Raw genomic sequence first — 144,179 nt, forward strand, 5'->3', positions numbered from 1 at the left:
CTCCTTCTTGGTCAAATAGCCCTTACACAGCCTGGAGGTGTGTTTGGGGTCATTGTCCTGTTGAAAAATAAATGATGGTCCAACTAAACGTAAACCGGATGGAATAGCATTCCCCTGCAAGATGCTGTGGTAGCCATGCTGGTTCAGTATACCCTCAATTTTGAATAAATCCCCAACAGTGTCACCAGAAAAGCACCCCCACACCATCGCACCTCCTCCTCCATGCTTCACGGTGGGAACCAGGCATGTAGAGTCCATCCGTTCACCTTTTCTGTGTCGCACAAAGTGTCTTGGTTGGAACCAAAGATCTCAAATTTGGACTCATCAGACCAAAGCACAGATTTCCACTGGTCTAATGTCCATTCCTTGTGTTCTTTAGCCCAAACAAGTCTCTTCTGCTTGTTGTCTGTCCTTAGCAGTGGTTTCCTTGCAGCTATTTTACTATGAAGGCCTGCTGCACAAAGTCTCCTCTAAACAGTTGTTGTAGAGATGTGTCTGCTGCTAGAACTCTGTGTGGCATTGACCTGGTCTCTAATCTGAGCTGCTGTTAACCTGCAATTTCTGAGGCTGGTGACTCGGATAAACTTATCCTCAGAAGCAGAGGTGACTCTTGGTCTTCCTTTCCTGGGGCGGTCCTCATGTGAGCCAGTTTCTTTGTAGCGCTTGATGGTTTTTGCAACTGCACTTGGGGACACATTCAAAGTTTGCCAAATTTTTCGGACTGACTGACCTTCATTTCTTAAAGTAATGATGGCCACTCATTTTTCTTTACTTAGAATAAAGCAGCTAACAGTCTATTCAGTAGGACTATCAGCTGTGTATCCACCAGACTTCTGCACAACACAACTGATGGTCCCAACCACATTTATAAGGAAAGAAATCCCACTTATTAAACCTGACAGGGCACACCTGTGAAGTGAAAACCATTTCCAGCGACTACCTCTTGAAGTTCATCAAGAGAATGCCAAGAGTGTGCAAAGCAGTCATCAAAGCAAAAGGTGGCTACTTTGAAGAACCTAGAATATAAGATATATTTTCAGTTGTTTCACACTTTTTTGTTAAGTATATGATTCCACATGTGTTAATTCATAGTTTTGATGCCTTCAGTGTGAATGTACAATTTTCATAGTCATGAAAATACAGAAAAATCTTTAAATGAGAAGGTGTGTCCAAACTTTTGGTCTGTACTGTATGTCACACAAAATAGTTAAATAACATTTCCCACATGTCTACTTTACATCAGCACAATTGTGCAACAAAATTTCTTTTTGTTAGGAAGTTATAGGGGTTAAATTTGATCAGTGATTTCTCATTTTTCCAACAAAATTTACAAAACCATTTTTTAGGGACCACATCACATTTGAAATGACTGAGGGATCTATATAACAGAAAATCCCCAAAAGTGACACCATTCTAAAAACTGAACCCCTCAAGGTGCTCAAAACCACATTCAAGAAGTTTATTAATCCTTCACGTGCAGCACAGGAACTGAAGCAACATGAAAGGAAAAAATGAACATTTAACCTTTTTCACACAAATTTTACTTCAGACCCCAATTTTTTTTTATTTTTGCAAGGGTAACAAGAGAAAATGGACCACAAAATTTGTTGTGCAATTTCTCCTGAGTATGCCAATACCTCATATGTGGGGGAAAACCACTGTTTCCGGGCTCGGAAGGGAAGAAGCACCATTTGACTTTTTGAACGGAAAGTTGGCTGGAATCTAGAGCGGACACCATGTCCCGTTTGGAGAGCCCCTGATGTGCCTAAATAATGGAAACCCCCCCACAAGTGACCCTATTTTGGAAACTACACCCCTCAAGGATTTTATCATAATGAGCTCAGTTTTTTTTTTTTTTAAATGTCCATTTATTGTCATGTCTCTGCTCTTTTTATGTATATATGTATGTTTTTTCAGATGGTTTGTTATACCTTGCCTGATGAAGAGACCTAAGAAGTCTTGAAAGCTTGCTCTGTAACATTTATTTTTGCAAGCCATTAAAAGGTATCATAACTACAAAATTATTATTATTTTGTTTCTCCCACTGAGATCAATGGATAGAAATACTGATGCATAGTATCTGGCACAGAATGATATGAGATAGTTGTCACTGCAGTCTATTCAATTATATAACTGCATACACAGAAGTGTGAAATGGGCATTTTACAGTGAACATAGCTGCAGATTGTTGAACTTTCATAGCCTAGCAAAAAAGGTCTCTATATTATTCTGCTTTATTCTGCTTCAGTGGTTTCCCTACTTCCAGATTTTATTCTTTCCATACCCCATAAATAATATATTTTTAATAGAGATGATCAAATCTTTTGAAATTTGAATTTGTCAGATTCGGCAATTTGTTTTTGTCAAAAAGTTTTATTCCCTGCGAATCTCCGGTGCTTCAGTTGCCATGAAAAAATGTGTATAACATGCTACGTGGCTGCAGACTTGTGAATCCTCACAGCATTCACACTGTGTGCTTTGAGGATTCTTCATTTCCAACATCAGGAGCAGGTGGTAATGTTATGTTAATGGTATGGTAGATGCGTACTCCTGGTCACATTCCGATCAGATGTGTCCGGCCTCGTTCAATTCACTTGCATTGAGCGGGGCCGCGCACAGCTAGTCGGCACACACAGGCACAATTACATAATTACGGTCACGCTCCCGAAGTATCGTTACATTGCGCAATATGATACATAGCGTGACTGCAGACTTGTACACCAAGACGGACATCCCCTTTAACGTAAAGACAACTTTAGTCATTTCAATGAGACATCCACATATATATGGGTAAATGAATGGTACGCATTCTTCACTATTGTCTTTTCACACACTGTCTTTACATTAAAGTGTGTTTTTTTTCACTATATTTCCTATTGATATCACCCGTGGTTCACAAGTTATGTTCTCACTAAACAAATTCCCCCCATAATAATTGCTACGTTACCTGCGTTGGCTGTTATACAGGTTTTGATAAGGGTATGCTATAGCAAGCCATTATTGGGAAGCCTGAGTGGTTGCACCCAAGGTCATGGGAGACTGTTCTGGTTGTTGCAGTCTTCTACATTGTGTATAAAAGTGGTAGGAATGTCTAGTAATTCTTACAAATAAAAGAAAAAAATTGTTTAAATTTACCAGTTCCAGCCAATTTCCTAAAATTAGACATAAATTTGAGTTACATCAAACAGATTGCTCATTTATAATTTCTTATCTTTATTAAGTAATGAACCATATACAACCCCTGGCAAAAATTATGGAATCACCAGGCTCGGAGGATGTTCATTCAGTTGTTTAACCCCTTTAAAGCCCATGACTTATTAATACGAGTCAGTGCCCTGGGCTTTAAGAGCCTGACCCGTATTAGTACGTCATTGCGATCGCGTGCGCACACAGGTTGTGTGGGCGCGATCACCGCCGGGTGTCAGCTGATTGTCACAGCTGACACCCAGTGCTATGTGCAGGGAGCAGTCCCGCACAGCTCCCGGCACATTAACCCCCGCAATGCTGCGATCGAAGTGGATCGCAGCATTGCGGTGGCTAAGGGGAGGTGATCGCAATACTCACCTCCTCTTCCGGCCTCCAGCGCTGTCTGCCGCGGCTTCCCGGATGTTGCCATGACGACCCGATGTCGTCATGACAACATCTGGGTCACCAGACAGCAGGACGATTTTTTGGTCATGCGCAGTGCATGACCAAACTATCTTCTCACTGTGCAGCGCTGACAGCCTGCATGGCACAGGGATGGTGCTCCATCCCTATGCTATGCAGGCGATCAGAATAAAAAAAGTGAAAGTCCCAAAGTGGGGCAAAGTATAAAAATAAAAAAACTGTCAGAAAGTGAAAAAAAAAAAATAATCCACCAAAAATAAAAATATAATGTACCCATCAATAAATATTATTATGAAAAAACAAACAAACAATAAAAGTAAACATTTGGTATCGTCACGTCCGGAACGACCTGATCTATAAAATTGTCCCCCTAGTTAACCCCTTCAGTGAACACGGTAAAAAAAAAAAAAAAAAACGAAGCAAAGGGCAATGCTTTATCATCATACTGCAAAACAAAAAATAGAATAACACGCGATCAAACAGACGAATATAAATAAAAATGTTACTGCTGAAAAAGTCATCTTGTCCAGCAAAAAACAAGCTGCCATACAGCTCCATCATCCGTAAAAACCAAAAAGTTATAGCTCTCAGAATAAAGCGATGCAAAAAAATAATTTTTTTCTATAAAATAGCTTTTACTGTGTAAAAGCGCCAAAACATAGAAAAAGGATATGTGGTACCGTAATGACCCGAAGAATAAAGCTACCTTATCAATTTTACCACACGCGGAGCAGAAGAAGAAAAATGTAAAAAACACAATTCCTGAATTGTTGGTTTTTGTTTATTCTGCCTCTCAAAAATCGGAATAGAAAGCGATCAAAAAATGTCACGTGCCTGAAAATGGCACCAATAAAAACATCAACTCATCCCGCAAAAAAACAAGCCATCACATGACTCTGTCGGCCAAAATATGGAAAAATTATAGCTCTCAAAATAGGACGATGCAAAAACTAGATTTTACAAAAAAAAAATCTGTCTTTTAGTGTGTGACAGCTGTCAATCATAAAAACCCGATATGATTCTGGTATCTCTGTAGTCGCACCGACCCGAAGAATAAAGTCGTCTAATCACTTATATAGCACTAGGAACGGTGTAAAAAATAAACGCTAGGGCTGGGGTTGGGGTTGTTTTTTTTTCAGAAGTAAAAAAAAAACAAAAAAAAGATGACGATATGGCAACTAGTGTTGAGCGCAAGTGCTCGCTACTTGAGTTTGCATCGGGTGCTTGGGTATGAATTGAGTATCGTGGGTGCTCGAGTGACATGCTCGAGTCTCCGCCCCATATGCTTCGCGGCCAAAAAACCTTGCGGGGATTGCCTGCCATGCACGAGCGATCCCCGCATGTTTTTTTTTGGGTGTCTAATAACCGTGAAACATGCGGGCGGGGACTCGAGCATGTCACTCGAGCACCCTTGATACATGGTGCATACCTGAGTACCCGATGCAAACTCAAGTAGCGCGCACTTGCGCTCAAGACTAATGACAACTTATTCAATATGATGACCTAATGTTATCAAATTCTGTGTCGTACCTCTGGGTTCAAAATGTTCACTATACCCCTTGATAAAATCCTTGAGGGGTGTAGTTTCCAAAATGGAGTCAATTGTGGGGGGTTTCCACTATTTAGGCACATCAGGGGCTCTCCAAACGCGACATGGCGTCCGCTCTCGATTCCAGCCGATTTTGCGTTCAAGAAGTCACACAGTGTCCCTTCCCTTCTGAAGTCTGCCATGCGCCCACACACTGTATTTTCCCCACATATGGGGTATTGGCGTACTCAAGAGAAATTGCACAAAAGTTTTTGGGGTCCATTTTCTCCTCTTACCCTTGTGAAAATAAAAAATTGGGGCTAAAACATCATTTTTGTTGAAAAAGTTAGATATTTTTTATTTTCACTGCTCCATGTTATAAACTTCTGTAAAGGACTTGGGGGTTCAAGGTGCTCACCACACATCTAGATAAGTTCCCTGAGGGGACTAGTTTCCAAAATGGTGTCACTTGTGGGGGGTTTCCACTGTTTAGGCACATCAGGGGCACATCAGCTAATTATTCAAGCAAATATAACAATCAAAAAGTCAAATGGCGCTCCTTCCCTTCCGAACCCTGCCGTGCGCCCAAACAGTGGTTTTTCCCCACATAAGGGGTATCTGCGTGCCCAGGGGAAATTGCACAACAAATTTTGGGGTCCATTTTTTCCTGTTACCCCTAAGAAAAAAAAAATTGGGTCTGAAGTAACATTTTTGTGAAAAAAACTAAATGTTAATTTTTTCCTTCCACATTCCAAAAATTCCTGTGAAGCACCTGAAGGGTTAAAAAAGTTCTTGAATGTGGTTTTGAGCACCTTGAGGGGTGCAGTTTTTAGAATGGTGTTCACTTCTGGGTATTTTCTGTCATAAAGACCCCTCAAAGTGACTTCAAATATGATGTGGTCCCTAAAAAAATGGTTTTGTAAATTTTGTTGGAAAAATGAGAAATCGCTGGTTAAATTTAACTCTTATAGCTCCCCAATAAAAAAAAATTTTGGTTCCAAAATTGTGCTGATGTATAGTAGACATGTGGGAAATGTTATTTATTAACTATTTTGTGTGACATCTCTCTCTGATTTAAGGGCATAAAAATTAAAATTTTGAAAATTGCTAAATTTTTTAAATTTTCGCCAAATTTCCATTTTTTTCACAAATAAACACAAGTGATATCGAAGAAATTTTACCACAATCATGAAGTAGAATATGTCATGAAAAAAAAATCTCAGAATCAGGGGGATCCGTTGAAGCGTTCCAGAGTAATTACCTCAAAGTGACAGTTGTCAGAATTGTAAAAATTGGCCTGGTCATTAACGTGCAAACCACCTTGGGTTGTAAAGGGGTTAATGTTGTTGAAAAAAAGCAGATCACAGACATGGCATAAAACTAAAGTAATTTCAAATGGCAACTTTAGGGCTTTAAGAAACACTAAAAGAAATCAAGATTAAAAATGTGGTACTCAGTAATTTTTTTCAGACCAAGCAGAGGGAAAAATTATGGAATCACTCTGTAAATTTTCATTTCCAAAACTAACACTTGCATCATATTAGATCTGCTCGTTAGTCTGCATCTAAAAAGGAGTGATCACACCTTGGAGAGCTGTTGCACCAAGTGGACTGACATGAATCATGGCTCCAACATGAGAGATGTCAATTGAAAGAAAGGAGAGAATTATCAAACTCTTAAAAGAAGGTAAATCATCATGCAATGTTGCAAAAGATGTTGGTTGTTCACAGTCAGCTGTGTCTAAAATCTGGACCAAATACAAACAACATGGGAAGGTTGTTAAAGGCAAACATACTGATAGACCAAGGAAGACATCAAAGCGTCAAGACCGGAAACTTAAAGCAATATGTCTCCAAAACAGGAAATGCACAACAAAACAAATGAGGAATGAATGGGAGGAAACTGGAGTCAATGTCTGTGACCGAAATGTAAGAAACCACCTAAAGGAAATGGGATTTACATACAGAAAAGCTAAACATAAGCCATCATTAACACCTAGACAGAAAAAAACAAGGTTACAATGAGCTAAGGAAAAGCAATCGTGGACTGTGGATGACTGGATGAAAGTCATATTCAGTGATGAATCGCGAATCTGCATTGGGCAAGGTGATTATGCTGGAACTTTTGTTTGGTGCCGCTCCAATGAGATTTATAAAGATGACTGCATGAAGAGAACGTGCAAATTTCCACAGTCATTGATGATATGCGGCTGCATGTCAGGTAAAGGCACTGGGGAGATGGCTGTCATTACATCTTCAATAAATGCCCAAGTTTACATTGATATTTTGGACAGCTTTCTTATCCCATCAATTGAAAGGTTGTTTCGGGATGATGACATCATTTTTCAAGATAATAATGCATCCTGCCATAGAGCAAAAACTATAGAGCCATAGAGCATGAAAACATTCCTTAAAAGAAGACATATAAGGTCAATGTCATGGCCTGCAAATAGTCCGGATCTCAATCCAATTGAAAATCTTTGGTGGAAGTTGAAGAAAATGGTCCATGACAAGGCTCCAACCTACAAAGCTGATCTGGCAACAGCAATCAGAGAAAGTTGGAGCCAGATTGATGAAGAGTACTGTTTGTCACTCATTAAGTTCATGCCTCAGAGACTGCAAGCTGTTATTAAAGCCAGAGGTGGTGCAATAAAATACTAGTGATGTATTGGAGTGTTCTTTTGTGTGTTTGTTTTTCATGATTCCATAGGTTTTTCCTCAGAATTGAGTGATTCCATAATTTTTCCCCTCTGCTTGGTCTGAAAAAAATTACCCTTACTGAGTACCACATTTTTAATCTTGATTTCTTTTAGTGTTTCTTAAAGCCTTAAAGTTGCCATTTGAAATGACTTTAGTTTTGTGCCATGTCTGTGATCTGCTTTTTTTTCAACAACATTAAACAACTGAATGAACATCCTCCGAGCCCGGTGATTCCATAATTTTTGCCAGGGGTTGTATATGATAAAATCTGTTCTGGATCCATTGTGCTACATAGATCTCAGAGGTGCCCAATGCAATCCAGTGACTTAGAATAGGTTTTGAATCTAAAAGGAAAGACTAAAAAGCAGCGCTCAATAATGTAAAGGTTTTGGGCAAAGTGACTTTGGGAGTAAGCAGAACTGCTCACCGTAGTAAGATTGTGCTTATAATAGGCACAACTCTGTCCAAAAACTTGTAAAAGGTGGACCAGTTGCTACACCTGCATGGGCCGTATATGCACAATGGAAATAATAGCAAGTGGAGCAGAGTGTATTAGAAAACCAAAAACCCATGATTAAATGCTGGAAAAGATGACGGCTCAGAGGTAGAAATATGGTCACTTTATTGAGGCAATTCCACAATAAAATGACTGTAATTTTACCTATGAGCGATCATCTTTTTCAGCAGCGCCCAGTTGTTCCCTTTTTTTCTTATAATAGGGTCTTGTCTGGGTTCTGGCATTCTTTCTTCTACATTTTGATGGCAATGATTGCGCTGCATGTGGCTAAACACAACCTAAGCCATTGTCCAGCAATGTACACTACAGTGGTGTGAAAGTGTTTGCCCCCTTCCTAATTGATTCCTCTTTTGCATGCTTGTCACACAAATGTTTCAGATCAAAAAACAAAATTTCAACATTAGATAAAGATAACACTAGTAAACACAAAATGGAGGTCTTTATTATTAAGGGAAAAAAAGAAATCCAAACCTACAGAGCCCTGTGTGAAAAAGTGATTGCTCCTCCCTTAATTTAGGTTTTAACTGTGGTTTATTACATCTTTTGGAATCAGCGTTCAATTTCCCTAGCCACACACAGGCCTAATTACTGCCACACCTGTTCTCAATCAAGAAATCACTTAAAAAGGACCTGCCTTATAAAATTAAGTAGACCAAAAGATCCTCAAAACCTAGACATCATGCTGCGATTCAAAGAAATTCAGGAACAAATGAGAAACAAAGTAATTGTGATCTGTCAGTCTGGAAAAGGTTATAAAGCCATTTCTAAAGCTTTGGGACTACAGCGTACCACAGTGAGAGCCATTATCCACAAATGGTGAAAATATGGAAAAGTGGTGAATCTTCCCAGGAGTGGCTGACCAACCAAAATTACCCCAAGAATGCAGCCACGACTCATCTGAGAGGTCACAAAAGACCCCACAACAACATCCAAAGGACTGCAGGCCTCACTTGCCTCAGTTAAGGTCAGTGTTCATGACTCCTCCACCATAAGAGACTGGGAAAAAATGGCATGCATGGCAGAGTTCCAAGACAAAAACCACTGCTGAGCAAAAAGAACATAAAAGCTTTTCTCAGTTTTGCCAGAAAACATCTTTATGATCGCCAAGACTTTTGGGAGAATATTCTGTGGACTGACGAGACAAAAGTTGAACTTTTTGGAAGGTGTATATTCTATTACATCTGGCGTAGAAGTAACAGCATTTCAGAAAAGGAACTTAATACCAACAGTAACATATGGTGGTGGTAGTGTGATGGTCTGCGGCTTCAGGACCTAGAAGACTTGCTGTGGTAAATGGAACCATGAATTCTGCTGTCTACCAAAAAATAATGAAAGACCATGTCCGGCCATTTGTTTGTGACCTCAAGCTAAAGCGCACTTGGGGTATGCAGCAGGACAATAATCCAAAACACACCAGCAAGTCCACCTCTGAATGGCTTAAGAAAAACAAAATTAAGACATTGGAGTGGCCTAGTCAAAGTCCTGACCTTAATCCAATTGAGATGCTGTGGCATGACCTTAAAAAGGCAGTTCATGCCTGGAAACCCTCCAATGTGACTGAATTACAACAATTTTGCAAAGATGAGTGGGCCAAAATTCCTCCAGAGCGTTGTAAAAGACTCATTGCCAGTTAGCAGCAACAACTGCAATCAAGCGTTTGCGATAAGTGTGGCCCAACAAGTTATTAGGTTTAGGGTGCAATCACTTTTTCACACAGGGTTTGGATTTCTTTTTCCCTTAATAAAGACCTGCATTTAAAAACTGCATTTTGGGTTTACTGGTGTTATCTTTGTCTAGTATTTACATTTGTTTTGTGATCTGAAACATTTAGGTTTGACAAACATGCAAAAGAATAAGAAATCAGGAAGGGGGCAAACACTTTCACACCACTGTATATGAATATGGTGCCAATTATTGTTATCAAGCAAAGACTAATCTCAAGGCAAACAAACTTCAACTTCCATGAGAAATATGGGAGCACTTTAAGTCAAAATATAAGTCTACAATGGGGTGTTGTTTAGTATATAGTAGATTTATCAAGAACTATCATGCTGCAGAATCGGAATCTCCCCAATGTATATAAGCAATTTATAGGGAATTTTCTAGGGTATCATTCCAGTGTAAAATACACTATTTTTGACAGTTTCAATGAGGCCAAAGAATTGAGGGTACATTTAATTTGAATGTTGGAGTTTCTATGAATATTTTACTATAGAACTATTATGAGATACATATTTTTATTGTTTATAGTTCTAATTCCATGTTAGTCTTGATATTTTATTTTGAGTTTAATATAGCAGAACTTAAAGAAATATCCCACGTCTGGACTTACCAAGTCTGACCTCTTGTTCATATAATAGTTGTATAATAGGTCTATGACCGGTTCACTTACACCACCAACTCTTATCACTTCCCACTTTATTATATTATGACTGAGAATCAAGTATGATGACCTTAAACGAATCAAAGTAACATGAAGAAAAGAAAAGAGGGATAAGAAAGGAGCAATATACAGGGGAAGAAGGCTATGTAACTTTGGCAAGTTACCAGCTTAGAATCGAATTTTCATTATGTGGTTGACTCCCGGTGCTAGCATTTTTCAAAAATGTGGAATCATGTTCCGGATGGCTACTACAACCATGTTGTAGGTAATCTTCCTTTAACTGTTTCCCCTGACCTGTGGAGTATGAATACGGGTGTGATGTAGTGCATTCCTGCCCCTGTATATAGAGCAGATAATGCAGACAAACACAGGTAGCTACAAAAGTTGGATTATTGGGCAGCTCCACCAGAAACTAATCTCAAACAACACAGACAGGAGGGTGAAAAATGTGTATGCCTAAAGCAAATGACGAAAAGCTTGAAGTTTTTCGTTTGGAGCATTTTTGAGATTGAGCAGAAATCTAAAAATACTTTCCAACCTCAGCTTATAGATTCTGTGTTATCAAAATCATTATAGCCAAGAGCTACATTCATAGTTTTGCAAACTGAAAACTACAAATATAACTTTGATGGCTGAGTAGCTGCTCTGTTTTGTATTCTGGAAAATGTAGCCTTCCCACCAGGCATAGTACGAATGTACAATAAACTGATGTATTGTAGACTATTACTGCATTATAGGCACTTTAAGTGTTTTGGACAAGTCTACCACATGTTTACATTAGCAACCAATGCAATGATAAGTTATGTACCGTACGCACAAAGTTACTCAAATGGTTTGATAGTTTTACTTTTTCAGTTAAGTTTTAAAGGGAGTCCCCCAAAAACGCATTTTAAATGGGCTATACAGTAATCCCTAACATATAAAACAGGAAGCCAAAATATGAAAGAATAAACTTTAATAAAATATTAGACTTACCGGTAATTCGGTTTCTAATAACCCTCCACGACAGCACCAAAGGGGGATGTCACCCCACCCTAATAGGGACAGCAAACACAAAGAGGTCAAATAGCCCCTCCCTCATCCTCCCTCCAGTGTTTTATAAAGGACCACACAAGTATGGATGCTTCAAATTATATTTATTCTTATTCAAATTAGATGATTTTTTGGCTAACCAAGCCTGGGAGGGAATTACCCGTGCTGTCGTGGAGGGTTATTAGAAACCGAATTACCGGTAAGTCTAATTCTATTTTCTCCAATTACCCCCCACGACAGCACCAAAGGAGGAGTACCAAAGACTCATGTTTAGGGAGGGACAATGGCCCTTTCCGCCCAAAGATCAAGTCTTTAATGGACATTAAATTAAGTTTGTAATGTTTCGTGAAGGTATGGACCGAGGACCATGTAGCTGCTCTACATATCTGCTCGAGGGAAGCGCTAGCCTTTTCTGCCCAGGAGACGGACATGACTCTAGTAGAGTGTGCTTTCAGTTTTTCTGGTGGTGAGAGATTTTGGATCTGATATAATTCCACAATTGCTTTCTTGATCCAAGTAGCGATGGTAACCTTTGAGACTTTCTTTCCTCTGTTCTGACCAGATGGCTGAATAAAGAGGTTCTGATCCTTCCTCCAGGCCTCTGTCTTTTGGAGGTAGGGAAGAACAACCCGCCTCACGTCCAAAGTATGGAATTCTTCTTCCCTTTTATTTTTTGGGTCCTGACAGAAGGAAGGCAGAATTATCTCATGTGATCTATGAAAGTCTAAGACCACCTTTGGCAAGAAAGATGGGCCCAGTTGTAGAATAATCCTACCATCCAAGATTATCAAATATGGGTCATTCACTGAGAAGGCCTGGATTTCTCCCACTCTCCTGGCAGTGGAAATCGCTACTAGAAAAGTTGTGTTCCAGGCTAATATATCCAGCTCTATTGAGGCCAAAGGTTCAAACGGTGGTAGTGTCAGACCTTTAAGGACTATATTAAGATCCCAGGAGGGAACGTGGTTGATTATTCTGGGACGCAGAGGAGTAGCTGCTGTCATAAACCTTTTTACCCATCGGTGTTCGGCTAGGCTCTGGTCGAAATAGGTACTCAGCGCCGCGATCTGTACCTTGAGGGTGCTGGGTCTAAGGCCTTTCTCCAGCCCTTCTTGTAGAAAATCCAAGATCTGGGTCATGTCAGGATGCTGAAGATCTGGTATATTCAGTTTATACCATGTTAGGAAGGTCTTCCATATCTTGCTGTATATGGAATTTGTGATTTGTTTCCTACTTTTTTGTAGGGTATGAATTACTCGGTCTGAGAGTCCCTTGGCTTTCAGGATTGTGAACTCAGAAGCCAGGCCACTAGATGGAGGTTCTCTGGATCTGGATGGAGTATTGGACCCTGATTGAGAATGTTTAATTGCTGGCAGAATGAGGGGTCCTTCTATGCTTAGACTGTTTAGTGCACAGAACCAGTTCCTTTTGGGCCCAAGTGGGGCTATCAAGATTATCTTGACCTCCTCGGTCCTTACTTTCTGTAAGGTCTTGGGTAGCAATGGAATTGGGGGAAAAGTGTAAGCTAGATGGAAACACTACGGGTAAGCGAATGCATCTATCTCCAGGCATAAGTCTGGATCTAGGGAGAAGTATTTTTCTGCCTTGGTGTTCTGGCGTCTTGCAAAGAGGTCGACCTCCGGACAACCCCATTGTCTGGTCAGCATTTGGAAAATGTCAGAGTCCAGCTCCCATTCCCCCGGATGGATATTCCTTCTGCTCAGAAAATCGGCCTGGATGTTGTCTGAGCCTTTTATGTGCAGACCTGATAAGGAACGAAGATGGCCTTCTGCCCAGAAGAATATTCTTGCTGAGATACTTTTTAGATTCTCGTACCTTGTACTCCCTTTATGGGACAGGTGAGCTACGGTAGTCATGTTGTCTGAATAGACTTTTACGCGTTTGCCCGTAATGATTGGAGCAGATATTGTGAGTGCCTCCTCCACTGCCTTTAACTCGCGGAAGTTGGAGGATCTCCTTCTGGTCTCTTGCGTCCAGACCCCTTGGAAGGGGGTTTGAGCGACAACGGCTCCCCATCCCGTCTTGCTGGCGTCTACTGTGACTCTTATCAGAGGCAACCGAGACCATGGAACCCCTGTTCTTAGGTTTCTTGGGCTGAGCCACCATGACAGGGATTTCTTCACATAATGAGGGATCATGATCTTCCTGTTTAGGGAGTCTGGGGATCCGTCCCACTGTGCGAGAATATGGGTTTGCAATACCCTGGTGTGAGCCTGAGCCCAGGCTATGGATTGAATGCAGGCTGTCATGGAGCCAAGGGCTGACATGGCAAATCTTAGGGAAACCCTGTTCAGGTTCTTCAGATTCGATATCTTGGATCTCAAAAGTATCTGTCTGTCCTTTGGTAGTAGGGAGGTTTGTCTGGCGGAGTCTAGTAGAACACCCAGGAACGTTTTTTCTGTGGCAGGGACCAGGTCTGACTTTTGATGATTTATCAGCCACCCTAGAGTGGTCAGGATTTGGATTGTTCTTTGCAGATCTTCCTGGAGTGATGCCACCGAGGGACCTACTAGTAATAATTCGTCGAGGTAGGGAATGATGCAGATTTTCTCCTTTCTGATAGAAGCCACTACCTCTGACATAATTTTGGTAAATATTGTTAGTGCTGAGGATATCCCTAATGGCAATACGTTAAATTGAAAATGTAACGTTTGATCCTCTTGAACCACCGCAAACCTTAGAAATTTTTGGTATGTTGGATGTATGGGGACATGATAGTTTGCGTCCTGTAAGTCGATGGTTGCCATCACATATCCTTGTCTTATCAAGGGAACTGCTGATCTGATGGACTCCATTTTGAATCTTCGGTAGATGATGTATTGGTTTAAGGGTTTTAGATTTATTATTATTCTGTAAGTGTTGTTTGGTTTTCTTATCATAAACAGGCGTGAATAGTGGCCTGTGTTTTTCTGTTTTTTGGGACCGGTGAAATAGCCCCCAAGGATAGTAGGTCTCTTAGGCCGGACATCAGTGCGTTTTTTTAATCTCAGGGAGGTTAGATGAGTTATCCTCACTTTTCTTGGAGGATATGAGGAGAATTCGATCTTCACCCCTTCTTGAATTACCTTCAAGACCCATTGACTGGAGCAGATCTTTTGCCATTGGGGAAGGTATTTCATGATTCGTCCCCCCACTGCTCTGGCATTACCGCTTCTGTTGTCGCTGTCCTTTTGGGAAAAAAATATTCCCATCTTTCCCTCCTTTGGGGTAGCTCCACCGACCAGACTTCCCTTTCCCCTTATACTGGGGATTCTGCCCCCGAGGAGGGCGAAAGGGGGTCTTCTTGTAGTGTCTGGGTTCTGGCAAGGACTTCTTTTTATCAGCCGCCTTCTCCAGGAGCTCGTCAAGGGCCTGGCCAAACATATATTCTCCCCTGAAGGGAATGGAACAGAGTTTTACTTTGGAGGGAACATCACCGTTCCACGATTTCAGCCATACTGCTTGCCTTGTGGAGGCCGAAAGGACTGCTGCCCTGGCGGTTACTCTCACAGATTCCGCTGAAGCATCTGCCAGAAAGTCAGTGGCCTTCTGCAGCAAGGGTAGGGAAGCTTGTATCTCTTCTCTGGATGTACCCATAGCCAGATGCTATTCAAGTTGGATGAGCCATCTTGACATGGATCGTGCAACACACGTGGAGACTACATTAGTGTTCAGAAGGACTGCTGATGTCGCCCAGGATTTCCTGAGAAGGCTGTCCATCTTGCGGTCCAGAGGATCCTTCAGTTGCGACGAATCCTCGAATGGCAATGTTGTCTTTTTAGCGACTCTTGCCACTTGAATATCGACCTTCGGTATCTCGGTCCAACACTTTGGAGGTTTCTTCATCTACCGGAAACCTGTATTTCAATTCTGCTGGTGTATTCAGTCGTCTTTCAGGATTTTCCCATTCGTCCAGGATTAAGTCCTGAATGTTTTTATGTATAGGGAACACCATCTTTTTCTTTGAACGGAGACCACCGAACATCTCTTCCTGGACTGATCTAGTGGGCTTCTCTTCTTTCACCTCCATCGTTCTTCTTACTGCTGTGAGGTCTTCCATAAATTCCATTGAGAAATATTATTTCTTATTTTCCAGACCTTTCTCTGCTGGGCTGAGTTCACCTTCCTCTATGAGGTCTTCTGGAAGGGATATTTCATCCTTGGAGTCCAAGTCTCTTCTTTCTTCCAGGGAAATCTTCCTCTTCTTATCCTTTGGAGGCGAGTCAGAAGTAGATCGGGAAAAGGAGACCAATGAAGATTGAACTTCCTGAAAGACTATCCCCTTGATTTCATCTATGAGGGATGGCTGCTCTTCCCTAATAATCTTCTCTGTACATTTCTGGCATAAGTATTTTTTGTTTGAAGAAGATAGTTTTTTTTGTGCATATAGCACACTCCCGGCTAGACTTATTTCCTGGTGCACGATCCTTGTCCCCCTAAAAAAGGAGAAGGGTAATTAATGTATCAATTCTAACCTGCACCTAGGAAAGGACCCCCCACTGCCAGACTTACTGGGGCTGAAATCGCGCTGGGCTCCACAGACATGGAGAAGATAGATTACTGACCATCCAGTGAATAAATATACAAAACGGATTAGGTCCTACCTTAGATGTCTTCTGTCCAGGACTCTTATATAGGTGACTGGACACAGCACTTTCCCTCATTCCCTGGGGAGGGGAGGTGGGAAGGCTCCTCCTCCTTGGTCCAATTGGTGAAGCAGGAACACCTGCGATCACCTGCGGGGTTTTTTTTTTCTTCTTTTATTTCAATTTTCACTTTCAGAGGCCCCCATTGTCCTAAACGGACCGGAAGTAATCTAAGGGACCCTGTTTCGGCATACCCCGTCACTTTAGGTAACTGGTTCCAGGGTGGAACGCAGACCGGAAGTGATGTTATCCAGCGGTCCGCGTCACTTCCGGGATCCGGCGCGCGTCTCTCCCGCTATGGAGATCTGAGAGGGGGGAGGAGCTGGGCTGGAGAGCTCGAGGAGACTCCAGCCTGACACCCACCGGACCTTACCCGCAGGCGCACACTCGGTGGAGATGGGGGTCCCAAGTCCCAGAGGAGACGGGAGCAGCATAAGGGGAGAACACCGCTCGGTCCCAGCTGCCCGGCTTAAAAGGTATGCTGGGTCTCTGCCGCCGGCACAGAGCACCCTCGATGACCTCTTAATCCCAATAGGGACAGGAAAAACACTGGAGGGAGGATGAGGGATGGGCTATTTGACCTCTTTGTGTTTCCTGTCCCTATTAGGGTGGGGTGACATCCTCCTTTGGTGCTGTCGAGGTTGGTTATTGGAGAAAATAAAAATAAACATACAATAATATTGAAACCTCATAGGTAAGGAAAAAGAAACAGGGACACCTTGTAACCTGACTTACTATTAACAAATTGAGTATATACATTATGTAAAATCAGAAGTAAAAGACATACTTGGAAAGGAGACAAGGAGTGGATCACCCAAGTCCTGTCCAAGAATGCTCTCCAAAAAGATCTATATATACAGTGGCATGTAAACGTTTGGGCACCTCTGGTCAAAATTACTGTTATTGTGAACCGTTAAGCAAGTTGAAGATTAAATGATCTCTAAAATGTCTAAAGTTAAAGATGGCACATTTCCTTTGTATTTTAGGCAAAAAAAAAATTAAAGATGTAAGTATTGTCATTCCTTACATTTTAAAAATTACAAAAAGAAAAATGGGCTGATACAAAAGTTTTTGCACCCTTGGAGATTTGTGTGCTCATTAGTGATGAGCGAGTATGTTCTGTTAACCCTTTCGCCGAGTATACTCGGGCCGAGTAGTTACAGCTGCTCGGTGATATGTTTGAAACATTCCCGTGTGCATAATTTGGGACTGTTTGACAGCTTTAATACATGGGAGGAATGTGTAAGAAATAGACATTCCTCACATGTATTAAACCTGTCAAATTCTTACACATTCCTCCCATATATTAAAGCTGTCAAACAGTCGCAAATCATGCACACGGGAGTGTTTCAAACATATCACCGAGCAGTTGTAACTACTCGGTGCTCGGCCGAAGTATACTCGGTGAAAGGGTTAACAGAACATACTCGCTCATCACTAGTGCTTATATAATTAGCCTGTTAGGGTGATGGCTTGTTCACGATCATCATTAGGAAAGGCCAGGTGATGCAAATTTCCCAGCTTCATAAAAACCCTGCCTCCTCTAACCTTGTGTCAAAAAACAGCAGCCATGGGTTCTTCTAAGCAGCTGCCTAGCACTCTGAAATTTAAAATGGTGGAGGCCCACAAAGCAGGACAAGGCCATAAAAAGATAGCAAAGCGTTTTCAAGTTGCCCTTTCCTCAGTTTGAAATGTAATTAAGAAATGGCAGTTAACAGGAACAGTGGAGGTCAAGATAAGGTCTGGAAGACCAAGCAGAATTGAAAGAATTTTCCAAGTAACAATGGATGAAAATCCCTCAAACAAGAATTGAAAGACTCTTGGCTGGGTACAAGAAGCATTAACAAGCTGTGATACTTGCAGGGTGCCAAACTTTGCATCAGCCAGTTTTCCTTTTTGTAATTTTTAAAATGTAAAATATGAAAATGTATATATATACTATTTTTGCCTAAAACACATTAAATGGACCATCTTTAACTTTAGGCCTTTTAGAGATCATTTCATCTTCAACTTAACTGCTCACAATGACAGTAATTTTGACTAGGTGTTCAAACTTTTACATGCCTATATTATATACACATGCAATAAAGTATATGTACCATTAACAATTCAGGTTAACAGGTGTCCCAGTTTCTTTTTAGTTACCTGTGATGTTTCAATATAATTGTGTTTATTTTTTGTCTTTTAATGTATTAATAAAATATATTCTTTTATCATAATTTGACTAGCAATTTATGTTGGTTTTTTGCTCACATGGTGTATATGAGCCTTTACATGGCCTTTAATTCATATGCAAATGAAGCTGCTTCAGTGCACTGCTTGGGTGACCAAGAGCTTGGTACATCCTTAAGCCTCTTCATTTGCATATTGAGGCTCTTCCTCCGCTTCTGCCCTTTTGGGCATATTAGTGTAGCGAGTGGCATCAGAAGAAAGGAGACAAGGAGGAAAACGCGTGGCCGCACACATGCCAGTCTCACTCAGACTGCTCGCTCTGGAAAGCGAGCAGTCTCAGAAGAGGAGGAAGAGCCTCAATATGCAAAAGAGGAAGCATACTGATGCACAAACTCGTGGGGCAAAGTCGCCTACAACACCGTATAGCCCACTTTGGGGGTGACAGATTCCTTTTAAGGTTAATTTAAACTTTAAAGTGAATTTCTATTTTGGATATTCACTGCAACACATGCAATTCTCTAATATGTTGCTAAAAGACTTGCTTTTAAACCAAAAGACCAAATTAAAAAAATCCCATCTTTCAGTAAACTATTCCCTGCCACGATAAATTGTATTGGCATCACACTTCATCCAAACAAAGCATTAAACACAGCATAAAATAGGCGTCTTTTGCAGATTTTTCCCCACTCATTAGTATGATTGAAATCTGCAGCAAAAACGGTGAAAGAATTGACATGCTGCAGATTTGAATCTGCACCAAATCTGCAGTTTAAAATAAAAAAAAAAAAAGCAAAGTGTGCATGAGACTTCAAGATTCTCATTCCTGTTGCTGGCATCAAGAAACTCTTCAGGTTTTGTGACAAATCTGCACACAAAGAAAAAAGCGACAAATCTGCAATGTGTGCACAGGCCCATAGGCTACATTCCCATGATGATCTTTTGGTGCGTTTTTCAGGTTGCAGAATTTCTGCACCCATTATTTAAATTAGTTTACTTGCGTTTTTTTACAACATGTTTTTATCGGTGCGATTTGTGTCTCTTGTTGGTAAGTCATACTTTAAATAAAGTAGCTTTGCCTTTGACAAAACCTTGTGGATATACCGAGTTGCTGATTACATGCGGTTTTGATGCCTTTCCTCTGTGGAAATCTACCTAAAAATGCATGTGCATTTTTTACCTGCAGAATTTCCACATCGAGTGCAAGTCTATGGGAAAAATCTGAACAGGAGACCGCAATAGGAATTGACATGTGTATTTGAAACACGCACTGCAGGTCAGTTCACGATGAGTAAAAAAGCTCTAAAGCCTATGGAGTTGTTCACATGCCCGGATGGTAATCGTGTACTGTCCGTGATGAACATTGTATTGGATAGAAGTTTTGCACTTCCCTCCCCCACCTGTGAAGTATTTTTAGGTCCAGAACTCAATGCTAAGCAATGATTTTTATAATGGTCAAGGATTAGCATAGATAAAAGCCCTGATTCGCCAGCATTTTGGAGTAAATCTATTTGAAGTGGTGCAATTTTTTTTGTGCAACTGTTAGCTCTGCAAAATTGTTGTAACTTTTGACATTTCTTATGCCAGCTCTGCAATGGTTTTGAAAAGTTAGTTGGGCTTAGCTGCGAGGAGGCATGGACAAGCAACACTGACAATTTCATCATAAATCACTCCACAAATTATGGCAGATATATAGTCCATGCCACGGGGTGCACACCTCTTAATGATTTTGGCACATCTTAACCCAGGGGACAGCCATCAAGACTGGAGTGCAAAACACACTTTACACAAGATGGTGGGAAAAGTATCTAATCAAGCTATTCCAAATTAGATAGTATACAGGAGCTTTTAGGGCCTACAAATCCAGTGTCATCAATATGGTGTTGATACACATACTTTTCCTGCCACTAAAACAGCTTGTACTCTTTTGGGAGGGCTTTCTTCAAGATTTTGATTTCTCACTCCACAGAACAAGAGCAGATTTAGAGTGGAAGCTTTAGGCTATGTGCCCACGATGCAGAAATGAAGCAGAAAATTTCTGCAGCATTTCTGCATCTCCCTGGCAGAAAAAAAGCATGCGGATTGTACATGCGTTTTTCCTGCAGAATACATGCGGATCCACATGCGGATTCACATGCGTTTCCGCATGCAGATTGACAAGCGCTTTCCAGGCGATAGCATCACTTGGAAGGTGCTTGACAACTAGGTCACACTGTATAAATCCATGCAAACAGCATGGATTTATATAGTGTGAACCATAAAAATTAAAACAAATAAAGCTATACTCACCCCCGAGGCCCCGGCGTGGCTGCAGCGCTGCTTCCTGGCTGGTTCCCGGCTGCCGGCATATCGCGAGACAGAGCGGTGAAGGGCCTGCGGTCACATGACTGACGTCACCGCAGGTCCTTCAGCGATGCCGGCATTCAGAGAGAAGCCTTCTAAAAGGTGAGTATAAACTTTATTTGTTATTTTATTCTTTTTTTCACAGGTACAATGGTACCCAGGTCTGGATGAGAGTCTCCTCTCCTCCAGAACTGGGTACCATCCGCACATAGAGACGCATAGAAGCCGCTTGTAGAAATGTACAGTCGCGGTTTCTATGCGTCTCAATGCAAGGCAATGGCGGGAGTTCCGCTGCGCTTCCGCAAAATTAAATGACATACTGCGGATTTTTGTACGCAGCATAAACGCTGCGGAAAAATCCGCAGCATGTGCATAGAACATGCGGAATCCCCTTGGGGACCATGGGGTGCGGATTACCTAGCGTTTCACAAGCGTTTCCGCTGCGGAAATTCCGCAGCATAAACGCTTGAAAAACGCTACGTGGGCACACAGCCTTACAACACCCCATCCAACCCTTGGCATTGTGCTTGGTGATATAAGGCTTGTAGACTGCTTCTCAACCAAGGAAACCCATGTCATGAAGGTCCCAGAGCAGATTTACTGCTGATGATGCCAGGGGAGGTTCAGCTCTCTGCAATTGAGCCAGCAGAGTGTTGGCTACTTATACGCACCAGGCTCCTCAGCACTCAGCTAACTTTACTTGGTCTCCACTTCATGGCTGAGTTGCTGTGGATTCTTAAGGCTTCTCCTTTTGAATATTATCACTCACAGTTACTATGTAGAAGAGGAGACATTTCATGAGCGAACCTGTGACAACGGTGGCATCTTACAGTACCAAGCTCAAATTCAGTGAGCTCTTTAGAACGACCCATTCCTTCACAAATTTTTGGAAAGGCAGACAGCAGGGGCAGGCGCTGGATTTTATACACTTGTGTGACAAGGGGGTTGAATGGAAAATCAGAATTCAGAGGATAAATCAGTGCGACCCAGTACTTTTCTTCAGCGTATATAAGTAACCCAGAGGGCAAGGGGACTTCTTGTATTTTTTTTTTTTTTTTGCTTAGGCATTTTTCGGTTAGCAAAAAGCTGAAGTGAAGCCAAAAGTTTTAACATTGTCTAATGGCTCATACATGTGGCAATGATGTGTATCCTGTAAAAGTGCCCATTATGGATATGTAGTCGTCATATATATGACTGTATACATACTAAAAAATACATCTGCACACAGCAATTAATGAATACATAAATTACAATATCGCTACACACCAAAATGATACACTTATCAGTTTCGGATCAAAAAGCATATGAGCCATTCACCAGCCTATTCGAGGTCTGGTTAGGCACATAGAAAGGCACATAGAAACAGGAATCAGTTACATTTCTGCCGCAGAAACGCATTAAAATCGCTTGGTAAGAGGTCTGGGATGTATCCCAATGATAATCCGCATGTGCTGTCCACATGCTGCAGAAATTTCCGCTGTGGATTATCATTGCGGAACAATCAGCAGCACAACCAAATTTGTCCACTGACTTGCACTGAATCGCATAATATCTGCATGTATACATGCAGAAGTTATGCGGTTCAATGCGCGGATGGTACCTGGGTTGGGAGAAGGAGACTCTCCTCCAACCCGGGTACTATGGTACCTGCAAGTAAAAAAAAATATTCATAGTCACCTCTCTGGCGGCCCCCGGTCTTATCCTCTCTCCTTGGCGTCCCGCGGTGTAATTGCAGGACCTGCGGTGACGTCACTTAGTCAGCTGATGGCCACGCGACCGATGACATCAGCGGTCAGGTGCTGGTCACGTGACAATCAGCTGACTAAATGACATCACTGCAGGTCCTTCCAGTAAACCGCGGGACACTGAGGAGAGAGGATGCGGCTGGGATCAGACCAGGGACCGCCAGAGAGGTGAAAATAAGGTTTTATTTCTTTTTACTTCTTTTTTTTAACTTTGGATGCAGCATTTGAAGTAGAAATTTCCTCTAAGTTGCTCACACAATATAAATCAATGCCATTTGCATGGATTTATTTTGTGTGACCAACTTGTCAAGCACTTTCCAAGTGATGCTCAAAATTGCTTGGAAAAACGCTTGAAAAAAAAGCATGCGGAAATGCATGCAAAAACGCATGTAAAATCCGAATGCGTTTTTTCTGCCAAGGACATGCAGAAATGCTCAGGAAATTTCCGCTTCAAATCTGCATCGCGGGCACACAGCTTTAAGTGTCCATCCATGAGGTACAGTGTTTTTTTGGTGGATGGCTTAAACACTTTTTGATCCAATCTGGTTAACTAAGCCATCCTTCAACAACTATGTGCACCTCATTAACAAACCCTAAACTCTAATGACTCAGATCTCTATGTGCCTAACCAGGACTTAAATAGAATGGTGGACAGCCTACACTTTTTGATGAAAATCAGTTAGCCAAGTACCTTATAGGTTTTTATTTTGGGACATATGTACTGGTGTATTGATTTCAGACTATAGGAGTGCTGGTTTTGTCCATATATTTTTTGTGATATGTATAACTGTATGGTGCATCCCATGAGAACGCTGGATCAAATCCACCATACAGAAGATTCTCAAACTACGCATAGAATTTTCATAGGAAAATAAAAATGCTTAAGACATACAGAGGGTACTGCATGATTTAATTTACAGAATTGTGTAGTTCATTTTTTTTTATCACAACAGCTGATCATGTTTCCTTCCATCTGATAATAAAAAGGGTGAAAATAACTTAATTAAATTTGTATTTAAATAAATATAATCCAAATCAGAATTCTGCAGACAATACCTGGAGACTTTCTTCTGCCAGTCAGTAAAGGTCAGTGAAGATTTTAACACAGGGTGCTATTGCCCTCTAGTGGCAGAAGCATGTTATTGTTCCACATTGACGAGGAAACCAGAAGAGAAGTTTTGTAAACTTTATTTTCATAAACAATTTGTACAGTAACATTGCACCGCGAATTCCTGACTATCCGCTGAACTCCGCTGCAGCAGTGTGACGTGTGGACGGTAAGGGACGAGACTTCTGCTCATTTCAGTACTGTAACCTCTTTGGATCACACATCCTGAAAATATTCACAATTTTTAGGGACAAAAGACAAAAAAAAAAAAAAAAACACGCAGCACTTAACCAGACATCTGCTGCTAGAGAAATAAAAGGCTTCACCGAGCTAACGTTTTAGCTAGAAACACAATCTGGGGCAATAGAATAAAAGTAGTGAGTGGTGGGAAACATTCACCATTCATACATGTGAAGACTGTAGATTGGCTATATTAGCAGATTTCTTGCTAGAAAACCCATACAGATTTCCAATTTTATACTCCTTACGTAACTTATGTTACATAGGGGCAATGCATGAATTCAATCCATATGGTGCTCTTAACTCTTCAGTGTCCATACTCTTCAGTAGATAGGCTGTGTAGTAGAGGTAGGTGACATGGAACTCTCCATCCTTCTAATTACAGGCTATGCATAGATATCAGGAAAAGCACAGGGCAGGAATGTAGGCTAGTCATAGAAATCAGGTTGGTTGCTCACTTACTGTGATAAGTTTAGTAGGCAGCGTACTTGGCTGTGGAATCAAATACCTATGATCTAATGATGATCCCTCACGATCAATATCACATTTAAAAAGGATCCTATCTAACTAACTAGGACTATAAAACTTTCTCCATCGTTTAAGCAAATGTACCTGGCTAAAAATAAGAAATATAAATGGTCTTTAATCTCCATCTTAGTGCTCAGATACTGTCCAGTTCTAGTGAACACTAGCAAAATAAAGGTTTCCTATCTGGAATGACGTTATCTCCATGTAGCTTAGAAGGGAGGGAACCATATAGGTGTGCAGAACATTTATCGAACGTGAAAGGTGTGCAATAGACCTGGTCATAAGCGCACAACGGCTGCAAGGAATGGATGTATTTGCTTCATGCCCAGACAGAAAAAAAACAAACCAAAAAACACAGAACCTTGCCTCAAACCACACAAACTTAAAAGACATTAAGAGCATTAACAATGGCATGGGCAAGACCTGGTCATTCTAATCAACCCTAGATATAAAAAATGGAAAGCCACAATAGAGGCAGCAGGCAGGCAGTTCTGTACTTGTGCGGTCGTCCATTTCGGATACTCTGTAGTGGGAATGCAGCAGGCTCTGGGCATCCTAATAAAACAATGATCTGTTAAGACTTTAGTGAACCACCCATACATTGGCATATAAACAGGATAACCTTAGTGTTCATGGCTGTCAGGTGGGTGTATTGATCAATAGCAATGCACATTCAAATGTCACATATTACAGGGGATAGGAATTTTCACTGCAGTAGGTATTGAGGCTGTGGCTTTAAAGGTCATCTTATAAAATGGGTGGCAACACACTCGTCACAGCTGGCTAATAATAATAAGTCAGCCTATATCTTGGAGACCAAAGGCTCTCTTCAATGTGCTGGCATTTCCAATACTCTCATATTAAACACAGAAAATACCAGCCTGGAACAAATTAGAAAACTAAGCAAAAATACCTTTAGTCAAATTTGCATGGGCAGCCCTGGGTGCTGAATGATTCAGTAATGTAAACCATTAAGATGCAATGGCTCCAGTGTTTCGACAATACAGGGAAAAGGTTGCCGGCACCACACACCATGAAGCAATCACGTGCCAGGAAAGGTCCCCTGTTACGCCACGTTGAGGCCTTCATCAGAAAGTAGGTTGAAATGGTGTGCCGAATCTTTTCATCTTGTTATATAGATATATATATACTATATTTATAAATATAAATCACTGTAACGCTGCCCTTTATCGCACATGCACTTATTTACACCATGGCTTCCAATGCCAGCCCCTCCATGCCCAGGGAGGGAAGGAAGCCCAGACAGGAAGTGGGAAATTAAGTCACAGAAGATGGTATCACTCCCCACACAGCCGAAGGGAAAAGAAAAGGGGTATGACCACCTTTGGCCCAATAACTTGCCATAAAATACTATTGAGAGAAGGGGCATTCCTGTGAAAGTCCATTGCCGAGTCTCTGTGGCGTTACAGTGCAGTCCCATAAGGCAGGCTCCAGTGTCCGTAGTGGCCAGGCTGAGGGGCACACAGGGCAGTATGTCACCAGTTTGCCTTCACAGCTTTAATATCGCTAATTAGATTCTGAGCCAAGCAGATGCCAAAAATCTAGAAGAGGAGGAAAAAATGTCACATTACATATTGCATATATTATATTTTTTAAAGGGAATCTGTCAATAGGATCAACCCTCCTAAGCCATCTATATGGACATGTAGGTCATAGGAAGCTGAATAAAATGATAGCTTGATATCCGCAATCCGATGTCTTAGTTCAGAGAAATCCACATTTTTCTTATATGTAAATGAGCTGTTCAGATCCATGGGCCGGACACTGATCTGCATGAGAATCTGTCTCCAGAGCTTATTATTAATGAAAGGGGGCGTCAACAGTGTGATATGCAACTTACACAGAACAAGAGAACTGACCTTTGTCGCATAACAAACATTAGCAGCTGCAGCTTTCACAGCTCTGCTGTAACCCTGTCTGCCTGTGAGCTGGAAGCTGAGAGGAACCTGCAGATGTGTCAGGTATAATCACACACAGCTCTGCAGTGGGATCAGAAGAGCAGAGAGCGGCCATCACATATCACACTGGTAACTCCCGCTTTCATTTATAATAATCTCTGGAGACAGATTCTCATGCAGATCAGTGTCCAGCCCATAGATCTTAACAGCTCATTTACATATAAGAAAAATGTGGATTTCTCTGGAATAAGACATCGGATCGCGGATATCAAGGTATCATGTTAATCAGCTTCCTATGACCTACATGTCCATATAGATGGCTTAGGAGGGTTGATCCTACTGACAGATTCGCTTTAATGCATCTTGTAAACAGTTACCATATGATTTGACACATCCTACATTGCCACAAGATTTCTATATATGTACATTTCTCTTAGCATTTTTTCATTTTCATCTGCTGTAGTTCTAAATGACCTACAATACTGTTCTGAACATTGAGTGGTCGTAAATCAACTTTACTTAGGGCATTGTGTGTGAAAAGCTTTGATTAACAACATTTGATGAAAGCTTTCTAAAAAGGACTTTATTCTCGGGTATGAACACTTATCTACAAAACACTTTGTAAAGTGGACCCTTATTATGTATTATTAGTCATTAACGTTCAAACGACACTAACGACAAAGCTGGTTTTTAACAGCAGACTGCATAAAAAGTAAAAACTAAGAAAAAGAAGCAATGTTTTTTCCCTTATGTATATGGAGTGCTGAGCTTCTAACAAGAATAAAGCAAAAGTCTGAGCACGACTGGCATCTGCACAATAAAGCCCCGGTGATGGAGGTAAAGAGATATTAGGGGTCATTAACCCCTTAACACTCTATGATGTACATGTCAGTCATGAGCAGGTCACTATGTGCTCCATGATGGATATGTAAGTCATACTGATCGCATAGTACAGCTTCTGTACCGGTATGATCAGATTCAGGAGCCCCGACTGATTTACACAGCCAGGCTCCAGCTTTAACTGTAGTATTCTCTTAGATCACCGCAGTTTAACCACTCATATGCCGCTGTCAATAGTAAAAAGCGTTCATGTGGTACAGATGGGTTGCTGTGGCAACCAGTGGTCATATAAATCACCATTAGGTCTGCCATACGCTACTGCCCATCAGATCCATCCTGAAGCCGCGTGTGATAGGATGATGTAATGCACTCCAATACATAAACAACGTTCCCGCATCTCCCCTCTAAAAAAATAAAATAATGTTTTTATTACCTTATTTTTGGACTTTAAGATGCACCCCAAATCTAGATAGCAGAAAATAATATAAACATATTTTCTACGAATTAAAACTTCCCTGGTGATGAAAGGAAGTGAGAGGAGTAAATCTTCATTTTAATGGGCTAGGGTAGAAGAGGACAGTAATAAATCTATTGTTAGATTTTCTCTCCAGCATGTGTATCATCAAAACACCCCCACATCCCATGAGCTAAAAGGTCCTTCAGACAGTCAGGACCTACAGCATCTGTGCAGCTGTAATGATGTGCAGGTCCTGGTAGCTTCCTCTCCTGCAGCGATCAGACAGATCAGTGTCAGGCAGGAGGAGAGACGTTTTCTCAGTGATCAGGAAAGGCGGTGTCCATGTTCTCCTCAATTTGCAGAAGCAGTCTCTAAACTATAAGCCATATATACTTTTTAGCAAGACAAGTACGCCTTAGGCTAGGGTCCCACTACTGTATTTTCTCTTACCTGAGAGAATTGGGCCAATTTTGCTAATCACACTCTGATTAGTGGGGTCAGATTTTCTCGGATAAGGTGAATATGGGGGAAAAAAAAAAGTCTAAATGTTTTTCATTCTGTCAGTCTCACCCTGGTAACACCCACTTTTAATTAAAATAATCTCTGGAGACAGATTCTCATGCAGATCAGCATCCGGCCCACAGCCTGGAACAGACATTTACATATAAAAAAATGGATTTCTCTGGAATAAGTCTTCAGATTGTAGATATCAAGGTATTCAACTTTCTATGACCTGCGTGCCCATATAGATGGCTTAGGGGGGTTGTTCCTACTGACAGGTTCCCCTTAAAGGGACTGTCAGCACAGAATGACAGTTCAAACCAAGACCAAGCGCGCGGTGCACCATGATGTGGTCAAACATTTAAATATACCTTCCCATCTGATTGTTTTCCCTCTATCCCCCACCCTCTTTGAATGTCACCTTGATAGAGCCAGAGAAGGGTGAAGATAGATGGAAAACAAGAAGGTGGGAAGGTGCACTTATATGTTTGTTCCCACCATGATGTACCGAGCGCCTGTACTTGGTCCCTTTAACAGGCGGGATACTGAAAACAGTATCTGTCAACATCTGAAAGCAGGCAGTGATATGTGGTGACTTATTTTCTTTAATAGGGTTAAACCCATGGAAGCCACAGTTTATGAATTTTCTAATATTTCTCTTTACCATTATAGCACAAAGGAGAAACTTCCTTTTTTGTAAATTGGACAAGACTGATGAACACATAGTCCTGGTCACAAGCTCCTCGACCAGCAGCCATTTTATTGACCGTACTGTGCAGCTTGTAACAAAGCATGCAAGTAGCAGCAATATAAAAAGTATTACACTTTCTCCTGCAGTGGCTACAACACTGTGGCTATTCAAAAGGGAATTTCATTACTAACTTCCAAGGGTATGTTTTTGGGGTGGATTTTTAAAATCCATGTAAACAAAAAAAAATAAAAAGAGAGAAAGTAGCAATGTCTCAAGAATTGACAATATAGATTCTTATTCTAAGTAGAAGAAAAAAACACCATGGCCCTGACTCAAAGCCAAAAAAGTGGTGCAAACCTTTTGGCGTTTTCACGCTTAGTTTCTCCCAGCTCTGCCAAAATGGGTGAAGCTGGGGCTGGATGGGGAAGGGAGGCGCGACGCCACAGCTCATCTACAGTATGACAAGTTGTGGCGTTCCATATACCAGAAATCTCACACTAGTCCCTGCCTGGAGTAAGATTTCTGGTGTAGCGTACAGAGGCTTACACCACTCAGACGCTCGAAATTCATCAAAACTCACGAGAAAATTTGCCAGCCTTGATGAATCGGGGAATATGTGACCTATAAGGCTGCGTTCACATGTTGTGACAGCTGGCAATTTTTTCTTTTGCCACAATCACCATAAAACCGCTAAGCTTCTGCAACAAGTTAACACGGCTTAAAAGAGTTTTTCCACTGAAATAGGAAGCTTAGTCAAACGGCATTTTCATAAGCATTAAGAACAGAATCTGGTAAAAAAAAAAAAAAAAAACTAAAAGTCATACCCACTTTATTTTAATACATTTGTAAAATTTGTGGCATTTTAAGCCACTTGGAAAAGCCCATTTAGTCCAGTAGAGGGCAGCAATACTCCATTTACTACTGCAACTGGGGAAATGAAAGCCATGTCAGCAATTGCCAAATACGGTCTATGTATTGCAGCAAGGGTGAAATCAAAGTACAACAGGGCAACTAGTACAATATTAAATCCCAGGTAATGTACTGCATCCAAGTTAGCAAAATACAGGTTGTGTTGTCAGTGGGAACTGAGCAGCCACACTCTTCACAGTTCATGGTCTGGGTGCTGATGTTCAGGGAAAGGATAATAAAAAAGGGTAAAGCACTAAACCAGTGCCTAAGCAATTTCATTTACAGGACAGGTACGGGTCCTGGCAATTGGACCCCTGCCGATCATGGCAAATCCTAGAAATATATGACTTTGATGGGCATAACCCCTTTAACATACAAACATAGAGCACAATGGCTAATCTTACATATAGGATTATATTCTAAGTGGATTTATGGAAATTATGTTTAAAGTTTTCATGACATTTTCTGGATTTTCATTGTAATTGGTAACATTGTTAACGGAAATGCCCATCTTCAAAAATAAAATGAGGCAAAGGTAGGTAATGCTTTACCTACTGTAGCCCCAAAGTCTGCTGCTTCCCACCAGTCTTTATTGTGGAGACGTACCATTTACAATAGGTGACCACTGCAGCCAATTACTGCTAACAGCGGTCTTGTGCCACCTACCTCTGTATGATGGTTAAGGACACTGATTGGCTGCAATGAACAAGTGTTGTATATGGGATGGGACCATTGCAGCTCTCAAAAGACTGGAGAAAGCAGCAACCACAGCTTCAATACGCTTAAGAGTTTTGTTTTTTATTTTAAAGCATTACTTACCACTGTCCTATTTTTCTTTGATGGACAACCTGTAACTGACAGGCATATTCAATACAGAATCCGGGTGAGCGTACGTACCTGCAACAAAGCAACTGCAACAAACACTCCGGCAACAACTATTAAGTTGTCCTGTAACCACTTCTCAAACTGACCCACACATCCTTTAGTATATATATAACTTTGTTGCTCCAGCTCCTGTTGTAAAGAAAAGAATCATGTGAGACTATGCCTATAAAATGCAAGACATTGAAAATCACCATTGACCAGCTATTTTTTTTTATTTTTTTTTTTATAAATACATTACATAAGATTACCATAATTTTCAATATTTGCCAAATGCCAGAATAGTGAGAGAGAATGTTTTAAGGCATTTTTATTACTTACTGCAAAGTCAAAAGTTTACATACACTAAGATTACTATGCCTTTACACAATTCTGGACTGCCCATATGATGATGTCATGTGTTTGGAGGCTTCTGATAGAGGTTGCCAAAAAAATCAGAAACTTCCAAACACATGACATCATATGGGCAGTCCAGAATTGTGTAAAGGCATAGTAATCTTAGTGTATGTCAACTTTGACTTTGCAGTAAGTAATAAAAATGCCTTAAAACATTCTCTCTATCATTATTCTGGCATTTGGCAAATATTAAAAATTATGGTAATCCTAATTGACCTAGAACGGGAAAGGTTTATTCTGATTTCATGTCAAATATTGAGAAAAACACACATATGTGTCTTTTTATATAGTGTATGTAAACTTCTGGTTTCAACTGTAGTTACAGGTGCATCTCACTAAATTAGATTATCAAGAAGTTAATTTATTTCAATTCTTCAATACAAAAAGTGAAACTCATATTATATAGAGTCATCACAAACAGGGTGATCTATTTCAAGTGTTTATTTCTGTTAATGTCGATGATTATGGCTTACAGCCAATGAAAACACAAGTCGTTTAAAAGATCCATTAGTCTGTTTCAGTATGCTCCACAATGATGGGGAAGACTCCTGACTTGACAGATGTCCAGAAGGCAGTCATTGACGCACTCCTCAAGGTCCCAGAGTCTGGAGGAAGAGTGGAGAGGCCACAATCCAAGCTGCTTGAGGTCTAGTGTGAGGTTTCCACAATCAGTGATGGTTTGGGGAGCCATGTCATCTGCTGGTGTAGGTCCACTGTGTTTTATCAAGACTAAAGTCAGCGCAGCCATCTAAAAGGACATTTTAAAGCAGTTCATGCTTCTCTCTGCTGACAAGCTTTTTGGAGATGGAAATTTCCTTCTCCAGCAGGACTTGGCACCTGTCCACACTGCCAAAAGTACCAATATCTGGTTTACACACAACAGCATCACTGTGCTTGATTGGCCAGCAAACTCGCCTGACCTTAGCCCCATAGAGAATCTATGGGGTATTGTCAAGAGGAAGATGAGAGACACCAGACCCAACAATGCAGACGAGCTGAAGGCTGCTATCAAAGTGACCTGTACTTCCATAACACCTCAGCAGGGCCACAGGCTGATCGCCTCCATGTCACACAGCATTGATGCAGTAATTGATGCTAAATGAGCTCTGGACCAAGTATTGAGTGCATTTACTGAACATACATTTCAGTAGGCCAACATTTAGGCTTTTAAAAACATTTTTTTTCAAGCTGTTATAAAGTATTCTAATTTACTGAGATAATGACTTTTGTGTTTTCATTGGCTGTAAGCCATAATCATCAACATTAACAGAAATAAACACTTGAAATAGGTCACTCTGTTTGTAATGACTCTATATAATATAGGAGTTTCACTTTTTGTATTGAAGAACTGAAATCAATTAACTTTTGGATTATATTCTAATTTAGTGAGATGCACCTGTATATACAGAAAGAAAAGAAATCAGCCAAGATATCAGGAAGAGAATTGTGGACTTGCACAAGTCTGGCTCAACCTTGGGAACAATTTCAAGATACCTGAAGGTTCCTCGTTCATCTGTACAAATAATTATAAGCAAGTACAAACAAGATGGGAATGTCCAGCCATCATACCGCTCAGGAAGGAGATGGGTTCTGTGTCCCAGAGATGAACGTGCTTTGGTCCGACATGTGCCTATCAACCCAAGGACAAAAGCAAAAGACCTTGTGTAGATGATGGTGGAAGCTGGTAAGATTGTGTCAATTAGCTCAGTGAAATGAGTACTGTATCAACATGGGCTGAAAGGCCACTCTGCCAGGAAAAAGTCATTACCCCCAAAAGAAACGTAAAAAAGCCAGATTAATGCAAATGCACACAGGAACAAAGACCTTAATTTTAAGAGACCTGTCCTGTGGTCTGATGAAACTAAAATTGATCTTTTTAAGCATAATGTCCATTGTTACATTTGGAGGAAAGGGAAAAGCTTGGAAGCCTAAGAACATCATCCCAACTGTGAAGCACGGGGGTGGCAGCATCATGTTGTGGGGTTGTTTTTCTGCAGGAGGGGCTGGTGCACGTCACAAAATAGATGGCATCATGAGAAAAGAAGATTTTCAGCCTTTGCATATTGGCCTTCAGCAATGATGTTTCCGTTATATGGGATTGCCACAGAAGTGTCAAGGAAAGCATGAATAATTGTTTACATTTTTAATTTTGGTTACTTGGCAGCAACATATGAAGAAAAAAAAATCCACACCAACTTGGTGCAAATCTGTCATGTAGATTTCCTTCCGGCTTTCTCTGGAGGTCTCCTACAACTCATTCTACCTTCCTTATGAATGATTCCACCACACAAGTCTATTAACTTTTGGAAAGGATGGAGGAAGCGGGAGGGGGACAGACAATAATTTTGACTTATCTTTATTGCAGTTTACAATGGCAGTGTATGATGTAAAGGTGAAAAGCATAGGGACCGAGCACAGAAAGAAGAATGCGTACAGGGGCTAACCATTACTTCATTTTCTGTAAAGGAAAAACGCAAAAGCTGGATGTAAAATGGGAGGTAAAGGAGGACACTGGCTCACAGAGGAAATATTGAAGAGGGGGCACAAACTGACCACATAAGCATTCTAGGACAGACAAGGCAAGGGGTGCCCGAGAAAATGGTATTTAGTGGACATGAGTGGGGTTACTTGACTTTTGGGCACAATATTTATCAGGAATACTTAGCACAAGCTCTGTATCTTATCTCCCTGAGCCTGAGCTGACATGAGAAGGTGCAAGGAGATGCAGCCGCTACTAATTCTGTACACCTGCCGACAAGGGGTTAACTGAGTGAGCCAGAGCGACCTGCACAGTACAGCCCTGGCACATCTTATTTCAGGCCATATCTCCTCCCCGCATCACACAACCTGCTCTGACAAATGGCAAACCAGCAATTCGAGTTTTTGATTCTGACAAAAACCAGAATTGCGGAGTATACACTTGGCAAATGAATCTAATTAATTCAATCAATCGCTCAGCCCTACAGCACAATGTTCAGAAGCATTTTACAAGGATTTATGTACAGGTATGCTTTCAGTTATTACAAGCAGAGACATGTGGAGAGCACATATCATGTCTATACATTGCAAGGGAACTCTTACAATAAACTAGATATACTGGCTCACACAATCCAGAAATCAAGAGAGGGACCATTTCTAATGCTTTATATTATCATGGCAGCCTTACCAGCTTTAGTCTCACGTCATATCCACATTGCGTGTTAGGAACATCCTCCTGTACAAAGGAAATACAACTTGCTTTAGAAACCTGTCTGCATTTATTAAAAAAAAAGTACGTAAGTGCTCCAACAATTGGGAAAGGATACTGAACAAAAAGTTCAGCACTAAGAATAATGAAAAATAATAAAAAAAACACTGCATGCAGAGTTACTGCCAGGAAAAAGTTCCATGAAAAAACGTGGTGATGGATGTGAAATCTCAGATGTTGCCATCATGGATATTCAGGAAAATTTGTGGGGTTATGGAGACTAAGGCTAGCCATACGCCAGCTTGTACAGCCAACAACTATTTCTCCTAACCTCCCCTTCTCCTGCTGATCTGATCATTTAAATCCAAAAGCCCAAACCACAGCTACCCCCGACATTTTATGCCACAAAGAATTAGGTGCCTCCCCCCAGGCACATTAAATGGTCAGCAGATTCAAAAAGTTATATAGTACCATACAAAAAATGCTGCAAAGCAAGAATGCTTTTCAAAATAGAAGTGTTACGTTTATTTTTATCAATTAAAATGCAAAATGAATGAGCAAAAGAGAAATCTAAAATCATATCAATTTGGTGGGAGCAGCCTTTGCCTTAAAAGCAGCATCAATTCTTCTAGGTACACTTACAGAAAGTCAGAGATCTTGTTGGATTAGTCAGATGTAGGAGTAGAATGTATGAGTAACCAATTACACCAAACAGGTGATAACGATCATTATTTTCATATGTAAGCTGAAACAGTCATTCTGAAACAGAAACAGGCTTGTGGGAGGTTTAAGACTGGGTGAGGAACAGCAAAGCTCAGCTACAAAAGGTGAGGTTCACTCAGAAATCGGAAGGTGACCAGCAGTGTGATCAGCTCAGAACCGGCAACGATCAATGGGGCTACACCATCTACTGTTGGGAGAAGTCTGGCCAGAAGTGGTCTTCATGGAAGAATAATATTTTGACATGGAAATATGGTCAAGTGAATCAATTATGCACAAAAACATAGCAACTAGGGAGCAGAAAATTAGCAGCAACTGCTCTGTTCTGATGAGTCAAAACGTGAAATATTTGGCTGTAACGGAAGACAGTTTATTTGATGAAGGACTGGAAGCGGTACAATAATGAGTGTCTGCAGGCAACAGTGAAGCATGATGTGATGAAGATTCATTGTAAGTTTGGGGCTGCATTTCAGAAAATGAAGTAGAGAATTTCGTCAGGATTAATGGTGTCCTAATGCTGAGTAATACAGGAAGATAGTTATCCATCATGTAATATCATCATGGAGGCCTCTGATTGGCTCCAAATTTATTCTGCAGCAGGACAACTACCATAAACATGCAGCCAATGTCCTTAAGAACTGGTTTCAGCATAAAGAATAAGCAGTCCTGGAAGTAATGGTACGGCCCCCACAGAGCCATTATCTCAACATCATTGCGTCGGTCTGGGATTACATGAAGAGACAGAAGGATTTGCACAGGTGTACATTCACAAAAGGTCTGTGGTCAGTTCTCCAAGATGTTTGGAAGAACCTCCCTGCCGAGTATTTTCAAGAACTGTGTACAAGCATACCTACAAGAATTGATGCTTTGCTGTTTTGAACACAAAAGGGAGTTCACACTAAATATATGTTTGATTTAGATTTCTCCTTTGTTCACTCATGATGATTTATAAAAATGAACTATTAACATTTTTATTTTTGATAGCATTCTTACTTTGCAGAATTTTTCCACACCTGCCTAATAACATGGACAGTATGGTGCAAAAGTATGTGTATGGCCAGCCTAAGCGAAATGGACAAAACCTCACTTCATTACAAAAGGGAAAAAGTACAACTGTCCTTTGCAAATACCTTGAAAGAGGCATGCCAACAACACAGACCAATTAAAAAACTAAATAAAACGTACCGCAGGGTCCTTCACACAACAAGAGAACGGCACCCCACATCGTTCTCGACTTGGATTAGAATCTGTGCAATTGAAGTAAATGTTGAGGTTCCAATCATTGGGTCCATGAGCACCACAGCAAGACCACTATTTAACAAAAAGAACAATCATGTAAAAGTTGTCAATTAAAAGACATTTTGGGATCCAAGTAAAATACATGCTTTCATATTTAATGCTATGTTTGGGCATCTTCTAAATGTTAATGTAAATTTAAGCTGTGCCATTTTGGTGCGAATTCCACAAAAAATATGCAACGTGTGAAACCAGTTTAACCGAGCCTCCTGCAAAGCTAAGCAATACATGCCAACCAGACTTACATATTCCTGAGCAAAATCAATGAGGTTCTGCAGGTCTATATCATCTCGATATGCCTTAACATTGTTATTAATGAAGAAGTTCAGTTGATCTTTGATCCAGTCTTTAAATACAAAGGCCAAGATTCCTGCTGTCAGCTCTAGGAAAAAGATCAGCCCAAGGAAGACAGAGAACTGCAAAGAAGAAACAGGACATATATTAGAGTAGTCTATGACCTGGTGACCAGACGGCAGTTCTACTTTAACACGTTTTAATTTATAATTCAAAAATCGATACTACACATGAAAATAATCAACTTTATTATACTGTACATTTTATCAGAGAAATCTGCTTCTTTCTCCTCTAGGTCTGACATTTCAATTCACTGGTAAAATCTGTCTTCTGTGAGAACAGACTTTCCCATTACCGAGATCGGAGACGGCAGTTGATTCTTTTTAAGTTCAATGGAGATGAGAGGAGCTGGCAGCAGACAGATATTCTGCTGCAAGTTCTCCTAAAACCATAGTTACAGTTCTCCATAGAACTGTATAAGCACCAACTGTCATCTATGTGTCCTAAAGTACTAACTGAAGACAGATTTTCCCCATGAATTGAGAACCGTGAAAATGAACGATCAGTTTAGGAGAAGAAAGAAGCAGATTTCTTTGATAAGATATATTACAAAACTACTTATCTTCAAGTGTACTATTGATTTATAAGAATGAATTAAATGACAGTTACTCTTTACAATTGTGATGGTCACTTAGGCTTTATCAGTTAGAACAGCGCAGATGCATATTTCTCAAGATATCTAGGACACACCACCGAAATTATTAAAGTAAACAACGACCCCTGAGTCATTGCCCCATATCAGCAATGATAATAGTAATCCACCCAGATGTTTAATAACAGGAAAGGGAGCAAATAAGTCAATGAATGAATGAACTATGGGTGCGGCAGACATATAGGATTAGCAACACAACCATAACAGAAAGATAAACAGTCATAAAACCACTGGTATCAGAAACAATGGGACTGTAAGTCATCTTCATATTCACCGGGTCAAACCCGGTGAAAACAATTCCTGTGGTCACTGGAGGAAGGTGAACAAGCGAGGTGTGGGACCCTCCTATATGTAATAAATATATGTAGATGGGGTACACCATACACCATATCCAAGTGTATCATGTGGTGGCGGGTGCTAGAACCTGCATTGAAGTAACAATGTGTAGCATAAAGAGTTAAGAAACAATGCAAAATGGATATGCACACCAAGGGTCAACGATTGTATCAAAATTACAAAATGTATTTATGTACACTGGCACACGTGAAATACTAAAAACAATTAAAAACACAGACCATAACAAAGACCATGTCCAAAATCACAAAATTGCTAGTGCAGATAATATGAAAAATTGTATAATAGTGATTGCAACATGGATCAATAGCGGTCCACTCCGGTGATAGTATGTATTAATAATAGCAACCATATACCATTTAATCCAAATATTACAGGGTGTACCCACAGCTAGGTTTGTTCACCACTCTATGGTGAAGTGACATCAGTATAAACATGCGATCACATATAGAGGGAGGAAGGAGCACATCCATAGGATATAATTTTGGGAAAACTAGCATATCACTATCCTTCCTATCATTGAATACCAGATGGATTGTAATGGATATTAAGAATGCTATGATTACTGGTGCATCTTCTGAATGGTGCACCAAAGGTAAGTGCAAGCCTGACCAATGGCTTTGTTGTAGATGGGAAAACACCATGGATTTGGTAAATAAGTCACCATCTGAAGGCATTACGCACTTTTTGACACATGTTGAAAGATGTGGAGTGAGGGATATAGATATATTTTTTTATATTCCTGAACACTGTGCATTTCTTCTGCAGGTTGCCTCCCTGACATTCATCCACAGCAAACAGAATCCAGTGCTTTACTAGAAACAGAGCTGCGGTAATACCTGGTAAATGTCTAAACTGATGACCCAACTTCATGACTTATTTCTATAGTTTCTGGTAAAATGTAACCACTATCAGTTATAGGTTTGATTTATTGATCTTTAGGATATTATATACAAGTTACTGGTCTTGGAGGGAAGTACAATCTAAAATCAAATATTTGGGCATTTATATGTGCTCCTCCATACAGAGCAAGGACCATCAATGTCCAATCAGCACAGAGTAACTTTATGTTCCTAGCAGAAAAACTAAAACTCTCTAAATACATTTGTGAATGAAAATCATCACACACTAGTTATCTCTTAAATGACATACGAATTTTAGAAGTGTGGTGTTCTCCCGTAGTGCCCCGATGCAGCCAGCGAACCCCAGCACAAACATAACAGCCCCGGTGACCATGAAGAGCCAGACAGGATCAAAGCCGCCCAGGTCTGTAATGGAGGAGATGTTGGAAAGTACACCCTGTGGAGAGAGGAGAATGATCAGGTATTCCATTAAATTAACACACAGATACCAAACCAGCCCTTATTATGCTTTACTTATATGGCACCATCACAATCCCTGCTCCACTCACGGTTTATGGGACTTAGGCCATGGCTCCACTATCAGTATTTGGTCAGTATTCGGTCAGTATTTTTTCTCAGGAGTGGGAGCCAAAACCAGGAGTGGGTGATAAATGCAGAATTGGTGACTTGTTTCTATTATACCTTTTCTCTGATTGTTCCTCACCTGGTTTTTGCTCAACTCCTGAGAAAAAATACTGACCAAATACTGACCAAATACTGATAGTGGGGCCGTGGCCTAAGGAAGAGAGTCTAGTCATATACTCCATCTTTACCAGTCCCTTAACACATGATCAACCGCCACTACATTCATACAGGAGACTCTGGTGACCTCATTCTCGTGATGAGAGGTCCAGCAATCAGGATAGATAAGTGTGTATTATGAGAAGAACCAATTTAGGCTACGTTCACAAGTCCTGTAATCATCCATTAGGACGGATCCAGCAGCAATCTGTTAACAAAAGAAGTTGTGCAGACACACCTTTTTTTGACCAGAAAAAAAATAAATGTCAACTGGATCTATTTTTTAACATGGAAGTCAATGGACAACTGATCAGTTATTTAGTGGTCGGTTTTGTTCCAATTAAAACTGATCCAGCAAGGAAAAAAACTGATCCTTTTCAAATGAAAGAAAAACAGATAAGATACTTAACAATCCGTTGTCCATAGACTTCAATGTAAAAAAAGACTGAAAAAGTTGAAATCAGTTTTTTTTAGCTGGATAAAAAGTTGTGTCGGCACAACTTTTTTGTTAACGGATTGCTGTCTGCTTCGCTCTGATGATTACTGGACATGTGAACATAGCCTAACACTATATACAAAGATAAGGTTGTGTGTGTATGTATCAGTGATATCTAGGGGAGGGCACTATACTACATCTTCTACTTTAAACTAAAGGCTGGTTTTCACTCCCTGGCTTGTGAAGCTGAATAACCATCAATCAGCTACTTCTTTGAGAATTGTTGATGGTTTACTGGCTTGTTTAGATAGGCAGACCACATTTTCTCTGCACACAGAACAATCGATAACTGATCGTTCTGTGCGAATAGCCTGTCACCGTTCTGAATAGGTCCTGTTTTCACAGAGCGATGTGCAGCCAGGAACGATTTTAAGTCAGCTTAAAAATCATTTCACCCGACGATCGAGGATACTGCTCATATGACAGGTGGTTGACAGCCTGTTTACAGTGCCTAATCAAAAGGAAATAAGCGTTTTTAGCAACTCTCTCACGATAATCATGCAGTGTTAATCTTAAAGACTAACCGTAGTTTTAATTATAATTTCCTAACTCAATAGTACACATGAAAATAAGCATCTTTGTAATATCTCAGAAATCTTTTTCCTAGTTGAATGAGCTTTCATTCTCAATTTAGTGGTAAAATCTGTATTCAGTGAAGACAGAACGTCTTTTTAACCACACACTTAAAAGTGTAACTGCAGTTTCCGAGAACTTGCAGAAGGGATGTTTTTTGCCTCAAGTTTCTCTCCAAGATAAAATCTTACTGGCAGCAATAGCCATCTCACTTCTCAGTCATGGGAAAGTCTGTTTTCAGTGAATACAGATTTTACCTGTGAATAGAGAGTAAATGATCAGTCCAGGAGGGAAAAGAAGCACATTTTTCTGATAAAGATATTTTACAAAGTTGTTTATTTTGATATGTATTATTGACTTATGAAATAAGAATTAAAACGACTGTTACTCTTCAAGGGCGAGTTCACGTATTGTGGACAAATTGTGCTTTATTTTGGGATGATTTGTGTTAAACCTGTTAATTTTCACACCATTGAGTCAAAAGATGCTTTCCGATCACAATGTGATAACCCATGGCATGTCTCTACCAACTGACTCCACATAATTGCAGCTAGCATAAAGCACACGCCCTGTACTGTGTATACAGACAACTACAACATACCTAGAATATTAAAAAGAAACACTCCGTATTTATATTATATATTGAAAATGAATTAATGAGATGAAGATTTACATACAGGCGATACAAGAAACACTGAGAATGTTGTTTAGGGCCAGATCGATACTTCACATCAAGACATGATACCCAGGTTTGTAAACAGCACTTTTGCAGTTTTATACTTTTCATCACATTGTTCCTGTCCTTTACTTTCTGCCCCAATAAGACTTGAAAGGACAGGAACTGAAGGCAGGAAATCCTCTAGAGAATCCACATTTATTTATTTTTACAGCATTCATAACTTTAGGTTCACATGGAACCCTGTATGTGCGGTATCCTGGAATTAATTGTAATCGCAAAACAAATGCTACTCTAACCTCAATGCCCATATCTCCGACACATAATGAATCTGCAATAAAGTACTTTCAGCCAGGTTTCACATCTAGTACCATCAGAAAGTGTAGCAATAAATCTCAGGGGTCGCCATGTACACAACACGCTGCTAATGTGATGAATTAACAGTTTCACCACTCGCTTCTCCATTCCATAAAACAATATGAGGATGTGGTTAATTGCTGCTGATGAAACCTTCTATAATCAGAGAATCCACAAACACCTGTAGAAAATGTATTTAAACTAACATATATTTTTTCCCGACATAACAAAGTAACACTAATAATTCCTCTCCGTTAATATTCCCTAACAGAGAACTAAATAACATTATCTGGATTCTGATGAAACCAGAAGTTATAACGAGTCATGACGCCCTTAGTATTTAGAGAACGCAGTCTTGTATAGTTTTTGTCTGTGTAAGGTCTATATTTGCTCTCCAGTATAAGGCCTCATACACACAGCTAACTAGAGTACATGGTGCTGTATACTGAGAGAGTCCCTCCAGTTCTTTATTATAGACCTATAGGAACTCTAGCGAAGACCATCAGTTCAGCATAAAACCAGGAAGCACCCAGCAGTAAAGTACTGCGCATCAATGCTCATGAGCGTCACATTACTGGCACATACACACAGGGCTGTATTATGGATTTGCGCTGTGAGGGTACCAAGAGTCAAGGAACTGTAAATTGTTAGAAATACTTCCCCCTAAGGCTGAATGAATTTATAGAAAAAATAAAAAACCACAAGGTGTGGTCATGTTTTGTAAAACGTATGCTCTAAATGCCGATAACTCCATTATTATAATTTCCATCATAAAATGATAAATGAAACATGGAAACAAACTACAGGAAGATGAATTAGGAGCAGTACTGAAAAGTGCAGAAAAAATAATAGCATTTGAAAAACATAAAAATGTATGGAGGTGTGAAATGATGAAACAAAGGAGGTTAAAAGGACTGCCTGATATTGCTTTATGAGGGCGGTGCACTCCTGATTGGCCCTAACTGTGCTCTCACATGCAGTAAGCAGCGCCTGATTTGCCCTTGCAGCATCAGAGTAATGCAGTGGCACTGAAGCTGGCCGGATCAATTGATCTGGCCAGCTTTAGAGCAGCGCTTACCAGGTCTATTAAAAAGAGCTTGAAAGTGCTGCACTCCTTACCTAGTGCACAGGCCACAGCTGATAGACTGCAGAAATGGCAACGAGCTGTAAACTAAATTAAAAATTCCACTGTTCTAGAGAATGGAATAACAAGTATATTTCAATGTTAATTGTTTTTACAAGCACTTTGCAAAATTAATTTGTCATGAGGCAACAACTGTTTTAAAAGGGAACTTGTCATGAGATTCATGCTGTCTGAATCACAGGTTGTATTATTGCAGCCGTGTAGTTTTCCTCTAAAACACTGCAGTACTATGAAAAGCTGACTGCGGAAGATGTATACGGGATGATTAGTCAAAAGTAGGTCTCCGGCGACTACTCCTAGACTGAAAGGCCTCTACTAGTGATTAGCAAGCATGCTCGGTTAAAAGAGCACGCTCGCTCATCACTAGTCTCTACCTATACACATACATATCGACAAAGGATCCAGGCGTATGGCGCTCACACAATGGAGAAGGTGAAAATTGGAGTCTTGACAAAAAGTATCTCACAATGGATACACACTGCGAGTGTTTGATTCATACAGTTTATGGTTCTAGTAGCACAAATCTTATGTCAGGTTCGCTTTAATAGTAAAAAGCAGAAATTACCTTCTCTGCCCATGCCCATAAGCCGATGGCCAGGAAAGCGGCTCCCAACAACTACAGAGGAAAAACAGGATTAAGAACATTAGTCATAAGGCATTTATGAACGAGTTACAAATATATTATATACACACTTTTATTTGGATGTTTTTATTCATAGTCCCTAATTTACAGCAGTCTAACAATTAAAATTTTACCTTCCCATTATGGCACAGGTTTAAAAAGGTTATTGCCCGCTTACTCGGGAGAATAATGAATAGCATGGTAAACCCGACCTTTAGTGAACAAAAGGCCATAGTTCTTACACAGAACATTATTCAGCAAAGCACAAAGAATTCACTCCCACAACACTATCACATTCTCAGGATCTAGAATTTTTTTTTTCTTTAACAGATGCCCATGGAAAACAGAGTTAGCAGTGAACACATTGTATTTATCTTATCAGTGTGGCACAGAAATGGTTACACATGGGTATTGAGCGCACTGTAAACTGTTCTGAATGGTATTTTCCTTTGTTTCCTGCAATGTACATTCAACAAGTTTCCCCGTACTGGTCCCATCAGTCTAAGTTCATGCAAGGACACTGAATATAGCTAAAACAGGCATCAAGAAGTACAATGGGTGGGGGCATTTGGCGTATTAGGCTATGTTCACATGCCCAGTAATGATCCATTAGAACGAATAGAACAGGGGGGGGGGACGACTTTTCTTGCTGGATCCATTAGACACAGACGTCAATGGATGCCGCATTAACAGAGACTTTGCCCATTGACTAAAATGCTAAAGAAACGGGCCTTACGACGGAGTTAGTGAATAACGGGATGGGAAGGAAGAGGATGAAAAAAAGGGAGAGGGGGAGAAAGGGAGACAAAGCTAGAGATAAATATTAGTTTGTAAAGTTTAGGTTACAATTCATGTTCTAGGTTAACTGGGCGTTACCAGAGATTTGTCCCTGGGGGTGTGTACTTCTCCTGCATAAGGCTGACCATTCATAGAAAGGCTTCCATAACACCTCAGCAGTGCCACAGGCTGATCGCCTCCATGCCCCCCCCCCCAGCCAAGCTAAAAGCAGACAGCTGTGGGCTGGTAAGGGGCCATTGATATTGCCCCCCCAGCCTAAAAATAGCAGCCCGCAGTCGCCCTACAAAAGGCGCATCTATTAGATGTGCCAATTCAGACGCGTTGCCCGGCTCTCCCCACACTACCCTGTGGCAGTGGCATAATATTTGTGGAGTTGATGTCACCTTTGTATTGTCCAGTGACCTCAACCAACTGATTGGCAGCTCTCTGTGTACACTGTGCATAGGCAGAAAGCTGCAAATCAGTCATGTGGGCGGGGTTATACAGAGCTTACCATTTAGAGAACTGATAGATTTGCAGCAGATATAATAGAAATGATTTAAATAAAAATTGCTACAAGCAGCCCCTAAATTGTGCATTGCTGGAACCAGTCCAGTGTCTCTGCCTTCAGATGGGGTAGCAAATACCTGATTACAGACCCCTTTTAAATCTTTAAATGGCAGCAACTGAGCAATATAAACCCAGTGATAGGATTCTAAAAAATAGTAAAGTATCAGAACAAAGTTTATAGAGAATCTACTTAGCTCATTTAAACTGGCCCCTTTCCCACGTGCAGCTCACAATCTAATCTCCCGATTACAGGTATGACTACCACGTATTAATATTTAAGGGGAATTTATTATTATTACAGTTGCGATTTATTAACTCTGAGCTAAGCATTACAAGCTTGAACATCTGCAATATTGCCGCATACAGACGTACCAGGCCAGAGCTTTTTATTTGTGCAAGCTCTTGTCACAGTGGCGCCCCCTATACATTTCCCATCTACATACATGCACAAAGAATATACATAAGAAGTTGACAGAGCAAGTATCTGCAACAATTCAGCAGCTATGAGGGCGGGAAGGAACAATACAGCTGTTACATTGTACTGGGAGCCTCAGCCTCCCCATACTGGAGTGTAAAGGCAGCAGGGTGTAACAGGAGATGGAGGAGGGGTAAAGCAGACAAGCTATATAGACTGACAAGGGAAAGCCAGAGCAGTGGATAGTGAGAAAAGATTTCCCACAGCGATTCAGTTGGTTGCCATAGAAACAAATGTCCTCCCATTAAGTAACCACGGAGACCCTTTATATTTCCTGCAAGAAAGGTGGGAGTTGCCGAAGGTGTGTGTGCTACACCTAGAACCAGTTACAGAACAGCTCCAGATTACAGCAGGCAGGTCACCATTTTGACTTGGACATGGTTTTCTATTCCAGCGCTTCCAGTACTGAACACATTTACTAACATTTCCATCAAGCGTCATGTCACTTATAATTAACTTGTGTCACGCACACTATACTTTTTACTGTACACCTGTGCATAAAATAAGAATAATACAAAATGGGCACCCTTTCTTCACATACTAGCTCCATGTGGACCCAATTTCTCTCAGAGAAAGTTGCCTCTTTCTCCTGGACTAATCTTTCATTTTCAATTTACAGGTAATACCTGTCAATAGTGAAAACAGGTTTTCCAATTACCAAGATAGATGACAGTTGGTGCTTAAAAAGTTCTATGGAGAAAAGTAACTTGCATTTCAGAAGAACTTGCAGCAGAATGTCTTTGTCTGCCTCTAGCTTCCCCCACCCCGCCTCTCCATAGAATTTTAAAAGCACCAACAGTTATCTCTTATCTCAACGGGAAGGTCTGTATTGACAGAGTACAGATTTGATCACTGAATTGAGTGTGAAAGATCAGTCCTGGCCAGAGAAAGAAGCAAATTACTCTGATAAAAATAAGCAACTTTGTAATTCATCTAATGTGTACTATTGAGTTATGAAATAAAACATTAAAATGAAGCCTCCATACACATTAGGTGACTGAACGATGATTCTGCCAATAGCCATCTTGGCCATCTCTTTCATATACTGGAGTTCTCATTCGGCCGAGTGCTCCTATGTGCTCTATGGGAAAGTCCGAAATCAGGCATGCCAGATCAACGTGTCCACTGACAATCTGTTGGCAAGCACCCCTATACACAAAGTGTCAGCCGAACCCATCAATACCAGAGAGTGCGGCCAAAATTAGTCTAATGTGCATGTAGGGCTTTAGTCCACACCTGTAAGACAGACATAATGCACTGACAGGCCTGGTCCAGCACAGAAGGAGCTGCTTAGTTCACATCTTTCCATTCTGATTCATAGAGTGGGTTCCTGAGCATAAGGGCATTGGCCACAGGTGTGGGCAAGGATCCAGAGATAAGGACTTTGGGGAGGGGGAAGCAATATTGACCGCAGCAATTATTCCATAGTTCACCTGTAAACCCCACACAGCATATACAGTCCAGCTAACTAAACACTGTTTCGGTGACTGTCTCAGAGGTCATGGACACATTAGTATCATGTCTTGTCCAAACAGTGCTGCTTTCGTCTACATCAGGTTTTTGCGCTCTCATCTTTGGGATATTAGGTAATCACTACTAGGAGATAGCATTGATTTTCATGTACTAATAGCAGTGCTGAGATGTCACACAAAACATGTAATACAGGTATAGGGTATGAGCAGATGTTAAGTATTTGGTGCAGAAATTTCTGCATCTCTTGGCAGGAAAAACAGTGTCAAAACACACGTTTTTGGTGCAGATTTTTCCCCACGCATTAATATGGATGAAATCTGTAACAAAAAAAAAAAAGGTAAGAAAATTGACTTGCTGCAGATTTAAAAATAACTGACTAAACAATAAGCAAAGTGTGCATGAGACTTCAGGATTCTCATTCATTTTGCTGGCATCAGGAAACCTTTCAGGTTTTGTGACAAATCTGCACTGGAAAAAAAATGCAGCAAAAATGCAACGTGTGCACACAGCCATACAGTAACAGGTCCAAGTCAAACATGCACTTTCTTAGAAAGTGCTACTGAAGCTAAACAGAAGTGAAGAACATGGTGGAGCTGAGGACACAGACTGGGTGCCTTCGCTAAATGACAGACTAACACGAGATCATTTGGGAAGCCATTACCTACTGCACTATAATTTGTCCATAAAATAAAATGACCTGACTTACCAATACTCATGAGAAAACTGAATTTTAGCAATCTATAAAAAACTATACACAGTATTGGAAAGCTATCCAAATTCTTTCAATTTTTCCTTATTTGAGATGTCCAGCCCAAAGGCAGGCAAGCCTCTCCACTGACAGTCATCGGCAAAAAGCCTCCATAATATACTAACTACAATGTCACAACCAAACTGCAGTCAACCGCAACGCGGTGCAACTGATGCTCATGTGTCCTGCTCTAAGATATAATTCCCTACAACTAGAATGCACAACAGATCTCAATACCAATAAATTAATGTATTAAAGTATTCAAAGGCTCAGAAAGTGGAACTATGAATAAATGCCAGCAAAGGCGAAACGCGCGTCGGGATACGCCAGATTCAGTGCCAATACACTGGTGGTAAGCATGCTTATCTCATTTCATCCTTTATCTGCTCCCCTTTTTATCATATGAGGGGTTCATTGCTCTAATTGTGGGTATTTTACCTTATTCTATGAATTGTTTTCTCTTCATTTATTTCTGCATATCTGCACTTTACTTGCATTGTCACTTTATCTTTTCACCACTAGGGGAAATATTACGATTGTCTATTCCACAATTTTGTGGTTTATGTACATTTTGAAGAGCTCCTCCTCTTTTTATTCATAGTTCCACTTTCTGAGCCTTTGAATACATTAATACATTAATTTATTGGTATGGAGATCATGCATTTTGCGGTTTTGTCTGCATTTACCCACCATGTGGAAATTTTAAATACATTTTCTTGGGTTTCTCATGTCTCTAAGCATTAATTGCCATCCACAGTATATTATACATGTCCCCATGATTTAGTGTATTTGTTTATTTATTCATTTATCTTGGCACTTTACCCTATATACACCTGTTGGATCCTGTACTATTCCATATTTGTCTGTCTAATTTTATTCAATAAAGTTTTTTGATTTTCATTATTGTCTGTTGTGCATTCTAGTTGTAGGGAATTATAATCATGTGTCTGCACAGCTAAATTTTGCTGATTAATACTTTTGTTAATCTGCTCTAAGATATGTAGAAAAGGTGGTCATCCAAGGTGAAAAGTGTTGCATTACTATATCACGTGCTTACAGGTAGTACCTGTCACACACTGTACGGATTCCAAGCACATTCTGATATACGGTGGCTTGCGAAAGTATTCACCACCCCGCTTGGCATTTTTTGTGTTTTGCTACCTTACAACCGGGAATTTCACAGGTATTTTTTAGGGTTCATGTAAAGAACATGCCTACAACTGTGAACTTTAGGTTTTCTACTTTTTTGTGAAGCAAACAAAAATAGGACAAAATAACTGAAAATTTCTGTGTGCATAACTATTCCCCCCCATAAAGTCAGTACTTTGTAGAGCCTCTTTTTGCGGCAATTTCATTTTCAAGTCTCTTTGGATAAGTCTCTATGAGCTTTCCACACTTTGCCGATGGGATTTTTCCAATTCCTCAAGACAAAACTGCTCCAGCTCCTTCAAGTTAGATGGTTTCATCTGGTGAACAGCAATCTTCAAGTCTGACCACAGATTCTCAAATGGATTAAGGTCTGGGCTTTGACTAGGCCACTACAAAACATTTACACGTTTCCCCTTAAACCACTCGAGTGTTGCTTTAGCAGAATGCTTTGGGTCATTGTCTTGTTGGAAAGTGAACCTCGGTCCCAGTCTCAAATCACTGACAGTATCAGGTTTTGCTCAAGAATATCCATGTATTTTGTACCATCCATCTTCCCCTCCACTCTGACCATTTTCCCTGCTGCCAAAAAACATCCCCACAGCATGATGTTGCCACAACCATGTTTCAATGTGGGGACTGTGTTCATGAGGCGATGATTTGTGCTGGATTGGCGCCAGACATGCCTTTTACCTTACCTTTTACCTTGATGGTGAAAAAGTTAAAATTTGGTCTCATCTGACCACAGCACCTTCCTCCATACATTTGGAGAGTCTTCCACAAACCTTTTGGCAAACTCAAAATGAGCCTTGTAATGTGTGTGCAAGTTAAGACTTTTTTCTGGCCTCTCTTCTATAAAGTCCACCTATGGAATGTATGGTTTATTTTGGTCGTATGGACAGATACTCCAGTCTCTGCTTGGGAACTCTGCAGCACCTTCAGGGTTACCTTTGGTCCCTGTGCTGTCTCTCTAATTAATGCCTTCTTTGCCCGAGCTGAGAGTTTTGGTGGGCGGCTCTCTCTTGGCAGGTTTGTTATGGTACCATCTTCTCTCCATTTGAGGATAATGGATGTAATGGTGCTCCGGGGGATCATCAGTGATGGGTTTTTAAAAAAAAATAAATAAAAAAAATAAATAAAAAAATACCAAACCCTGACTTCTACTTCTCACCAACTTTGTCCCTGACTTGTTTGGAGAGCTCTTTGGTCTTCATGGTGTTGTTTGGTTAGTGGCGTCTCTTGCTTAACCACTTAATTTTATAGGTTAATGACTGGGCCTCATTTTTTAAAATATGACCAGTGTAACTTTATGAGGTAATAACTCTGGAACGCGTCAACAGATCCCGCTGATTCTGAGAGTTTTTTTTCGAGACATTGTACTTTCGTGATGGCGGGAAAAGTTTTTCGATAAGACTTGCATCTACACTGCTCAAAAAAATAAAGGGAACACTTAAACAACAGACTATAACTCCAAGTAAATCAAACTTCTGTGAAATCAAACTGTCCACTTAGGAAGCAATACTGATTGACAATCAATTTCACATGCTGTTGTGCATATGGAATAGACAATAGATGGAATTTATTGGCAATTATCAAGACACCCTCAATAAAGGAGTGGTTCTGCAGGTGGGGACCACAGACCACATCTCAGTACCAACGCTTTCTGGCTGATGTTTTGGTCACTTTTGAATGTTGGTTGTGTTTTCACACTCGTGGTAGCACGAGATGGACTCTACAACCCACAGAAGTTGCTCAGGTAGTGCAGCTCATCCAGGATGGCACCTCAATGCGAGCTGTGGCAAGAAGGTTTGCTGTGTCTGTCAGCGTAGTGTCCAGAGGCTGGAGGCGCCTCCAGGAGACAGGCCAGTACACCAGGAGACGTGGAGGGGGGCCGTAGGAGGGCAACAACCCAGCAACAGGACCGCTACTTCCACCTTTGTGCAAGGAGGAACAGGAGGAGCACTGCCAGAGCCCTGCAAAATGACCTCCAGCAGGCCACAAATGTGCATGTGCACAAACTGTTAGAAACCGACTCCATGCGGGTGGTATGAGGGCCCGACGTCCACAGATGGGGGTTGTGCTCACAGCCCAACACCGTGCAGGACGCTTGGCATTTGCCACAGAACACCAGGATTGGCAAAGTCGCCACTGGCGCCCTGTGCTCTTCACAGATGAAAGCAGGTTCACACTGAGCACATGTGACAGACGTGTCAGAGTCTGGAGACGACGGGGAGAGCGATCTGCTGCCTGCAACATCACTCAGCATGAAAGGTTTGGCAGTGGGTCAGTAATTGTGTGGTGTGGCATGTCTTCGGAGGGCCGCACAGTCCTCCATGTGCTTGCCAGAGGTAGCCTGGCTGCCATTAGGTACCGAGAGGAGATCCTCAGACCCCTTGTGAGACCATATGCTGGTGCGGTTGGCCCTGAGTTCCTCCTAATGCAGGACAATGCCAGACCTCATGTGGCTGGAGTGTGTCAGCAGTTCCTGCAAGATGAAGGCATTGAAGCTATGGACTGGCCTGCCCGTTCCCCAGACTTTAATCAGATTGAGCACATCTGGGACATCATGTCTCGCTCCATCCACCAACATCACGTTGCACCAGACTGTCCAGGAGTTGGCGGATGCTTTAGTCCAGGTCTGGGAGGAGATCCCACAGGAGACCATCTGCAACCTCATCTGGAGCATGCCCAGGCTTTGTAGGGAGGTCATACAGGCACGTGGAGGCCACACACACACACACACACACACACACACACACACACTACTGAGCCTCATTTTGACTTGTTTTAAGGACATTACATGAAAGTTGGATCAGCCTGTAGTGTGTTTTTCCACTTTAATTTTGGGGGTGACTCCAAATCCAGGCCTCCATTGGTTAATAAATTTGATTTCCATTGATAATTTTTGTGTGATTTTGTTGTCAGCACATTCAACTTTGTACAGGACAGAGTATTCAATGAGAATATTTCATTCATTCAGATATAGGATGTGTTATTTGAGTGTTCCCTTTCATTTTTTGAGCAGTGTATTTATGAAAAAAAAAATGGCAAAAATTTTGAAAATTTCATAAATTATCAAACTTTTAGGCTGTGTGCCCACGATGCGTTTTTAATGCGTTTCCGCGACGCGGAAACGCATTAAAAACGCATGGTAGAAGGCCTGCCATGTTCCCCAATGATAATCCGCTTGTGCTGTGCACATGCTGTGGAAATTTCCGCTGCGAATTATCATTGCGGAAAAAAACGCAGCACTACCAATTATTTTGCGGAAGTGCTGCGTCTTCGTCACCATTGACTTGCATTAGAACGCGCCAATTCCGCAAGACTGCATCTGTACTTGCGTAATTGGTGCGTTCTAATGTGCGGATGGTACCTGGGTGTAGAGGAGAGGAGACTCTCCTTCACACCCAGGTACCATAAAAAAAGAATAAAATAAAAAATAAAGATTATATTCACCTTCCGACGGCCCCCGGACTCCTTCTCTTCGCTTGCTGACAGATCGAGCAGAACTGAAGGACCTGCGCTGACGTCACAGTCATGTGACGGCAGGTCTTTTCAGTACCGCGATCTGACGGCAGCCAGCACAGGAGCGCTGCAAGTCTCGGCGGCCATCGGAAGGTAAGTATTAGTTTATTTTTAACCACTCTCTCGGGTCACACTATATAAATCCATGCCGTTTGCATGGATTTATATAGTGTGACCTAGTTAGCATCACTTGGAAAGCGCTTGTAAATCCGCATGCGGAAATGTAAGTGAATAACGCTTCATTTCCGCATGTCCCTGGCAGGAAAACACATGTACAATCCGCATGTACAATCCGCATGCATTTTTTTCTGCCAGGGAGATGCAGAAACGCTCAGGAAAAATCCAGAACATTTCTGCATCGTGGGCACATATCTGATTTAAGGGCATAAAAATTCAGGCTATGTCAAACAATAGTTAATAAATAACATTTCCCATGTCTACTTTACATTTTTAGTTAGAAAGTTAGAAGAGTTAAAAGTTGACCAACCATTTTTTTTTTTTTTGAGAGACCACATCACATTTGTAGTGAGGGCTCTATATGACAGAAAATATCCAAAAGTGACGCTATTCTAAAAACCTCATCCCTCAAGGTGCTCAAAACCACATTCAAGAAATTTATTAACTCTTCAGGTGCTTCACAAGAACTAAAGCAATGTGGAAGAAAAAAAATGAACATTTAACTTTTTTTTTTTTCCACAAAAATGTTACTTCACTTTAGCCCAATTTTTTATTTTTTATTTTCACAGGAGGAATTCTTGTGCAATTTCTACGCACATACCCCATGTGTGGAGGAAAACTACTATTTGGGCACACGGCAGGGCTGAAGAAGGGAATGAGCAGTTTGACTTTTTGAATGCAAAATTGGCTGTAATCCAGAGCGGACACCATGTCGTGTTTGGAGAGCCCCCTTGATGTGCCTAAACAGTGGAAAGTCCCCATAAGTGACCCCCATTATGGTAGCTTGACCCCTCAAGGAACTTATCTAGATGTGTGGTGAGCATCTTGATCCCCCAGGGGCTTCAAAGTTTATAACAGAGCCATGGAAAAAAATAAATACCGTATTTTTCGGACTATAAGACGCACTGGACCATAAGACGCACCTAGGTTTTAGAGGAGGAATATAGAGCAAAAAATGTTAAGCAAAAAATGTGGTCATGATGCACTTTTATGGGGGAGGGGGTCTGCTGCTAACACTGTTATAGGGGTAATATCCCCCATCCTGGTACGCAAGGCACCCCAACCATCCTGGAACGCATGGCACCCCAACCACACAAAAAAATAAAAACCACTCCTATTCGCCTTTCTTCCCTTTGCTCCAGCGTCACGTCCTGCTCTGCTGTCAGCACTGATCTCACAGTGTGAGCCGCGCATGACATCACTACCATGAGCGCTCACAAAGGGAGATTAGCTGCCGGAATAGTTACTGCTCCCACAAGCCAGGTCTATTGGCGTGGGGAGCAGTGACTTCACTCTCCTTAATAGCAGGAGCACAAAGTAGCAGCGCCGCCGCTCTTGCAACTGCCAGGCAATTCCATGTGCCCGCTATTAAAGAGCATGAATATTCACCCCCTCTCCACTCCCATGGGCGTGGAGAGGGGGGTGAATACTTATGCTCTTTAGTAGCGGGCACAAATGACTGCCGAGCGCTGCTGCAGACACTGTATGCCGCGATTAAGGAGAATTGGCGTGGGGAACGGTGAATAATCATTTTCTTTAGCAGTGGGGACAGTGTTAGCTGCAGCAGCCGCTCCTGACTCCTGTTTCCAGCTCCTCCGGCGCTCCACCCCACACCCCACCACAACAAGACATTAAATTAGAATGTTCAGACTATAAGTAACACCCCCTACTTTCCTCCAAAATTATGCAATTCCTCCTGAGTGGCCAGTACCCAATGTGTGGTCGAAAACTACTTTTGAGGCACAGTGCAAAGCTCAGAAGGGAAGAAGTGCCAAATTGGAGTTCAAACTTTGCTGGAATGGTTTGAGGGTGTCATGTCACATGGGCAGAGCCTCTGATGTGCCAGAACCGCAGAAACCCCCATAAGTGACTCCATTTTACAAACTACATCTCTCAATGAATTCATCTAAGAGTGTAGTGATCATACTGACACCAAGGGTGTGTCACAGAATTTTATACCATTGGGCAGTGAAGAAAAAATAAATTACAGTTTTACCACAAAAATTTTGTTTTAGCCTGAGATTTTACATTTTCACACAGGGAATTTGGTAAAAAAAATATATAGCACCAAAGTTTATCGCACAATTTCTGCCGAACATAGTAGGACCCAATGTATGGCTGTACAGTACCGCTTAACCACACGTCGAGACTCGGAACGGACGGAGCGCTATTTGCCTCCTGGAGCGCAGATTTTCCTAGAATAGTTTACGGACTCCATATACAGAGCCCCTAACTGCTAGAAGAGCAGAATACCCCTCAAGTGATCCCATTTCGAAAATTATACCCCTGCCAAGCATGTGGACGCTAAATGTGGTTTAGACACACTGTGGGGCTCAGAAGGGAGAGGGGGGCATTTGGATTTGGGAACGCAGAATTTGCTGAATTTCTTCTGGGGGGGCGAGAAGCCATTTTGCTTTCACAGAGCCTTTGTGCTACCAGTAACGTGGAATCCCCCTATATTTCCGTTAACAGATGAAGGATCAGAGCGTGGGCTTTTTTTGTGGACTGAGTAGAAATATTTTGTTGAGAAAATTTTACATACTTTTGGGATCACATTTATCCTGTGCTCTACGCTGAGCACTTACTTTGGGGTTTCCATCTAAATCTCCGGGTGACGCGATTCAGATGAAATCCCAGCGGGATCTATTCACTATAATGTGGCAACAGAGTTACTCTGGACTCCATCTGGCTTCTGTTCAGCCGTGTCCTTTTCAGAGGTGCGCAAAACTGTGGTTGACTGTGCTTTTATGCACGCCTAAGAACACGGACAAAGCTGAATCACAGGTCAGATGGCATTCCACAGTATCTCCATCCACCGGGGGTTCAGTCTGAATCACGTATTTCAGAGATTTACACGGAAACCCCGGTGTAAGCGGAGAGCACAGGATAAATGTGAACCGAGCCTTACTGCAATCTTTGGGAGGCAGAATGAACAATTCAACAGCAGATAAAGAATTCGTTTTATTTTTTACGCCGTTCCTCGTGAGGTATAAATGATTAGACGACTTTATTCTTCAGGTCAGTGAGATTACAGTGATACCAGATTTATATCAGGTTTTTATTTTTGGCGGCTGCCGCACACTAAAAGATGCTTTTTTCTTGCAAAAACTAGTTGCATAGCCATATTTAGCGAGCTATAATTTTTCCAAATTTCTGCCCACAGTCATGTCACGGCTTGTTTTTTGTGGGACGAGTTGACGCTTTTATTGCTACCGTTTTCGGGCACATGACATTTTTTGATCGCTTTCTATTCCGATTTTTGGGGAGGCAGAATAAACAAAAACCAGCAATTCAGGAATTGTTTCTCGTGCTTTTTTTTTTTTTTTTTTTTTTTTTTAAATGTCGTTCCGCATGTGGTAAAATTGATAAAGCAGTTTTATTCTTCGGGTCAGTACGATTATAGCGATACCACATTTATATAATTTTTTTATGTTTTTGCGCTGTTACATAAACTATTATAGAAAAAATAATTATCCTTGCATCGCTGTATGCTGAGAGCTGTAACATTTAAATTTTTGCTGATGGAGCTGTATGGCGACTTGTTTTTTTTTGCGGGACAAGATGACGTTTTCAGGGTTAATATTTTCATTCACATTCGTCTATTTGATCGTGTTTTATTTTACTTCCCCCACCCCCAACGGTATGATGAAAAAGCATACTTTGTCATGTTTTTTTTTTTTTTTTACGGCGTTCACTGAAGGGGGTAGCGTGACAAGCTTATACATTGAGTTGTTCCGAACACGACTATTCCAAATGTTTGCTTTTTCTTGTTTCCTTTTATTTTTTACATAAAAATGGGTATTTATTAGTGTAATATTTTTAAGATTTATTTTTTAGATTTTTCCCCCCCAAAAAAATGTTGAAACTTTTTTACTTCGTATTTGTATGGGACTTTCACAGGTATAATGTATAAGCATTGCAATGCACTAGCATTGAGCAGGGTCTCAGAAGCTTTCCGTAGCTTGGTGACCTGGGGGCCGTCATGATGAACCCAGGTCACCATGTCAAAGATCAGGCCCCCGTGATGAAGCCGCGGGGAGCCGATCTGAAGGCAGAGGGAGCTCCTGTCCCTCTGCCAGCTTCCTACATGTTGCAATCGCAGCATTTAGGGCGTTAACAGCCAGAGGCGGTGCTGGCCACTGGCAGTCCTGAGCTCCTGCTCTGATCGGGCAGAAGGTGCTGATATTTCAGCATCTCCTGCGCGATCATGCTGTGATCGATCGGACAGATGCCTGTTTGTTAGGCATTCCTCACATGTATTAAAGCTGTCAAACAGTTGCAAATCATGAGCACACAGTAACTCAAACATAACATTTGAGCATGCAGCAAATACTAGGTGAGCACCCAAGCATGCTCGGCGAAAGTGTTAACAGAACACACTCGCTCATCACTAGTGAATACATATGCACATGCCAATTTTTAGTTATTTGATCCCATACATTTAATTTATGCCTATATTTTTCTCTTTTACCAACTTCGGACCATTTAGGGCTGATGCAACACTGGTTGTAATGTAACAAAATGAGTAAAAAGCCAAGAGCTATTAATACTTTTGGAAGCCACTGTACCTACAGAAGACATAGGAAACAGAACATCAGATTACTGTGTATTCAGTAAAGCTTTTCTAAACACTTGCATGTCGTTCTTTTTTCCTATCTGCAAAGCCCAGGCCATGCACCTCGCTGGAAGATCAATGGTCAAATGCACTGTCTCTCCATAATGACAGGAAACACGTCAACAATAGAAGCCATTCATTGCAGTATACATCATATCTCAGACCAAGGTGTGGGATAGAGCCCAAACCAGGACTCAAAAATTGGCTCCTGGAACCAGTCCTGTTCTGATATGGAGTGTAATGCCTCAGTCAGATGTCTGGTTAACAAAGGTGTTCCAACCGTGGTTTTTAAAAATAGAATATGTACCCATTATAGTCTACGGGGCTGTTCATTCTTTTATTTTTTATGCAGACCGGAAGTAATAAAAATACATACATACATACATACATACATACATACCAGCATTCCGGGATCAAGGGGAGGTAAGCGACATTACTTACCTCCTCTCCGGCGTCCCGCGCTGTCTGCCGGGTCCAGGTGGTTGTCATGGTGACTTGATGTCGTCATGACAACATCCCGGTCAAGAGACAGCAGGAAGTTACTTTGATCATGCGCAGTGCGCGATCAAAGTACCTTCTGCCTGTGCAGCGCTGACAGCCTGTATAGCATAGAGATTCTGCTGCACTCTATGCTATACAGGCGATCAGACTGCAAAAATTGAAAGTCCCATAGTGGGACAAATTGTAAAAGTTAAAAAAGTGGCAGAAGTGAAAATACAAAAAAATAATCATCCCAAAAAATAAAAAATATATTGTACCCATAAACAAATATTATTCTGAAAAAAAAAAAAAAAAAACAGTAAGAGTACACATTTGGTATTGCCGCGTCCGGAACGACCTGACCTATAAAAGTGTCCCGCTAGTTAACCCCTTTAGTGAACACGGTAAAATAAAAAAAATAAAAAAAGTAAGCAAAAAACTATGCTTTATCATATCGCCAAACAAAAAATGGAATAAAACGCAATCAAAAAGACAAAAGTAAATAAAAATGGAAAAAGTCATCTTGTCCAGCAAAAAACAAGCCGCCATACAGCTCCATCAACCGAAAAATAAAAAGTTATAGCTCTAAGAATAAAGCAATGCAACAAAAAATATTTTTGCTATAAAATAGTTTTTATTGTGTAAAAGCACCAAAACATAAAAAAACAATATAAATTTGGTACAGCTGTAAATGTACTGACCCGCAGAATAAAGCTGCTTTATCAATTTTACCACACGCGGAACGACATAAAAAATTCTGCCTCCCAAAAATCGGAATAGAAAGCGATCAAAAAATGTCACGTGCCTGAAAATGGTACCAATGAAAACGTCAACTCGTCCAACAAAAAACAAGCCATCACATGACTTTCGGCCGAAATATGGAAAAATTATAGCTCTTAAAATATGGCGATGCAAAAACTAATCTTTGCAAAAAAAAGCGTCTTTTAGCTGTCAATCATAAAAATCCAATATGAGTCTGGTATCTCTGTAATCAAACCGACCCGAAGAATAAAGTAGTCTAATCACTTATACCACACGAGGAATGGAGTAAAAAAATAAACGCTAGGGTTAGGGTTGGGATTATTTCAAAAGCAAAGAAAAAAAAAAAGATGACAATATGGCGACTAGTGTTGAGTGCAAGTGCTCGCTCCTTGAGTTTGCACTGGGTGCTCGGGTATGCATTGAATATCGCGGGTGGTCGAGTGACATGCTCAAGTCTTCGCACCATATACTTCGCGTCCAAAAAAACCTTGAGGGGGATTGCCTGTCATGCACGAGCGATCCCCCGCATGATTTTTTTTGGGGTGTCTAATAACCGTGAAACATGCGGGCGGGGACTCGAGCATGTCACTTGAGCACCCGCGATACATGTTGCATACCTGAGTACCCGATGCAAACTCAAGTAGCGAGCACTTACGCTCAAAACTAATGATAACATTAGGTCATGATATTGAATAACTTATCAATTTCTGTGTCGTACCTCTGGTTTCAAAATGTTAACTATACCCCTTGATAAAATCCTTGAAGGGTCTAGTTTCCAAAATAGGGTCACTTGTGAGAGGTTTCCACTATATAAGTGCATCAGAGTCTCTCCAAACACGGCATGGCATCCGCTCTCAATTGCAGCCAATTTTCCGTTCAAAATGTCACACAGTGCTCCTTCCCTTCTAAACTCTGCCGTGCGCCTAAACACTGTATTTTCCCCACATATGGGGGTATTGGTGTATTCAGGAGAAATTGCACAAAAGTTTTTGGGGTCCATTTTCTCCTTTTACCGTTGTGAAAATAAAAAATTTGGGGCTAAAACAACTTTTTCCACAAAAATGATTGATTTTTTTATTTTCATGGCTCCATGTTATAAACCTCTGCGAAGCACCTGGGGGTTCAAGGTGCTCACCACACATCTAGATAAGTTCCCTGAGGTGTCTAGTTTCCAAAAATGGTGTCATTTGTGGGGGGTTTCCACTGTTTAGGCATCAGGGGCTCTCCAAAAGCGGCATGGCGTCCGATCATTACAATCAAAAAGTCAAATGGTACTCCTTCGCTTCCAAATCCCGCTGGACGCCCAAACAGTGGCTTGCCCCCACATATGGGGTATTGGCGTGCTCAGGAGAAGTTGCACAACAAATTTTGGGGGTCCATTTTTTCCTGTTACCCTTGTGAAAATAAAAAAACTGGGGTCTAAAGTAACATTTTTGTGAAAAAAGTTGAATGTTCATTTTGCTCTTCCACATTCCAAAAATTCCTGTGAAGCACCTGAAGGGTTAATAAACTTCTTGAATGTGGTTTTGAGCACCTTGAGGGGTGCAGTCTTTAGAATGGTGTCACTTTTGGGTATTTTCTGTCATAAAGACCTCTCAAAGTCACTTAAAATATGATGTGGTCCCTAAAAAATGGTTTTGTAAATTTTGTTGGAAAAATGAGAAATCGCTGGTTAACTTTTAACCCTTATAACTTCCTAGCCAAAAAAAAAATTTGGTTCCAAAATTGCGCTAATTTAAAGTAGACATGTGGGAAATGTTATTTATTAACTATTTTGTGTGACATATCTCTCTGATTTAGGCTAAGTGCCCACGATGCAGAAATGCTGCATATTTTTTCCGCATCTCCCTGGCAGGAAAAACGCATGCGGATTTTACCTGCGTTTTTCCTGCCAGGTAGAAGCGTTTGTCAAGCATTTTTGCATGCGGGTTATCAAGCGCTTTTCCAAGCTATTTTAGCATCACTTGGAAACGTGCTTGACAACTTGGTCACACTATATAAATCCATGGAACAGGCATGGATTTATATAGAGTGACCAAGTTATAGTAAAAAAAAAAAAAAAAAAGAATAAAAATGGTAAAAAAAATTTAAAATAAAAGATTATATTTACCTTCCGATGGCCCCCGATGTTTTCTCCGCTCTGTCTGTTTTGTTGTATGGGACGCGGTGGTGTGAAAGGACCTGCGGTGACGTCAGTGAGTCATGTGACAGGTCACTGATGTCTGAATGAGGCCTTAGAGAACTATTCCAATTTGACACGGCACCAAGTCATGCTCTAACTGGTGAAAAAAAAACACCTTTTGGACACCTGATGCGTTGAATCTCTCTTAATTCTAAGGATAAGTGATGGCATTTCACAGCAATATGCTATCGCTTATTATTGCAGAAATAAGTGACGGCATATAAACTCCGCAGAAAATTTCTAATCCACAGCTCCAGCCAAGTTACCCTGTGGAGATTTTCTGCAGTGTGTGCATAACATTTCTCAAATTCTGCTACCACAATACGCAGAAGTTTTTCCATCTGTAAAATTCACTGCATATGTGCCCCAGTATACATAACCTAAATACCTGTTAAAACATAATGGTTTAGAATTTCATATAGCCAAAATTTGAGGGAAAAAAAAATATCTTCTGGCCACTGACGCTGAGGGGCCGGGGAGAATGAGCGGCTCCGGAGCTGTAGCTCACCTGTCACTCACTGAGCCGCTCATTCTCCTTGGCTTCTCTGCAGCAGCGGTCGCATGGATGCCAGCGGGGGACACCTAGGAGAGGTAATTATAAGGATTTTATTATTTTATTCTTAATTTTACAAGTGGAGACACAGAGTACACTACTACTACCCTCACTATGGTCCCTGCTGGTGCTGATCACAGCACCGGCAGGGAACCATGATGAGGGCAGCGTTCAGCACAGGCGCCTGGGAACAGCACTACCTGTAGCTGATTCCCAGGCGCCCATCCATGTAATTCAACTGCCACATACAGTTGCCACATGGATATCTCCGATACCGGAAATATCCGGACGTGTGAAACTGGCCTAAGGGTTTATTTGCGCTGGCCAATCTCAGCCATTAAATGGTCACCAGATAAATCTAAGTCAATCAGCATTAGTTTAGTAGTCTATATAGCTGCAATTTTATACGCTTGTTCTGTTTGCATAGAATATCCTTGTTCTCAGCATTACATGTACATATACATACACAAAGACAAACGATGATAGATGTGTGTGTAATATATATTTATATTATATGTGTGTATTGTGGCAGTCACTGGTATGGTATATGAGGGGAGGTATGTGTCACGCAGGTTGCTGGCCTGTGTGAACTGAAACCAATAGACTTTCTGCCAGCATGTTCTATGTAAGAGGTTAACTCTTTTTAAAGGGTGTGGTTTTATGGGAATGACAGAGATGGGAGGGAAGTCCTTCCCCATACCTCCGCCTCAGGGTGTGGCTGAGCAAGGTTTAAATGCTCAGTTACCTTTTTTTTTTTTTTCTGTTGTTGAGTTTGGAGTGGCAAAGACTCCAGACTGGAAGGCCACAGCTCAGAGAGTAGCTGAAAGCTGGCACTACAACCTGTGTGAACTAATCCCACACTGCTATGGACGCTATCATTTATCTTTTTGTTTTGTTGCTTTGCCAGTAAGGCTGTGTTTATTTAGCTGGAGTGCAGAGCTTTATGCCACATAATAAAGCCTGCAGAGAAAACATGGTTCCTGAGTCTACTTCCAGAAGCGGCGAAGTGAGGCGTCGTACCACAGTATGCACACACATATGCACTGCCAGCATGTCCTAAAATATGGACTCCATTTTTTGGTGGGAGGAAAGTCAGATACACTCAGTCCTAGTTGTAGCCCCTCAGAGTGGCATGGTTTTAGATCTGGTGATCGCAAAGGCCAGCACAGGTGAATCATTGTTTAGAATATAGTTGATTCAATTTTCCAGTAGAGTTTCATTCAGGTATTGGTGAACATCCACAAATGGAAACGTGGAGGTGCACTAAGCGTAAGATCTGCCAAAAAATCTTTGGAATAAGCCATTCCTTTAACATGTCTCGGAGCAGCCACTGACTGTTTCCTCAGCAAAAAAGAAGCGACCATAAGCTCTGCTCTTTGCACAAAACATGCTTAGTATCGACAAGTACCTCATGGGTTCGATGGTTTTTCTGAGCCCCAAATTCTAATGATGTTGCAATTGACCTTCCCACTGAGGTGAACGGTAGCCTCACCAATTGTCAGCAAATTTATCCTCTTCCAAACCCCTGTAAATCAATGAAAGCCATAGTGTTTGAGATTGTAGTTGGGTTTCAGCTCCTGTAGACATCTAATTTGTATGGCCAACAACACAGACGTTTTCAGAAAATATGCCATTCTGTGGTTTGTGGCACCTGTGGTTCTATACTAGTCAGCATGGTCGACTTTCTAGTACTACGCTTGTACATGGCTCCAATCATGTTCAGTCTCTTCTGAAGTCGTTTCCCATTACAAACAACCAGTGGTTTCTATTTGTTTCATCCAATACAAATGTAGCTTCTATGTGAAGCACATTTACCAAATATATTGTGATACTTTTGTTGTACTATCACAATAGACCCGGTTTTTGCACATCCCAAAAAGTTTTTTTCCCCTCGCTTCAATGTTGCCATCTTAGGTCACAGTATGCAAGAACATTTTAAATTTGGCTCTTTAAAAATGAAAGCTGCTAGTGGCAGTTATGGGCAACCAAGTCAGTTTTGCTTAGATTTTTGGTCACTGGCCATTTACATGGCCATTTTATGGAAAATTAACGTGCACATGTTTGCGGTTAGGCCAGGACGGGGTCTATACTGGCCCTTTCCCAGCACCTGATACAGGCAGAGAGGCCTCAGGAAACACATTCCATTGAATTTATCACTCCAGAAGATCGTACAGGTGTTCCAAGAAGAAAAGACTGTTCTTTACAGTGATGATTACGGTGTAATAGATCTTATGGCCGGCAGCACTTATTTCACTATCCGCTTATGTAACAGAAGTATCTGTAAAAAGACAGTTGTCAGATCCAGCTCAGGTTTTGTTCCCTTTCATGTTACGTTAAACACATTTTCAAAAGTTTTCAGTAGGTGCCATTTTAGAAGAAATAACTATTCATAACTTTGATTTTTTATTTTTTTTTGCAGCTCTAGCACCACTAGCCCATTGGTCCCCACCATTCAAGTTACCACTGCAGCCAATCGCTGACATCAGAACTTGACATGTATGTTCAGCATGTGTCCACTGATCCCAGTAATTGGCTGCAACCGTCACATGATAGATGGACGGAAGGTCAACACTACTAGCAAGGATTACCAGAGCAGTGATCCAGGAGGGAAACTAAGGATTACCCCCCCCCCCCCCCCCCAAAAAAATATTCCCTATTGTGAAGGATCCGCATCTCGCCACCCTGCCTGATGTCACAATTAAATCAGACAGATCACGTGATACGATCCGCACTTTGCACCAATGTGATGTTCTGCACCCCTCGGGGACATGCAAGATAAGATTGGTACAGTTTTACACAGACACCCCCTGTCTACACGGGCCCAGGGAGGCACTGGGAGTAAGATGATGTAGCCCAAGTGGTCACTTTCATGGCTCCACACTCGCTCACACCCCTGAAAGGCTGAGAGGCCCCTTTCACTAGCCCCGGTGAAACAGAACCTTATCAGCCCAGTAGAACTGCCACTAGTTCCTGTTCAATATAATTCCTGTTAACGGACCGGGCTTATATCAGGCCAGAAACAGGCCTGGTAGCATGGGGTATCAGGCCAGAATCAGGCCTGGTAGCATGGGAAATTAAACCGAGAAACGGACGATAAAAGAGCAGCCCAAGGTTTAATTATTTAATCGCCTTAAGGGCACACTAGACAGTACACTATATACACAAGGGTTATACATATATAATGGTCAGATATGCAAATACAATAGTGGTAGGACAAAAGATATAAGCAGATTAACCAGGTCAATTACTGGTGTGACATCAGACCATGTGTGCGTTGCACCTCATGGAGGCCTGAGCTTCCAGGGAGTTCCTAGCCCCTTCACAGCACGTTACTCGACGTCAGTCCCCCTGTTCCAAGTGGACCGCATGCATCAGAAAGGAGAGCCACATGACCTTACTCTAGCTTATATCTCCCTTGGGTAACTCCCTCCTTCCCTGTGGGCTGAACACGAGTCCCCTCCTTATGCCCCTGGCAGATAATAATTCTAAAACTTCAGATGGGTCATAGCTCCTTAATGGACGGTCATAGGGAGGCAGTTTTGGTGTCATTGGATTCAGGCGGGACACTGCTACGCGTGGAGACTAAAACACAGCTGTAATGTCTATTTCCTACTGGCTATTCTACGTATCTCCCCACCCTGTGGGCCAGAACAAAGCGAGACACTGGACAGTGTGCGGTCCAGTCTGGGGATCTCAGAAATATACACGATGTACGGTTAGGACGTTATGAAATCCCTAGCTGTCTGAACATAGGAGACCGCATGGTTTGGATCCACAGGGGGTCTTCCTGTAGAAGGTTGCATTCTAGCTAGCTGGTGGGGGGTTTGAATCCCTGTATGAAGCTGGTCAGGTGTCTTGTTATAACTACACATGCTTACAAAATGATTGTAATCTGCCATTACATCCTCCCCCATTCTCCACACCTACTATTTACCAACTTTAGAAATATCACGGAAATCTCCTTCAAATATAAACAGAACAAAGTAATGATAAATTCAAACTGGTATATTGCAGCCTCATTTTATCCATGTAAGGATGCAGCCGCAGTCTGTGACCCCAACCCGAAACAAAGCGTCATTAAGTGATGTCAGTTTCAGGGGCTGGGCTAGTTCCAGCTCTACTGAGCATGTATCAGTTGTCAATTGCGTTGTATGCTCAGTACGAGCTCCCTTGTCACTGTGCGATATTACTTCCAATGCACAGTTACCGTGCGCTCCTTTGCCAGCTCTAATGAGAAGTAACAAGCCGGCAAGAGAGAAGTGTCAGTGCGAAATGTAACTAGAGAACGTGATGACACTTTCGGGAGCGGGGCTAGTCTCTGCTTTTCCTGCTCATTGCATTCCCTCCTTACAATACGCTCTGACAGTGCACTCTCTTACATGCCCTGTGATATACAATAAATGCCTACAATAAGACAACTCCATCACACACATACCTCAATTCTCAGAAAACAAGTGTGATCCACACCACATGTACACAAAATATATAGAGCAACTTTGGTAGGAAAGTACTGATAATCTGCAGTCTTGGAAAAGGGGAGTTACCGTAGAAACCACATCCATATCAGAAACTTCATCTTGAGCAATATTTCCTACAAATGTTCCTTAAGACTATATACTGCTATAATGCAGTTGTTGGCTTTATTGGAGTGGTAACAGAAAACCCAAAGGGAATAGATTATATACATTGTTTTCAAATACAGCACTGCACAGAATTTCCTTGGGGCATGAAAACATTTTATTTTATTATGTGTATGACGAAGTCTAATTTTAAGTTAACATAAAAAAAAACAAAAAAAAACTCAAAACCACATTTAAAAGCACTACAACAACTTAAATTAATTTAGTGGACAATCTATTTAAGTCAATTCTTGTAAAATAAAAACAGATCCTCACCTCCTGCACTGGTGCCATTCCAGCAAAGTCGGCATCAGGTCTCCGGGACTCATGTAACATTGTTATGTGACGCGAGAACTGCAGTTAGAGGCCGCTAGTAGTCTACTGCGCTATCACTTCTTCCGTCCATCAGAGGAAATTGGCGAGGCACCTCAATAGCGGCCTCTAATTGGCTCTGGAGCTCACACGACAATTTCACACGAGCACTGGAAAACCCAACATTCCTGGAACGGCAATGGCGCTGGAGGAGAGTATCTGCAATTTATATTTTACAAGCCTGTCTACTTCATGTAAAAAGGAGTTAACCAGGTAGTGGACAACAACTTCCTTAAGGTCTTCAGTAGTTGCAGCTACAACAGTGCCTTCCTGTTTTGGATGATGTCACATACATCCACAATTTAACTTTTTTCTATAAAGTAACTACCCCAGTGTATGCCATTCATTGGCTCAGTGATCATGTACGCCTCGGGGCATTATAGGATTTGTAGTCTTCAGCTTAACTACTGAAACTACAGTAAAAAAATATTACTAACACTTGAAAAATTATCATTTTCAGTATCTCCCGACACTGGTTTTACCAGATGTAGCACTCCCCTAACTTACAAATACTATAGTTTGACTAAAGTGCTTGAAAGGTTAGTCAGAGTAAAGTACAGTAGCTCTGGCTCCAGGCTCCCATTTTACAGCTGAATAAATGACATGGCAAATGAATCATACAAATTACCGTATATTCCGGCGTATAAGACGACCTGGTGTATAAGACGACCCCCCTACTTTCCTGTTAAAATATAGAGTTTAGGATATATTCACCGTATAAGACTACCCCTTTTCCAACGCATACCAAACACCGGTAAAAATTAAAAAAAAAACAGATTTGAATTTAACATGGTCCTTTTTTAATTTAAATTCTTATGACATGCAGGTATATAGCAGGAAAACTGTCACTCATAAACATATTAAAATAGGGGGGACCCCGCGTCATTTTTTGGGGGGGTCCCCCATTCTAATAGCTAGTAAAGGCTAGGTATTCAGCTGGGGGCTGATATTAGTAGCCTGGGAAGCTCCGTGGGTATTACCCTCTTCCCAGACTTCAAACATCTGCCCCAGCCGTCTGCTTAACCTCCGCTAGAGACTATAATGATGGTGGATCCCACGCCAATTTTCTTTTTAAAAAATCCTTTATTTTAACACTAAATGACAATTGAGGGGTTAATAAAGATGCAGTCCCTAAATTATTAATTTTGTAATTAATTTTTCCCAAAAATGTTGACGTGGGGCTTCGCCATATTTTTGTGTCCAGCCAGGTACAGCAGGCAGGAACGGGCTGCCCCCAACCACCAGCTGCCTATTTGTACCTGGCCGGACACAACAATATAGGGAAGCCCTTTTTTTTTTTAATTATTTCATGAAATAATTAAAAAAAAAAATACGTGGGGCTTCGCCCTATTTTTGTGTCCAGCCAGGTACAACTAGGCAGCTGGGGGCTGGAATCTGCAGCGCAGGGAGGCCCAAGCTTTCTGGGCCCCCCCGCTGCAAATTGCAGTCCGCAGCCACCCCGGAAAATGGCGCGTTCATAGAAGCGCCATCTTCTGGCGCTGTACCCAACTCATCCAGGGCCCTGGTGCGGTGGCTCACTGGGTAATAAAGGGGTTAGGGCCAGCTTGGCATTATCAGCTGGCCCTAAGCCCGAAATTTATGGGGTCACGCCAATATTAGACATGACCACCATGAATTTCTAGTAAAGTAATTAAAAAAAACACAACACCCAGAATAAAGTCCTTTAATTGAAATAAAGACACAATTTTTTAATGTTCTAAATTAAACCATACTTACAGTCACGCCCATTCCAGCTGAAGCCAACGATCTCCTGCAATAAAAGTAAAATAATAAAGCAACCTCATCCTTACCTCTCCATGGTTCCCAGGACCGGTCCAGCTCTGCTACATTCACATGACAGGCTGCACCGCAGCAGAACGCTGCCGTTCAGCTTGCCATGCGGCAGACACTGAGAAGCGCAGGCATGCTTGTGCTCCTCAGTGTCTGACTGTGACGGCATCCAGATGAGCCGAGATCATGTCCAATGAACTCGGCTCACCTCATGCACGTCACTGACAGCATGGGAAAATTCTCCTGCTCCCCGCATGCGCAGTAGAATTTTCCCACGCTGTCAGTGACGTGAATGAGGTGAGCTGAGTTCATTGGACATGACCTCGGCTCATCTTTATGCCGTCACAGCGAGACACTGAGGAGCGCAAGCATGCCTGCGCTTCTCAGTGTCTGCGGGATGACAGGCTGGATGGCAGCGTTCTGCTGCGGTCCAGCCTGTCATCTCGATGTAGCAGAGCTGGACCCGTCCTGGGAACCATGGAAAGGTAAGGATGAGGTTGGTTTATTATTTTTCTTTTATTGCAGGAGATCGTTGGCTTCAGCTGGAATGGGCGTGATGGTAAGTATGGTTTAATTTAGAACAATAAAGAATTGTGTGTTTATTTCAATTAAAGGACTTTATTCTGGGTTTTGTGTTTTTTTTAACTGACTATGGGGTTAGTAATGGGGGTGTCTTATAGACGCCTCTCCATTACTAACCTGGGCTTGATGTCAGCTGGTATTATAAGCTGACATCAACCCCAGCCCTATTACCCCACTGCCACCGCTACAGGGCAGTGGGAAGAGCGAGGCTAAGTGCCAGATTTGGCGCATCCTATGGATGCGCCATTTCTGGGGCGGCTGACGGCTGGTGTTTCTAGCCTGGGAGGGGGCCAATATTCATGGCACCCTTCCTGGGCTATTAATATCAGCCTCCAGCTGTCTGCCCAGCCTTTGCTAGCTATAAAATAGGGGGGACCCCACGTCATTTTTTTGGGGGGTCCCCCATTTTAGTAGCTAGTAAAGGCTAGGTATTCAGCTGGGGGCTGATATTAGTAGCCTGGGAAGCTCCGTGGGTATTACCCCCTTCCCAGGCTTCAAACATTTGCCCCAGCTGTCTGCTTAACCTCCGCTAGAGACTAAAATTAAGGGGAACCCCACGCCAATTTTTTTTTTAATAAATCCGTTATTTTAACACTAGATGACAAGTACAGTAACCAGCACTGTCACTGTACTTCATATATATGTGACTGACATGTTTCTATCTATCTAATCTATGTGTGATGCTCTATTCTTTCTATTCTAAATTGTCGGGTGCCGGCTTATGCCGCTGCTGAATTGCCGGCTTTTCATATATTGTCACAGAAGCGATGCGAACTTCCCAGCTCCGGACACAGCGCAGCGCTTCTGTGACAAGTGAAAGCTGTCGGCACAGAAGCCCTGCGCTGTGTCCAGAGCTGGGAATACGCAGCGATGTGTCAGTTTCAGCACAGAAGCGCTGACTGTCTGGACCTACCGCCGCCGTATTTTAACTCCCTCCACCTTATATTAACTCCGACATGGCAGGGATACGGCCACGGCAGCTTATTAACACCCCCAGAGTATCCCCGCATGTCAATTTCTGAAAGTTCAAAAGCATTACCGGCGTACAAGACGACCCCAGACTAGACAGAAGATTTTTCAGTCTTCAAAAGTCGTCTTATACGCCGGAATATACGGTAAAACCTTAGACATTTAAGGACATATCAAATGCATCAATACAAGTATGGCTTGAAGATAGTCAGATTTATGTCATCAGGTTGTCTGGCTCATATAAGAGCAACAAAAGTTCAACTGAGAAAGTAGAGACCAGGTGGAAACCAAAGGGATCATTAGCCATGACTGGCAGAGCAAAATATTAAAAGGTGTGGCCACTTTATATTTTAACAGATGTGTTGGAAATATAATTTGGGTACATACACTATTCTTTAGATATGAAATACTAGACTCCTCTTACACATGCTAGCGCAGCCTTCCAGTCCTTGCAAAAGCTGCTGCTGATTGAGTATGTGACCAGATCTGTCCATCAGCCTCCTCCAATTGAAAAGTAGCTTTCCTATGTGAGGTATTTTTCAATTGGAGGAGACTAATGAAGAGATCTGTCACATTTTTCTCCACCAGCAGTCATTTTATGGACTGGAGATCACTGCAGTCTGAGAAAGACTGTACTAACAAGGGGAGAAGAACCTGTATAACATATTAGTATATGTACAAAGAATCAGGTCCTCAACACATCTGTTAAAATTAAAGATATAGTGGCTAATCCCTTAAAGGTCATGAAGCCACCTTAGTGTGTAGCCCAATTATTATTAGCACTGGATACTGCTTAGAGCCAACTCAACATGAGTATTTTTCCTTCAGCAGCTCTCATGTATCATTACAGCTTTATTCCTTGAGCGAATTTCTCTCTTGTACCCATGGACAATGTTGAGAAGTGTGAATTTCTCACACTGTACACTCTTACCCAGTATGTTCAATCTTTCTTTTCCCCTCTAGAAAAATCTTTGTGTCTGCTTTTCTCTTTATCTGCAGCCTGTGTGATCTGACCTTTCTGGAAACTGGAGCGTTTTACCTCCTCTACTCACATCTGCCCTTGCTTCTAGCCTTAAAACCACATTCACAAACCTGCTTTGAGTCCTCATGAGACCCAAAAGCTTAACGTGAAGCTTTTGGGCCCGAATGTAAAATTTCCAAACAGCATCCCAGCTATTACAGGTCATTACCAGTTTGGCTTTCTCATATGAGCCAAAAGGATACAACGGTATATATTTATTTTTTTTAGTGGCTGCCGGACACATAGTGGATGGGAGATATGCATCACAGAGGTGCATGTCCTCTGTGATATAAACCTAGAGTAATGCTCTAGTACTAAGAGGGGTTAATCGGCCATGACAGGGCCAGATTCTACTATTAGGGCGGGACGGCTGCTCACCATATTTCCACCCGAGTGTGGTACACACTGTAAAATGGGATCTGTTTATCTGACACATGGTTCATGGTACATGTGTATGGAGGTGTGTAGACCTCATGGATTGTGTGGCTTTGCTAAGGGACTAAGAAGCTGGACTCTAAGCCAAGCGGGCTAACCAGCACTATTGTATGGACTTTATCCACAATGGTTGGACCCCTACCCTATCTTTTTTATTGAAGTGACTAATGAGCATGTGCAAAAGTCACTGTGAAGTGAGGAGAGGGGAGCGGAGTCAGGTGTACTATCATCTATTGGGATTGGCAGGTCCTATGTGCTGTGTATAGAGGTGTTACCTGTCATTGTAATCCTGCCTCTGATAATGAGACATGTAAATTCTTCCAGTTCAAATAAGAAGTACAAGTCAAACAGCTCTAGTGGCCCGTGTGAAAATTGCATGATTAGCAGTTTCATTATGTTTTTTTAATAAAGATTGCAATATGAAAAAAAAATGGTAAAAGTTGTTTGAAAATAAATTAACAAACTGATATAAACAATAGGTCATTTTATGGTCATTCCCTTAAGTATTACAATTTTGCCAACTTAGTAATTTTTTTCTTTTAGATGTATTGGAGCAATAAAAGTGGTGAACGTCTTTAAAAATTGCCATTGAAAATGTGGGGATGCCTATATCCAAGGTACCACTTGGTGTACTCATGAGAAGCCATTCACCAATATGTTTAACACTAAGTAATAACAGGCATGTAGGGTGAAAGCCACAAGTACAATTTTATATGTTTTCTTGGGAAGGCATCCTGTGTACAGCAGTCAGGATGAACTCTCTAAATCAAACAGTCCTACTGAACAAAAGCAGGAAAAACAGGAGAGGAAACCAAAAAGGTGCAAAGCAATGGAAAAAGTAGACTTTATGATCTGTATATGAATCAGTGACGTCTGTCTTCAATGGTAGCAGTTAGGGGGGTTTGTATCTGAATGGGTATATTGCAGACAAAACATTGCATTTCTGCTAGCATTGTTTCAATGTTGGGTTCAGCTTCATGTGGTTAGAAGCTTGTTTTTTGTATCTGTATTTTCACTTTTTATAGATGCAAGTTCTGGTTAAATTCAGATGAGACATGGACATAAAATATGGATCAGCAATATGGGAAGATAAGTCTGCTATAAGGCCCCTGACAGAACATGATTTTTTATATATTTTAACACATGATGCAGAAACCCTATGGGATACAGACACTTTGTTGAAGACAAAGTTAATGGCTAATTTCTACTAGAACACAATTGTTATGTGGCTAATGTGTGATTGAAAAAGCCAAGAATTTTAACAAGCCCTTTCAGGGGAGCTCAAATTTGTACAGTTACATTACCCAATAGGTAAAGCTGGGACTTCACAAGTGATCACCTACCAATATAAAATCAGTGGGAGTAATGCACCCCATCCTATCAGCTGAAACCTGGTCTGCTACAGATTTTGTTACAAAGCAGAAAAATTTTCCAATCAATGATTTTATTGAAAATTGCTTGTAAGGCAAATTAAAAGGATATCCAGGCACTTCTGCATCAGGAGGCACGCACCGCAGATGACATTGCTGCTGGTGTGCATGCTTAATTGGCAGGTATTGTGCATATATGCCAATGCAGATGTGTGCAGACCCAGAATACCTCTTAAATTGCTTTGGTTGAGGTGTATGAATGAATGGTTCCCATGGGAGGCATCCACAGATTTTCAGGACAGAAAATCCACACCATATTTTAAAAAATGAAAAAAGCTCATGTACACCCTGCAGAAAATATTGGTGTGCGCCTTAAAACTCAGTATTTAATTGTGCTTTTAATATATTTTGCTCAACTTATTTTTAAGTTAATACATTACAGATCGTGAAAATCTTAAGACTTGGGAAGGAAAAGGGTGAATTTATCATTTTTCACCTAGCAGAAGCACGACAGCATAAAATAATTATATCTGGAAACATCCTTTAATAAACTAAGCAGTTATTCACCTTGCCCTGATCTATGCCAATGCTCCCATCTTTGCTGCAGCGGTGACATCATGAGGACCGTGCACACAACCACTGCAGTCAATCACTGGGCTTTAAGTAGAGATTGGCAAACTCGAACAGTACGGGGTCCGTACCGAACACGGACTTCACCAGGAAGCACATGCGGATCATCATTCGGGAACATTGCAGACCTTCTACCAAGCGTTTTCGCGGCGGAACTGCCGCTGCGGAAACGCTTAAACAACACATAGTGGGCACACAGCCTTAATCACGGACAGCATCAGTGTGCAGTCTATGTGCTGTCTGGTTTTCATGGACCCATAGACTCGTGAGTAGTGTTGAGCATTCCGATACTGAAATATCGGGTATCGGCCGATATTCGCGGTATCGGAATTCCGATACTTAATTCCGATACTTTTACAATATCGAATACCGGAATCGGAAGTTCCCATAATGCCTGCGCTCTGCAGTGTCTCTGAAGGATGACAAGCTGGATGGCAGCGCTCAGCTGAGATCCAGCCTGTCATCAGAATGCCATCCCAGCGTGGGAGAATTCTCCTGATCGTTTAAAAGCCGGCGGGCGGTAAAAAGCCGCCGGCTTTTAAACAATCACACAGCCCCATACAGCCTACCACCCCGATCCTCCGCTCCCCTCGCCACCTCCCATCCCGATCGTAAGTTAGGACCGGGCGGGGAGCGCAGCACCAAGGAGCGGGGAGCGAAGGACCCGGGCGGGGAAGCCGGCAGTGAAAAGACTTCGCCGCCAGCTTTCCCGTTCTGTGCTGCGCTTTCCCGCCGGTTATTTCAAATGAATAGCTGAGGTATCAGGTGATGCTGATCAGCTGTTCATTTGAAGTCGCCACTGTGCCCTCAGAGGGTTTACGTGAGTTCATGCTTGACTGCATTGCATGAACTCACATGAACTTTCCCACGGCCGCACAGGTCAGCCTCACCTCCCAGACGATCAGCCCGTCATGATTGGTGTGTGTGGGTGTCTGTGCGCGGGTGTGTGCGTGCAGGCAGACATAGGCCGATGTGACACTACTACTCCCATCGGCCTATGTCTGTCCCCCGTCCACTCGTGCCAGCAGGATCAGCTCGATGGGAGCAGTAGTTCCCATCAGCCTGATCCTGCTATTTAAATTGCCCTACTGTGTCCCCAATAAATTTTAAATACATGTCATTGGTGGCCAGTGGTTACCTACAATAAATTAGTTTATACATTACCTGTCCCCGCCGATCGCCACCTAAAATAAAGTAAAAAATAAAAAACTACACCTATACTCACCAAGACCCCTAATTCCCCGAAGCCATCGATCTCCTGTAATAAAATATAAAATAATAAACCACAACCTTATCCTTACCCCTCCGTAGTAGTCCACGAGTGTCCCACGATGATCTCCAGTTTAGAGCAGCCACATAGAATGTGACCGCTCTGAACCGCTGCTGCCGCTAGAATGACGGGGCCGTAAAGCAGCCCCGTCATTGCATAAGCGGGTTCGCCGGAGTTCAGGCAGCGCTGCTCCGGTTAGCTCCTTTACGGCCCTGCTGTATCGTGAGAAATTCCCACAGTACAGCAGTGCCGTAAAGGAGGTCTCCGGAGCTGCGCTGCATGAATGCACTCCGGTGACCTCAGTCAGTGGCTCCCGGAGCGGACGTGTTCCCCGCAGCGTGAACTTACAGCAGCCATGCACAGCTGTCACCATCTCCAGATGTGACAGCTGTGCATGGGAGATCAGCGCAGGAACGTGGACAGGTAACTATTTTTTTTTAGTAAACTAAGAATTAAATAAAATTGTGTTTTATTTCAAATAAATTATTTTTTTCTGGGTGTAGTGTGTTTTTTCTTTTTAACACTTTGTAGGTTAGTAATGGGGGTGTCTTATAGACGCCCATCATTACTAACCAGGGCTTCATGGCAGCTGGCGCTGACATGAACCCCACCACTATTACCCCCTGCCACCGCACCAGGGCAGCGTGGAAGAGCGAGGCTAAGTGCCAGAATTGGCGCATCCTATGGATGCGCCATTTCTGGGGCGGCTGACGGCTGATGTTTCTAGCCTGGGAGGGGGCCAATATTCATGGCACCCTTCCTGGGCTATTAATATCAGCCCCCAGCTGTCCGCCTAGCCTTTGCTAGATATTAAATAGGGGGGTACCCCACGTCATTTTTTGGGGGGGGGTCCCCCATTTTAATAGCTATTAAAGGCTAGGTATTCAGCTGGGGGCTGATATTAGTAGCCTGGGAAGCTCCGTGGGTATTACCCCCTTCCCAGGCTTCAAACATCTGCCCCAGCCGTCTGCTTAACCTCCGCTAGAGCCTAAAATTATGGGGGATCCCACGCCAATTTTTTTTTAAATAAATCCTTTATTTTAACACTAAATGACATTTGAGGAGTTAATAAAGATGCAGTCCCTAAATTATTTATTTTTTAATTAATTTTTCCCAAAAATTTTGACGTGGGCTTTGCCATATTTTTGTATGCCAGCCAGGTACAGCATCCAGCTTCTATGAACGCGCCATTTTCCGGGGTGGCTGCGGACTGCAATTTGCACCGGGGGGGGGGGGGGGGGGCAGAAAGCTTGGGCCTCCCTGAGCTGCAGATTCCAGCCCCCAGCTGCCTAGTTGTACCTGGCTGGACACACAAATAGGGAGAAGCCCCACGTATTTTTTTTTTAAATTATTTCAGGAAATTCATGAAATAATTAAAAAAAAATTGATGTGGGGCTTCGCCCTATATTTGTGTCCAGCCAGGTACAGCAGGCAGGAACGGGCTGCGCCCAACCACCAGCTGCCTATTTGTACCTGGCCGGACACAACAATATAGGGAAGCCCTTTTTTTTTTAAATTATTTCATGAAATAATTAAAAAAAAAAATACGTGGGGCTTCGCCCTATTTGTGTGTCCAGCCAGGTACAACTAGGCAGATGGGGGCTGGAATCCGCAGCGCAGGGAGGCCCAAGCTTTCTGGGCCCCACCCGCTGCAAATTGCAGTCCGCAGCCACCCCGGAAAATGGCGCGTTCATAGAAGCGCTGTACCCAACTCATCCAGGGCCCTGGTGCGGTGGCTCACTGGGTAATAAAGGGGTTAAGGCCAGCTTGGCATTATCAGCTGGCCCTAAGCCCGAAATTCATGGGGTCACGCCAATATTAGACATGACCACCATGAATTTCTAGTAAAGTATTTAAAAAAAAACACAACACCCAGAAAAAAGTCCTTTAATTGAAATAAACACACAATTCTTTATTGTTCTAAATTAAACTCTACTTACCATCACGCCCATTCCAGCTGAAGCCAACGATCTCCTGCAATAAAAGTAAAATAATAAACCAACCTCATCCTTACCTTTCCATGGTTCCCACGACAGCTTCAGCTCTGCTACATCGAGATGACAGGCTGGACCGCAGCAGAACGCTGCCATCCAGCCTGTCATCCCGCAGACACTGAGAAGCGCAGGCATGCTTGCGCTCCTCAGTGTCTCTCTGTGACGGCATAAAGATGAGCCGAGTTCATGTCCAATGAACTCAGCTCACCTCATGCACGTCACTGACAGCGTGGGAGAATTCTCCTGCACTCAGCGCTTCAGCGTGAGAATTTTCCCACGCTGTCAGTGACGTGCATGAGGTGAGCTGAGTTCATTGGACATGACCTCACCTCATTCACGTCACTGACAGCGTGGGAAAATTCTCACGCTGAAGCGCTGAGTGCAGGAGAATTCTCCCACGCTGTCAGTGACGTGCATGAGGTGAGCTGAGTTCATTGGACATGAACTCGGCTCATCTGGATGCCGTCACAGAGAGACACTGAGGAGCGCAAGCATGCCTGCGCTTCTCAGTGTCTGCGGGATGACAGGCTGGATGGCAGCGTTCTGCTGCGGTCCAGCCTGTCATCTCGATGTAGCAGAGCTGAAGCTGTCCTGGGAACCATTGAAAGGTAAGGATGAGGTTGCTTTATTCTTTTTCTTTTATTGCAGGAGATCGTTGGCTTCAGCTGGAATGGGCGTGATGGTAAGTAGAGTTTAATTTAGAACAATAAAGAATTGTGTGTTTATTTCAATTAAAGGACTTTATTCTGGGTGTTTGTGGGTTTTTTTTTAACTTTGACTATGGGGTTAGTAATGGGGGTGTCTTATAGACGCCTCTCCATTACTAACCTGGGCTTGATGTCAGCTGGCATTATAAGCTGACATCAACCCCAGCCCTATTACCCCACTGCCACCGCTACAGGGCAGTGGGAAGAGCGAGGCTAAGTGCCAGAATTGGCGCATCCTATGGATGCGCCATTTCTGGGGCGGCTGACGGCTGGTGTTTCTAGCCTGGGAGGGGGCCAATATTCATGGCACCCTTCCTGGGCTATTAATGTCAGCCCCCAGCTGTCTGCCTAGCCTTTGCTAGCTATTAAATTAGGGGGGGACCCCACGTCATTTTTTTGAGGGGGTCCCCCATTTTAATAGCTAGTAAAGGCTAGGTATTCAGCTGGGGGCTCATATTAGTAGCCTGGGAAGCTCTGTGGGTATTACCCCCTTCCCAGGCTTCAAACATCTGCCCCAGCCGTCTGCTTAACCTCCGCTAGAGACTAAAATTAAGGGGAACCCCACGCCAATTTTTTTTTAAATAAATCCTTTATTTTAACACTAAATGACAAGTACAGTAAGCAACACTGTCACTGTACTTCATATATATGTGACTGACATGTTTCTATCTATCTAATCTATGTGTGATGCTCTATTCTTTCTATTCTAAATTGTCGGGTACCGGTGTATGCCGCTGATGAATTGCCGGCTTTTCATGTAATACATTCTACATTATTCTTAGTTGTTTTACTTCATGTAGAATTAACCTACAAGGAAAGAAAGGGTTTATTTTCATTCCGATATTTGTGTCCCATTGACTTGCATTGGTTTCCGGTATCGGAATCGGCGATATCCGATACTTTTTGGGTATCGGTCCGATCCAATCCGATACGATATTTCCTGATATCGGAAGGTATCGCTCAACACTACTCGTGAGTAATTTTGTTCTGTGGCTCGGATTAAAATTAGACACGTCTCCATGATATTTTGCCACCAATGCGCAAAAAGACAAGGAACTATGAACAGCCTAATAGAACACATACCCATTATGGTCTGTGATGAACGTGACTCACAGACATTTGAATGGGCATAACACAACTTAAGGGTTTTTAAATACATTTTGGGAAATATAAAGCATTAATTTTACTAACAAATCAAAAACACAGCATGATTAGTTTTTAAAAAAAATGCCACTGACAAAATAAACACCAAGAGAACGTCACAAACCAAAACATACTTTATGTAGTATATATTGAAATATACAATTTAAGGAAGCATCCAGCTATATAATTTTTTACTCTCAAAATAGGCAGTTACAAAACACCCAAACAAAAATAAAAAAAACTTTCCTAAAATGTTACATGTATCAAATAAGTTTAATGGACCCTTCACGCGGGCCGATAACAGGTCAAATGAGCGTTCTCCATTACTGACCCATTTAAACATTCCATGGATTAAACGAATAGAACAATAGTTTGTTGCCTGACTGAGGTACCCAAAATAATCATTAACAGGAAGTTCTCCCAACAGTATGAAAACTGTATGGGGACTGCATGATCATATTAATGATAGTTTGTTCTCCATTTAGTTTAATTCAACTTGGGTAAAGGGCGCTGATAGAACAAGTCAATCAAAGTTCTGCGTTCATTAGGAGCAGAAAAACCGCCTGGATAAAAATAAGTAACGGCAGACTTAGAAAACCCTGTTTAGTGATAGTGGAATGCATAGAATGGCTTCATTTCACTATGATATTCCTGAATTGATACACTGCATGTGATAACACTACCCAAACATTCAAAATAGGAAAGTGGTTTTACTACCTAGCATTCCTAACACAAAGAAATCAGGTCTGGGACTGGCATTCTTACTGGTAACAGGGGTGACATTACCATGGAAGCAGGTGACGGACGGGGAGGGGGATGGAGAATTACAATTAAATCCTCATTCTTCACAGAGATTAACTTCTGCATTCAGATCCGTTAACCAGTGTTCTGCAGAAACAAAAATAAGGAGCTAAACATCCTCATCAACTCACCAGGAGCAGAGACCTCACCAGGTCAACCTGTTATCACTATTAGTGACAGGCCACAAAAGTTGCTCTAATACAGGTGCATAAAAAAAACTTACACAGTAGAAAAAAAAGAAATAAGAAACCACCTGCAGTCCAGGATAACTATAAAAAATTAAGGCTGGCATTTTGCATGCCAGTCGTAATGAAGGCATCGGTGGCGTGAGATAAGGTAATTCATTAAGAGGCACACACCACAATGTATTAGGCACATCTTACAACTGGGGTGCACCTCCGCCAGTCTTGGACTGAAATACATTTCTGATGTAAATTGTGATGAATTTGCCAGGAAGGCTTTGCCATGCTCCATCCAAGCTCTGCCCACTTTCGCACAGCTGGCAGAGACTGGTGTAAAACCACCAAAAGATGAAAATTATGCAACATTTCAAAAATTATTTTGTTTTTAAGTTTTCACTTCATTTGCTAGTCCCCTTAGGGGATTTGAACTTATGATTGTCTGATCGCTTGTGTAATGTACAGCAATACTATAGCAGAGTAGAGGCAGATGATGGCTGAATAATACAGCCATCATCTGCTGGCAAAAATGTGGGTACAGTTCTTGAGTCCACATAAAAGCCAGGAAGCTGGAATATGACATAACTGTACATCAAATGTCGGTAAGGGGTTCTCCAGTGAAGAGAAGTTATCACCTATCCACATTCGTTCCATTCTAAAGGGGATAACAATGTCCCATTATATCAATCAATGGGGGTTCCAGTAGTTGGACCACTAGAGATTTATAAATTATCATATATCTGGTGAGCAAGGGATAACTTCTCTTCACCGGACCTATATTATACCTAATACATTACTGTGTTTCCCCAAAAATATGCCCTAGCATGATTTTACAGGATTTTCAAAGTATGCTTGAAATATAAGCCCTACTCCAAAAACATGCCCTAGTTACAGACAGTGCAGTTGTTGGGGGGACGCGGGAGAAAAACTGGGCAACTGCCCTTCGATGACATCAGTCATGTAACCATATAGTCACCAAATGTCCTTCAACTGCAGGAGTCTATAGGACCTGAAGAGTAGACAGGTGGTATGTACTGTATGTGGAGTGTGTGTATAAGTTTATGTTCAGTTTATGTGTGATGACATGATTATTTGAATAAATGTTGCCTTTCGTTCAAGAACAAATGTGGATTTGTTATTCATGGAAAAAAAATAAGACATTCCCTGAAAATAAGTCATAACTCATCATTCAGAACAAAAAATACAAGACCCAGTCTTATTTTCAGAGAAACAATATATTAAACCAGTCTGTCACCTGCAATATTAGCAGCCAGTATTCGTGCTGGGGAAATGTGTGTCACGATTTCTCAGTGTGTTTGTAGACCAATAGCTCATAAGATCATAGGGACAGGCATGAGAGGTTTTAAAAAAAAAAAAAAAAAAAAAAAAAAAAAAAAAAAAAAACCACACACAAATTTACAATGATAGTTCTGCAGCAACTAAAGGTTGGAGACAAAAACACCAAACAAGCCCTGACAGTAGCCCCCTAGAAAGTTAGTGTTGCAAAGCCAAAAAGCTCCCATCTGGGAAACACTGAATGAACTGCAGAAACGTGTCCGACCGTGGAGTAGAAAGGACAGAGACGGCAAAAGGATCGGATTCTCTTCTGCAAGCAGTGTCAGCAGAACAGGTCCAAAAAGGAGAAGCCACAGGATATTATCTGGCTTCGATGGAAATTATACATCCTGTAAAACCATTCTCATGCCAGCAAAACATCTGTGTGTGCGCACTGCCTCATAACATCTGTCTGCAAGGGACCTAGGGGGTTTCCTGGGGATAATAAAGCTCTGCAGATATAACGAAACTCTTCATACAGGCACATCAGCACAAAAGCTCATTATCAGATGAGGCAGGGAACCAAACCGAGGCAGCGATGAACCCATTAAATGGGTATCCCCTTCTGATTAACCCCATCACCCCCGACGATTTTACATTTTTTTCCTCCCATTCGTCCAAGAACCATAACTTTTTTATTTTTCCGTCAATATGGCCTTATGAGGACGAGTTGTACTTTTGAATGACACCATTGATTTTACCATGATTTTACTGGAAAACCGCGAAAAAAATTCAAGCGTGGTGAAACTGCAAAAAAAAAAGTGCATTTCCACAATTATTATTTTTTTTTTTTTTTTTATTTACCATGTTCAGTATGCAGTAAAAACTGACCTGGCAGTAAGATTCTCCAGGTCAGTACGAGTACGCAGATACCAAACATGTATAGTTTATTATTTAAGTGGTAAAAAAAAATCCAAAATTTATATGAAATTTTTTTTGCATTTGTTGCCATATTCCGAGACCCGTAACATTCTCATTTTTCGTGATCTGGGGCTGGGTGAAGGCTTAGTTTTTGCTGCTTGAGCTGATGTTTTTGAAACCATTTTGGGATACATACGATGTTTTGATTGCCTGTTATTGTATTTTAATTCAATGTTGCAGCGACCAAAAGAAACGTAATTCTGGAATTTTTATTTTTTTCTCGTTACGTCGTTTGCCGATCGGATTAATTTACTTTATATTTTGATAGATCGGGCGTTTCTGAAGGCAGCGAAACCATATATGTGTATTTTTTAATGGTTTTATTATTAATGGGGCAAAAGGGGATAATTTAAACTTTTTTTGTATTTTTAAAACTTTCCTTTTTTTTTTTTCACTTTTAAATATAACAGTCCCCTTAGGAGACTTGAAGCAGGGATCATCAGAGCAGGGTTGATGATCTCTGCTGATATATGTAGCTCTAGTAAAATCCACAATCTCCTATGAACACCGGCCATCGTTCACAGTGACAAGCATGGAGGTCTTCTGCAGACTCATGGCTGTCTTGACAACCCATCGGTGCCCCGCAATCACGTGACAAGGGCGCCGATGGACGACACTTGTGACGTGCTTCTGGCCAGCACATGTTAAATGCTGCTGTCAGTGATTAGGTCATTGACAGAGGCATTTAACTTGTTAACAGCCCGCATCAAAGGCAGGGACACAGCTGATGACGTTATATATACACGTCTTAGGTCGTGAAGGCGTTAAAGGGAACCTATCACCAGGTTTTTCCCCATATAAATTACAGCCCTTTCAGCACTGTGCTACAGCATTCTCGAATGTGATTAGATAGATGGAGGTCTCCATGACGCCCTCCAAACACCTATGGGGTGGTCCGGTGTGATGGGAGTCGCTGGTCTTGGTCCGTTGCATCCTCTCTTCTTGCGATCGCCGTGCTCCTCTGCTTCGTGTGGATGACGCATCCTAGGTCATGCACACAGTAATCCGTCGCGCTCCTGAGCAGGCGTACTGCTGAGGGTGAAGAAAATAACTGTTCTGCGCATGCGCACTACAGTACTTTGCTCTGCACTTAGCAGGACAGAGAGAAGTATGCCTGCGCAGAAGCGCAATGGAGGACACTGTGTGGATGACGTAGGACGCGTCGTCCACACGAAGCAGAGGAGGAAGGCGATCCAAGACCAGCAACGCGCAGCCTGACAGCCTCGTAGGTGAGTATAATAAAAATCTTTTTTTGTTCTGCAGGGGAGCTTGGAGACTTAAATACAGTATTCCAGAATGGTGTAAAACAGGGCTGAAAGGTGGTGACCGTAGGTTAGATGGGAAAAAACAGGTGACAGGTTCTGCATATACAAAACACTATTAATCCCGAGGGAGATTGTAGTATCCTAGCTCACTTTAGGAGTGACTGAGGTTCCAGAGGCCGTGTTGGACATTTCCTGCAGTCAGATGGCTGAGGATGCTCTCTCTAGTAATAAAAGCATACACGAGATAGGAGTAGCCTGGCACAGCGTACACTGAGGCCCTCTTCACACTACACTTAGGACATGTACAAGGAGGGCGAGGGGGGGGGGGGGGGTGTCTTTTCTTTGGTGCAATAGAGAAGGTATCATGTGTAAGTGCCACATAGCATAGACGGCTCCTGTATTCAATGCAATCCAAATAAATCTAAATCTGTCAAATGCACACAGGCAGAGCACTTCTTTTTTTTTTTTTTTTTTTTTTTTATTAAGCAGATTTGCCCCATAGAAACCCTGAAGTGTTACAGACTTGTTTGGTACACAATACATATTGCAGCCACACACATAAGATTAGTCTGTCACCTCGAAGCCAGCTGTGCATTTAGTTAGTACCCCCAAGATGAAACTTTCTGCTCTGTATGTTGATAGGTGGCTCCCGCCAATGGCCAATTAGCCTAAAAACAGTCTAACTCTGTTCTGCACATAGATGCTTCTTAGAGCATTCACTTATGTAGGAATTTCACCCAGAAGAGGCCAGATCACTACAGATGTCTTTCCTCCATGGATTTTTCAGCCACTTTATGTACAGTGCCACACAAACTGATCAGATGACACAGTAACACAAGGAATGACATTTACCCTCGTAACACAGGGACCCCTCCCCACAGTGCACGCACCACATAACACAGGGAACCCTGTGAATCCACCACCCCCATAACATTGGGACCCCCCTCACCCACCCCCATATCACAAGGAGCCCTGTGCACTCACTTCTCCCACTACACAGGGTCTCCTCACGTAAACTAAATTGGATAAACAAGAGTCCCAAAACTAACATCAACCGTAGACTAAAAAAGCCCGCCTACTATATACATTTTATTTAGTCATTAGTATAAAGGGGGGCTTTGTGAAGCCCCTCTTTTTACTAATGGCTAAATAACATGTTGTATATAGTAGGTGGGTCTTTTTTAGTCTGGTTGATGACAGGGTCTGCTCACCCCTGTGCACACACCACCCCCATAACATTGGTACCCCTGACCTCAGGGCACCCACCCCCATAACATTGGGACTCCTGACCCCAGGCCCCCTCACGGCTCCCACCATACACATGGAGTCCTGTCACCAGGGGTACAGCTCTACTGTTCCTCCCTCAGGATCGATTTACGGCTGGGAAGGAAAACACTGCCGCCCACACGGCAGAGCGTTAACCCCTTCCCCGCCGGGCTCGTCCCCACAGAGCCGGATAATAGAGCTCCTGGCAGATCATTACCCCGGCGGGCGCTGACAGACAATGGATAGAGCGGCCGGTCAGTCGGTCAGTCAGTCAGTCAGTCAGGCCGGCGCCGCTTGCAATACAGCTCTCCCTCAGGCGGCGGCTCCGGGAAGCCTCGGGACACTCACCCAGAACACTATGTTGAAGCCGAACAAGAAATACTTGACGCAGCAGCTCACTTCGGGTCCCTTGAAATGCTGGTGTTTGCCAGACATGGCTTGTAGCACCGACCGGGATCACACACGGGAGCGCTAGTCACGAATGCAGGGGAGGCTTGCAGTGCTGCGGGGAGGGCAGAATGGCGGCCGAGGGCTTCGCGCTGGCATCGGGAGGCTGCACGGAGCGCAGGGCAGCAGGCTATTGTTACAGCGCTTCCTGGAGTCCCGGGCACGGGATGGCCATGTCTGCTCCTGCTGCCTCGTCCTGCTGGATGCAGTGCTCGCACGGCTCCTCCCACACAGGGGCGGGGCTGTCATTGTTGTGCCGAGCAGCGCCACCTCGTGCTATGGATGGGGTAGTACAGCGCGGTAGGTCTCGGCGCACCTGTACACGGAGCCTCAGAGTGATCCTCCAATCACAGTCCTGCTTTCAGGATTCCCTGCCCGAGTTTTGGGCTAGGTACAATGTGGGCCCGCCAGGTGAGGCCATGTCCGTCTCTGCAGCACTAGCGCAGCAGTGTGAATAGGGTTGTGTCCGACCTCAGCAGTGCACGGTTTTCTGCAAGTCCCAGTACGGTTTCATACAGACGCTGCTTTTTCCATCGTTGGTTGGGTGGTGTCCGTTTTTGGCTTCAAAATTATCCAGCAATAATTTTTTTCATTATAAAAAACAATGTTAATGCTTTTCCTACCCATTGCACTGCTAAAGGGGGCACAGTGATGGCAATGGTGGGCTCACAGACCCCTATACCTGGATGGCTTATTCTGAGCCATGACTCCGATAAAAGCGGTCACAGCAGCTTGTGGTGGTTGTAGCCACGCTCCGCATGTGAACAGCCCTATAAATGATAATGGGTTCATGCGCTGTGGAAAACCAATGTCTGAATGAGGCCAAAGTGTATGTGAGTGTGGGGGAGCAGAAACCTCAAGTTACTGATGAGAAGGGGGAGATTTCACTCAGCTTCTGCTCCAGAAATTCCCCAAAAACCTAAATGTGTACATAGCCTTAGAAGAACAAGCCAATATATATGGTACCAATCTGCTTATTATACAGCCTTATAAAGCCACGTTCACACAGTTTTTTACCTCAGTATGTGTAAGTCAAGACCAGGACCAGGAGTGGGTGATAAATACAGAAGTGGTGACGTGTTTCTATTAGACTTTTCCTCTGATTGTTCCACTCCTGGTTTTGGTTTACAAATACTGAGGTAAAACACTGACTGTGTGAACAAGGCCTTTAATGACAGATTTAAAACCTTTACATAGGACCTGTTACCAGGTCAAAAGTGGCCAATGTTTGCTCTTATTTTATTCCGTCTTCACCCCTGAATATTTTTGTTTTTTTTTTATTATAAATCCACCATACTGTTCCAGAGATATCGGTCTTTTTCCTTATTGCTAATTTTTATGGTCTTCACTGTGGGGCATAGTTCACAATGCCTAACAACACCCCCCAGATAATAGTGTAGGCACCGCCCCCTCGGTAATGACCATAAAACTTAGCAGTAAATATAAAAAAAAAAAAAAAAAACACAAATACTGATAGTGGGGCCGTGGCCAAACAGTGGGAATAAAGGGGACACTTTTGACCTGGCAACAGGTCCTCCTTAAAGGGGAGCACTATTTTTCTAGGCTGTCCAGCCCTATGAATGTCAGGCCAGGACAAGTGTGGGATTGGTATCAGCAGGGGGATCGTAACAGGCATGCCGCAGAGACGGCACTGCAGCCGCCCCGCACCCCTCTGAATCAGGGTAAATGCAGGCAGCCAGATTGCATGGTTCGTATACAATCTAAGAAATACAGCCACCTAAAGTTAGTTTCACACTGCATTTTACAGCGGCCATTTGATCTAAACCCCTTTTTTGGCCTCAGTCAATACTAAACCACCCTGATCTTGGGCAATGTTTTTGGGTAGAACATGTGGGAACCCAGTATGCAAAGTGATTAAGAGGCCCTGGCAATAAAAATTTCACAGAGCGAAGAATAAACCTCACACTCAGCCACACTCCATTACACGCCTTTATAACTTTGGCTGGTATATTTTGGAGAAACCAATGGCAGTCCTAGTCATGTGATGCCTCCATCACTGTGTTATGGCTTCTTTTTAGAACATAGACCATAATCACAGCCAGGACCAAAGCAGTAGATCACTTCCAGTCTGCAAATTAATAGGGCCTGGCCCAGCAAATCAGCCTTGTTCTGAACAACCCCAGTAAAAGCTATGCAATTACATATTGAAATTGTAAAGTCAACGTTAACTTCTATTTTAATCAAGTGATGCTATAGAGAGAAAATGTAGAACATGATACGTGAATAGGTGCCAAGTCCACCAGAAAAGAACCCACCTTTTGCAGTAGGGTATTATATCAATAGTCTCCAACCAATCTTACCTGGAGAGCCATATTCAGCTCAGAAAGGGTCACAAGCCACATCCCCACCTCTGTCAAAATAGTGACACCCAGAGGCCCCATTACCAGTATAACAGGCAACGCTTTCCTACAGCAATCACACGCTTGGTAAGCTTAGAAATAGAAGTTCCCACCTCACCTCGATTCGGCATTTTCACATTGCATATACAGCTTCAAATACCTCCTCCGACTGGCAGTATCATACTATCTTCAAGTTACTATACCTCTGCTACATCGCTAAACCCCCAAAGGCCAGTATATGTGGATTCAGGACTACCTCTTCTGTGTAGGACTACTCCTAAAGTCATCATCTGGAGATCTTCTCTCCATAGCCTTAGCACCAGGTCTAGCAAACAGCTATGTGCCCTCGATGCAGAAAATTTCCGCAACGTTTCTGCATGTTCTTGGCAGTAAAAACGCTTGCGGATTTTAAACGCGTTTTTTTACATGCCGATTTGACTTGCTTTTTTCAAATGCATTGTGACCTCAAATCCGCATATGGAAACACACAAATAATGGACATGCTGCAGATTCCGCAGCATGGGCACAGAACCTGCAGGTTTTCATTGGGGATCATGGGACACGGATTTCGCATCAAAATACGCTTGAAAAATGCATAGTGGGCACGCAGCGTAATACACTAACCTGACATACAGCAGCGAGCCACACATCATGGTCCCATGGCCCACATGTGGAGAACCCCTGCCTTATACAGTTGTTTGCAAAATAATAGCAGTCTAACATTAATATGTTTAATTATTTTTTTGGCAGAAAAGATCATACAACATGGGAGAAAATTGATAAATAGGTGTAGGCGAGTAATGGGCAATCAACATAATCCACAGTCATGACTTGCAGGCTGCTAATTGTGTGTAATTGACTCATTTGATGTTCTAATTAATAGCAGTGCAGAGTTTGATTAGTGAGGTCCTTCATTTTGTGAAGAAACAGGTGTTAATTATGACCCTTATTTAAAGGAATGGGCAGCAAATGTTTGCCTGCTGGTTTTATCCCTTGCTCAGTAAGTAAAATGGGTTGTTCCAGACATTGTACTGAAGGAGAAAGAACTATGATCAAGAACTTGATTTGAGAGGGGAAACATAAAATAGTGCAGAATATAACTGCCTGTCCAGCTAAAAAGATTTCCAATGCTTTAAAATGACAAACAAAACCCAAAACACATGGTAGGAAAATAAATACTACCATCCTCATCGATCATAGGATGGCAAAGAAGCATCCTATGATCAGCTACGGATAGATCGAAGAGGATCTTCAGTTACCTATGAGTCCTGCTACCGGACAATGGCTACAGGAAGCCAAACTATCTGTAAGAAAACCTCGTAAGGGTATAGTTGCTGAAAAAAAATCATGTTAAAAAGGTTACAGTTTGACTGGCCTAAACAGAAGTGGTACAATATTTTGTGGACAGATGAGAGCAAGATCGTTCTTATTGGGTCTAAAGGCTGCAGTTTGTGAGATGACACAAACGCTGAATTCAAGCCACATTTTACTGAAGACTGCAAACAACGGAGGTGTAAGCATAATGGTTTGGGGATGTTTCTCATACTACGGCGTTGGGCCCATTTATCACATACCAGGCACCATGGACCAGTTTGAATATATCAATTTTAGAAGATGTCATGTTGCCTTATGCTGAAGAAATGCCCTTGAAATGAGTGTTTCAGCAGGACCATGACCCCAAACTCACCAGCCAGCGGGCAACATCCTGGTTTCAGACCAACAATATTAATGTTATTAAGTGGCTAGCCCAAGCCCCAGACCTCAATCCGGTTGAGAATTTATGGAATGACAAAAAAAAATAAAAAATTATATATATTTATATTGTTTTTGATACAAAACCTAAGAATGCAAAAGAACCATGGAATATAGTCCAGTCCGCTTGGAAATTAATATCTGTTTGCTGGTGTCAGATGTTAGGTGACTCGATGCTGCACAGATGTAAAGCAGTTATTGGAAATAAAGGTTATATGACTATATATAAAAGTTCAGTGATTAACAGAAAAGCTAAGTGTGGAAAGAAATATCAATTTATACTGCAAATATTCAACTTTGTAAATGCTATGTTTTTTTTTTTTATTTGATCGAATGAGGCGATTTAGAATCCACACTGCCAAAAGGTCCAAAGTACAATCAAAGTCAAGGATGAGATATGGATGCAGTTTTAGTCAACGCGTTTCAAGGTTTTCAAACCTCTTCATCAGGACAAACCACAATAATTATTATTGTGGTTTTGTCCCGATGAGAAGGTTTGAAAACCTTGCATCGCGCTCACGAGAAACTGCATTTATATCATCTTTGTTTTTGATTGTACTTTGGCAGGGTGGACTCTGAATCATCTTATTTGATTAGATCCGATCTGTGATCCTGCAGCCTTCACATACTGTCAATAGTTGTTACCATCACAAGCCTATCAGGTGAGCATAATCCTTAAACTTTCCATACCCTTTTAACATTGGATAAGACCCCATTTTGCGTCTCTCCAGTGTTTTTTTTTTTTTTTTTTTTTTTTTTTTAGCAGGCCAATATTTTTTCTCCTTAGTTTTCAATTGAAAAATTGTTTTTGTTCATGTTTCCCTTTGGAATTGAAAGGCACTGGGAGTGCTGACCGTTTTGAAATATAGAAATAAATGCCATTATGAGGCTTGAGCTTCTCTCATTGGTTTTAAACACCTTTTTTTTTTTTTTTATGCACAACTGTAGGTCTTTGGATGGAACAAACACTTTTCAGGACACAGACAATTTTGCTCTTCAGGAGGCCTTGAACAAATTAATGGTGGAAGTGTGAAACCAACTTGAGAAGAGACCACAATGTTACCGGCTGATGGTCTCCTGTCTCAAACATGCCCATTAGGATATAGAGTTCATGACACGAGACTCGTAGCCAGCCCAGGTATCATGGACTGTACTCAAACCATAAATGGCGCAAGTGTGAAACCTGCCTTAAATGAAATTCTCCAATGTATTACCATACATTAGAGAAGTTGTCTAGCGAACAGAAGGTATCACCTAGCCACAGGCCAAGTGATACTTCTAGATTGGTGAATATCCAAGCGGTTGGATCCCCTACTGATTGGCAGAAGGGGGGTTGGGGTCACCTGTCATCCTTTAGACAGGAGTAGCAGTCCCCATGCTTGACCACCAGTCCATTCATTCTCTCTGGTTCTCTGGTGAGCCATGTCCATTAGCATGTATTCCCAAATCTGCTGCAGAAGTCTCAGCACCTATTGCATACATTTGAAGCATGTGCATAAGCCTTCAAGGTCCATTAAGAGGGACAGGTCTGCCTAGAGAATTCTACAAAATTACCTTAACATATTACTAACATTTAGAGGAGCAGATTTAGAAAAGCCTAAAAATGGGAGGTGTTGTCTGGTGAATAGCAGGATGACAAGTTACAGAAAAGAGGGAGGAGGCAGCCCTCGGCCCACAGATCACCACTATGGAGCACTTCTCACCAGTAGAATGTAGTGGCATTGCACTTGTTCAATCGCGGATTCATTTCTCTTTCTTTATGGTGCTGCCTTTAAAGTAAAGTAGTGTATATTGTTATGGCCAGAATACTTGAAAAAGGTGTAAGTTTGCTGTACATTTTATCCATTGCATTGAGTAGAATCTGCAGCATAAAGTTGACAGCCTTTGGATTTCACATCTGCAGCACTGGTAAAATTCATGCTATGGGTTTTCAGTGGATCTCCCACACATTTGTATTCAGCTCGTGGGAACACTGTTACTATATTTTAGAATGGATGGAAGTATTTGCAGAAAAGAAAACAAAGCCCACCCCCCCACTTGAGAACCTTGGAACGATCATCTGTTTACAGCTTGTCATCACAAATTCACTTTTCTGGTGTTGGGTGTGGTTTGGTTTTGAGCAATATGTGAAGATTAGATATTTTCGCCTTTCTAGAAGGTTATCAGCCAACCAGCATATTTTCCTATATCATTGAATCCTGCCAATAACCTGTGGTCACCTCTTAAGAAAAAGCCAGTGTCATACTATGCCATGTTTGATTAAGAAAGAGCTACGTTTAGACAAAAAAAGATATATATAAAAAACAAACAATCCTTTGTAATCGTGGGTGCCAGTTCTGTTGCTAACTAGCAACATTAAACAATAGGGGAGCAAATGAATTGATGGCACAACCAGTACAAATAAAAAGCTTTGCCTCCATTAGAAATATGTTATTCAGACGTTAACTTTTTTGTAAAAATGCACAATGGTGAGAAATGCATTGAAGATTTTTTTTTTTGGCATTGAGAAAAGGGAAGGTTCAGTGAGAAGTATTGATTGGCAGAGACACCTGCTGATTAGGGAGGAGTTATGAATGTTACATTTAAAGGGGGTTGTCCACTACTCTAGACTACCCCCCCCCCCCTTCCCCAATGTATCCCCCCGGTGCCCCTAAGACTTTTTGTAAATACCTTCCTTTGCAGATAATGCCTGAAAGCGGCGCTATCACTGGCCGCTCACAGGCATCACGTGGCCCCCGGATCGGACATCCACTGATGTCACGACAAGTGCTGGCAGCAGCCGGGGTTCTTATTCTTCCTGGTTCCACGGTGGCTGCTGGGTTGTGGGCAGTTTTACCCCGCACATCACACCCGGCATCCACCACGCGCTCTGCCTCTCCCCATTCATTGGGAAAACGCATGGTGGATGCTGGGTGTGATGGACACAGATAATGCCTTTTGAGCGGCGCTATCTGCAACGGGAGGCATTTACAAAAAGTCTTAGGGGCCCCGGGGAAAATACATTAGGGGTGGGAGGGTGTAGTCTAAAGTAGTGCACAACTTCTTTAAGCTCTAGACTGCTGTATGGCATGAAGTACAAACATGATTTTCTATAATTAGTATAAATCATATCACTACTTCATAACTTTTTCTTTACAAATGTATCCATAGAACAAATTTTGCATATATTAATGTTTCGTTAGTTAATGGCCAAGTCTGTGCTTTAAAACCCAACACTATCCAATGATATTAAATATAGTTTCACATAGTTCAGTGGGTTAGACTATGACTAAGGGTTCTGTGTACATCAGAAACATGCAAAGTCTGTATCCTATGGGGAGTACTTATTTCTTCACCTTTTTAATAGATTTCTAATAGAGAAGCAGAGCTTTTGTATTTTCAGTAGCTGTGCTGTCAATTATTTTTTTGGGCCATTTTATAGCCGGCATGCAGAAGCATGAATTATGTGGGCTGTAGCTGTAGGATTGGATTACCATCCTGCTCAGTTAACAGTCTAAACAAGGAGTGCAACACATAACGAACTCTAAAATATAGACGTAGAAGTTTGTCAAGTCAACAAAATACACTTTGAATTTAATAACTTTCTGGAAAAATGTTTAGTTTCGTAACACATATGTAGAGCAAACTTAAAGAAAAATATCATCATCTTCTTACATATGACATGTCCAATGCCCTTTTGACACATGCAACAGAAGTAAAAAAAAAGTTTTCTCCTACATAACTTATCTGTAGGATCTCTATACAACAAACTTATTCTTGGTAAGGGAGCTGCTCTTTGTAGCAGTGTCTGCATGTGCTTGATAGCCGATGACCACTTTGGACGACAGGCCCAGTCTCTCCTTATACACTCTACTGCAGAGGAAAAAAAATACAATTATATACATATTTTATGCAGAACCTGAGGAAGTATTCCCCATCTGTCAGTTAGCCTCACATGTCGGGTTTTGTTTTTTTAATAAAACTATGGATCATCTTTTTCCTATGTCCCGATTATTCTTCTACAAAAGGTACAACTAAATGACAATTTGTTGTTAATCTTCACCTTGTCAGAGTGTTGCATTAAGGACACACCCCTGTGACAAGAAGAATGTTAACACCCAGTTGTCAATTTAGCCATATATAATAACACGCTGTAGAGTTCTAAGAGAACGAGAACCAGAATTTCATGGAGTATAAATATTTCCAAATTAACAAAGTAAATTGATGACCAGTCACCCCTTGTGATGCAAATTTGCGCTATCCGTATGACTTGCAGTTGCCCGAGACCAGAATGTTTAGCCCAGTAATATCTAGGAGATCCTGCACAGGCACCACTGTCAACTATCTGCATTCTGAGGATGGGAGATGCACTGGTGAACTATGGCAGCACTGAGCACAGGACACCAGTGGCATGATGTGCCCTGGGTGGTTAGAGGAAATCTGTCAGCAGGATTTTACCATGTAGTTCTAGTACAGCTTGATGTAGGGAAAGAAACCCCGATTCAAGCGATCACTTGGTTTACTGGTGCAGCATTTATGATTGAATCAGTTTCTGTGCTGCAGATTTCAGAATGTTGAGCCCTGTATAACCCTACCGCCACCAATTAGCATCGTTCTGTGTACAAGGTATAGGGACAGAACTGCCAATTAGTGTTGGGGACATGGTTGGCTAGCAGGCACAAGGGCATCTTGTCCTGTTGTGATCATCTCCTGCTGATCAAACACTGATTGTATTGGAACAGCAAAAAGGGTCTTTGCCCCTACATCATGGTGCTCTCAGGATTACAGAGCAAAAACCTGGGGCAGATTCCCTTTAATAATACACCCCAGAAGAGATGCTAGTCACTAATGGGATGGAATAAGCTTGTTTAACATTTTAGTAAAAGCTTACTTATGGAGTTACTTTTAGGAGTCCTTCCTAAAACCTTTCCACTGGGCCCTCATCTGTGTTAACATGGGCTTGATTTCTACACGAAGTGCATGTTCCCCCATAATGAATTCATAGAATAAATGCAGGCTCTGTCAGTCTTACCCAATATAAGTGACAGCTTCTCTGTTCTCAGCCTCTCTGGTCCAGATTGCAATCTTATCTCCTTTTGCCCGAATGTTAATGACTGCGCCACAGACCTCTTCACTGTATTCATCAAAGGCTTCTCCAATCAGACATAGTAACTGGACACGGAGAAACTGGTTAATCTGGGTGCATACATTTGCAATGGATTTCTCTACAATCCGGAACAAAATCTCTTGGAGTTCGGCAGATAAAACAAAAATGTGCCGATATCTACAAGGGTTTTTAAAATAGTATAAAATTTCATTTTGGAATAAGGCAACAGAGTGCTGATATCAAGGTATAATTTTATTCAACTTTCTAGGATCTGCATGCCCATATAGATGCCTTAGAAGGCTTGATCCTGCTGACAAATGCTTTTTATAAGAGGTTGTTAACTTTGAGGAAATTTTATTTAAATACATTATTTTGGACTAAATATAAAATTTTTGCAACTGGATTCATTAAAAGTTTTGCACCATTAGGCTTTCACAGTCTTAAATCAGCTGAGAGAAGCACAGGAAGACAAAGTTGAGTGTACAAGGAAGCAACCACCAGAATGAGCTCACTGATTGAGAATCTATTATTAACGCATTCTGCAACAGACAACACAAAACAGAAGCGGCTACATTTTTAATGAAACCAAATTGCAAAAAAAAAAACATTTTAGAGCCCAAAATACATTAAAATATAGATATGACCCCAAAAGGTGGACAACCACCTTAAATCTACAGTCCAGATGATTTTGATGCAAACTACATTGTGGTTATCATGCCCTCTACATGAAACCAAAGTTTGAGATTCATCAGCTCAACTATTGCTGTGGCTGGCAGTTTGCTCTCCCCATGAATGGCAGTTCAGGTTTTGGTATCAGAACCCCATTGAAAACAATGGGGATCCAAACTTTGGAGCTGGAAATCCGAACAAAGTTTGGGTATGGTCATCTCTCATGCTCTCTAAAAAGGGACAGCGTATGTTAAACACGCTTGACTTTGGCCAATACCCACTTGCCCCAAGCTTCTAAAAAGGTTTCTCAAAAAAAAATAAATAAAAAAAATAAATGTTTAATGACAATTCAAATTCTTTTACATTAAATCATTTTTCTTGCATTATCAAATTCTATTGGCCACCACCTTGTTACGCTGACAAATCTGTTCTAGAATGACAAACTTTGTAGTGCACCTGTCCTAACGTTCCACTTCAAGTTCCTGTAAGTGAAACAAGGAAGTCTCAATTTTAAAATTCTATAGCGATTACTTTCCTAGACAAAACTATAGTGATTTGATAATTGAAAAGTATTTAGGAACTTATTTATAATGACATACACTTCCTTCATCAATCCGTATTTGAACAATTAGGTCATTCCGGTTTCTACATCTGCGTTTGTTAAAGAGGTATTCAAGTTTGAAAGTTATCCCGTACTCACACTATAGGGTATAACTTAAAGATCGCTGCAGGTTCGACTGCCGTGGCCCCTAGCAATATTGAGAACTGTGTGGCAGTGAAATTTATCAACCTCCCCTCCATTTCCCAATTAATTATAATGGCAGCGTCGAAAATCAGCGAAGTGCAGCACTATGCATCAATTCAATTTGTGTTCTTATCCGTTTTGTCTACAACCTATCCTCCTGACATGCCTAGTGCTCATAACTGCACGGTGTTTGTGTCAACCATCTGAATACATCCCCTACCAAAGTCCACTGTAAAAAAAAAAAAAAAGTTTCAGGTCGCAGCATATGGAGCCAGAAAACCTCAGAGCTCCATACACCATATAGTGGTCGTTCTCAAGTACTGCAGCTTGGCTCCCATTTAAGTCATTGGAAACAGCTGCGGTACCGGAGCACAAGGACTGCACAGTTTGCTGAGCTGTGATAGTCTAGTTCAATACAGACGTGATGAGGAAAAAAAAAAAGAAAAAAAAACCCCACACACATGGCATAACAAAAGTGTTCATATGTGTGTTGCAACTCTGAATGACTAATTGTCATGAAATTCAAAGAAAAGAAAAGAAAAAAAAAAAAAATGTTACAAAAGGAAAAAATTCTTAAAGACAGAGATTACACCCATTCCCATCAACACTGGAAAAAAAATATTTTGAAACATTGAGTTTTCCCACCCAGGTCATGGGAGAAGGGCCTTCACCTAAGTGAAGTGTGTAGAGCATAAGAGACCCATGTTTTTAACCTGTTATGAGCTTTTTTCCTGCAGCTGTTACTTACAGTCTCAAGCCAAAGGGCATCCAAGTCACTGTGTCGTTGCTGCTTGGAAAGGGTGATGAGCCACCTCCCACCCCTTTTGTTCCGACTGTCTTCCCACATGGGCTCAATCCCATCCTATAGGGGGGCAAAGAAAAAAAAAAAAGTGTATACTGCTCAAAAATATAAAGGGAACACTCAAATAACACATCCTAGATCTGAATGAATGAGATATTCTCATTGAATACTTTGTTCTGTACAAAGTTGAATGAGCTAACAAAAAAAAAAAAAAAACCACACAAAAATCATCAATGGAAATCAAATTTATTAACCAATGGAGGCCTGGATTTGTAGTCACCCCCAAAATTAAAGTGGAAAAACACACTACAGGCTGATCCAACTTTAATGTAATGTCCTGAAAACAAGTCAAAATGAGGCTCAGTAATGTCTGTGGCCTCCACGTGCCTGTATGACCTCCCTACAACGCCTGAAAGAAAAAAAAGCAAAGGGTAGAGTAGGCACCAAGCATAGTAAATAATCAAATATAGAGGCAGCGTGTTGAAAACATTGTAGAAATTTTATTATAGAAAAGACATAACATAAGTGGTGTTGTAACTAAGACAAGAAAAAACGCATGGACAGAAATACCCCTCTAGAGAGTTCTAACATGTGAATCCAATAGGTATAGTGTGCATACAGATATCTACATCAGAGAATATATGGCACAAATCTAATACGAGATCCAATGATCCTTGTTGTATAAACAGACCGCTATAATAAGCCCTCTGAATGATCTATATGACATGGGTATAATATAAGATCCAATAATCCTAATACTGCGAACAAGCTACTATGATGAGCCCTCTGAATAATTAATAAAATGTCACTATAATAGAGAATTCAAACATCAGGGAAGAATATATCCTCCCAGAAATAAGTGCATATCTGACAGTTAAGGATCTAACAGAGGCTGCATGAATCAATCAAAAAGGTATGATACTAACCATATGGGTTCGGAATAGAATGCAGGGGATGTCACCAATGCGTGACCCTACGCGTTACGCCATTAAGTCCTGGCTTCCTCAGGGGTATCCCTACAACGCCTGGGCATGCTCCTGATGAGGTTGCAGATGGTCTCCTGTGGGATCTCCTCCAAGACCTGGACTAAAGCATCCACACACACTCCTGGACAGTCTGTAGTGCAACGTGACGTTGGTGGATGGAGCGAGACATGATGCCCCAGATGTGCTCAAATCAGATTCAGGTCTGGGGAATGGGCAGGCCAGTCCATAGCTTCAATGCCTTCATCTTCCAGGAACTGCTGACACTCCAGCCACACAAGGTCTGGCATTGTCCTGCATTAGGAGGAACCCAGGGCCAACCGCACCAGCATTTGGTCTCACAAGGGGTCTGAAGATCTCATCTCGGTACCTGATGGCAGTCAGGCTACCTCTGGCGAGCACATGGAGAGCTGTGCGGACCTCCAAAGAAATGCCACCCCACACCATTACTGACCCACTGCCAAACCGGTCATGCTGAAGGATGTTGCAGGCAGCAGATTGCTCTCCATGGCATCTCCAGACTCTGTCACGTCTGTCGCATGTGCTCAGTGTGAACCTGCTTTCAATCTGAAGAGCACAGGGCGCCTTAGCCAATCCTGGTGTTCTGTGACAAAAGCCAAGAGTCATGCACGGTGTTGGGTTGTGAGCAGAACCCCCATCTGTGGACGTCGGGCCCTCATACCACCCTCATGGAGTCGGTTTCTAACCATTTGTGCAGACACATGCACATTTGTGGCCTGCTGGAGGTCATTTTGCAGGGCTCTGGCAGTGCTCCTCCTTGTAAAGGTGGAGGTAGCGGTCCTGCTGCTGGGTTGTTGCCCTCCTAAGGCCCCCTCCACGTCTCCTGGTGTACTGGCCTGTCTCCTCGTAGCACCTCCAGCCTACCAGACAGACACAGCAAACCTTCTTGCCACAGCTTGCATTGATGTGCCATCCTGGAGGAGATCCCACAGGAGACCATCCGCAACCTCATCAGGAGCATGCCCAGGTGTTGTAGGGAGGTCATACAGGCACATGGAGGCCACACGCAATACAGAGCCTCATTTTGACTTGTTTTAAGGACATTACATCAAAGTTGGATCAGCCTGAAGTATGTTTTTCCACTTTAATTTTGGGGGTGACTCCAAATCCAGGCCTCCATTGGTTAATAAATTTGATTTCCATTGATTATTTTTGTGTGATTTTGTTAGCACATTCAACTTTGTACAGAACAAAGTATTCAATGAGAATGTTTCATTCAGATCTAGGATGTGTTATTTGAGCGTTTCCTTTATTTTTTTGAGCAGTGTATTAAGGAGTGCTGAAATCTGTATCACAAGTCTTAGCTACGAGAAAATTTATATTGCAAATGATTGTGGTTAATTGGACGTACAGTAGAGATTCCAGAAGGTGGTTTGCATTGCCTACCCTGGATTGCCGAGAGACTCCTACGGATCTGCTATTGATGACTTATCATAAGGCTAGGGTCACACAACCATAATGTTATCTCATCCAAGAAAGTCAGTCCAATTATGCCAATCACAGTGCAAGTCAATTTTCTCGGATGTGGAGAAATTGGAAAAAATAAAATGAATAATAATTTCTCCATCCTCCCTATTCTGTCAGTCTCAAAATCCGACTACTCATGTCAATCGAGTGCAGTCCAATGCTTTCCACTCATTGACTTGCATGGGTGAGAAATCTGGCCTGGCGAGGGTTTTCAGTGATTCATGGCGAACTATAAATTTGCATTCAATTACAGCAGCTGACAACATCCAATCAAATCTAACATGGCATGGATGTTGAACAGATCTGCCATTGGTGGGCTTTTGTCATTCTTATTAGTCTGTTGCAGCGACTAAAATTCTGGCACATACATGTAAATAGCATGTGCATGGTTTCTGCAAAACCCCTTGAAATTAATTGGACTGTTGTAGAAATTCTGGCAATAAATGTGGTGTGTGAACATATCTGGCACATCCATGTCCTTATCTTGGCAGGTCTTTAACACTGATCATGCCTGGTGTCTTAGAGAAAAATTGTAAAGCCCATAAAGACATCTCCACGGAGGGTACATGTTACACTCACATTGAACATATGGGATGTGAACTGGGGAAGTGAGAAAGAGCTCACACTTCAACCTTCGTTGAAGTTGGACCTCCTGCCGTAAACAAGTAATTACAGCATTGGATCTGCTGAGAGCCAGCCACCAAGCCTAGGATTTGTATACTCTTAGGCAGAGAAGTACAGTTCCCAAGGCAGAGGCTTCTTCTGTTCAAAGGAATCTTAGACACTCTGGAACCAGTGATGAATATTGGGGCTTGCATCGATCTGATATTTATGGGAGATACATTTCAGCATCCTAACGAACATAAACACATTTACTCACATCAACGCAAGGATGGCCTACCACCTCAGACTTAATAATCGGGACACATGGATGATGCTATCCATGCCATGTTTCATCTCTATACGAAACAGAATAATATCTACCACATGGGACATCCAGGGGCAAAGATATCCTAAAAGTTAGGGGGAAATCGCATAGTCTTCTTGTCTTGCCACATCCCTTGACAAGCCCCCCATATGAACTTACCAAGAGGAGGTATGTGGGAGTCACCTTGATCTAACAAATCAGAGTTTGGGGTTCCGTCCTTTGTCAGTTCTGGAAGAGGGTTTCCCTCCGCTAAGCTCTGAGCCATTTCTGTGACACAGGTTTAGTACTTTTTCTCTTGTTGTTATCCCTTTTAATCTATGTGATTGGTATATACCATATTGTTTTGTTCCCATTTTGTAATGGGAAAAAAAAAATAAATAAAAAATTTACACAAAATATAAATTCCCATGGGTTGGAATCGGATGTGCATATACACCATGTTCACTGTGAGCTCCCAATATTCGGCTGCAGCCTTGTCCAATCATCAGCCAATTGCTTAATTGTCTTGACGATTGGAGGCAGCAGAATTGCGCCCCCTGAGACATGGCATAAACACTACCCTTACCCCATCAATGTAATGATGGATAAGAGGATCCCCTTGTAAAATACATCACTGCTGTAAATGTGACCTTACCTTAAAAATTGAGTAGTCACAGCCAGACGACAACTTGCTTGCAAGCTGGATATGTGTATGCAGCCTAAGACGGAAACCATAACGGTGATCAGCTAATGTCTAACACTGGATGTCTTAGGACATTAAGACTGCTGAATAGTGTAGGATTTTTTTGAGGGTTTCGGTTAAAGGCTTCTCAAACCAGAATATATACTATAAGGCCATGTTCAGCATTTTACTTCAGTATTGGTAAGCCAAAAACCAGGAGTGGGTGAAGTGTTTCTAATATACTTTTCCTTTGTTTGTTCCACTCCTGGTTTTGGCTTACACATACTGATGTAAGCTACTCAACATTTTCCCTAATCTCTTGACATTTCAAATAAGTGGTCTTAAAGAAAAGTTTGGTGCTGCCAAGCAGTACAGAGGCACATGTAATGATTCCAATATTGTATAAAATGTTAGAGGACGGGGGCATGATTTTAACCACATTAGCTACAGTCAGAGCCATTTATTCTACAGGACTCAGCTCTGAAGAACTGCTCGCAACCTTAACAAAATGGCAAGGAAATCCCTTTTAACAATTTTTATTTTCATTGGTCAAATGTAGGATTTCTGATAAATTGTGTTTATCTAGAAACTAGAAAGCTGCCAGTATCAGACACATACAGAATGTTTGTACAATAAATATGAAATTGATTACCGGTAATTAAATTTTCCAGAACCATGACAGCACCGTACAGAGAGGATATCTGCCCCTAGGAACAGGAAACCTACCAAAATAAAGAGGGGCAGCACCTCTCTTCCTCCCCAGTGTGTTTACAGAGAATAAGAGGTAACCGCCTTGTTAAGACATATATGCAGACAATAGTTATCAACATTCACCTCAGTGTTTGCACAAACCAGTGGGTTTTTTTTTGTTTTTTTAAACCGGACAACGTAAAAAAAAGAAGAAAGGGAGGGAAGTAGCACTGTGCTGTCATGGTTCTGGAAAAATCAAGTTAGCGGTAAGCAATTATCATATTTACCCTTCACCATGACAGCACCGTACAGAGATTAATCTAGATGAAATCCCAAGGGCGGGTCCACCGCTGAAAGAACCTTTCGTGTTGGAAGAAGGTGGTTGGAGACGCCCAGATTGCCGCTTTGCAGATCTGGTCTACCGAGGCATTGGCTCTTTCTGCCCAGAGGCAGCTATGGCCCTACAAGAATGTGCCTTTATACCCTGAGGGGGATCACGGTCAGAAGCAGAGTAGGCTAAAATTATGGCCATTCTAACCCATCTGGCAATTGTGGATTTAGTAGCTGCCCCCTGAAAAGAAATCAACATGGCCGAGGACTTCCTCCACTGACTCGTTACCTCAAGGTATCTAAGGATACACCTTCTCACATCTAGGTAGTGAAAGGTTATTTCCCCTTGGTTTGTTAGTTCATCACAAAATGAAGGGAGCACCGTCTCCTGATTTCTGTGAAATATAGAGCTCACTTTTGGGAGGAACGCTGGGTCTGGCCACAATATCACCATGTCCTGTAAGATGTTTGTAAACGGGGGATTGATTGAGAGGGCTTGTAACTCGCTCACCCGCCTAGCTGAGGTTAGTGCCACCAGCAGTACTGTTTCTAGTGTATGTACTTTAACCACAGCAGATGGGATGGGCATTGAGGATCAAATTAAGGTCCCAGGGGGCTACCCTAGGACTGGCTATAGGTCTGGATGAAAAGGATGCTTTTATAAACCAATGTATCCATGGGTAATCAGCAATTTTATGATAAAAAAAAAGCGCGCCTAGGGCTGAAACCTGCACCTTTAAAGGAGCTAGTGGAGAGACCCCTCTAGACCCTTTTGGAGGAATTCCAGTATTTCTGAAATGGGAACTAGCTGACTTTGGGGAGTCCTGACTCGACCCAAAAATTTAAGGAAACTATTCCAAATTTTCCTGTACTTAAGGAAGGTGACTTTTCCTGCTTAATAGGAGAGTTGAGATTAAGTTTTCTGAGATCCCCTTTCTGATAACAATCCCCTCAAGTTCTAGGCCGTTAGGTGTAGTCTGGGAACCTGAGGATGGGTTAGCGGACCCTGAGATAATAGCCAATAAACCAGGCCCTTTTCGGCCAGAAGGGGGCAATCAGTATTACTCTGGCTTTTCCCTCGGGTATTTTCTTTAACGGTATGGGAATCAAGGGAGTGGGCGGGAAAGTATATGCCAGGCAAAAACACCATCCTTGTAGAAGAGCATCCACCCAGTGTGGGGACTCTTGGATTTAGAGAATAGAATTTTTCTACCTGACTGTTTCCTCTGGTGGCAAATAAGTCTATTTCTAGAAGACCCCAGGCTTTACAGATCTGACCGAAAACCCTTCTGTTTAGAACCCATTCTCCTTGACTGAGTGAATGGCGACTTAAATAATCTGCAATGATATTTTCTGAACCCCTTAACTAGCGGCTTGAAAGTGAGATTCCCCCCCCCACTATGGAGAATATTTTGTCTACCTCTAACACCAATGGGTCTGATCTGGTACCACCTTGGCGATTCAAATAAGCCACCGCTGTGCTGTTGTCCAATAGGACTAAATCTTTTCCTATACAGAATTTTAAGGTTGCCTGTAATGCTTTCCTGACTGCGGTCAGTTCTTTTAGGTTTGAGGAACCTTTTTTTTTTTTTTTTTTTTTTAATTTTGAATCTCACCCCCTTCTAGGTGGGCATCCCAACCTGTCGGACTTGCGTCCGTGGTGACTACGACTGGATTTTTTACTGTTCATGGGACTCCCTTCAGAAGATTTCCTGAATCTGCCCACCAATGTAGAGAATTTAGTGTCCCGGCCGGCAGCTGAAATTTGTAGTCCACCTGCTCTCCCACTGAGGATTGAATTTCTAGGACTTCCCACTGCAGTTTCCTTGTGTGGAAATGAGCCTACTGTACTGCTGGAATTGTGGCTGTTAGGGATCCTAGTAAGGATATAGCCTCTTACTGAGTCAGGTCTTCCTTGAATATTTAATTTTTTTGAATTTCTCATGTGGGAGTAAGCAACGCTGATGAATAGCATCCAGGTTGATGCCCAGAAAAGTCTGAAGTTGAGTGCCTTTGGGCCTTGATTTTTCTTCATTTATTATCCAACCCAATTTTGTTAGGACGGATAGAACTCGTTTGACCGCTACTTTACAGGCTCAGTGTCCCCGACTATCAAAAAGTCGTCTAGGTATGGCACTATTAGTATGTCCCTTATCTATCCATCTATAATCATTTCCACCACTATTTTGGTAAAAATCCTGGGTGCCAGTGACACCCCAAACAGTAGGTACCGATATTGTAGATGCAGAAGGTCGCCTTGGAACTCTACTGCCAACCCGAGATATTGTTGGTGGTCTGGGTGGATTGGGATGTGATAATATGCATCCTTTAAGTCCATTACAGCCATGAAACAGAAGGGGTACAAAAGCTTTACCGTTGATCTCAAAGTCTCCATCTTGAACCATTGTTTTTAAATTTATTATTGTTCTGTATGAACCATCAGGTTTTTTTTTTTTTTGTTTGTTTTTTTATTAGGAATAAATTGCTGTAAAACCCCTCCCCCCCCCCCCCCCCCCCCTTCTGGCACACCGACTAACGTTTGTCTAGTAATTTTTGGATTTCGGCTTCCAAAGCAATCTGCTTTATCTTGCCTACCTGGGTCTCTATTATCTAAAGTGTGGGGGGGACGGAAGAAAAACCTTATTTTTAAGGCTTTGGAAAGGAGTATCCACTACCTATTGAGTAGCAGACAGTGAGGCCCACTGATGGTAAAACGGCTTTAATCCCCCCCCCCCCACAGGTAGACTGGAGTCATTGATTCTTGGACCCCCCTTTGTAGGTGGCGCTTTTATTAAATAGGAAGCCCCTGGACTGATTTCTAGCTCTTCTCCAGGGCCGACCCTCTCTCCCACCATCTTCTCTCTGGCTTCTCCCTCTCGCCCCTGACCCCCGAAAGAATCTTTTATATTTGAGAGGGAGGGGGAAAATTTCGCTTTTTATCAGCTGCCTTCTCTAATCTGTTGTCCAGGACTGTCCCGGATAAAAAGTCACCTTGGCAGGGAATGGCACAAATTTCATTTTGGACTGAAAATCGGCTGACCAATTCTTAAGCCAAAGGCCTCTGCGTGCAGACTTTGAGAGACCACAGGCCCGGGCTGCAAATCTAACGCTGTCTACCGAAGCGTCCAACAGGAAATCAGCTGCCTTCTGGATAGTGGAAAGTGCTTCCAGGAGTTGTTCTCTGGGACACTTATTCCTTATTTGAGACTCTAGTTCCTGCAGCTATTTTACAAGAGATCTGGCAGTACATGTGGCTGCGATGCTGGGCTTAAAGGAACCTGCTGCTGCCTCCCATGTGCCCCTGAGGAAAGTGTCGGCTTTTTTTTATCTAAAGGATCTTTTAGGGAACCCAGATCTTCGAGGGGGGGGGGGGGGGGGGGGGGCTACCTCCTTAGACACTCTGGCAATAGCCACATCGATCTTCGGGAATTTTTCCCAAACACTAGTTAATTCTTCAAAAGGATATTTCCATTTAAGTGTGTTTGGGACTGACACTAATTTAACTGGTTTCTTCCACTTTTTTTTTTTTTTTATTAGGGAAAGCAAGTTCTTATGTACTGGGAATACCCGATGTTTGCGCTCCTCCAGGTTGCTGAACATGGAATTCTGCACAGATTTATGCTTCCTCGGGGTTTCTACCCCCATGGTAGATCTAATGATCTTTAATAGCTTTGCCGTTTCTTCTACCAGGAAGCAAGGCTGGCCATATTCTCCATCCAGAGGATCACGTTTCGGAGCCATCAGAATCAACCAATTCCCCCGATTCTTCCTTTTCTTCCTCTGAAAGGATGTCTGAGGGTGTATGTAGTATGCCTGAAGAGGTGGATGGCCCCCGGAGATATCGTATTTCCTTTATCACAGTATTTTTTGACCTAGTCTTTGATCAAGGTTTTAATCTCCTGAAACAGAGACGGGATTCCTCCATAACAGTTTTCTCTTTGCAGGGCCCACAAAGTTTTTTTTAGTATAAGACTTTGGTAATGCTTCCTTACATAAGGGACATTCCATTTTTTCGTCTTGGTCACCGTTTTCCTGGGTCTAGCCTAAAATAGGCAATGACACTAGTCAGTATGTGTGTGCAAGAGAAAACTCGCCCGTCCTAAGGCCCCGCAACTACCTCACCTGGTCTTGGTTCATCCTCATTAGGAATGTTTGCATTTTCCATCTTGGCCCTCAGTGACCCACACCATGTGCTTGCCTTATATCCGGCGTGGGAAGAGCTGTGGGTGCACGGGGAGGGGGTTCCATATCTATGTTGCGGCGGTCTTCACCTCCGAATTCGAAAGTAGACTGTCCAATAACCCCGCCCCTCACTTCCGCCGATGTCATCTCCCAGCAGTCTCTGTGCGGCTCCCCGAAAGTAGTTCCCGGCCCGCGCAGATTGCCAACAGGCGCCATCTTACCCCACGTTAGGAGCATGCACAGCTCTGAGCCTGTGTGCAGCACGGCCACCACAGTGGCGCTCTGCCGCGCTGCGATCCTCCCAGCGTCATCCTCCGAACCCGGAGGTGCCTGCCGACGTCCCCAGCTCCAGCAATAGTTTTCAGAAGGGTGCTCCCACATCTCAGCCCAGCCCTCTGGCCGCCAGGGTTACAGGGACCGCACCTCACCAGGAGAAATCTCCTCAGGTATGTTCCTAGGTATCCTCTTCCAGGAACAGGAAACCACACTGGGGAGGAAGAGAGGTGCCGCCCTTTTATTTTGGTAGGTTTCCTGTTCCTGGGGGCGGATATCCTCTTTCTCTGTACGGTGCGGTCATGGTGAAGGGTAGATGTACATTGAGGCTCAGAGCTGGAGAGGTTAAAAGTCACCCATTTTGAATCAGAGTAGGACTTTTAGACTACATTCACGCATCTGTATGACACGTCCTAGTGCTGTTTTTTTACTTCTGACACACTGGCTCTATTTCATTGAGCCCTACATGCATCAGATTTAAGAAAATGGGTCCTTATCACAGATGTGTGAGTGAAGCCTTACACAAAGCAGTTTCATACCCTTTTCTGGCTGGAGGGGATCTTTTGAACCTTTGACTGAAAACACATTCTACCTTAGTGAATTGACCCCAGTTTGATTCATAATGTGAAATCACACCTTCCATACAGTGGGGCAATGGAGAATTACATGATGCCTATGCCAACAAGTGGCCATCATGTGCTTTACCCTTGAATAAGGTAAAGTGCACACTATGCACTTAGCTAAAAATATATGCCCGATAAAGCTTTGATGTATACAGTCAAACATTCCCATAGACCCCTATTCACAAAACCAGTTATGTAATATTTCCCCCCCCCCCCCCTCACTAAACAATTGGCCCTTATGGTGGTCGGATGCCAAGTCATCCATTTAGCCTATGGTATGTGTCTGGTGTATACCTCATGAAAGTATACCCCCGACAACAGGATCAGACAATGTGGCCCTGATTGTTCAAAGTAATTTTGTTTGAATTCTGGTGTGAATTGCTTTGCAAAGTCGCAAAATTTTGGCAACTTTTGGTCTTGCACCAGAAAGCTCACAATTCAGGGACTGGTGTAAGGTGCCTGGAGTGGCGCACCCCTCCTTGAATTAGGAGGTCTTAGCCAGTCATGCAACTTGACGCTCATGGGCCCCAAATGGGGCAAACCAATTTTTGCAAGTCTTTAAAATTGGTCTATTCATATAGGCCAAAAGGGACTTTTTGGGCCCCTTCGGCTCCAGGACCTGGGTGAGATTGCAACCCCTGCATGTAGCCAGAGCACAGAAAAACTTTTAGGCCACAGCCCCACCATCAGTATTTGGTCACTAATTTCTCTCAGGAGTGGGAGCCAAAACCAGGAGTGGGTGATAAATGCAGAATTGGTGACTTGTTTCTATTATACCTTTTCTCTTATTGTTCCTCACTTGGTATAGTCTCCCACTCCTGAGAAAAACAATACTGACTGAATAGATAGTGGGGGCCGTAGCCTTATGGTAGTTAAAAGTGTTGAAACCCCAAGACATCCCAATTAGAGGTTATCTTAATTGGGCAACATATATTAACTAACATTTACTAAGGAGGAAATTTCTTATTTTGTCTTTTTAACAGGATCCTATAGCATCATGATTTTCCAGAGAAATGTCAAGAATGCAAAAGCAACTTTCTCCAAATTCAGAGGCACATGGATGAGCACATTTCAAAGAACGACTCAGAGAGCATCTTATCCAGGACGTGAGAGGGCAGTACATGACACAGCTTTACAGATCAAAGTTTTCGGTCACAGTTCAGGGAACGGCCTGACAGTCTTATTCTTCCTTGCTGATATGAATGCAGAAACAAAGAAGGAATACACAAAGCGAATATTCTATGGATACAAGTTTACTTCCTAAAATGGATTTGGGAATATGGGCAGTTAAATAAAAGTAAAAAGTAGAAGACTGTACTTACCCCCAAAAATCTTCTACGGTGTTGAATGTTGTAACAAGGCGCAGGTTACACTGCCAGGGTTGGCTTTTAACGTTTTTGAAGAACCAGAGAGCCCATCTAGAAAAGTGATAAAATAGACATGAATACTGATGGAATTGTGAATTGATGCATCATGAAACAGCTGCATCCTTTGGCACAAACTAATGTTTTAGTCTTCAGAGCAAGGTTAGATGTGACTAGCTGGATTCTAAGCCGAATTATATCTGCTCAGTTTGTTTTACTTGTGAAGCTCCCAACCTTGTAAAGAATGAATTCCACAGCTGGGAGGATGAGGCGAGGTAAGGGGACTGGTGCAGCAATAGCAACATGCAAAAACACTCTTCTAAACTCTTAAAATGACCATTGTTATAGAGAAGCAACATAACAGCAATTTAGGAGTCCAATCACTCTCAGAGGGTGCCAGCGGCATTTCAGCCTACACATTTTCTACAATGGCAAGGCACAGAACTCTGATGCCAATCGCCTAGACCAGTGCTGGCGAACCTATGACACACAGAGAACTCCCTAAGGGCATACGCCATCATCTCAGCACTAGCGCTCCTGGACCTGGCCTGGTGGGCGAGTACTCAGAGCCCGCCGACGCCAGCCCCTACTTCAGCTAGATGTGCATTCTCGGACACACATCTAGCTGAACTGTATTGCAGCGCACGAAATGCCAGGCCCGTGCGCGGCAATACACGCTGCCAGCAGCCGGTGTCAGTGTGGCACCCTGCTGTTCACAGGTACCACAGGACCCAAAAGGGTGCATGGATGGGCTTCTCCACAAGAGGCCCTCACTACAAACAAACACCTCCACCCTTCCACCAGAGGGAGCCCGTTAGGGAGATTATAGTATGTATGTATGTATGTATGTATGCATGCATGCATGCATATTAGTGGAGCCAGGCAGTTCAGTCTGAGAGTGAGTTAGTCATAGAGTGTGCTGCCACTGAGAGCAGTGAAGAAGCAGCACGTCTGCTGCTGTATTGAGTGGCCCCGAGTGTGGCTGGAGGCTAAGAGGAGAGAGGAGTTGAGGGGGCAGAGGAGCATCATAGGCTCACCCCAAGACACGAACCGGACACCGGGTCCGCGCCTACAGGGTCCTTTATACCCAGTAGGGATCACCGGCATACCAGGAGGACTACAAGTCCCTGGTCGACCTGAAGCTAAACCCTTGACAGGACTAGGAACCACGAAGGCCCCGGCGTCCAGGGATAGTGGTTGCCAGAAAAAGGTCCTACCACCAAGTGACAGGTGAAGGAACAGCATGACACAGAAGCCAAGCCCAGTTGCAGGCTAGCCAGGAGCTTAGAGAGGGAGACACGGACCAGGAGGCCTTCTACCCACTCACTGGGGAGAAGTCCTGAAGTGCACCCTTCCTACCGAGTACCCTGGACCGTACCCGACATCCACACCAGTAAAGGTACTGAAGTGAATCCCCTGTCTGTCAGTTACTCCTGCTGCGCCATCTCTCCTGCACTACAAGCCCCAGCATCACCACCATCTGCACCTACACTGCCACCGGGGCCCGCTCCACCTGTGGGGAGCAGGAACATCCCAGTTGCCATCCCATCACCCCCTGATGTCTGCAGCAGCGCCGGTAACCATTACCGGAAACCACAGGTGGCGTCACGAGACAAACTGTATGCAAAAACCCCCTTTTAAAGAGAGACCCAGAGTACGGGCCCGGGAGCCGACTGCCGTGACCTCCTAAACAAGGTAAAAGGCCCAGGTACAGAGTCCTCTATATCCTCCCTGGGTGACACATCAGCAAACACGCAACTGGGCGCATGGCAGGGACATTATGCGCACCCGTCGCTAGGACGCTGAAGTCAGCTGCCAGCTACAGGAGACGATTCTGCACGGGAGAAGGAAGGCGAGTAAGAGTGCTTATTATGTTTGTTCTTACTATGCGATGAACAGAGGCGCATATACAAGTATGGGTGAGCATATGCCAGGATGAAAGATAGACACACACACACAGGGGAAGCATATTCTTCATATCTGCAGTCTCATACCCCCCTGCTCCAGTTTGTGGCTACTTTTGGTTCCCCTCCCCTGCTCTCTGTATGAGTGGTTTTTCTAAAACCTCAGTATTCATGTTAAATGGCCATGTTGGCACTATGATAAATAAATAGGTTTTGGGTTGCAGTTTGGACAATCTGTCTCTAAAAGGTTCGCCATCACTGGCCTAGACCCTTAAATGCCTTGGTCAATAGCAACCACTGCATCCAAGTGGTTGATGAAGGGAGGGATAGACCTAGCAATGGTCCCCAGGTAGGGAGCAGTACTGCTCAAATGTGTACACACCTGTCACCCTCTGTAGGGAAATGGGGCCCACCACCTGCAGACGTCACTTCTACAAGAGGAGAGTGAATAGGACCACTCAAGTGTGTACAGCACATATAGGCACCTGCCACTCAAAGGAATCCTGCAGCAGCTCAGCTATACATATACTGTGAGTGCTAGTATTGCACCCCTCTATGTGGCATTGACTGTATCATGTGACTAGGAATCTCTCTCTCATCTGCCGGACAGAGGTCAGCAGCGATGCAGCAGGGAGATGAGCGCCTCGCGCCGGTCATCTCCCTGCTGCTGGCAGCACAAGTACCCCGACAGGCGGCGCCGCTCACCTCCATGCGGCTAATGTCGGGAGATCAGCGGCTTGGCCCGCTGATCTCCGGAGGGTAAGTGTGAACGGAGGACCGGGGAGTGGCGCCGCCGGTCGGGATGCTTCTGCTGCGAGTAGCTGCTCATCTCCCGGCTTCTCGCAGCGGAAGTAGCCGCACAGGCAGCGCCGCTCCCCGGTCCTCACTAATACGACGCTGATCGGGCGTCGACCAATCAGCGAGATTGCCACCAAATTTAAACACCGCTCTGCTGATTGGTCACGGTTGCAGGCCGCGACCAATCAGCGATTTTGGTGGCAAATTTGAACACCGCTCTGCTGATTGCGCTCGGTCGGCCGCATACATATTCAAGAATACCTGATGCGTTAGAATCGGGCCACCATCTAGTCTAATATAATTTGTTTAGGGAGTACAGCCGAACAAGAGGAAGTGTCACAAGATCGACGATGTTTCGCCCCTTCAGCGCTGGATTAAGGGAAGAGGGACCATGTGATTAAAAGTACCCAATGTCAGATAAAATCTATACAAGTTATGACCACTGAGCTGCATGCCCAAGAATTTGACCAATGCAAAGTATATATTAGAAGTTGCTTATACATGCAAGTTAGGTTTACTGACATTTTTTGAAGGACTGGATAGGGAATTTAAAATGAAATGAGCCAAGAAGAGTTTTTTTTTTTTGTTGTTTTTTTTTTTTTTTTTTAAACACTCAGAACATTATGATCTTACAACTCCTAGGCTTTTGACCCAAATCCCAATTTCAGAACACAATAATGGAAGATATTATATTTGGATGTAAATTAAACATAATCATTGTTGATGAGTGCTCCAGTGTATATCCCTCCAGCTGAACATAAGCAGATGCATTCTCAAGTGACCTGTAAATGGTTGTTGACAGTAGAAGGGTTTATTATATCTGAAAGAACGAGAGGTGGGGGACCAATTCAGGAAATCACAAAAAGCTAATGGTATATAATCCTAAGAGAACATGTCCGCTTACTACACTGGATGCCTTTTGCATCAAAGGCTGAGTAGTATAAAAGGGAAGCCTTCACTTGCAGAATAAACATACACCATTACTAGAGGAGCAGCAACTGTTACCGAGTACAGAAAACTAATATGAATTGACAGGAGCTGCGGATTTGAGATCCATGGCGTGTCAATTTATGGGCAGCACGGTGGCTCAGTGGTTAGCACTGCAGCCTTGCAGCGCTGGGGTCCTGGGTTCAACTCCCACCAAGGACAATGTTCTCCCTGTGTTTGCGTGGGGTTCCTCTAGGTTCTCCAGTTTCCTCCCACACTCCAAAGACATACTGATAGGGAATCTAGATTGTGAGCCCCAATGGGGACAGTGCCCATAATGTCTGTAAATTGTCTAAGTTGTAAAGCGCTGCGGAATATGTTGGCATAATAATAAGCTGCAGATGTCAGTTTGAATTTCACCCTTTGCTCTGCTTCTTAGGACCTTCTTTTGTTATGATCTGCAACAAGTACTAAGGAAAGAAGGGGAAAGCTTTCCCTACAGTAAGACTAAGCTGAATCCCTACGATGTAGCGGGCTGTCTGTTCCTAGTGAACGGACCCGCCATAGTCCTAGGCTAGTCTGAACGAAGACCTATAGAATAAAGGGAAGGGGTCCCTAAAAGAACTAAGGACTGGAACAAAAATGGGACACCTCCTGAACAGAGAAAGTTGTTGCAGAACACAAAAGATAAACTGACAAAAAAGGTACTAGAGGTCCCAAAAGGACCAAGCGAACTGACAGAGAAAGGCACAGAAGCACCTGGCTAGAGAAACAGTCAAACACTGAAGTCCAGCACAGCCAAAAAGGCGGAGCTGGAATATAAAGGCAGATGGTCATGTGACCGCAAAACACAAGATGGAAAAAACAAACAGGAGGGTTCTAACATCTTTACAATGAGAACCTCTAATGAAGGAGGTCCACAGTAAATGTATTCCTTTGTAACATACTCCAAAAGGGTTGTTTCATAACAGAATACCCCTTTTGAAACAGAATCTGATCACTGCATATATAGTTTGTGTAGGGTGCATGTGGCATGAAGAAGTAGTGCTGTTGCTTTAAAAGCATTCAGCAACTATTAGCAGTACTACAAGCATAGGAGACAGGAAGTGTTGTGCTCCAGAAGCATCCAGCAACTAGAGGGGTTAACACAGTCACAGGAGAAGGGGAGTGTTTTAGCAGAGCCCCAGGGCGATTGTGGGGAAGTTGTTTACTGTCTGGCTGGAGCCAAATAGAAAGGTGGCTTATGATCTGTATCTCACAGAAGGCAAGGGAACAGAATTCAGGTCAGGAGGGAAGCTAAACAAAGGTCAGATAGACTCCCTGAGTTAAGAGTGTGGAGTATTGTCAGCCAGGAACATAAGGACTGGAAGGAAGCCTGTCATAGGGATCATCTCCCCCATCACACCCTCCCCACCCCCCCCTCCATGCAGGATAATGAATGCTGTGTACTATTGAGTCCTTATGAAGGAAGAGCCTGTGGTAGTGTATACATTAAAGCTGTACTGCAAAGGAGACTGTACTGTCATTACTGGAGCCTGTTGCTCAAAGACATTTACATTGCACTGGCTGTGCCTCATTAAATGTTACGGTTTATGAAGACTCTTGTCAGGCGTGTCTGGTCAGCAACTGAATCTATCATGTGCCTGAGAGAAGCTGCAGCCTATGGTGGCCCTGAGCAACGGTTCCCCCAGGATTCCAACAAATTCATGTAACCGGTCTCTCCCCTATCTGAACTTAGGCGGCACGCGTGCGCAACATGTACTGGCATCTTATAGAACTTTTTTTTTACAAAATTGCAGAAAATATAAAATATGGAAAGCCGATCTGACAGATACATGGAAATGCACCCCAACTAATGCCTGTCATTTGTTTTCAAAGCATGGACATGCTGGGTCTCCCAGTGAGACAGCTAGCTCATGAAGGGATCTTCAGCCTTAAAATGGGGGACCCTTATCTGGCGTTTACATCAAAGGCTGCCAAATGGTTCTTCTAATTTCAGGTTTATTATGAAAATGGTCGACAAGATCCCCACACCTCCAAAATAATGATTTTGCCCCCTAATATAGTTCCCACAAATAGCAATTGCCAGGCTGTATTTTGTTTTTAATTTGAGGTAGAACTTTATGAGCTGTTTCAAAGGATTTAGTCTAAACTCTGTACATCTTTCTCATTACCTGCTCTGTAAAGGATGTGCTTCCACAGATTCAAGAGCAGCCATTTTTTTCTTTTTCTTTTCATCTCGTCGAGGAATACCTTTGAAGGCTAACTGGAAGAAAAAAAAAAAAAAGAAAAACACACACTAATATGGAGGACTACTACAATACAGTGCTCAACTCATTAATACATGGAGCTCCAATGATCTACAGCTTGTTTAGATAATAAATGACCCATTGAGAGTCCACATCAGATTAACAGAAAAAAAGAACCTTCCCTCCATAATGACAGACCTATGAAAGACTACAGACCAGAGCAGCCTGGCATCAGTTAAGCCATAATCTGTTAATCATAGGTACAGCCATTTGTTTTATTTGGAAAAATGATGGGCATTCTGGATCACTGGGTTCCTCCAATTATAATTAAAAAAAAAAAAACACAACACACAGAATGTCAGTAGTAAGGCCGTGTGCCCACGATGCGTTTAAGCGTTTCCGCAGCGGCAAAAAACGCATGGTAGCAGGCCTGCCATGTTCCCCAATGATAATCCGCATGTGCTGTGCACATGCTGCGGAAAGTCATAAGTTACTTACCGGTAACGGGATTTTTCGGAGACCATGACAGCACCACGAGAGAGAGGGGATCCGCCCACCAAGGACAGGAAACCTACAGGCTTAAAAGGGGCAGCCCTCTCTCTCACACCTCAATTTGGATTACAGAGCATTGAGAGGACCACCAGGTTAGTAGACATGGTAAACAATCATAAAAATATTTTTATTCAAACACCACTAAGTGAGAGAATTATAATTAACAACTGAGGAGTGCTCCCATAAAGTGAAGGGAGGGAATATAAGGGTGCTGTCATGGTCTCCGAAAAATCCCGTTACCGGTAAGTAACTTATGACTATCGGTAGACCATGACAGCACCACGAGAGAATTACAGAGATGAAGAAGTTTAGAGAGGGACCACTGCCTGGAGCACCCTTCTTCCAAATGTGAGGTCAGATGAAACACCCAAATCCAGTCTATAGTGCCTATAGAAGGTAGATTGAGAAGACCAGGTAGCAGCCTTACATATGTCTTCCATCGAGACACCCGTCTTCTCCGCCCACGAGGTCGCTACTGCCCGGGTAGAGTGAGCCTTCAACCCCTGTGGCGCTTCCTCCCCGCTGGAGACATAAGCTACCGTAATAGCTTCCCTGATCCACCTAGCTATGGTGGACTTAGCAACCTTAAGCCCTTTTCTAGCCCCTTGGTAGGAGATAAATAAGGAACTATCTTCCCTGAAAGCCTGGGTGACCGACAGGTACTTAATCACACATCTTCTAACATCTAAGGTATGGAATTCTGCCTCTTTTTGGTTACTTGGATTAGGACAGAACAAAGGTAGGATTATTTTTTGGAGTCTATGGATACGGGAAGCTACTTTAGGGAGATATGCTGGGTCAGTTTTAAGAATTATTCTATCGTCCAGGATCTGAGTGAAAGGTGAAGCTGAAGACAGAGCCTGGATGTCACTAATCCTTCTAGCTGATGTTAGAGCTATTAGAAGTGCTGTTTTAAGGGAGATGGACTTAAGGGATGCGGAATCTATTGGTTCAAAGGGTGAACCAGTTAATGCTTTTAGAACTAAATTTAGATCCAAGGGTGCTAAGTTGTTTTTGATAACAGGCCTGGATCTAAACGCAGCTTTGATAAAGCGAGAAATCCAATAATTTCCTGTCAGGTCACAGTTATATAGGGCACCCAAGGCAGAGACTTGGACTTTAAGGGTGCTTGTTGCCAACCCCAACTCGAGGCCTTTCTGTAAAAATTCTAAAATTTTACAAATTGGCGCTCCCTCACCAACTGTAGAACCAGAGAAAGATAAAAAAAATTTCCAAGTTCTAGTGTAAATCCTGGTAGTGACAGATTTTCTACTACGCATTAGTGTAGTCACTAGATCTCAGGAGAATCCTTTGCGTTCTAACAGGGACCTCTCAGGTTCCACATCATCAAGTGGAGGCCAGGAGCTTGAGGATGGTTATTGGACCCTGGCTGAGGAGATCCTTGGGTCCTGCCCGAAATTCCGGATCGGAAATGGACATGTTCCTCAGGTATGAGAATAAGGGTCTCCTGGGTCAAAAGGGGGCGATCAGGAGGACCCTTGCCTTGTCCTCTCTGATCTTTCTTAGAACCATGGGAAGGAGATTCAATGGTGGGAAGGTGTAGGCCAGACTGAAATCCCAAGTTATTTGGAGAGTGTCTACTGCCAGGGGGTTTTCTCTAGGATTTAAGGAGCAAGAGAGCTTTGTCTATCGATTTAGCCTTGTGGCAAAGGGATCTACCACCGGAAGACCCCATTTTCGGACTATTTGGGAAAAAATATCCTGCTTTAGTTCCGATTCGCCCTGCTTCAGAGAAAAACGGCTTAAGTAGTCTGCTTTTACGTTTTCTTTTCCTTTGATGTAGAGGGCAGTTAAGGAAAGGAGATGACATTCCGAAATCTGAAAAAGATGATCCGTCACGTGTACCCCCCTGATGGTTCACGTAAGCTACAGCTATCCTATTATCTGAAAGGATTTTAAACATTCTTATCATGAAGGAAAGGCAAGAAATGATTAATCGCCTTATCCACTGCTAGCAGTTCCTTAGTGTTGGTGGAAAGACTTTTTTCAGCGTCTGACCAGGACCCCTGGGCAACCATATCCCCCAGATGATCCCCCCCATCCCTGGAAGCTTGCATCGGTTGTAATTATTTTAGTGACTCTAAACACTCAGGGAACACCTCGTGACAGGTTCGCCATGTTCACCCACCACTGCAAGGACTCGAAAGATCGGGGAGACAAGGACATTAGTCCTTCTAAGTGCCCATTTAACAGAACCTCATTATGTAGAACGTCCCATTGTAGAACCCTGGAGTGGTATTGTGCCCACAGAACCCCAGGAAGGCAAGATGATCGGGTACCCAACAAGGACATCGCAGCTCTAAGGGACATTTCCGGTTTTGATAATGCTTTCTCTACTAGAATTTTAATCTTTTGTTTTTTGGCTTCCGGGAGGAAACATATTTGAAGGTCTGAATCCAGCATGATACCCAAGAACTGTTGTATTTTTGAAGGCACTACCCTGGACTTCTCTAGATTTAGGATCCAACCCAGACTTTCCAAGATGGAGGATACGAATTTAAGATGATTATTACATTGGGAGGCTGAGTCTCCAACTATCAAGAAATCATCCAGGTAAGGGATAATCAAAATATTATGTTCCCTAACATGAGCCATGACTTCCGCTATAAGCTTAGTAAATACCTGGGGAGCTATGGCCAGACCGAACGGTAAGGCTCTAAACTGGAAATGTTTAATTTTGTCATCTATGATTAAAGCCACCCTAAGGTATTTCTGGAAGTCCATATGTATAGGTACATGGTAATAGGCGTCTTTTAGGTCTAACACTACCATGTAACAGCCTGAAAAAAGTAACTTTATTGTAGATTTAATGGATTCCATCTTAAAGGTGGGAACTAACAAAAACTTAAGGGCTTTAAGGTTAATGATGCACCTAAAAGACCCGTCAGGCGAGTAGAATCCTAGTCCCCTTTCTGCTGTCGGGACTTCTACTAGGACTGCTTTATGGACCAAGTTCAGGACTTCCACTTGTAGGGCCGTTTGCTCTAATGCTGAGGAACAGTTTGGGGTCAAGATGAATCTCCCACGAGGAATCTGCCAAAACTTGAACCTCAGACCGGAACCTACCAGATCAAGGATCCAGTTACTCAAAGAAATTTTTGTCCAGGCAGGTAAGAAGCCCAACAGCCTCCCCCCTACCTGGGCTGCGAGTCATTGACTCGGTTTCCGGGAGCCTTGGTTAGAAGAAGAGCCTAATAGGAGCCCTCTACCTTTCGGTCTGCGGTCTTCCCATTTCTCCTGACCCTTCTGTGGTCTTTTTCGTAGAAACCTTCTCCTATGGAAAGGACGTTTATAAGTGGGGATAGACAAGCTAGGGAAAACCTCTTTTTGTCACTAGCTTTATCCATAAGTTCATCCAGAACAGGCCCAAAAAGATGCTCTCCTTCAGATGGAATAGTACAGAGTCTCGTTCTTGCTTGAATATCACCTGGCCAACATGTCAGCCACAAGGCTCTACGGGCTGAGTTGGACATGGCGGCTGACCTCGCTGCCAATCTGACCAAATCCGCAGAGGCATCTGCCAGGAAGGCTGCTGCCCCCTGTAGGAGTGACATCTGATAAAATCTCCTTCCTGGGGGTGTTATTTCTCAGATGGGATTCAATTTGGCCCAGCCATATCATTAGGGACCTGGCGGTACAAGTAGCGGCAACCGCTGGTTTTAAGGCCCCCGCAGAGGTTTCCCAGGTCCCTTTGAGAAAAGTGTCAGCTTTCCTATCCAAAGGGTCCTTAAGAGCCCCCATATCGTCAAAGGGGAGAGAGGATCGTTTAGATGCCTTAGCTATAGCCACATCTATTCTGGGGGCTTTCTCCCAGGAGGAAGAAGCTGAGTCTTCAAAGGGATATTTTTTTTTTTTTTTAAAAGAACGGAGGAAGAATACCCTTTCTCTCTGGCCTTTTCCATTCTCTATGTATCAAGTCCTGAATTTTATCGTTAAAGGGAAAACTTCTTTTCCTCTGCCCCAGCCCCCTGAACATAACATCCTGGACTGATTTTTCCGGTCTGGCACCTGTAATACCCATGGTTGACCGAATTGCTTTAATTAAACCATTGACACCATTAAGGGGAAAACAATTCTGACCCGCACCACTATCTGAGAAAGTGGGTGATGAAGAGGCTGCGTCGTCCGAGTCCAATTCATAAGCCGACGACAGGGAGTCATCAGGGGCTGGGGAGATTTCACGGTCTGTATCCACCTTTCCTTTAGTTTTTGTGGCGAGGATTTTACAGATTTCAGACTTGACCAAGGTTCTTAATCCCGAGGTCAGGCTAGGGGTCTCCTCTGCCAGCATTTGATTTATACAGGACTGACATTTTTTTTGGGATATGAGTCGGGAAGGACGGAGTTACACAGTGCACATTGAATATGCCTGGTCTTGGAGGTACATTTCTTCCCCGATTTGGAGGAAGGACCCTTCACAGCCGGGGTGGAGGGGAGGGGGGAGAAAATCATCCCTGGAGGCTGCAGATTCGTCCTTCCTGCTGGAGCCGTGATGACTGGACTTAGACGCCGAACCTCGTTTTACTGAGGACCGGGCATTACCAGAAAAACGAGGGCGATGCACTTTTTGGGGCTCCCCAAACAGCCGCTGAGATGGTGGCTGCTCAACTTGCTGCTGCTGCTCATTATCAGACTCCATGATCAGGAGAACAAGATGGGAAGCCCCGAATAGTGGTGCTTGGGCCAGTTAAGTAGCACCTGTTTTTTTTTTTTTATTATTTATTTATTTTTTTTTTTTTAAACACAGGGACGCTTGGCGCCCCATCGCTGAGGTTAATACCGCATGTGACCGGACTTCCGGGTCCCGGTCACGTGATCGCCCCGAGGCGCGGTGACATCATCGGGCCGCGACTTACAGGAGGAGGCCGGAAGTGCGCGCCCACACGAGCCTCGCGCTGGGAAGCTCCAGTCGCCGCCGCTCCAGGTAGGCTCTGCCAAGATCCACGGGCCTGCTACCCCGGATCGGGGCGCAGCGTCAGATATCCAGCGCACCGACCTCCGCTGGGTGTCGATGGGGATGGCATCCCACGCAACCCGCCTGTCTTCAGGGCGATGGTGGGCTCTGCCACCCCAGATAGGGGCGCAGTCCCAATCAGACCAGGGGCAGACTCCTCCACAGAAAGGGGCGCAATCCTGGCTGAAGCAGCTGATGAAATGGCTGCCACCCCAGATAGGGGCGCAGCCTCCTGCTTATCCGGGGCAAAATATGCTGTGCCACTCCCAGATAGGGGTGCACCCACAAAGCAGACGCTGGAGCTGCAGATGCCAGATAGGGGCGCTGCTCGACAGCCGTCGCCATCCGGTTCTTTCCACGAGCCTGAAATAGGTTCCCTCTATCAAGGACAGGAAACCAAACTGAGGCGAGAGAGATGGCCGCCCCTTTTAAGCCTGTAGGTTTCTGGTCCTTGGCGGGCGGATCCCCTCTCTTGTGGTGCTGTCATGGTCGACCGATAAATTCCCGCTGCGGATTATCATTGCGGAAAAAAACGCAGCACTACCAATTATTTTGGGAAGCGCTGCGTTTTCGCCGCCATTGACTTGCATTGGAACGCATGGATTCCACATCACTGCATCTGTAGATGCGGAATCCATGCATTCCAATGTGCGGATGGTACCCGGGTGTGGAGGAGAGGAGACTCATCCAGACCCGGGTACCATAGAACCTGTAAAATAAATAAATAAAAAAATAAAGATTATATTTACCTTCTGATGGCCCCCGCTGAGCTTGTCCTCCCATGCCAGCAGCTTGCGATGGACTGAAGGACCTGCGCTGACGTCATAGTCATGTGACGGCAGTTCCTTCAGTGTACTGCGAGCTGCCAGCAAGCCAGGACGGATCAAGTAAAGACTCCGGGGGCCGTCCGAAGGCAAGTATAGATTTATTTTTTATCATTCTTTTACAGTCACACTATATAAATCCTTGCCGGTTGCATGGATTTATTTAGTGTGACCAAGTTGTCAAGCACTTTCCAAGTGATGCTATCGCCTGGAAAGTGCTTGTCAGTCCACATGCGGAAAGCAAGTGAAGAACGCTTCACATCCGCTTGTCCCTGGCAGGAAAAACGCATGTACAATCCACATGCGTTTTTTTTTCTGCCATGGGAGATACAGAAACACTCAGGAAAAATGCGGAGCATTTCTGCATCGTGGGCACATATCCAGTCACTTTTAGGCTATTATTGTGAAAAAAAAAATTGTTTGGTTAAGCTATCCATTTTAGCATTTCACATCTGCAGTATAGGTAGGTTTATGCTGTGGATATTCTCCACTGTTTTCATTTCTAATAATCTCATGCACCATGTTGGTACTGTAGGTGTCATGGCCCTATAGATACTGTATAAAGTTTATCCTGTGCTTCCGTGTAGGCAACCCTTCCCTTTTTGTATCTAATTTAACCCTCAACTGGTGAGGTGGGGTTTGCCACACCCCAGGGAATTTTTGTTTGGCTGCCATTCATTGAAAAATGCTGGTATGAGGATACGTGTCTCACTAGCTTCCATCCATTTGTGGGTGTCAAAAATTGGTTAGACTCATGTGTAATCAATCGCCAATAAGAAAACGATTAAAACAAACGTGATCTTTGCATTTTCTGTAAAAATAAGAGATTTCTAAACACTGGGGTATAGGAAACCCCACATCACCAGTTGCGTGACAAAAACCCCACCTCTCCAGTTGAGGGTTAATATGGAATGTCCTCATTGTCTCATGTTCAGCCTTTGTACAATCATCTTTTCACCATCTGTGCATGCCTACAAGAATTTCAGCCAGAGAGTAAACCTGGAGTCTTCATACATGCTTCTGCAGCGGAGTTGACACGGTGTAAGGTCTCATCCACACATCAGTGGGGACAAAAATATATTTTATATATAAAAAAAATTTCACATGTCCATGCAACAGACTTTTTTTTTTTTTTTTTTTTTTTTTTAAAAGTGCAATACAATTATGCATTTCTGATGGTACTATAAGAAATACATAATCAGTGAAAAACAGACAGCATCACACACACCATGTGAACAGCCCCAAACTAGCATATGTACAAGTGCCATGAGGACCCGCTTCTACCTCCAAATCAGGTGGAATTCTGTATTTTGATGATCTATTGGACTGCAAACGGCACTCTTCTGTGTCAGCCTCTGCATACAACAGTCAGGAGTTTTATTGCAGTGCTCCAAAAGGAAAGAAATTGACTAAAAGTAGTTGCATGCGCGTTACATGGAAGTCGCACAGATTGGGCATTGAAGTCTCAAATAGTTTGATCACAGTGTAACAGAAGGTAGAGACTAATGTCAGCTGTGATTCATTAAGCTACAAGAAAAATTATTGGATTAGAGTTTTATCAGTGATTTTTCACATATGGATAAATAAATTACAAAGCTTCTTCCATTGCGGTGTTAATCACACTAAATCAATCCATGTGCAGTCCATAATTTCTACAGACCCATAAGGGAAAGGGGAAGGGGAAGTCTAGCCCTATAAACCATCATGGGTACCCTCTGTAAAATCCAAGGATAGAATCCATACACTGGAGTTCTGTGCAGATTTTTCCCATAAAACTACACTAGATACAGAAAATCCACACTTAATGCATATTTTTTTCCACTGTAGAAAACAACAACCACAAAAAAAAAAAAAAAAAAGAAAAAAAAAAAGCCACATAAAAGTTTCCTCAAACCAAATAGCAGGAAGTATCAAACAAGCTGCTGTATTATAAACATGGCACACCAAAGCAACGCAAAAAAACCCACAGCATCAAATGTATAGTAAGGGTATACAAACAGTTTGAGGATTTTGAGCAGAAACTCTCCAAACCCTCCTCAAACTTAGGGATTCTGCTAAAAAACAAAAGCCAAAACCACGTGTTCATGTTACAAGTTAACTTTTTAAAATATCTGTGCTATAAAAAAAAAAAAAAAAAAAACCCTGCATGAAGACCTTGTTCTAGGAACAGAACATGTTATTATATGTTGTATTAATCATATAAAACCGTATGCAGTAAGCCATTGTGCATGTTTCCTCACCACTACTTACTCTTTCAGCTGTTGCCATGTTTGATTAGCCAGGGATATCCTGAGAGCTTCCATGCCACTTTTTATATGGAGTATAATTACATCTTAAAGTTGCAGGACACTTCCTATAAGACCTCATTCACATGTCCGGGTTTAAACACGTACGTGAGAAAATGATACTAGTGTCATCAGTGTTTTGCATCAGTGTGTCGTTAGTATTTGATCCGTGTGTCCATTTTTCCCATCAGGGTGTCATCAGTGTTTTTCACGGATGGATAACTAAATAAATTACAAAGCTTCTCCTATACTTTGCAATGTTATACTATACGCTGATGCCATCCATGTGCTGTACATGTTTTTCACGGACCCATAGACTTGTATTGGCCCTTGTCATCAGTGCTGCTAGAAAAAAACGGACGTGTCTCTATGTTTTTTTTGTGCGGACACACATTCCGTGAAAAACACGGACATGATAATAGCACCATAGATTATAATGGGTACTGGTTGTATCTGTGAAAAAACAGAAACAAGACGCACGTGCAATATGGGCGTGTGAATGAGGCCTAACGCTTGGGGCAATATATCAGCAGGGATGAAAATGGCTCAAAAAAATACTGCGATTCATCTGTTACCTGCTGTTTTCCCACAATTTTAGATTTTCAAATCAGCAATAAAAAGCACAATGCGAGACAGTTGCACGGAATGTATATTGTGGCTTATTTGTGAGCAAAAATACAGCAGGTTTGGATTATGTCGCATATCATAACATATCTTAGATGTGACAATTGTTGGAAGTACAGTACAACATTGGAATCTTCATGTTGGCCACCAAAGTCGCCATATAACCATAGCTTTAAGCCGCATTCATAAAACCGGTACGATTTTTATCAGTATTTGGTCAGTGTGTCACTTTTTACCATCAGTGTTATATCAGTGATTTTCTCATAAAAAAAATAAATTGTAAAGCTTCTTTTGTCCACTGCAATTTTTCATACTGATGGCATCCATGTGCTGTCCATCATTTTCACAGACCCATGGACATGCATTTGTGTGTTTGATCCAATACTAGGATGAAAAACCCACATGTGAACAGCACTAAACACTAATGTTTCCCAAACTCCAGTCCTCACGGCCCCAACAGATCATGATTTCATAGATATTGCACAGCTGATGGAATTGTTATCAAGACATCAGAAACAGTCACAGGCTCTCTCACCTGTGCAATACTAAGGAAATCCTGAAAATAAGATCTGCTGATGAGCCCTGAGGACTGGAGTTTGGGAAACACTGCTATAGACTATAATGGATACTGTGACCTATTCGTTAAAAATACGGATACAATATGTACGTGAAAGGTGGATGTCTGAATGAGGCTTTAATGATCGTCCGTTATTCATGTAGTGTTGTATCAGGGTTTCTCACGGATAGAACATCTGCACATTATACTCTATAGTATTGTTCACATGTAGTGATGAGCGAGCACTAAAATGCTCGGGTGCTCGATGCTCGGGTCAAGCACATTGGAATACTCGGGTGCTCGACCCAAGCAACGAGCCCAATGTAAGGCTGAGTGCCCACTATGCGTTTTTCAAGCGTTTTTGCCGCGGAATTTCCATAGCGAAAACGCTTAAAAAACGCTTGGTAATACGTGCCCCATGGTCCCCAATGATAATCCGCATGTGCTGTGCACATGCTGCGGAAATTTCCGCTGCGGATTATCATTGCGGAAAAATACGCAGCATGTCCATTAATTTTGTGGACACACTGCGTTATTGCCGCCATTGACTTGCATTGAAACACATAATATCCGTGTCAGTACATTTTTACACACGGATATTATGCGTTTCTATGTGCGGATGGTACCCGGGTTTGGAGAAGATGAGACTCTCCTCCAGACCCAGCTACCATAGAACCTGTTAAAAAAAGAATTTAAAATAAAAAATAAAGATTATACTTACCTTCCGATGTCCTCCCGGTGTTTTCTCCGCTCCGTCTGGCCTGTTGTATGGTTTGCGGTGTTGTGAAGGACCTGCCATGACGTCATTGAGTCATGTGACCTGACACATGACTCAATGACGTCACCGCAGGTCCTTCACACCACCACGAGCCGCCCAAGACACCGGACGGAGCGGAGAAAACACCGGGAGGACATCGGAAGGTGAGTATAAGCTTTATTTTTTATTTTTTACCATTCTTATTCTTTTTTTTAAACTAACTTGGTCACACTAATATAAATCCATGCCGGTTGCATGGATTTATATACAGTAGTGTGAACAAGTTGTCTGGCACTTTTCCAAGTGATGCTAAAATCGCTTGGAAAAGCGCTTGATAACCCACATGCAGAAATGCATGCAAAAACGCTTGACAAACGCTTCTACCTGGCAGAAAAAATGCATGTAAAATCCGCATGTGTTTTTCCTGCCAGGGAGATGCGGAAAAAATATGCAGCATTTCTGCATCGTGGGCACTTAGCCTTAGTCTATGGGAAACTCAAGCATTTTTCAGGCGGCTCCCCCCGGCAGTCTGCAGAGGGCCTAAAAATTGCCCAAATCAATGGGAACAGTGCTCAAATGACATAGGGACAGCATGGGGAAGACCCCTGGAAGCATTTCTGACTCCCAGATCACTGCTGTCAACAACGTTGTCAGAGGTATTATGCCACAAAACAAAAATGCTCCTCCACACCTTGGGCTATGTTCACACGCAGAGTTTTTGATGCGTTTTTTCACTTTTGCATTGCTTTCAACCGTGACAAATGCATTCACCAGGAAATATCATTTTAACATTTTACAACCTTATCTGGCCATGTGGTGTGTGAGATATCATCAGACACATCGTGTTTCATTTATGAAGGAGGGACTCTGAGAGTCACAAAGCCTATTTTTATAGGGCCATCAGGCGACCTTTACTATTCTTAAAGGGCCAGCAGTCGGCCCTCACTATTCTTAGAGAGCCATCAGCCGGCTATGTTTTATTGTTCCCATTACTAAAGGGTGGGTCTCCTATACTGTTATTGCATATGCAGTGAGTGCCAGGGCTGCCCAAAATTTGGGTGCACCCCAATACCACTTTGAAAATTTGGATGCACCCCAATACCCCTTTGAAGAGACTTAGAGGAGGGCCTCCTGAAAACAATATTCCCATTATTAGGAAGTAGGTCTCCCATTGTGTTTGCCTATGCAGTGAATGCAAGGGTTGCCAAAAATTTGGAGGCACTCCAATGCTCCTTGGAAGAGACGTAGAGGTACTCATAAAAAAAATATTCCCATTATTAGGAAGTGGGTCTCCCATAGTGTTGGCCTATGCAGTGAATGCAAGTGAGCCAAAAATTGGGAGGTACTCCAATGCCCCTTGGAAGAGACGTGGAGGAGGGCCTCATAAAAAAATGTTCCCATTAGAAAGGAGCGGGCCTCCTATACTTGTAATGCCCATGCACTAAGTGTATGGGCTGACAAACATTTACCCCTGGGGATATACATGAACATACTGTATAAAAAAATTTTTTACAGGCATCATAAACACCCTTTAAAAAAATTATGTGGATGTTGCATCACGGACCACGGTCACCCTGGTGATATGGTGGTGGAGGATGAGTAGAAGGAGGAGGACAAGGGCAAATAGCCAAAATCAGGAAGCGTATACCCATGTCTGGGTGTGAAAAGGTGCATGGGAATACACCTCCCAAGAAAAGACACAGGATTTGAGTTTATGTTACGCTGCTATAATTCGGTGGTGTTGAGAAGTCTGGCCCAATCCAGCCCTTGTTCATTTTTATAAGAGTCAGCCTGTCAGCATTTTCAGTTGACAGGCGGATGCGCTTATCAGTTATAATTCCACCAGCGGCGCTAAAAACCCTCTCTGATAAAACGCTGGCGGCAGGGCAGGCCAGGACCTCCGAGGCATAGAGAGCCAGTTCATTCCACGTATCCAGCTTGGATACCCAATAATTATAAGGCACAGAGGAATCACGGAGGATGTTGGTACGGTCGGCAAGGTACTCCCTCAGCATCTTCCCAAACTTTGCACTCCTTATGATAGTACCCTGCGCCTCAGGGCCTGTGCGATGGGAGGGGCTGAGAAAACTCTCCCAGAACTTTGACAGTGTTCCCCTGCCTCTGCTGGATTGAAGTGTCTCTCTTGCCTGTACTCCTTGGTTGTCCAAGTATGCCCTCTCCCGCCAGCGTTTTCAGATGGGAATTTTTTTAATAGTTCCGCAACAAGAGCCTTCTGGTACAGCCCCATTTTTGTAGACCTGTCCACCTCAGGAATAAGAGATATAAAGTTCTCCTTGAAGCGTGGGTCTAGAAGTGTCACCAACCAGTAATGACTGTCACCTAAAATTTTGAGAACGCAAGGGTCATTGGAAAGGCAGCGTAACATAAACTCAGCCACCGTACCGTCTATAGCGCATGAAACTAGCGCTCCTCCTCCTCTTCCTCATTGTCACCCAATCCACGCTGGGCTGTGTGTAATCACCCTATATGGTTCCTTGCTCCATCTCATCATGCTCCGCCTGCAATGCATCCTCTTTGATTGTGACGCTAATTATGGCGTCATCGCCGCTCACCATCTTGGTGGAGTCCTCAAAGTTTTGGAGGATGGTACATATGTCTGACATCCATGTCCACTCCTGAGGACTTATGTGTGGAGTCTGAACTAAATACCAACGGCCTTGATGATGCTGGTACTCAACAACTGTGCGGTTTGTCACCTAAGCATATTAACTTCAGCACAGCCTGTTGCCGCTTAGCCAAGGCAGTGCTGCAGTGCTTCCAGCTTGTGACTGATGTGGTTGGTCATTTCGGAGATGGAGGCTGAGGAGGAGTCTGAGGAGGATGAGGTGCAGGAGCTGTAGACAGTGGGGGCAACCCTGATTGGCCTAGGGCCCGCAATCCTTGGCGTCGGGAGGACATGTTCCGTCCCAAGGTCCGACTGGGTCCCGGCTTCCACTATGTTAACCCAGTGTGCCGTCAGTGAGATGTACCGGCCCTGCCCACAAGCACTTGTCAATGTGTCCGTGGTTAGGTGGACTTAGGTAACTGCGTTGTTGAGGGCACGGCTAATGTTTTGGGACACGTGCTTGTGTAATGCGGGGACGGCACAACGGGAAAAATAGTGGCGGATGGGAACCGAGTACCGAGGGACGGCCGCTGCCATCAGGTGGCGGAATACTTCCGTCTCCATGAGCCTAAAAGGCAACATTTGGAGCGCAAGCAGTCATGAAATGTGATAATTTAGTAGTGTGGCCTGTGGGGCGTTGGCTACATATTTGCGCTTGCGTTCCAAGGACTGGGGTATGGACAACTGAACACTGCGCTGGGACTAGAACATGGACGTGCTTCCTGATGCTGCTACTTGAGAGTGTGCAACGACAGGTGCAAGGCAGGAGGCATCTTTGCATGCACCATGGACAGGGGATTGGCTAGCATGCACAACAGCAGAAGAAGCAATGGTGCCACCCGCAGGCACTGTTCCTGGACCCTGGAGTTCGGCCCACAAAGTCGGGTACTTTGCTGCCATGTGCCTGATCATGCTGGTGGTGGTCAGGCTGGTCGTTTTGCCACCCCTGCTGATGCTGGCCTGGCAGGTGGTGCAAATGGCCTTTTTGGGGTTATCGGAGGGTCTTTAAAAAACAACCAGACTCGGGAAGACCTAACAGTTGTACTGGCAACTTCCTTCGTGTTGGTGTTACGGGGAACGGTTGCCTGCCTTCTGCCTGCGGCCACCACACTGCTTCTTCCTGCCTGTTGGGTTGCTCTGCCTCCCTCCCCCTGTGTGCTGCTGTCCTCGCTGTGCATGTCCTCCTGCCAGGTTGGGTCAGTTACTATATCATCCACCACCTCGTCTTCCACTTCCGCACCCTGGTCCTCCTCCTGACTTTCTGTCAATTGTGTCTCATCATCGTCCACCTCTTGTGACACTTTCCCACCGTCGCCTTTGTGTGACCGGGGCTGCTCAAATATTTGGGCATCGCTACATGTGATCTCCTCTTGCCCCGCTTCAAGTGGACCGGGCGAGAGGCCCGAATCTATAAATGGAAAAGTGTGGGATCAGTTGTCTCCGGGCACTCAGCATGGTGGGAGGAAGGAGGATCAGGGTGAGGAATATGCGGTCCAGGCTCACGGCTACTGAGACTTGACTGTGTGAAAGACAGGGTGGTGGTGGTGGTGGTGGCTAAGTGACTGGAAGCATTATCCGCTATCCAACCAACAACCTTTTGACACTGCTCTGGGTTCAGTAGTGGTGTGCTGCGGCCCCCTAGGAATAGGGACAGGACGGTCAGGCGAGAAGATGTGGGTGATTGTTGTGGCACAATTTCAGCTTGCCCACGGCCTTGTCCTCGGCCTCTGCATGCACCATCACCATCACGTCCAGTTCCCCGTCCCTTGCCAAGTGCCTTGCCCATTTTAAATGGAGGACAATATCTTCCACGCTCACTACAAATGACTGAGTTTGGAGCGAACTTATATGTGATCCGTGTGACGGAGAAAACAGAGTTTTAAATACCTGGCCTGTAGGTAAGTAGTTTGAACAGCAAACTGGTGTGAATTGCTTCACTGACACACTGAAAGAAATTTTTAATGGAGGCAAGAAATGTCAGTATTTTCTGAAAACGTATATGCGATCCGTGTGACGGAGAAAACACAGTTTTAAATAGCTGGATTTCTAGCGCTGTAATATGGAAAGGACCTGGCTGTATTCTGCAGTGCCAACAAGCAAATGGCGCAGAAAAATGGTGTTCTCTGGATTGCTTTTTAAGCAAATAGTGAGGATTAAGATCCAAAAAAAAGTATTCCTGGCCCCTGAGACCCCGGCCTTTGTATAGCAATATCTAACAGCAGCAAAAGGCAGAACTGGAATGGAGCCTCTTGTGCTATATGCACTGCAGTCTGCTTTATACACTGCCTGCCTATACACCCTGCCTGCCTGATATTTCTGCAGATGGATTAGTCCTCAGAAGGACTGTTTGTTAAGATGGATATGTGTAATGTACAGTTTTTCTCCCTACACTACCTAATACACAAGCAAATCTCTACCTGACACAGCAGCACCTCTCCCTACACTGTCTGATCCGGAGTGACTGTGACGAGCACAGCGGCGCCAGGTCTGATATAGACCTGATGACGCTGTGTGGCCAGCCAATCACTGTAATGCCACAACCACCATGGCTGCGGCATTACAATGAGTGGCAGGCAATCCCTGCATGTAAATTAGCGCTCTAAAGAGTGCCAAACATGCAGGGAGGGGACCCGAGCATCGACCCGAGCATCTCGCAAGTACTCGGCGAGCTCCGAGGATCTCGAGTACTGAGATACTCGGGCGAGTACCGAGTACTTGCGAGTATGCTCGCTCATCACAATTCACAAGTCCTACTTTGTTTTGCGGACCGTGTATTTGGCAAAAACAAAATGGAGAAATCTCCATTTTTCATCCGAGTCACAGATGAAACTGCAAGTCTATGGGTCTGGAAAAATTACAGACAGCACACGGATGGCATCCTTATACGCTGCCTGTGATAAAACACTGATGGTAAAAACTGACACACGGATTAAAATGTGATTGCTGTGGTTCGTCCTGATGAAGAAGTGTGACACTTCGAAACGTGTTGACTAATAAACCGCAATCCTGGATTCCTTACTCCTTCTCATCATTTTTCCGCTGGCAGCAAAGATTTAACTCATTTTCACTCCAATCCTTGATGTTCTCATAGCCGTAAGTCTGCAGCAGCATTAACCTTTTTAGCAGTTGTGATCTGGATAAGACCCTATTGCGTTTATTGCCCTTCCAGTTCTACATTCTATAACACACAGTTCAACAGCATCATAAAATGAACAATGAGTATGAATTTTCATGAAATTAAATTCACTTTGCTTGATCAGTCTTTTGTGCAGGTCCGCTCCAAAAAACGCATGAAAAAACGCTCAAAATCACTTCAAAGACACTTCGGGTTTGTGCACACGATCAGTAAACGCTGCAGACTGCAAACCGCAGCGTTATACATTGCAAGCAAAGTCGATGGGATTTCAAGAAATCCCATGCCCACTATGCGTCTCTGTGCTCCTGCGGATCACCTGCGGACACGGATATGTGGCGCGTCTTTCCAGACCGCAGCATGTCAATTTCTCTGGCGGAGACACTAGTTTTCGCAAGAGAAATTAGATCACTACAATGTATAGGATGTGGTGAATCCGCATGGTTCAATGAACATATGTGGATTCACCAGCGTGCAGCGCTTTGGACGCAGCGTAAAGTATACTGCGTTCAAAGTGCTGACAGTACTGACCATGTGCACATAGGCTTCCTGTTCATTTCTACTGAAAAAACAATTGCTGTTCATTATGTTCAGTCTCTTGATCGTTTTTAATTAGATTCAGGATTTGAGAAACACCAAGGCCAGGGGAGTAACGATCGTGGTCGCAAAGGGTGCCACTGCGACCTGGTCCGTGCAGGTGGAACGCCCGCCGACGCCAATTTCACCTGGATCCCTTTTAAAAATGCAACTAACAATTGAAATGAAATTTTGTGAAAAACGCAGTAAAATTCTGTGTGTAAATACAGCCTATATGTTTGTATCACAAAATGCTGATAACCTGTGCTCAGTTTATTAAAGGGACACTATCATCAGACAGTGGGATATCTTTTAACATTTTAAGTACTTTATTTGTGGCAAATTTTCTAAAAATCCAAATAAATAATAAAATACTGAAGTTTTGCATGTGCTGACATCTAGTGGTGAAATGGGAAAACTGCAGATTGCTAAAATTTTTTTTAGCAAAAAGGCCTGTAGACAGGGAGGCTATTAAGACAACACACTGCTGTTAGCGTCCCAGTCAGCTGAGTTCAAAAATACTCCATCTTCTATTAATGATAAAAAAAATTAAATAGAGGGAAGGGCTATTTCACACACATTTTTGGTGCGTGTGCTAACTGTTATTTTTCAGATAGATAGCCGACCCATTATAATGAATGTGCCTTTTCACATGCCCTACTTTGACCTGTGTTGTGCATCATACTTCTATTGCAAGTCAATGGCCTCTTTCAAAAAACGCATAGCACACTAATGGTTATTAGGAGCTAAGACAATTTTCTCTTTATATTAGAAAAATGAAGGCAACAAGGATTGTAAAATTGACACACTGATCAAAAGTGGGTCCAAGACGCTGAAATGAAATAGGACCGATAAAAAAAAACCTGACGTGTGAAATTGGCCTAAGGCTACATTCACACATGTTGTGTCTTAGTGCTGTTCATACACTAATAGCTCAGTATTATGTTGATTTGGAACCAGTGATACAGTAATTTTTCCAATGTGTCCCAGGAGCCATTTCTCAACATGACTATGACAGGTCGCATTTTGCTCCTGCTACTGTGAGCAGCCTGTGTGGCCTAAACATGTTAGCACGACCTGCAGCATCTCCGGACTTGTCTCCCTTTCCGCACATCTGGAATGTCATTGGTCGGCAATCACAAAGGGAGCTGCCAGCAGAGGATTTTGATGATTTGCATGTCCAAGTGCATTCAGAGTGGCAGAACATTCATCAGACAGCCATTACTAACCTCAGCCAAGGTGTGTAAGTACATGTATTTCTGTGTGTAGTGCTCAATACTGAATAAGTTGAGATGTTTTGACCATTTTGTTCCCATTTTCTCATCAAGTGCATATCATTAATATGTCTATCTATCCTGTGATTTCCATAATTCCACAGCTTTTCCTTCTTTGTGTTACAATTTCAGTGTTGAGGAGTGAATAAGACTATAGTGTTTGTGTCAGTAGATCCACTGCCGTTTTGGACATTGCAGTAAATACATGGATCGTGAACCACAGAAGTGTGAATGCAGGACAAGCCCCTTTACATCATACTACTAGTTCAATATGTAAAAATGTGATTACAGATTCCCTGGAAAGGGGGGGTTTCACTGCACTCAGCTGTTGCTGCCAGCCTCATAGACATTTAATGAACTGGTAGGGTGTATAGAGTACAATAATATCTCTTTATTTAGGCAACATTCACACATGGCAATCACACTGCGGATGAAAACTGCCACAGCCCTGTACCACTGCGGTCTTTGCGCCGTTTCCCTGCACAATCGCTTTATGGGGTTGACCGATACATAACTTGCCCTGTGTAAATATCTTTCTTTAAACCTTAACCACTTTTGTAATTACTTTATTAGAAATTTCTCTAATGTAATCCATACACAGCTAATTCCTATTTCTGTTTTTTCTACTTTACTTCCTGTGAAATTTTATTTGAGTGGATTTTCAGACAGAATTTCACAAGCAGGATGGCCCTACAGTCACTTCCATGCAGCTTCTATCTCCCCCTATGGAGCAGGATGTCATCAGGAGGATGGCTCTGCAGTCACTTCCATGCAGCTTCTATCTCCCCCTATGGAGCAGGATGTCATCAGGAGAATGGCGCTGCAGTAACTTCCATGCAGCTTCTATCTCCCCCTATGGAGCAGGACTTTTATCAGGAGGATGGCTCTGCAGTCACTTCCATGCAGCTTCTATCTCCCCCTATGGAGCAGGATGTCATCAGGAGAATGGCGCTGCAGACACTTCCATGCAACTTCTATCCCCCCTTATTGAGCAGGATGTCATCAGGAGGATGGTGCTGCAGTCACTTCCATGCAGCTTCTATCACCCCCTATGGAGCAGGACTTTTATCAGGAGGATGGCTCTGCAGTCACTTCCATGCAGCTTCTATCTCCCCCTATGGAGCAGGACGTCACCCGGAGGATGGCGCTGCAGTCACTTCCATGCAGCTTCTATCTCCCTCTATGGAGCAGGACGTCATCAGGATGGTGCTGCAGTCACTTCCATGCAGCTTCTATCTCCCCCTGTGGAGCAGGATGTCATCAGGAGGATGGGGCTGCAGTCACTTCCATACAGCTTCTATCTCCCCCTATGGAGCAGGACATCATCAGGATGGTGCTGCAGTCACTTCCATGCAGCTTCTATCTCCCCATATGAAGCAGGACTTCATCAGGAGAATGGCTCTGCAGTCACTTCCATGCAGCTTCTATCTCCCCCTATGGAGCAGGACGTCACCAGAAGAATGGCTCGGCAGACACTTCCATGCAGCTTCTATCTCCCCCTATGGAGCAGGACATCATCAGGATGGTGCTGCAGTCACTTCCATTTAGCTTCTATCTCCACCTGTGGAGCAGGATGTCATCAGGAGGATAGCGCTGCAGTCACATCCATGCAGCTTCTATCTCCCCCTATAGAGCAGGACATCATCATGATGGTGCTGCAGTCACTTCCATACAGCTTCTATCTCCCCCTATAGAGCAGGACATCATTAGGGGGTGGTGCTGAGGTCACTTGCTAATTTCTTTCACCGCTGTCCCCTAATGACGTCTGCAATCAGTAGTGGTGATTGAGGCAGACAGAACTGATTGCAGCACCGAAGCTACTACCACCACCCTTCTTCTGACACGTTCGCACCGTAGCTACTGTGCCCTCTGTCATACAGCTTCTGCCCTGCCACATCTTTCAATGAATTGAGACGTCATAAGGTTGCAGTGATAAAAGCAGAGTGAGTGAAAGCAGTGCTGGCCCCTGATGAAGATTTATTTCAGGCCAGCAACAGAAGCTGTTGGAAGGCACTACTTTCACTCACCTTGCTCCATCACCTCAATTGACTCTGGACATCATCATAGGACGGCAGTGAAAGAATCTGTGGTAAGTGACGTCCTGTTCCAGCAGAATATAGAAGCTGTGGGGAAATGACTGCAGGGCTATCTTCCTGATGACATCCTGTTTAAGACTCACCTAAAATGAAACATTACAAGAAGTAAAGTATAGGAAATCTATAGAGATTACAGTTGGAAATTTTCTAATAAAACAAATTACAAAAGTGGTTAGGGATTGGGCAAATTATGTATCGGACTACCAGCTGTTTCACCTGCAAGACTGTGTGGTTTTGTAAGTGAAACAGCTGTTACCTTTAAATACAATGTGACAGTGCTGGGAAACAGTGGAAAGACTGCAGCAGAACAGGGCTGTGGAGTTTTTCATCCCCAGCAACACTGCTGCATGTGAACACAGACACTTTGTTTTCTAATTTTCATCCATCTTTCATCCGTGTGCCATCTGTGTGTCCGTTTTTTACATATGTGACATCCGTGTGCAATCTGTTTTCATACATCTACACTAAAAAATGTACATGATCAAATACAGTTTTCTAACTTTATAATAGAAATGTATCTGTAAAAATCGGATGCCACTCTGATGGTCCGTGTGGGATCCTCTTTTTTTAGCAACCATAAAATTGAGTGGGTGTCATTCAAGACTCGGAAAAAAGTAATGCATACTGCGATTTATTTATTTTTCTTCTCATGGACAGTCAGATAGGGAAAAAAATCATTCATCTGAACCGACCTATTGAATAACATGGGTCAGTGTGCAGTCCCAGTGTTATCTGATTTAAGAATCGAACAGCACACATATGATTTATATGCTAGTCTGCATGAGACGTTAGGCTAAATTCACACATCAGTATTTCACAGCAGCATTTTTAAGCCAAAACCAGGCGTGGGTCAAAAATGAGAAGTGGTGAAAATGTTTGTTTCTATTATATTTTCCTCTGATTGTTCCCCTACTGATTTTGGCTTACAAATACTGATGTGAAATATTGACCAAATACTGATGTATGAAGGTAGACCCGGCTCCTGGATTTCAATGGTATCTGAAATAGCTGTTAAATGGCTCCATTTTCCACCATTCAGCCTGTGTGTTTGAGACTAGATACAGCAGGAATGTGGTTAGGTGAAGAGTTGTTTTTTAATATTATTTTCTCAGCTAATAATTGTGGAAGCTATAGGGGCCTCATAACTTGTATACGGTGCTGTGGGTCCATCATACTGCATATAGGAGATTTGTAGGGCCATCATTCTGTGTATACATGAGATGTGAGAGAATTATATTGTGTGTGGGTGTAGTAGCAGGCAATGAATCATCAGAAGAACTCTTGCAGGATGTGCCATTAGTGAGGAAAGACTGCCATCAGCTGGCCAGGCGAAATCAAGCGGAACCAAGTTGTACTGCAAGATTTGAAGAGGGAGTAAATTCAGATGCTGGACCTGATCAGGTGACACACAGGAAGCAGTTCCTGGATATAAGAGTCCTGCGCGCCAAACCGCAAGCAGATTTGGTGCCAAGCTGCAGAGCAGACGTGCTCTAGAGGTACCATAGAGCCCAGTGTGACAAGCCTCAGTCGGAGGCTAGCATCACCCAAGTGCCGGACGCCACCTGATAAGGTCCAGACCCGTCACAGAAGTGCCCCGAGTTCTGTACGTGTTGGCCAGAGCCAGGACCTGCGCTCTGCACTGATTAAGTTCCCAGGATCCAAAGTCGCCTGTCAAAAGGCAAGGTCTGGACCCCCCTGCCTCAAACCAGAGAGACTACCGTCGACAGTCAAGCATAGAAAAGCTAAGAGAAGGCTGCGACATGAACCGGTGACCCCCGCTAGGGCCATATAGATACAAAGAGAACTCACTTTGTGACTCCCACGACTGGGTGCATCACATTTTTGCAAAGAACTTTACTGTTACTTACTGAAAAGACTTCTTATTGTTATTCCAAGTTGTTGTTGATCCTATTATTATTAACCCCTTCAAAATAATTGTATTATCTATAAAGTGGTTATTTATATCAATCCCTGACTGCCTCCGTCTCGTGGTCTCTGTGTTTTGCATTCCGGCACCTGTGTTACTTGGGGGCCATCATATTGTGTGGAGAGGCAGTGGGGGCCATCATACTGTATGGGATTCTCTGGGGTGAATGTACTGTGTGGGGGTGACTGATGACATCATACTGTATGAGTGCTCACTGTGAGGACATCATACTGTGTTGGGATTTCATACATTGCTGGGGTCACAATGGGGACATCATACTGTTCTTGTGTGGGGTACTGTCAGGTAAATTCACTGTGGGGGTATCATACTGTATGTTGGGGAGTCCTTTTTAGGGGCACCAAACCCTATGGGAACCATGACAGGCATGACAGTGGGTGAAAACACTAATAATCCGTATGTACTACAATATATGGCCCTCTCCCTGACTATAAAAGTTGGGAAAATTACCTTTTTGTGACTGTGCGTATATGCTGTGACCCTGCTCCACCGGAAAAAAAAAAATTTAGAGGGTGGGGGAGGGTGACCCAGTGAGGCTCAGGATATTTTTCTCATGATCAAATCCTGCAGTACATCTCAATGTACCTGAGTTCAAGGTTATCTAGTAGGAAAATGATGGTATCTGATTTGTTGCTATGGGAAAGGTTAACCACTTTCCCTTTTTCCCCTTATAATAACCAGCATGGGCACAGGATTTAAATGAGCAGAAATGTAAATTGAATACATTAGAGGAACAGGTGTTCAGAATGTGTTTATGCCAGGGCCATGCTAAACCTGAATTAAGATGAATGTTTTAGAATATAATGTCTCCTTTGCTTATATATCCAGTATTAAAATGTACTCACAACGCAGCTGTGTATTTACTATATAGGAGGCATGGTTTATTTCTGGCGGTGCTCCCCAGCAGGAATTCTTAAATTTACTCCATCCATCTGTTTAATGCTCTCTGCTTCATTCACTCAAAAAATATTAAATTAGAATTGAGTTGACTAATATTAGGGACTAGTGTGTAAATAACATAAAAAATCATCTCGTGGAGGCTCTGAACTAAAACAACATAAAATGCTAATGTTAGTGTAATAGAAAAAGGGGTTGTCAAGGAATCAACTTTTCATCCATTTTTGGTCTTTGTGTCTGTTTTTACTAGCAGTATGGCATCCTTCTCTTATGCAAAAAAATAAAAATGCAAACTTCTCCTACTCATTAAACATTAACAAACAGACAGTGCTTGGATAACATCCATTTGCTGTCCTTTTTGTTATAAAGAACCCATTAACTTTAATGCTGTGATTTTGATTCTGAAATGTGATCAATGGTGAAAATTTTTTTTGTGGAGAATCTGCAAAAAAAAAGCGGACATTTGAACATGCCCATAAGCTAAAATGGAAATGTGTTCTATCAGCGAAAATGGCTGATAGAACACATACGAACATTTTCACAGACTAATCCAATTGGAGTAATAGATAAAATATAACTTTTATTCTTGACAATTAAAAAAGAGAAAATTAATAATAATCGAAATTTAAAAATACTCAATAATCTCGATAATCTCCAAGTTAAATTTCAGCTAGTGTGATAGTGTCAGATTCGTCTTGTTTATTTTATTATTTGAGTATCCTATCTGACAGCCAGAATTTTATAGGAGGCGATCCACTAAATATCTGTGTGTCTGTTCTCACACTAGCTAATTTAATAAAAATTCACCATGGTCTACTTCTATAATCCTAGAATGACTGTATTGGCAATCTAGCCATTCACTTTGGTGAATCTATTATATTGAGTTGCTAGTACTGGTAGGAGCCAATTTTCGTTGGAGGGGTCTATTACACTATCTCCTGATCTAATAGAAATTGTTTGAGTCACCTAATTCCTAAAACATATATGGAAAAGGGCTATCTAGCTCATACATAGATTTATAATGAGCGTCCCTAACTGCCAATAAGCAAGGCAGAAACACACAATGCTGTTTAAACTTTGTATACTCAAGCAATAGCTGTCAGGTCAATGCAGACTATTGTTATACGCCTCTAGCTGACAATGCGCAGGAGATGAGCCCTACGCGTTTCATCAAATTTTGTTACTTCCATGATCATCAGGGGCTAGCAGTATACATGGTCTCTCAATTCAAATTGATAATATGGTAGGTTTTGTGATGAAACATATCGGCATGGTTGCTGGTCACGTTCGGTGGCCAAACTGGCATATCTTTATAGGTAGGGCAGTCCCACCACTTTCTTTCCCCTTTTCGGCATCAGACCAATTAGTGTACAGAGGTGCGTCTAAAGGTACCCGCCCCTAACCAATCACTGCCCACCATTCGAGCAGGGGCTCGTCTGCTTCAGCAAATCAGCTTTGGTAGGTACCTAGCAGTAGCTGCGATCAACCTCGCATATATATTCAATAAATACCTACGCTGACATAGGATAGCTTTTTCAAGTTAATGCTTCAATGATATGCATCTCATATTATTATTATTTATTTATATAGCGCCATTGATTCCATGGCGCTGTACATAAGAAAGGGTTATATTCCAAATACAGATATCACTTACAGTAACTAATACACAATGATAGACTGGTACAGAAGGAAGAGGACCCTGCCCTTGCGGGCTTACATTCTACAGGAACGGGGAAGGAGACAGTAGGTTGGGGGGGTTGCAGTAGCTCCGGTGTTGTTGAGGTGGCAGCAAGCAAGGTCATGGCAGGCTGTAAGCTTGTTTGAAGAGATGGGTTTTCAGGTTTCGTCTGAAGGATCCACATGTGGAGGCTAATCGGACGTGTTGAGTCACAAAATTCCATAGGATGGGAGATATTCAGGAGAAATCTTGGAGGCGATTGGGTGAGGAACGAATGAGTGTGGAGGAGAGAAGAAGGTCTTGGGAGGACTGAAGATTACGTAAGGGAATATATCGGATTCGGGAGATTAGTTCGGAGATGTACGGAGGAGAAAGGTTATGGATAGCTTTGTAGGTCAGTGTTAGTAGTTTGAACTGGATACGCTGGGCAACTGGGAGCCAGTGAAGAGATTTGCAAAGGGGGGTAGCAAAGGAGTAGCGAGGCGAGAGATAAACCAGTCGCGCAGCAGAGTTGAGGATGGACTGGAGGGATGCGAGAGTGTTAGCAGGCAGGCCACAGAGGAGGATGTTGCAGTAGTCGAGGCGGGAGATGATGAGGGCAGGCACAAGCAGTTTAGTAGATTGAGGGTTGAGGAAAGGACGGATTCTGGAAATATTTTTGAGCAGGAGTCGACAGGAGGGGGCAAGAGCTTGGATGTGGGCTTTGAAGGACAGGGCAGAGTCAAGGGTTACTCTGAGGCAGCAGACTGCCGGTACAGGGGAAAGTGTGATGTCATTTATTGTGATAAAAAGATCAGGTGGGGAAGATATGAAAGATGGGGGAAAGATGATTAGTTCAGTTTTGTCCACATTGAGTTTGAGGAAGCGAGAGGAGAAGAAGGAGGATATGGCTGATAGACATGCTGGGATTCTGGATAGCAGAGAGGTGACATCTTGGCCAGAGAGGTAGATCTGGGTGTCATCAGCATACAGATAGTACTGGAAGCCATGGGATTTTATGAGCTGTCCCAGGCCAAGGGTATAGATGGATAAGAATAGGGGTCCTAGGACAGAGAGGGGGCGGGATGAGGAGGTAGTGTAGGAGTGGGAGACGCTAAATGTCAAGGGCAAGGGCTTTCACGCCAAAGGAAGAGAGGATCTGTAGTAGGAGGCAGTGATCAACTGTGTCAAAGGCAGAGGACAGGTCAAGAAGAAGGCGTACTGAGAATTGTCTGTTAGCTTCGGCTGTAAGTAAGTCATTAGTAATTTTGGTAAGGGCAGTTTCGGTGGAATGGTGGGGGCGGAAGCCAGGTTGTCGGTTGTCGAAGAGAGAGTTAGATGAGAAATGAGAGGAAAGTTCAGCGTGAACGTGTTGCTCAAGGAGCTTGGAGGCAAATGGGAGCAGCGATATGGGGCGGTAGCTTGACAAGGCGGTTGGGTCAAGGGATGGCTTTTTGAGGATGGGATTGTGGCATCTTTGAAGGCAGTCGGGAAAGTACCAGAAGTTAGTGATAGGTTGAAGAGATGGGTTAGGGATGGAATGAGTGTGGGGGTGAGGTTGGGGAGGAGGTGGGATGGGATGCGGTCGAGTGCACAAGCAGTGAGGTGTGATTTAGAGAGGAGACGAGTGAGGTCTCCTTTCCTGATGTTGGAAATGTTATGGGGGAAGGGCAATAGTCTGGGAAACAAAGGGTTTGTGGTGGTCAGGCAGTAAAGACTTGCCGTGTTTGGGCAATCTTGTTTTTGAAGTGTGTGGCAAACTCCTCAGCAGAGTTGACAGAGGTGGGGGAGGGGGCAGTGGAGGGCGGATAGCGTATCTCATTGATATGCGAGACAATAAAGTCTGCGGGCATTGTTATGATGGTCCTAATCACTTCTGCATTCCTATCATAATTAGGTGTTCTACCTTAATTAGAACAGCAGGGGTTCCACAGTCATGTCATAATGCTGAGTTATATCAAGATCAATCGCTTATATTATATTAGCTGTAAAGAGCAGACAATTCTGCAAATATCCATGAATAATACACTATTTTAAAACAATCGCTTTTTATTTATCCAAAAATCATTAATTTTATTAGGGGTAAATTTGTCCAATTAAAGACATGCCAATTCGAATATGAATATTGTGTTGATAATTTTTATGAAGGACATGGGAACATTCTATAAATATGTATGCGCACGGAACAAAGGGAAGCATTAATGGATCAATGAAGCGCGAGAAAGAAAGTGATTCATTGATCCCCAAGGGGCTGCATGATTGCAATCTATGGATCCATCTGCACTCTTTCTGGAGTAACAGCTGATCCCCATTGCCCCCCCTCCATGGAGTGTGTACCACCTCCACAGATTGAAATAGTAGGGCAAAGGCATTATTAGGATGAACCTCAAGCATATGCCTAGAGAGTGGTATGCTCTTTTCTTCTTATGTAGCCTATGTGTTCCAGAATGCGTCTTCTCAGCTCCCTTTTCGTCTTCCCTATGTAATTCATAGGGCATTGGCAAGTGGCCATATAGACGACTCCTTGAGTTTTGCAATTCGCAAACTCACAATTCTAAAAGCTTTCCTTCGTGGAGGCACTTATGAAGACTGATGGTTCATGGGTAAAGAAATTGCAGCGAGCACTAGTCTGATCCGTTTTTCGATCACATACACCCATTAAACTCAATCAGTGTATTTAAAGAACGGATGCCACATGGACACCATTCGTATTCCATCCAATTTTTACGGATCCATTGCAAATTCTAACATAGGAAATTGTATTTGTCATTGAATAATTTTTTAATTGTTGATGTATAAAAATTGATGCTATACGGATGCCTCCCAGATGTTAAAAACAGACATATAGTTATGGATAACAATATGGATGAAATATCATTAGTTTTTTTTGGTTGTAAAAAAAACAGCTGAACCTGTCCTATCTCTGCCTATACAAGGATCACCTGTGCACTGATGACAGCCAAAGGCGCACAGTACTCGGCTGAGTGTTTCTACCCCTAAAGCTGGAGTCACACTAACGTATAAAAAATTGGAGCGATGTTGATCCAGAAAAGTAGGACGAGTATCATGCAAATACAATGCCATTTTTCTCAACTAGCATCCGTATGACACCCGTATGCAATGCGTTTTTAACATCATCTTTTACATACTGGAATCCAATGGAGTACCGCCAATGGGGGCAGGCCACACGACTGCTATGGGGCCCATGAAGCGGGGGGGACGGTGTCAGCGTCTGCATCATGCCCCCCCTTGCATCAGGCCAGCCAGTGCCGCCTCCCCTCACTCCACATTCAACTGTATCAACTCCCATTATTCCTCCTCTGCGTCTGACGCAACGGCGTGATGACATCACTTCGTCGCACCACGCTGTGTCAGACAGTGGAGCTGGCAGCTGCTGAGGTGATGAGAAGACGCGCTGCAGAGACTGAAGCAGCAGGGGAATGAGGAGCAGTAAGTATGTATTTATTTTATTTAAATCAGTGAGTACTGATAATACTAGAGGACTGGGATCTGTATTTTACCCTATGGGGGGCTGTATTTTACCCTATGGGGGGGCTTTATTTTACCCTATGGGGGGCTGTATTTTACCCTATGGGGGGCTGTATTTTAACCTATGGGGGGCTGTATTTTACCCTATGGGGTGCATTATACTGTGTGGAGGACTATGGGGAGTGCATTTTACTGTGTGGAGGACCATGAGGAGTGCATTATACTGTGTGGAGGGCCATGGGGAGTGCATTATACTGTGTGTAGGACCATGGGGAATGTGTGGCGCCCCTGCGGGTCAAGTTGTCACAGAGGTACTGCATCTCAGCAAGAGGTATGGTACCCCACTCTCAGGTAAGGAGGGAGCACTACCCGGGACCCACACACTCACATCCAACACTACACCACTCCATCAGGGAAGGGCAAGATTGCTCCTAAGGTAGAGCACAGACACAGTCCCTGTCTGGAAGATGGAACTAAGTAGAGGAGGTTGGTGGAGGAAGTAGTTTAGGGGAGCACTGAAGGAAGGACTGAAGGTAGAGGGGACCACATAGAGTGACAGTTAGTGAGGTGGGTCACATGATAGAGAATATAAAAGACAGGTAGAAAGATCTAGGAGCAGCCTGTAAGTGAGGACCGTTGAGGAGTAGGGTTCAGGCGGAGTGAGGGCCCAGTCAGAAGGGCCCAGTAGGAGAGTGAGGAGAGAGGACCGGAGCAGTGAGAAGGGCTCCAGAGAGAGAAAGGATCTTAGGGGCAAGGGAAGTGCGGAGTCCACCCGTGAGCCCGAGTTCACGCCGACCGTGAAGAGATCAGGTCGCAATAGGGGACCGGCCCCAGACTAGTGGAGAACTGCAAGACTCAGCTAGCAAACCAGAGGTTGCGGTATCTTCAAGTACCGTAGCCAAAAACCACACACATTCGCTGAAAAGGTGGCCATATAGGACCAAGGGGACAGAGAGGTATTGGGTATTATAAGAAATGTTTAATGGGTTAGAGTAGAGTAGGGCCCGGCCAGAAGAGTCTACCTTGTTGCGGTGGTGTAAGAGGGTGACCGGGACGGTCATGCGCCTCTTCCCTCTTACTGCACATATTGTTGTACTCTGTGTTAATATATGAGTATGCAGGTGACCTAATGTCTGATGTGTTAGTTACAGGGACAGTATATGTTAGGAGTGGATGGTATATTAGATTAGGAATTGGGTACAGTGCAGTGGTGGGCACAATAGTTTAGGATAGAAATAGTTAATATATTTAGCAATAGCTCCAGTGTAGAAGGAGGCGGGGTAGTAATGGAGTAGTTTGCCCAGCAACCGACGGAGACTGTTGATGATTGGTCCAGTTGAAAAAGGGGGAGGAGAGGGGGAGGAGTTTGGGCCAGAGGAGAGCAATGGTTATTCCCGTCAGGGATCAGTTGAGTCAGAGCAGTTGTTGCTGTTGGTAACGTTAAGTCTGTGCTGGAGGAAGACAGAGGAGACGTTCAGGGCCCTGGGGGCTGAAGGTCAATAGAGATACAGACGAATGATGGAAAAGTGTTAGGCAGCTTGGGGAACGATAAAGCGAACAATTCTCAGGAAAATTCCCTAAACGTCCGTGGTCTACAGCCTGCAGTAGGACTGATGGAGCCAGTCTTCACTACTCCCAAGGAGGGGAGAACGGACGGGGACATACCTGAGGAGAGTAGGACATGTTCTGGGAAGCTGTGGTACCGGGGAAACTAACTCCGAGGACAGGACAGGAAGGGACAGAAGAGAGGATGACAACTGTAACGGAGATGTCCAAAAAGACTCTATCTGTGACCAAAACTGAACAAACAGAGTTTAGTAAAGTTATGTTATATAAAAGAAAGACAGAGTCTGAAAGTGATTATTTGCCTGCAACAACTGAACTCCTGAACAAAACATAGATTTCCCGGGAAACTGTAAGTGTTGTACACTACATGCAAATCACCAGACAACCGGGACATTATCTGGTATTTGTGGGCGGTCAGGGTGTAGGAACACAACAACTGCAGTCCCTCAACCACTACTACCACCCTGTACCCCTTACAAAAGTGGCGGCTTAAAGAATCTTTTGGCCAAAACAAATGTGTATGATATGGTGTTCGATGGGAACTGATAGTATGTGATTGGTGAGGGCGTGGTGCAGAAGTGGAGCTTTTCCAAGAGTGGGCGATGGGGCTGTGGTGGGTTTGAGGGTTAAGGGCAGAGCTGGGGTGGAGTCTGGGCAGAGTTTCAAGGGGGCCCGAAAATGTTGCTAGTATAGGGCCCTGAAATTCCTGGTGGCAGCCCTGCATGTATCTATGCATTGTAGAAGTGGGCTTTTTGCAACATGCATCTTGTGCTAGAGGTGACGCGCCCAGGGGATGGGGAGGACTCGGCGCCCGGGCCTTGTTGTGGCCTGATCTCGGGGGATGTCGCGGTGGTCGGCTCCCGGGCCCGTACCCTGGGGTCACTCTTAAAAGGAGAGGGAAAGTTAAATGGGATAGGGGAATGTTCGTGACGCCACCTGTGGTGTCTGGTGAGGATCACCAGCGCTGCAACAGTCCTCTGAGGCCAATGTTCAGGCAGCTTAGTTGGTGCGGCTCCCCACAGGTGGAGCGGGGCCTCAGGGCAGCGTAAGTGTAAGGATGCAGGACAGAGGGGACCCAGCCGGGTCAGAGGAAGAATGGGCACACACACGACAGTTCACTTCAGTACCTTTACTGGTGGTGTTTCTGGCACGGGTACTTCAGGGTGAAGGGTGCATATCAGGACTCTCCCCAGTGAGTGGGTGTGGGGCCTCCTGTTTCTCGCCTTTCCTTGATAAGTTTCTGACCTGCCTGGAGCTAGGCCTAACTTGGTCTCTGTCTTGCACCTGATGACCTGGTGGTAGGGCCTTCTGTTGGAGATCACGCTCCCTGGTCTCTTGGGCCTCCGTGATTCCTGACCCTGGTATAACAGTCAGCTTTTGGTGTTCCTGGGACATATAGTTCGTCAGGGGTTCCGGTTATTTCTGCTGGATGTAAGGAATCCCTGCAGACGCGGACCCGGTGTCCGGTAAATGGTTTTGGGGTGAGCTGGTTAAGCTCCTCTGCCCCCTATGTTGCTCTCTTTCCACTCGCCTTCGGCCACGCTCAGGGCCCTCACTAGGCTTCACACTGCAGCAGGCACACTGCGCTTCGCCGCTCTTTTGGCGTCGGCACGCCCTGAGCTCACTAATCTGAGCTCACTGAGTCTGAACTGACCTGACAACCTCTCTGGCTGCAGGAGACTGACTGACTGCCTAGCTCCACCTTCCCTTTTTATAT

At 43.0% G+C, this 144,179-nt stretch overlaps 2 protein-coding genes across 3 annotated transcripts; both read right to left on the reverse strand.

Annotated features, from left to right (window-relative positions):
- Positions 1-25,076: 25,076 nt before the first annotated feature.
- On the reverse strand, positions 25,077-84,060 carry TSPAN17 (tetraspanin 17). 2 transcript variants are annotated; one of them, XM_073651372.1, is made up of 8 exons: positions 83,718-84,060; positions 43,160-43,210; positions 38,858-39,004; positions 36,591-36,761; positions 36,235-36,360; positions 34,309-34,356; positions 30,762-30,878; positions 25,077-26,109 (listed from the first exon to the last, which is right to left on the reverse strand). In XM_073651372.1, exons 1-8 carry the CDS (start codon positions 83,802-83,804, stop codon positions 26,044-26,046), a joined length of 813 nt encoding a protein of 270 aa, XP_073507473.1. In that variant the 5' UTR covers positions 83,805-84,060; the 3' UTR covers positions 25,077-26,043. The 2 variants fall into 2 exon arrangements, with proteins under 2 accessions (XP_073507473.1, XP_073507475.1); XM_073651374.1 differs by lacking the exon at positions 25,077-26,109 and adding an exon at positions 27,701-27,867.
- Positions 84,061-91,604: 7,544 nt separating this feature from the next.
- Positions 91,605-115,975, reverse strand: EIF4E1B (eukaryotic translation initiation factor 4E family member 1B). Its single transcript, XM_073654671.1, has 7 exons — positions 115,826-115,975; positions 112,556-112,647; positions 106,711-106,857; positions 99,264-99,327; positions 95,177-95,290; positions 92,940-93,079; positions 91,605-91,780 (listed from the first exon to the last, which is right to left on the reverse strand). Exons 1-7 carry the CDS (start codon positions 115,973-115,975, stop codon positions 91,666-91,668), a joined length of 822 nt encoding a protein of 273 aa, XP_073510772.1. The 3' UTR covers positions 91,605-91,665.
- Positions 115,976-144,179: the final 28,204 nt, after the last annotated feature.

This window comes from Phyllobates terribilis, unplaced genomic scaffold (assembly GCF_046119375.1).
Source record: "Phyllobates terribilis strain yellow unplaced genomic scaffold, ASM4611937v1 Scaffold_11__3_contigs__length_659146591, whole genome shotgun sequence".
Taxonomy (NCBI): domain Eukaryota; kingdom Metazoa; phylum Chordata; class Amphibia; order Anura; family Dendrobatidae; genus Phyllobates; species Phyllobates terribilis.

What these genes read in the sequence shown, in the direction of transcription:
- TSPAN17 (XM_073651372.1), bottom strand. Translation starts at nt 83,804, where the DNA reads ATGTCTGGCAAACACCAGCATTTCAAGGGACCCGAAGTGAGCTGCTGC. An exon ending in TTGATTTTGCTCAGGAATAT is followed by an intron (nt 36,361 to 36,590) that starts GTAAGTCTGGTT and finishes TTTGTTAAATAG; the next exon opens with TGGTCTTGCTGTGGTGCTCA. An exon ending in GTTGTGTGAAGGACCCTGCG is followed by an intron (nt 34,357 to 36,234) that starts GTACGTTTTATT and finishes TCCTTTGTACAG; the next exon opens with GAGGATGTTCCTAACACGCA.
- EIF4E1B (XM_073654671.1), bottom strand. Translation starts at nt 115,975, where the DNA reads ATGGTAGTGTTAGACCTAAAAGACGCCTATTACCATGTACCTATACAT. An exon ending in GTCTGGCCATAGCTCCCCAG is followed by an intron (nt 112,648 to 115,825) that starts GTATTTACTAAG and finishes TTTTTCTTCCAG; the next exon opens with TTAGCCTTCAAAGGTATTCC. An exon ending in GAAGCTGTCACTTATATTGG is followed by an intron (nt 91,781 to 92,939) that starts GTAAGACTGACA and finishes TTTCCTCTGCAG; the next exon opens with TAGAGTGTATAAGGAGAGAC.